General features: G+C 41.3%; 7 protein-coding genes across 9 annotated transcripts in view; 2 read left to right on the top strand and 5 right to left on the bottom strand.

Annotated features, from left to right (window-relative positions):
• efnb1 (ephrin-B1) overlaps positions 1–58008 on the bottom strand; it is a 59524-nt gene extending 1516 nt beyond the window's left edge. Inside the window, exons 1-5 of the mRNA XM_079250478.1 lie at positions 56979–58008; positions 33622–33899; positions 10837–10929; positions 4343–4459; positions 1–2114 (exon numbers count right to left, since the gene is read on the bottom strand). The exon at positions 1–2114 is cut by the window's left edge and continues 1516 nt beyond it. Of these exons, the coding sequence (XP_079106604.1) occupies positions 1723–2114; positions 4343–4459; positions 10837–10929; positions 33622–33899; positions 56979–57094 (996 nt within the window). The 5' untranslated portion in view covers positions 57095–58008 and the 3' untranslated portion in view covers positions 1–1722. The remainder of the gene's footprint in view (positions 2115–4342; positions 4460–10836; positions 10930–33621; positions 33900–56978) is intronic.
• A 14569-nt stretch (positions 58009–72577) lies between these two features.
• On the bottom strand, positions 72578–96544 carry stag2b (STAG2 cohesin complex component b). Of its 2 annotated transcripts, none has more exons than XM_079250572.1 (34): positions 96404–96544; positions 94317–94445; positions 94154–94235; positions 93890–94033; positions 93687–93783; positions 93442–93518; positions 93039–93243; positions 91908–92059; positions 90517–90590; positions 90278–90401; positions 88769–88867; positions 88498–88577; positions 88260–88367; positions 87970–88081; positions 87737–87854; positions 87488–87591; positions 86438–86530; positions 86250–86339; positions 85902–86105; positions 84953–85023; positions 84738–84825; positions 84535–84615; positions 84347–84439; positions 83196–83370; positions 82963–83102; positions 82721–82822; positions 82459–82607; positions 80654–80782; positions 80194–80420; positions 79423–79642; positions 76843–76950; positions 76633–76762; positions 75439–75516; positions 72578–74511 (listed from the first exon to the last, which is right to left on the bottom strand). In XM_079250572.1, the coding sequence occupies exons 2-34, from the start codon at positions 94358–94360 to the stop codon at positions 74488–74490; spliced, it is 3822 nt and encodes a 1273-aa protein (XP_079106698.1). In that variant the 5' UTR covers positions 94361–94445; positions 96404–96544; the 3' UTR covers positions 72578–74487. The 2 variants fall into 2 exon arrangements, with proteins under 2 accessions (XP_079106698.1, XP_079106699.1); XM_079250573.1 differs by having other exon boundaries at positions 76633–76759.
• Positions 96545–99503: 2959 nt separating this feature from the next.
• Positions 99504–104448, bottom strand: xiap (X-linked inhibitor of apoptosis). The gene is made up of 8 exons (XM_079249585.1): positions 104318–104448; positions 102383–102670; positions 101724–102285; positions 101498–101597; positions 101310–101385; positions 100755–100794; positions 100482–100649; positions 99504–100273 (listed from the first exon to the last, which is right to left on the bottom strand). The coding sequence occupies exons 2-8, from the start codon at positions 102620–102622 to the stop codon at positions 100080–100082; spliced, it is 1380 nt and encodes a 459-aa protein (XP_079105711.1). The 5' UTR covers positions 102623–102670; positions 104318–104448; the 3' UTR covers positions 99504–100079.
• A 4893-nt stretch (positions 104449–109341) lies between these two features.
• On the bottom strand, positions 109342–113001 carry psmd10 (proteasome 26S subunit, non-ATPase 10). The gene is made up of 5 exons (XM_079249494.1): positions 112801–113001; positions 112618–112716; positions 112308–112454; positions 110405–110571; positions 109342–110199 (listed from the first exon to the last, which is right to left on the bottom strand). Exons 1-5 carry the CDS (start codon positions 112912–112914, stop codon positions 110046–110048), a joined length of 681 nt encoding a protein of 226 aa, XP_079105620.1. The 5' UTR covers positions 112915–113001; the 3' UTR covers positions 109342–110045.
• A 224-nt stretch (positions 113002–113225) lies between these two features.
• nxt2 (nuclear transport factor 2-like export factor 2) lies at positions 113226–115435 on the top strand. Of its 2 annotated transcripts, XM_079249599.1 has the most exons (5): positions 113226–113423; positions 113584–113670; positions 114848–114992; positions 115183–115197; positions 115288–115435. In XM_079249599.1, exons 1-5 carry the CDS (start codon positions 113397–113399, stop codon positions 115365–115367), a joined length of 354 nt encoding a protein of 117 aa, XP_079105725.1. In that variant the 5' UTR covers positions 113226–113396; the 3' UTR covers positions 115368–115435. The 2 variants fall into 2 exon arrangements, with proteins under 2 accessions (XP_079105725.1, XP_079105724.1); XM_079249598.1 differs by having other exon boundaries at positions 115183–115435.
• A 5578-nt stretch (positions 115436–121013) lies between these two features.
• acsl4a (acyl-CoA synthetase long chain family member 4a) lies at positions 121014–132764 on the bottom strand. Its single transcript, XM_079250285.1, has 15 exons — positions 132705–132764; positions 130292–130852; positions 130019–130196; positions 129804–129913; positions 128500–128638; positions 128241–128391; positions 127887–128010; positions 127687–127758; positions 127419–127558; positions 127147–127319; positions 123756–123830; positions 123450–123638; positions 123220–123334; positions 122751–122908; positions 121014–122652 (listed from the first exon to the last, which is right to left on the bottom strand). Exons 2-15 carry the CDS (start codon positions 130646–130648, stop codon positions 122495–122497), a joined length of 2139 nt encoding a protein of 712 aa, XP_079106411.1. The 5' UTR covers positions 130649–130852; positions 132705–132764; the 3' UTR covers positions 121014–122494.
• Positions 132765–137489: 4725 nt separating this feature from the next.
• Positions 137490–140680, top strand: eif4ebp3l (eukaryotic translation initiation factor 4E binding protein 3, like). The gene is made up of 3 exons (XM_079250492.1): positions 137490–137832; positions 139181–139357; positions 140109–140680. Exons 1-3 carry the CDS (start codon positions 137700–137702, stop codon positions 140135–140137), a joined length of 339 nt encoding a protein of 112 aa, XP_079106618.1. The 5' UTR covers positions 137490–137699; the 3' UTR covers positions 140138–140680.
• The last annotated feature ends 3499 nt before the right edge of the window (positions 140681–144179 follow it).

Below are 144179 nucleotides of genomic sequence, written 5' to 3'. Positions count from 1 at the left end.
ACAACTGGTGAGAGGAAGGAAAATGAATGCCACCCCTACCTCCCCTCTCCCCATACACTTCCCTCACCCATTACCCCCTCATCTTCTTTCCCCACTCCCATCATCCTCTCAGGTTAAAGCCATGTCACAGGAACATTTTCTCCTTTATCCGCCATCCCTCTTCCCGGCTGGCGAGTGTGGGCATGAGGATGGTAACACAGATTAGTCACACGCTGGCGAAGCCACCAACTGTGCACTCCACTTACTCATCTACAGATGGCAGCCAATTGGCATCTGACGGTACTGTATCCCAGCTCTCCATCCAACTTATATATAGGGCATCCTACCTATGTAGGCCAGCCAATCAGTGCCAGCCATCCAACTGACACCCACCTCCCTGTTTGATGCTGAAAGTGTGGCAGAACAAATAAATACCAACCTGCCTGCTCTGTTTAAAAGCCCATCAGACAGTACGATCTTTAAATCGATTCCAAATGGAGCGCGCTGTGAGGTTTTGTCAGATCCTGGGCTTGTCTGTCCGTCGGCGCACCGGTGTGTCTGTCTGAGTTTTTTTCAAAGCTTGGGATACAGGAAAGCAGCGCTCTACCGCAAAGCCAATAAAGTCTCCCCACATTTGAAAACTGGTCCGGACATGCCCGAACACGTACACTTCACAGAGGGACACACCCTGAAATACACACAAGCAGGTCATAAATACTGGAGTAACGGTGAAACTTGTATTGGAGCGATGGAGAAGGGAGTGTTCACATACACACACATACACGCCTCGACTCCTACAGTCCAGGTCAGAGTACTTCCTCAAGGAAAAAAAAAAAAAAACAAACAAAATTTTAAAAAAAGCATGATATTAATGGATGACATAGGTGGTGAAGAGATGGAGTAATAACCATGATCTATTTGACTCTATACATTGTGCACTTGTAGGAAAAGTCTAACAAAATACAACTGCTTTGTGAACTGAATCGGGGTTCAAGGAAATCCTCCATCAAAAATAGTAAGTAAGGCAAACATCAGAGGTGCGAAGGGAGAGGAACACATTATTTCACACACTGTGTAAGATACCTGAGCTATCTGGAGAGTTTCCTGGCCCGGCATGGGGGGCCCGACTACCACACACGCACACATGCACAGAGGCACACACATACACACACGTTTTTCTGCTTGCACGCTGAAAACTGCAGGCTGGGCTGGCGCTCAGGCCCGTGTCCGCCTCCTCCTGGCTAGTGTGCTAGGATGGTGTGTTTAATTGGGTGTAGCACAGACTGTACTTCAGGGAGCTGAGATAAGTTATATCCCATCCGTTAAGAGGGACAGCGAACCAGGAAGGTAGAGTTCCATCTGTTGGTTGGTTGCCCTGGCCCCGCCCCCCTCTGACTGTAGGAACACAGCAGGAGGATACGTGTAGAGTGGGAGGTGAGGGGGAGGAAATGGGGATAAGGGGCAGCAGGGAGGGTGGGGATTGTCAGACAAGCCGAACAAACAGAGTAAAGCTCTCTCATCAGTCAGCTCCCAACCCCGCTGGTTACTGGGCAGTGCGTGTTTTCTCCAGATTTGTGCAGCAGGTGGTAGAAATAACAGGGGCTCCAAGAAGCAACAAGTCCCCGAAATGCAAAAGGAAAGTGTTCTTCCCCAAGAACGTAAATCAAGCACTCCTCTTTCTTTTCGTTTTCTTCTCTCTCTCTCTCTCTCTCCTAAACCATGTCGCTGGCCGTGCGAAGCACGTCAGACTTTGTAGTAGATGTTGGCCGGGCTCTGCGGTGGCATCTCCTGGACTATGTAGACTGGGTGGCCATAGTCGCCGCTCACCTTCTCATAGTGAGGGCAGTAGTTGTTCTCTGTCCGCAGAGGAATGATGATGTCACTGGGCTCCGTGCCAGCTGTGCCGCCCGGCAGCTTGGGATTGGACAGCGTGCTGAGGGACAGCGCCGAGGGGCGGGCCTGTGAGTGTGCGTTTTTCCTGGCACGCTTGCGCATTTTGATGAGGAGGATGATGAGAAGGAGAATGAGCACAAGGAAGATGATGCATCCGGCTCCGATGGCGGAGAATACGGCCACTTTGGAGCTCAGGATGCTGTCTGAATTTGAAGGGGTCCCAGACTGGTCCTGATTGTGGCCTGAAAACAGGAATAAAGACAGAGTCAGGCTATCATAAATCACAGTTTTGCAGAAGAGAGGAAAGTCTGGGGAAAAATACAGACGGTTCTTTTAAGTTATGGTGCCTGGTTTTTCTATTTTATTTGATATTTCAGAGATTTATTGTCTTAAAAAAGAAAAAATAAGATCAAACAACTGCATCTAAAACACAGCTTTCACATGTTCTGTTATACATTTCAGCATGTGTAGAGGCTTCCAGGTCAAAACACTGTATGTTCAGGTTCAGAAACCACAAATGTTTAAATTGTTTTGTTTTGTTTTTTTAAATTATTAATTAAAAAATAAATAAATAAATATTAAAAAAAAAAAAAAAAAAAAAAGTTATGTTATTAATATATTAAAAACAAAAAAACAAAACAGAGTTAAGCTACCAAAGGGACGGTTTGGATGGTTTTGCCACTTCTAACAGAAAGGGAGGATCAAAAGAAAACGGTAATGACACCGTCAAGTTTCTTTGTTTATTGGGAAACGGGCGAAATTGCATCCCTCCTCCTCCGCGCAGTCATTTTCATACAGTTCCCTACAGACCACAGAACATTTACAGTAAACCTTTGTCATGTGCGGATCTCACTAAATCAGCTGTGAGCGCATCCCAGTTCCTTGTTTGCTGGACATGACAAACAACCTCAGTGATGGGGTCTAATCGAATCAGCTCAATCAAAAAAAGCGCCCTTAATGAAATCTGTACTCATCGCTCATCATGACAAAGATTCGTGGCTTTGATAAGATTTGGCCGGGGGAACGTTGTCTAACATGTCGGGTTTTTCATGTATGTGTGGTAAAGGCCAAGTGAGACCTGGGAGGAAAAAAAGAAAGCACAAAGGGAAATACATGTGGAGGGCATATCTAAACATCTGATTTTATTTTATCCTTTTGTTTAAAGGGTGTGGGGGGGGGGGGGTTGGATGGGAAAGAGAATGACTGGCTCCTTCGCTGACTGAAATCCGAGAGGAACCAAATCTGTTTTCCATGTACGCATGCAGCTGCTGCCAAAGAGCAGCACCCCCCCTGCCTTGCCCCAAACCCCTCCTGGCCATCACTCTTTTACTGTCCATGACCCCCTTCACCCCTCAGCCCCCCACCAGGCACACAAAAGTCTCATACCTCTGGAGACTGCCATCCCCAGCTAATGATTGTGTCTCTGCACGTGGCCGGCCACTTTTCCACTTAACCATTTATTGATAAAAGGATAACCGCGGCTCGTGGCTTATCGCCACCAAATGACATGACTGAAAGCTACCAATTCTGGCCTTATCAGGTGAAATCAGAGGCTGGAGGAATTTTTTTGTACATTATGGGCAGCGAAGAGAGCTGGAAGAGAGGCTGTCAGACATTTCATTCCTGAAATATCTGCCCCTCAAACCACAGCGACTTGTCCTTCATTCCACCCTTCCACTTCTTCACTTGACATAATACCTGAACGTACAATGGCAGGCTGGTTTAAAAAAAATAATAAAATAACCCAGGTAGAGGCAAAAAAAGTGACATTAGGCAGTCTTTTTTTAGAGCAACTAATGTCAAATAAGCAATTATTAAATAAGCCATGGCTTATCACATCAGGACAGCCAGAACAGTCTGAACGTGGGGGAAGTTTGAGGCATTCAAAGTTGTGGAGTAAGTCAAAAAGTTCATGCAGGGAGGGATCTAAAAAGAGAAGAAGAAGCAGTTCCTCCTGTGGGGACTAGTTATGGAAGATGTAGGTAAAAACCCAGATACAAGGAGGCCCATGAGCATCCATGGAGGCTCGGCGTGACTTGTTCAATAATCTTTCCTTCTAATCTTCATTTATCTGCAATTGTAATGAGATTCTTAAAGATACACCATAAAGAAGTCTGACTTGGAGCCTCCTTTGGTTCAGCTCATGCACCGTGACTCAGATGGAGCTGTATTTGTCCAGGGAGAGGTTTTATGGCCGTTCATTGTCACATGTTTTGGAGAGTTTCAGTCGATTCTGCACAGTTTGTTTGTTTTGTTTTTTTTTAAATAAGCAGCATGTTGACCCCCGCCCACCCTCACTAAAAATAGGAATGCCTGCAGCCTGTGCACACTTTGTGTGATTAATTGTTGGGGGAACCCTTGGGGCTGCGAATATTAGTTATTTTAACCTCAGTTTTATGAAAATATTTGCACTTTAAAAAGCAGAAAAGGCAGAGAAAACTGCAGTTCATGGGTCGAGTGTTGGTCTTACCAGAGTTTCCTGGCATCACAGGCCCAATTGGACCCTGACCGGGCGGACTGGGACTTGACTCTGGTATTGCATTGTCCTCTGGAGTCTCTGGTGCTCCGGGGTTCACCGCATTCGGGACTGGTGAGACACAAACAAACAAGAAAAATCCCACATAAAAAACACTGAATTAACAAGGCTTGTTCTGGCGCTCCGACAGAGATTACTTTTGATATATCTTTTATACACCGAAGGGGGTTATCTGTGCATGTGTTGAAAGTGTGTCAGGAGAGAAGCTGAAAGCACAGAAAGAGGAAGGACGAATTTGCGAACGTCTGTGAAACACGCCAATATTCCTGTCCTGTCGTAAAAAATGAGCTCACATCTACATCAGCAGCTCCTTCAGCAAACACTCAGACAGGCATTTCCAACACTGACGCATTCACGGGAGCGTAGCACCCTCCCGCACACACACGCACCTCATGCACACACACACACACACACACACACAAGCACACACCTACAATATACTTACAATACACTTAGGCCTGGCAGAATGGGGGTAAAGTAGTTATATATTAACTTTTTATTGTTTTACATTATTCATCACGTTAAAAGGCCATAATATGCCTTATTTATTGCTCTGGCTTTAACTCTGCGTGGAAGAGGCACACTTCTTGAGGGGGAGATAATATGAGGACAGGAAGAGAACAGGGGGGGAGAGAGAGGAGGAGAGAGGGAGGGGGTGGCTAAGCTCTGAGGGGAACGCAAAGGAAACAGACAGTTTATCTGACTGTCTGTTGTGATTTCAGCACACACACTTTGAAGTCTTTGTGCGGTAAACACGGGTGGGTTTTTAGAAGGGCAGGGCCAGCAGACACGAGACAGTTATATACTATTAGCGAAGCCAGCCAGATGGATTCCACAGCACTATATCAGATGCTTCTTCCACCAGGCTTTATCTGCATTATCTGCCCAAAGGCCTGCTCAAGGGGTGTGTGCATGAGAAATAGAGGGGAGGGCGTGCAGGGAGGCAATTTGTATGAGAGTCCCCCGTGGTGCGTGTGAGTGTGGGTGGTCAGTGTTTTTTCCACTATGGTTCAGCCAAATCTTGGATTGAGACAAGAAACGATTGAGAAAGAGGATAACTAGAGGTATAAAAGAATGGCTTTATCAAATAATTTTTCATCTTATTCAAGGGGTTATGATGTTTTCAGCATAAACCACTCGGATCCCCTCCTTCCCTTTATCTTCTCTATGTCCAGACCACAGCGGTGCTCCATACTGATTGCAGCTGTGGTGAACTTAGCCGTGAGCTGTTGTGCGCTGTCAATAATTGATGAGAAAAGACAGGAGTGAGAAGTGGGAACATTTACGCATGACAGAGGATATGAGAGGACACACTGATCTGACTCACTCCGTGCACACAGCCTCAACACTGTGCCAACCACTGAGCATGTGCAGGGAGCGTTCTAATGTTCTGACCCATTTTTCTGTGTGTGCTGCTGACATTTCCCTTAGCTATGCAGACAGCAACTACCTCAGAACTGCCAACCCGCCAGAAGGAGGGAGAGGGAGGGGGAGGGGAGGGGAGCAGTGGGTGAGGGAGATGATGATCGAGTGATAGAAGAGACAGTAGATGCTGGGAGAGAAAGGTGGAGAGAAAACATGAGGGGGGGGGGGGAGAGATGTGTGAGTCAACATTTTTCTAATGAACACGCTGACATGATGTAGAGGGAAAGCAGACGGCCGAACGGCGACGCATGTTTAAAATTTATGTTACTTGTTATTTTACAGACAAAAGAAAATTAAATACAAAGCATTTAAAGTGCTATTAAGGACAGGGAGTCATCAAGCTCTGACATAAAAAAAAATCCTGCAAAGACAAATGATTCAGGATGATAATACTGTTGGCACAGTTTAATGTAAACACATTGCAAATGTAGCATGAAAGGATGAGTGCATATTTCACACCAGGATGAACGGCAAAAATAAACTCCATAGCTTAAAGTGCAAAGAAGTGAGAGCAGACATAGGATGGGAGGGGGGGGGGGGGGGGGGGGGGGGGGGGGCAGAAGGCATTGAGCTGCAGAAACAGAGCATATATGAACCAAACACACAATCACATCTGGGGTCAGAACCGAGCACAGCTTTGCTTTTTATTGTGTTTGTAGAAAAAAGGAGAAGGGAAAAAAAGAAAAAGGTAGAGCCTAGGGCTGAGAGGAATCTCTGTTTACATTATTGATTAGTCTGGTGAGGATTTTTTTCCTTTATTTGATTTAAATGTTAGAAAAAGAAAATGCTGAGATTTCCCCGGGGCGCAAGTTCTTCAAATTCCCTCAAATAAGTAATTAAACGGAGACAAAAGTGATTTCAGAGGGAGAAAAAAGCTCACGAACACCATGTTTCTGGTGTTTTTTACACTCACTTGGTACCATTACCAAAAAGTGATGTTCTTTCAATACATTTTATGGAAAAACATCCACATTAAATGATGCATTCAAAGCTCTTTTTTCAAATTATATTGCATCAAAACAGCAGGAGATTCTGAAAATGGGTTATACTCTCAAATATCATGTTTAAGGATTACAGTTAATTATGTAGTTAATGAAATAGTCTCATTATACTTCAGAGAAATTAATGAGAAACGTCTGGAACATGTTTTTGTCTGTGTTTAAAATGCAATCTGTAAAATAAAATATCAATATTTTCCAATAAACTGTCAGAAATAATTTACAAGAAAACTTTATTGCACCTAAACTGAACTAAAATGGAGACTGGAAAGTTTTGTGCAGGAAAAAAAAAAAGAAATAGCCATGAAGGCAAATTACATTTGTTACTTCTCAACACTTTCTAAAGCGACATCAACTAGCAGATTAATGAGAATAATAAAAAAAAAAAAAAAGAAAGAGGGCCTGTGTATGTTCAGGTTGTATAAATGGAAACTTCATTCATCTACCAGGAGAAACAGTCACTTAGAAATTACACAAAGCTGCCAATTCAAAGTCGCTGTCAACACTGTAATTTCTCAGAGCCTTTCTTCAAATAGCCGCCGGGCTGGATGGGGCACATTATGCATCAAAAATTCCACCCACAGAAATAGATTTAAAAGTAGTAGCAGCTGGGCCTGCAGCATCTTTTCTAACAGGGTTCTTAGGGCACATTGATTGTGAGTGACAGCTCGCAGTAGACCGTTTTGGGAACGGAGAGCACGGCTCTGGCGAAGTTGAGGAACCGCCGGGAGCCACAGCAACAGACCCCAGCTGAGCCTAATGTTCCTAGAACTTCCTTCGATGAAGGAATTTCTTTTCATCTTCCGTTAACGTGAGATTGTGGAATTGTTTTTCTACCAGTTAATGGTTTCAAGTTAAAGCCTGTGCCGCCTGGAGTCGTGCAGCAGTGTTGTCACTCTGCCTCGCTGTTGCATTCCTGGGCTGTCAGGAGCTCAAATTGACCTACATGGAAAGATAATGCAAACCCCTGTCTGTTTCCGGGACGACCGGGGGTATGTTTTCACTGCATCTGCTGGATTTGTCCCACTCACACCTCGCTAGCATCAGCAGCTTGTTAAGTTTTTTTTTCGGGATACACCGCTGTCATTCCACAAACCAACATTCAAATAGCTGCACACAAATTTGCACTCATGCACACACTCAGACTGCAGTTTCCTCAGCAAGACTCAGTTTATTTTTTTGACATGGTGAGATCCAGCTTTCAAAGCTGGAATCAGATCACTACAGCGGGCAGATGTTGCTCTCGGATGGCCGTTAGTGTCTGTTTGGATCAAAATAACCACACCGGGAAAAGAGGACATGTTTATTGGGTAACGCATGTGTGTACCGTACCCTGTCAAACTCAGGATATGGAGCTCCACATAGTGAGAAAAAACGAAATCTAAAAAGTGAAATGCATTGATGCAAACCACATGTTGAGTCCAAGGATATCTAAACAAAACTTCCTTGTTTACTTCCAACATTTTTCGATGATTTACCCCGACCATGCACTTACATACCCATTTCGAACACGTCTTCAATCTGTGATTACTGTTAAAGAATCACAGCTGAGGGACATCAGAGGCTTTTCTCACTGCTTGGAAGTGGAGTTATTCTACACAAGTCATCTGTCATTTGATTGTTATTTCTTTGGGATCTTTTTTCTAAACAATTTGCGAAAGCTATTCATGGATATAAAAGATTTGTTCAACATGTCTGCATTACCAACAGGGGTGGGAAAGTAGGGATACAATCATCCGTCATCGTGCAAGCCTATGTAATCCTATATCACAATATACACCGCAGTGGTATATTTTCTGTAAGTACAACTGGAAATGTAATATCCAATATTACCAGACAGGAATTCAATGACTAATTAAGCAGGTCACTTCATCACAGTGATGCACAAATCCTGAAAATCGAATAGTGCAGTCCATGAAGCAGCCCTAATTATTGATTACTTGCAATTGCCTAATACAACCAGAAAACACAGATAATTAACAGAGTGTATCCCTGTTGTCTTGCAGAAAAGGATGTATAAATAAATCATATATATGTTAATTTGTTATATATATATATATATATATATATATATATATATATATATATATATATATATATATATATATATATATATATATATATATATATACATATATATATATATTTGTGCTCTCATATGTATTCATGCCCCTTTCATTAAAAAAAAGACTGAATTTACAACAGTCACTCAAATAACTGGAAACTTCAAAAAGAAACAATAACTAAAAATTTGCAAAAATAAAATTTAGTAATTTAAGATGCTATTTTTTCATTTAATTGAGCTGAAGAATAGGACTCTGAGGTGCAGGTTAGAAATAAGTTAAGAGAACATTCATGATAATTTTATATATAAAATTATGTACATTATACATACATATATATATATATATATATATATATATATATATATATATATATATATATATATATATATATATATATATATATATATATATATATATATATATATACATGCAATTTCTTTTTATGTTTTCATTTTGCTTTTATCAAGACAAAACAAACAGTTCACATACTGATATCATCATGTCTCTTTATTCTAACACAAGAACATCATTACTGTGCATGTAAGTAGTTGCAAGGATATTTCTCAGGTGGAGGATCCACAAATCCCACTGGGCAATTCTTAATTTTTATGTGAATGAGAAATACAGTGTTTAAATTATATTGGATCATCTTGTTAACTGCTTGAACAGAGAATCGCTCTCTATTTCAACAAGCAAACCCGGTGTGCTAACAAGATACTAATTTGCTAAGGAACTGCATGCAGATGAAGAATGAAACTACATCTGTGCATCTGTGTTCTGTACTTGTTTCATCCAGTCCAGGATTGCAGACTAAATGAAGAAATCTGTCACAAAAACTCTTCAAACGTGGGAAATGTGGCGCGTAAAGAAACACAACTTGTCAACCTCGAGTTGAAAAAGCAACACTTTGTTCAAGCTACTGTATTTTTATGGCTAGAAATAAACATTTTCTTGTTGTTTTCGGGACTTCTGCACAGATTTATAAACTCATTTCAAAGTGGCTCTGAATGGCTTACGCAAACATAAACACCATAAATGTCCATGTAACCACTTACAGCAACAAAGGCAAAATGTGTTTTCAACAAATTAGCGAATGTTGCTAAACTGCTGACTGTGACTTCAGAAGAAAGTCTATTCTTCTATTTTAGCATATCCAACAGATTAAATAGTTTTCTACTACAGTAAATACATATTTACTTTAGTATGTACAACTCTGTCATTTCTTAACAGCATGTACACAATGTGACGTCAATAAAAGTCAGAGTTTTTGTCTTTTCTCTTGTATTTCAATTTATATGCGATAATGACACGTTAATTAAAAAAGAATTGATGTTTAATAAATCAGAGATGTCCGATATAATCGACATGTTGATATTATTGGACAATATTGATATTAAAATTCAATATAAAAAATGATCAGTTAGTTTTTACTTTTTTAATGACATAACTTTGACGCAACATGCATATATTATGTGTCAAACTCTTCGGCTAAGTGTCCTCCACCTTAAAATGACAAAATATAAGTAATATCATGTATAGTTTATCAATTTGTTTTGCTTGTTTTGCACAATGCACCCCAAAAATATTGGTATCAGTTGATATTGGTATGTTGGATATCACCAACATCAAACATCCCAATTATTAATATTAAACTTTATTCCACTGTTTCATATTACATGTGATCAAACTAAAATTTTGACATCAAAATCTCATCATCCCAATGTCAGAAAGTTGTTCCGAGTTGAAGTCAGAGCACAAATGGTGTGTTTCATAGAACCACTTTGCAGGTCCAGAGAGCAGGACTGGTTGGACGCTGGCGGCGGACAAAGTCACGCTAAGCTCGCATGGAGATAAATGAAAATGTCACACCAAAGTGAAACATGGCTTCAAGGCAACAGCGGCGGATTGTGTTCTACATGTGAGGTGAGTGCGCGCTTACCTTGCCCGACTTTCATGATGACTTTCATGGCTCGGTTCTTGCACACTCCTCCCTCCCGGTTCTCCAGGCCTTCGACCGTGCCGTTGGAGGTTGCTGAAGTGGGAGATGGAGGAAGGGGGACAAGGGGATGAAGGACAAGGAGTAGGGGGAGGAGAGATGATGACACACCGGTTAATGAGCACGTCCATAACGCACAGAACCAATCAATATTTACGACAAGCACTGATTAGCTGTTCCAGTGATTAGCAGTTCTCACCCTCAATCAAGCGCCGGCTCCTCTCAACAGTAACTCTCATTAACACAATAAAGTGAAGTCAAATGAATGGAACAACATCACAGTCTACTGAGAGCTGGTGGGCGCTGAGGTGGAGAGGAAGAACACAGTCAGACCTGCAGTTGTGTGTGTGTGTGTGTGTGTGTGTGTGTGTGTGTGTGTGTGTGTGTGTGTGTGTGTGTGTGTTCTGTCTGTGCATAGTTAAGCAATGAGACTTCCAGCTGCTTGCCAAGTCCTCCAGCAGCCTGGGCCCTCTGGGCCACATGTGTCACTACTTGCTGGTAGTGCAGGCAGCTAAATGCCTCCCTCAATGTTTGCGCCCGTGTGTCCATTTAGAAATTAGAGCCTGAGTGTGTGTGTGTGTGTGTCGGTCCGTGTTCATTTGTTTCAAAGTGTGCGCTTCGCTCCGACTTGAGCGACGAGCTCGGGGTCGAGGGTTGTTTATTTAATGTCACAGTCACTTCACGCGCTGTGACACAATTGGCTGTCTATTTTAGGGCCCCTGATAATGACCTGAGGAGACAGAGTGTGACTCTGAACTTAACTCTGAGCAGTTAAGCACAAAGCTGTGTGTGTGTGTGTGTGTGTGTGTGGGCACACATGATGGCAACTCTAAATTTGGAATTTCCCAAATGATCTCCATCCCCGCTTAGTCTGCTTTTTCAACACACTCCCTTCCTCTGAAAGGCTTTTGTTTCTCTTCCTTGCATTATCAGTCTTGGTCTCACTTCATTTAGGTTTCCCCTCTTTTTTTCTTTTTTTTTTCCTCTTTTTTATCAGCAATATCTGGCAGTTCCCCTCCCTCTTAACTCAATGACCATCTCCCAGGGTGATTGCTTCAGATGACACCCTCATTATGATGGAATAGTCTAGGAGAGGGTGCTTATCTGGCGATGACACAAAGAGAAGCAAACTTAGCTACAGCAGGGTGGGGGTGAGTGACGCTCTAAACACGGTAATATAAACACTGGCATGGTATATCAGTGTTTCTACACGTATTTACTTGCTATAAACTCATGTATCAGGCTGTTTTGGAATCTGGCTCCGCAGCTATTGAAGAAAAAAGCTCATCTAGTTGATTCATGTCCTGTCATTCCTAAGTATTATTAATGTTGACAGTCTCATGCCTGGTGGGATTTCAGCTTTGTACTTGAGCCAAATGAAAGAAAACTAAATAATGAACTGCACTAATATTATGTTGCATTATCAGATCACTCTCAGGCTCTAAATTACACGGAGAACCACAACATTTCGTTGGTGCGGCCGGAGCGAGGGGTAATTTGTGAGGCTGGTTGTGATAACATCAGGTTGGGAGCTCTTCCGGCGAAATCCCCGCCGCTACAGACTCAACACAACCGAGTGAGCCGGACACGGAGAGATATACGAGGATATGCTCGAGAAAAAAAAAAAAAAAAATTGGGATTTTTAAAATTTACGTGAGGCATTGATGTGAATGAACACTCAAGGCTAAGTGAGTCTTGTGATTTATGCAGATTCTAAGCGGGGAGCATGTCTCTTTCAAAGGGAACATCTAAAGAGAGCGAGGTGAACAGGAAGGCGCGTCGTCGTCTCCCAGCCCTGAACGGCCCAGACTCTGCCAGAAGTGCTAACCTCATCTGGCGATTTTACACCCAATTTCTTCTCTTCTTTCAATTTTTTAAATTTCCAGAGCAAGGTTACACAAAAAAAAAAAAAAAAACCAAAAAAAAACCGAGCTCTTTGAAGATCAAGCTCAGAGGCGCCTGAATAGCTCACTAAGAGTGAATTTTATATCCACTCAGGGAGAGCAAATCTTCTCACTGTTAACTTACTTCTGTCATCTAAATTAAGTATTCCTTCAGGCTGGTTGAACGGGCCTCTGCATGACTGATGTGGCATGATGATGAGTTGGCCCTTGGAGGCTTCTGTTTAGCCGAACGAAGAGGCCAGACCTGGATTTATAAAGACGGTCACTTCACATGTTGTTTGCATTCAGGCCATGTAAAATGTCACATAACTCAAGCCTTCCCCGTACCACTGGAAATTCATAATCCGATTAACTGTGTCCAATCTTAAGCACATTTCCGTATGTGAATCTGTCTCCTAAAGTACTATTCAAGATGGAGAGACAACTGTTGAGTGCGTTCAAAAATGTGCGGCGAATCTTTAAATAAAACTTGCAGATGGTTTAAGCGCCACACATTCCTGTTTGCTTTTATACTCTCGCCTGAAATTAATGTATTCACATCTATCATGTCAAGAGATCATGTTAAAACTGTGCCAGCCACATTTTCTCCAGCTCCCCAACCCTCCTCAACAACAAGGACACACTGCCAGCTTTTTTTTTTTTTTAAAATCTAAAAGCTTCTCACTCACTCTATCTTCTCCTCCTCTCTTTCATTTTCTCCTCCCTCCCTCTCTCTCTCTCTGTCTCGTTTCATCCCTGCGTTCTGACGCTAATCCAAATCTGGATTTCCAGATATTAAAAGGCCGACGGTCATGTCGTGTTTTGGAAAGAGGAAACTGGGGAACTGGGTCTTCCTGTGTGTCTCGGCAGAGATAAAAACACTGGGGGATAAAGCAATGACAGGCCCCAGAACAAAGAAACTCCTGGTCTGCTGCTAATGATTTAGTGGAACAAACTGGTTCAGCATTAGTGGTCCAGAATACCCAAAGAGCTGGTCATTGCATGAAGGAATGCTGCTTTTTGGAAATAAAGCAGTTGGCTCCGAAGACTTTTTTTTTCCCTTTCTTTCTTTTTGTATGATTTAAGGCCCTTTTTGTGGGTGTGGATCATTGGCCGCAGAGTGACTAGTGGGAGAACAAAAGCTCTCCAGCTGCAGAAGCCATAAGAGAAACCAGGTGCCAAATGTTGATGTTGAGAAATATCTGCAGTACAAACACATCAGCTGAGAGGAAGCGCTACTTGGGAGAGAAATGCAGGAAAAGGCTCCTGGCATGAAGGATGGCTCTTATTCCGACACCATGACTGCACATTTAGCAAAAACATGACAACATATTAGCATGCCTACGTGGATGCACGCTCTCGCAACACATGGCTTTCACAAGGACATTTGGGGTAGAAAGGAAGGACGGCTCCCCGAGGTGCTCCGAGGAGACGAGTGGGAGATGTGTGAGAGATACCGTGCTGACTGGCCAAGACAACACAAGCTAAGGCTGCACTGTGATGCAGTGGTCTATATTTATTCTCAGGTCTTCTAAATGAGGTCACTCAGGTGGTCTTGCTGAATACATTTCCCCATCTCCATCATGAATCATCTACTGCTTATTATTCCTGTCCAGCCCAGGGGGCTTGCTTTCATACAGTGCAATGGGTTGTGTGTATGCGTATGTGACCGTGCGGGCCTGTGTGTGTGTGTGTGTGTGTGAGCACGCGCCACATCTGCCCCGAGCACAGAACAAGGGGATGGATACAGCCCATGTGACAGACAGAGAGCAGGTTGTTTAATGAGAAAGTGGATGAGAGGTGACATTCATTGGCTACCTCTCACACACACACACACACACACACACACCCCGCCACCCCTCCTCTCACTCCCCACAGCATTCAGACTTCCACTTAGACGAGCAAAGCGGGGACTGGGTAGTCCCAGTAACCGCCACTAACAATGTCTACATTTTCCAAAAAGGGGTTTAAAAAAAAAAAAACAGCTAAATACATAAGCCAGCATTACAGTCATGTGATCGGTCGCACTGAACATCAAGGACAGACACCAGCAGGCAGAGCTATTTCATCCATTTCAGTCAAAGCAGGGAGGTAAACACAGCAAAGTCAGGTGTGTGTCTGTATCAAACAGAGCGTCACTAAAGAAATGGCTATTTCTGCACCCATCCATCTGCTTTCTACCCCCGCTTATTCCAATGTAGGGCTGTGGGGAAGGGCTGGAGCCTATCCCAGCTGTTATTAGGCCAGAGACAGAGTACACTCTGCACAGGTCACCAGTCCATCACGGAGATACCCCATATATCCCATATGTATCTTTCTTTTTGTTTACATTAGTGGACCAGAACTGAAGTGGAAAGGAGCAAAAGAGAACCTATTTGCACAAAATATTTCACTCCCGAATGAGCACACGGAGGGTTCGATTTGGTTTCTGTGCCTGATTCCAGAGATAACCCTCGCTGGCAGATCTGGCATGCATGCAAGAATGCATGCGCACACATACACACACACACACACACATGCATACAAAAACACATACAGACTGAGGTTGACAGACTGGAATAATATTGGGGGATCTGGATGTTTGCACTTTGAACCTTTTCTAATCCTCAGTATTAGGGCATGGCTAAAGCCTGATTATGGTGGAATGAAATGGATCTAAATACATGTCCCAGCCCATCAGACTTCCATTTCTTTGTCCCAGAAATAGAAATGGAAATCAGTAATCAACCTCCAACCCTGCACTTGCCGTCTCTCCCATGTAGCCTCCTCTGCAGGTTTGGCATCAGAAAATTCATTCAGACTTCTCATATCATCTCAGTTAAATGGGGCACTTTCAGTTTGGCCTCTGTTCTGTTTTTTTTTTTGTTTTTTTTCTCTTTTTATCGCATGCTTCTTTGCCATAATAAAACCTGGCAGACAATATAAAATTGTCATAGCTTCATTGCCAGAAGTGCACATTTTTCATGTCGTTTTGTAGATCCAATATTGAATTTAGGTCATACAAACGCAGTTGTGAGTAATGAGGGTGGACACAGCTGATTTCCTCATCTCTGTGCAGCGAAGCTTCTTTACTCACATTTTATCACTGCAAATCACTGCCTTACTCCATACTGCCTGCTTCTGGGGGACACTGTAAGAAGGTCTTAGGTATGTGCTTTTCTGTCACACAACTGTTGCTCGACTCCCTGCTTCAGCGTACAGCCAGAGGGGGAGCTCCTCTCCTGCGCCCTGATTAAACTGCACCCTCACATACACTCACACACAGCCAAGCAAGACACAACAATCTGCAGAGCTACACACCGACACGTACATGCAGACATGCTCACACACACCTGCAGACATGTACACATTGGCTGAATGTGTAGCCAGTAGATCAGGCAGGACTTAAAAGCTCCTCCGGCAACAAAATTACAGGGTACCTCTAAATCCTCCTAGCAGAGAGCACTATGGGACAGTGGGGGGGGGGGGGGGGTGTTGAAGGAGGTGCGTGCGTGTTTTTTGGTAGGGAGGAGTAGTAAAAGAGGAGATGGAAAGAGGAGTGCAGGAGAGGACAAGGGGAGATCCCTCTTTTTTCTTTTTTTTTTTGAAGGCCAGAAAGTGTGCGTGATGGAGAAGAGTGAGACTTGATCTGTCTGAAGAGCATGAGTGTGTGCATGTGTGCGAAGGGGTGTAGGATGGACGTGCGTGCATTCTGCAAGGGAATATGGAAGGAGGTGATGAAGTGAGGAGTTAAGAGGAGGAGGGGGAGGTGAGCTCAGTTTGGAAAGAAGAAGAGGTGGGAGGTGATTTCTCTCTGTGAAGCTGAGGAAGCATATGTGTGTTGGATTGTCTGTATGCATGAGTGTGTGTGTGTGCATGTGTGTATGTGTGCAAATGCCATCCTGCTTCTCTCACTCACACTCAGCATTTCTCTTAAACTCTCTGTTATAGTCTTTGGCGGCGTACGCTTTGGCCTCTCCGCAACTGTGCAAATCTAAGTAACTGTTGAGCGAGAATGTGTGCATATATTTGCATTCATTTGGATGTGTGTGGAGAAGTGTGTGATAACTTGAAGTGGAGCTATATTGCATATGCATTCATACTTGGGAATATGTTGAGCTCCTTACTTGATATACTGCGACTGTGTTTGCGTGTGTGTGGTCTGGTTGAATAAGAGTCACGTTAACCAAGCTAAAGGTTTTGGCCATGATAGCCTTCCACGGCTAACACCATCAGGCGAGTGCACCAAGACTACTTATGACAGCTTTTAACCTCTGCAGAGGACCTGTCAGCAGCTCCCGAAGTGTCTGTGTGTATGCGTCCGCTGGAGAGTGTGTCTGTACCAAATTCACAACCTGCAGTCACTGAGAGATTCTGCATCATTTAGCTGGGGGTGTGTGTGTGTCACCTCTATGGCGGATCCAGCAGGGCAGAGCTTTTACACCACTGCACTTTCCACTCACCGTTTCCCAACTCAGCATGCTGCTAACCCAAACCCCCCCCCCCCCCCAAGTCTCCCAAACGCAGCACAAAACTTCCCCACACTCACACAAAAAAGCAGAGGATGACATTGTCCTGTACGCGCGAGCGCATAATGTGGTGAAAGTGCACAGGGTGAATTTCCACATACACAAACAAGCAGATGTAGACATGCACACGCACACGCACACACACACACACACACACACACTATATGCAGCGCGGGGGCTGTCTGTCGGATCAGTTGGAGATAAAGGATGCAGAATAACAGGGGGACCTTGGGGAGTGGAGCAAGTCATCTGTCTCAAACACGAACAGACTGAGCGCACTCCAACATGACATGATGTGGACAGACTCATCTTAGAGCACATCGCAAACCTTTCCCTGGCTCTCCTGCCCCCCACCACCACTACTCGCACAGCCACTGTCCCCACACACATATAAACACTCACACACACACACACACACACACAAATGAGTGAGGCCTGCTCAAGATGTGCAGGCATGCTTCTGAGCTGAAACCCAGCTAATCTGACAGGTGTACACCAGGGGAACTGCAGAATGGTGAATGCAGTCGATTGGCACATTAAAACTGTGTAACCCCGGGGTGTGTGGACTTGCAGCTTATAATGCTATAAGCTGATGCATACAGTATTAAAGTTGCAGGGAACGACGCCAGCACCCAAAGCATCAATATTCATTTTTATAACCATAACAACTGACTGTAAAAATATCAAGCCTAGCATGACTTAGCTGCTCCCGATATGGAACATTTTCAGAAAGCTTTTTTTTTTTTCCAGCTACGATACATATACTGTTGTGTGGAGAATTTAGCCAGTAGCCCACACAGCCCTCCCTAATGACAGAGTAGCTAATTGTCAGTAATGGTTCTTCTCACAGATAGCATCGAGCTGCAGCCACAGAAAACCTCAGCAGTTTCGCACAAATCACTTGCAGGCTGAAAACTGGGGAACAGAGCCTGAGGAAGGGGCTGCAGTAGCCATTAGCAGTAGCATGCTGCTAAATGCAAAGGTGCAGCTGTACAATGCAGAAAAAGCCGCAGATTGTTGTAACTGTTAGATGTCGTGTTTGCTGTAAACATTGCTCAACGTATACTTGATAATTTTTTTTTTTTTTAAAAAGGAGGCACAACCCTTGTGGGCGTGCACAGACACACACACATAAGCACCCTTGAATACACAAAACAACCTGGTGAACAAATACGTCTTGAGTGTCACTCAGACACAAACACCCGCACTTTGCAAACTCAGGTTTTTCCTCTGAACTCCCCTCTCAGACAGTAAACCATTTGACTAATAGCAGCTGAAATGTTGCGTGTTCAGAAAAATAAGTTGAGGAGAAACTGGGTCAGAGAGACAGTGAGAGAATGAGGGAGAGAGAGAGAGAGAGAGAGAGAGAGAGAGAGAGAGAGAAAACAGTATTTCACCTTTCTATTGGTGCCAGCTAAAGGTTAGGAAAGATGCAACACATGCTGAGGAGAACACACACTCACAAACACAAACGCAAAAGCTAAAGGTTAATATTGCTTATGTGGGAGTCGCTATGTCGTGGTTTATCTCACTTTCAGCCGTTATGTATGTGTGCACAAGGCTTGTTCGCTGGCTAACCATGTGTGTAGTTAACCACAAGCACACAGTTTTATCCTTGTTAAAGCCAGGGGGGAGTTCTACATTAGTGTTTCATTAATCCCATCACAGGCCCAGTTTTTCCCCTTATCTCAGAAAAAGTGGGCAAAATGCCCGCTTCCTTTTAGCTTTTTGTTTGATTACCCATTAATCCACATCAACAATGTGTCAACATGACTTCTACTCTTCCATCCCTGCTCTGACTTTTCTCCAACCCTGAGAGTTTCTGATCCATCTTCGTTTATTATGCGAAACGGCCGGGTGATCGCTTCCTGTTGCAACATCACATAAAAACTCTTTTCAGCGGCTCCTCCTGCTCAAGATCATCCAGGGATCATATTCATATTTCATTTTCTATTAACCCTCACTTTATAATGGGAAAAGCTGGGGCGACGCCAAGATAATGAGCAATAAAAATGTCTACTATTTCAAAGCAGAAATCAGTCATTAAGTTAATTAAATGTACGAGGTGAATTATATTAAATAAACAGAAAACTTTGGATGAAATATTTGGATCCGCTACAGTTAAATAATAAACTACAGCTTTATTTAGTTGTGCATTTATGGACTAGATTGACCCTGAGCTCAACTCATAAAGCTGCACCTGTATTGTCAGCTCAGCGTGCTTTTTCCCTTCTGAAAAAACAAAACAAATCACAGCTGTGTGATCGTGTAACGGCATCTGACTTTCATGGAAACCCGGAAAGTGCAGCCTCAAACATAAAGCAGAGCTAATTTGCAGTGACAGCCGACCCGTTTGGCTTTGTGATGTCTTTAAGTGAAGCTGAGTATTGTCACATTTAATTATTCATGAGAAATACAGAAAAATGTTATTTCTGCACAAGACAAACACATCCTTAATTATCTCACAGCTTCCCTGATTTCTCTCGAGGCCACTTGTTGGGTCTCCACCCCAGCTTCACAACAGATGCTCAAAAGATTGTAAATGCTCTTTTTTTTAAAGGTTCTGCTGTCACAATGCAGGAAAAGCTCTATTTGTAGTTCTATGTAGTGTTTTATTCAGGAAAGTGATGCCTTTTATTACTCTGTACAGATTCCAAGCACTAAACTAACCAACCAACAACTATCTGCTTCCAAACAGAGTCCTGCTGCCATTATCCTGCCATGTTAGCCACGACAATGCTTTTGTGCAAAGCTTAGCGTATGATAAAGATATTTCCTAAGTATTAGTGGGTGGTTCTGGTATTGTGAGGCGTAATCAGCGGACAGATGTACACAGAAGGTCTCTTACTAAGCTTGTTCCTCAGCGGGAGGCTCATTGAAGTTTCCGTCTTGCTTCATTTGCACTGATAATCACATGAGGTGAAGCACGGTTCACTCACTAAATCCCGGCAGATGATAAAAGTGATCCTCTTGGTCTTTTTCTTTGGCCTTTGTGGTCGTTTACAAAGGTGATACGGGGACTCTGGACTCCAGAGAGGAGTAGCCCTCATCGATCCAACTAGAGATCCATGAGCCACAAATCAGCCTGCGCTGCCTGATAAAAGAACCGCTGGGATGGATCGGAATGTGGTGGGAGATAGTGGTGGCAAGTCAAAGGCCACAAGGCTCCAAGAATCTCCAGTGACTGAGGAGGTAATCTGTGAGTATACTCCCTCCTGAGGGAAACCAGAACTAAAGCAGTGGAACAAGTCGACAAGTGAGTCTTGCAGTCGATGAAATGTCTTCGAAGTTCTCACCGCTCCTGCTGCTGCATGTAAAATATGAGCTTGCAGGGGACCGTTTGTGTTTGTGTCTGTGTGTGCATTTATTTGTTTGTATTTAGATGTGTAAGTGTGTGTATAAGGCCTTGTGTCTCTGTGTGTGGCTCACACACCACTTCCATTCATCCTGCACAGGGAGAGGAGCTTCATTTTCAGTGACCTTTTCAATCTGGCCTCCGGAAGAGAGTTATGACAACTGAGCCGGCCTTGTGTTGCTCAGTACAGTAACACACATCAACAATGGGAAACAAACAAACAAACAATAACTCTTACCGCAGGCTCAGGGCTTCCCATCTCAAACAGGCAATGCAAAACAAAGATAATGGGGAGAGTGAGAGGAAGGGGCGCAGCGATGTGGGCACCGCTTTTCTTTCTTTTCATTCCACCAAAAACAAACAACAAATGAGCAGATCTTCACATCTGAGAGGTAGCCGCAATCAATGACTGACATTTTTGCTTGATATAGGCCTCAAACAAATAACTGCCTAATTGTCTGAGCACTAAATCAGAGAGCAGACGGCGAGTAGAGACAGCGAAATGGGCCGAGAGAGACCCAGAGTGTACTTGTTATGGAGAAGAGAGTCGATGTCGGCCCATCTGTTGTCCACAGAAACAAAATCTGTAAAAGGAGGAACAAAGACAGAGATAGGTGTGTGGGAGTGCACGTGTCATTTTGACTGTGCATGTGTGGTGTTTTTTTTTTTGAGAATGTGAATGTTTATATGTGAGCCTGTGTGTGTGTGTGTAAACCCCTGCGGGAATCTCCTGGACCTGCAAACATGGAGGAGATCTGACTGCAGCCGAGATAGCTTGAAGTCAGAGCAGCCCTAATGCACAGTGACACTCGAATACACAGACACTGAGAGACACATGTTGACACAAGAGCAGATATATAATGGATAGAGGGCATGATGAAGCTAATGTGTAAAGCGCCAGAGCTCCCAGCGCAGCTCCAAACCGCAGCAAGGCTTTGCCGGCTCTGAGGCGAGGCTGCAACGCAAGAAGCAGGAAAAGAAACACTTTCCCTCCCTTCCTCTGCTATTCACCAAAAACCCCCAATCAGAGAGCACAGCAGACCACAGAGAAAATGCTCTGATTACATCCTAATACACACAAAGCCAGCCGCTGACGCACGTATACAAACACGCAAGCGCACACACACACACTGATTGCATCCCCCCTGGTGCTCCTTCGCTCCTCATCCTTGGTATCGGTTACACGGTAAAGCCCATGCTGATCGGGGATCAGTGCTTTTTTGGCACAAGACAGTGAAAGAGTTCAGGGACTTAACCCCCGAGTCGAAGAGCGGAGAAGGACGGAAGGCTCCGGACCCTCCTCCCCCTTGTGCCACCACCCCTCCCACCTCCAGCACAAATAAACAGCTACAGACCAAAAATGTCTGGCAGACTCGAAACAATTTCCTGCAGGATCTGTCACTGCGCATAGAGAGGCAGGGCGGTGGGAAGGGAAGGGCGAGATCTGAGGAAGGGTGAAAACGTAGATGGAAGACGAGAAAGTTGCAGAGAAGATGGAAGAAATCAAAACTAAAAGAGAATGGACAAACAGTGGTCCATAGTTTTTTAATGGGAACGTAAAAATGGTTTCTATGGAAGATGCTGTGAGCAGCGCCCCCCCCCCCAACTCAAACACAGCACATTTTTATTTGAAGACATGTTTCTTCTCAGCATCCATCCATCACGGCATGCACAAACTCTGACAACAAACACGTTGCACCTGTGGGACTGCCGGGTGAAAATATCTTCTGCTCAGCTGAGCCACAGTTCTCTTGAACGTGCATTAACGGATGCACAGCGCTCACCCTGGCTCCTATTAGCCAAGCAAATCTGTGTACAGAGAGATGGAGGATGGATGTGTGAGAGCACATTGTGCGCTTGTGTGCGCATCTATTTGTATGCTAGTGTGAGCATATGAGTATATATAAATTTGAATTTGCTTATGTGGCTTTGTGCTTATTTATGCCTGCGTATTTGTGCACACACACGCCTCATGTGTGTTTGTCTGCTCCTGTTACTGTGTTTGTGAGCCTGTGGTCGTGTTGGAATGGAACATGGACATTTTGCCACTGAGCTGAATTCACAGAAACGGGCTTGGTCCTGGCCTGCAGAGTAGTATTTAGACTCTGTATTTATGCGTTGGACAACCACAGCAATCCCTATCACCGCCTTGTGATTCATGTTTGTTTGCTTTGCTCAGAGCTGATTCGACCCCCCCCCCCCCCCCCCCTTTTTTTTTTTTTTTTTACCTCCCTTCTTTCTCTTCTGCTCCCCCAAATCGCTTTCCACAGAAATGTTCACGCCATAGCCAGTCAGAGTTTCATCAGCCGCCCCTCATCGTAGCTGACCAAGCATGCGGCGGTTTCCACAGCAAGGATGCAACGTTAAAACTAACAACCTCTATAATTATACATCCATATTTCTCCAATGAGTTTTGTGTAAACAAGCCCGGGCTCCAGCTCAAGGAGGCGGACTTCTTGGCAGGCCCTGGCTCGGGGTGCCACTGAATGGCTGCCGGAAAACAAAGCCATTTCAGAGTGTGCCTTGGAAAAGACAAACCACTGTTCGAGGGATGGTGGAGAGGGAGAGTGAGCTCCATCTGACAGACAAGAGAGCTGTGATTTGAGCTTAGCTATTGGCCAGAGAAGAAAGACGCCGAGAATATGTGTTGTGGGCAAAGCGGAGGGCAAACAACCTCAGACATTTCAGATGGGAAGGGAAATATGCATTTGCACAGTGTTTTAGATTATGGGCTCCATTGTTTTATCCTGTGCTTATGTGATTTTTTTTTATAGCCCCATACACCATTGTCCAGTAGAATTTGGCTCATGGACAGTTCTGCTCATCTTCTCTTGTCCTACATTTACTTTTCCTAATCAGCCCAGACTCCAAACGTGCATCCGTCCTGCCATCTTCCGACGTCTCCACTCGACTTGTTTCCTACTTGCAAACGCACAGACCGTTTCAGCACAGATCCAGAAACCTACTTTCAAGATTTATAAGTTGCTTTGAGAGGGGGAAAAGTACTCAGCAAATAAGTTTGTGTAAATCAAGGGAAGAAAACAAAAATCAACACTGCTGTTATTTCCGAGTTAGCTTTTGTGGTCTCTCTTGGGGGGGGGGGGGGGGGGGGGCTGCGTGTTGAGAAGAGATCTAAGTAATCAACAAAAATGACTTGAAACATGGAGACCTCCCACGATCACGCGCAAATAAAAACAAAACTCAGAGTAAAGGAGAAGGAAGAAGCGTCTGTTTTGAGGAGAGGAAGCAAAGGTTTTGACGCGGTGAGAAAGGGAGTGAGGGGAGGCCTCGCACGCCGGATCAAATATTCTAATAAGATAAGCACGGAGCACAGCCCAGGAAGGATGAGTGTCTGCGTTTGGAGCCCACTAATTGAGATGAATACATGAATATATCAGCTACATCTAGCAGGGACTGGGCTCAGTCGTATCCAATGGTTACCGTTCACTTGTACAGCCATGTGAGCCGCTCTCTCTCTCTCTCTCTCTCTTTTTTTCTCTCAAGCAGAGTCCTCATAACGCCCCCCCCCCTCACCGATCCGCCCCCCTCCCACTCGTCCCCCCCTACTCTAAACAAACTCCTCTGTAATAAACGAAAGGCAATAACCAGCGACAATAACGCCGTGCCTGCAAACCCTCACTGAATGAAATATCCAAAGGAGAAGCAGCAGAGGCAGGCTGGATAGATTTGCAAAGCAAGCAGAAAGTCATATATTACACTGGCACACTAATAAACACTGGGCCATATTCACTCATGAGGGGGTTAAATCTCCTTATCCCAGGCCAAGCTGCTCCACCGGTGCTAACCTGACCTATTGGCAGGGTTTACTTTGACAATGAAATCTGTTGAGGCTTGCTGATTAACCGCTTTAAACTTAAATAAGCAACATAAATAACACTTCCTGAGTCGATCAACGTTATTATTTCTTCTTTTCTTTTTTTTTTTACGCGAAATGCTTTTGATATCCATAACTGAAACATATTATGTGAAATGATGGCAATATTTATTTTTTTAATAAGCGTTCACATGAATGCAGAATCAAAGCGTTCAAAGTGACTAAATTGATTTCTATTAAGAGTATTTTCAGAGCTTTTGTGATTCTTTATCCTCCCAACATATAAAACAGCATTTTCAAGTATGGCCGACAGCAATGTTTGCCAATGATGCAAATCAGCATTTCAAGCCTCAGCTATGTTTTTTTAATGTCCACAATCTGAGAATTATGCAATAAAAGATGCAAGTCTTTGTTCTTTGCTCATAAAGAGCATGTGGGAAGGTCTATATTTGATACAGAAGGAAAATCCTGCAGTGTTTCTTGTTTTTAATCAAAATATTTCAGCGTGATCTTTACAGACGGGAAGTTACCAGATGTTAACTGTTAGCCTTTCCTTTCAAAAACTCATTAAAGTTAAAAATGTGCGAGCTATTTGCATCCATGCATCTTAAAATCGCCGTGCCTTTGACCTGACAACTGTCTTTTTTTTTCCAAGCAGCTGTGATTTAATTATGTTAATTTTATATCTGTAAAAGATGGCATTTAACACTTTTTTTCTGATCAGATTACCGCTATTATGCGCCATCAAAATCAACCTATCGCTCAACTGTTGTGTTTATTCATTTGGCTGAGTGGAAGGCTTCATTTGTATGATGATAAACTCAGTTTGCATGAACACAGCGAGTACCTGCGTGGGAGCGCGAATATTCAAATGCGATAGAGCGTCCTCGCATACGTAGGGCAAGGGAAAATCTGGAGATTGGCTGCAAGTGGGGCAGGGATTTCATCCTTGACCTTTGACTCCTCTCAGGGCAAAAAAAGGGAAGTTGACTTGTACATGCAGAGCAAAGAAAGTACTGGATGCATATTGCCCAATGGAATATAATTCCATCGGGAGCCATTTGGATGGTGGGGTGTATGATGTGTGGGCTGCTGAGAAGAAAATGATAGTGATAGAGATGAGAACCCATGCTGCTACCATCCTATACCTAATCCTGTCAGGTTAAGGATACAGAAAAAGGTCACATATACATGTCAGATATCATCTCAGGCTTTGTTTTTGGCATATTGCATAGTTCGGTATCCGACTCGGGAAATGAATGCAGGAAATGAGTGCACGGGAACATATCTGGTCTTCTTTGTGTTCAAAATAAACAAATAGTGGAAGATGGGGGGGATTTACCTGGAAGTCACAGAAACTAAACGTCAAGAATGAGCTCAGCTTCAGCGTTTGCTGCGAGCTGGCATGATGATGTTCAGCGAGGTAAGACATTGTGCGCTCCAGTGCAACAGCATTCTGGTGGGGAAGTCAGCGCCTGTGAGAGTCCATGGTGGTAGACTGCTATGGAGAGTGACAGCTGTCAGGAGGGATCAGGCTTACCCTGCCCGCCACTTGGGAAAATCAAGGCGGAGGAGAGGTGCATCTCGACAGGCTGCCTCTGTTTACTGCTCCGTGGCCTAAACCTTATGCAAGAGAGAGTCACCGGCCCGGCTAACCACAGAAAGCCAATCAAGAAGCAGTCATGCCACATTATTTCAATGTGAGCTGAGTATGAGAGGAAACGGAGGGAGTTTTATTCTCTTTTGGCTTTTCTTTCTGCTTTGCTTAGTGATGTATGAAGACCGCCTATGTATATTTCTCCACAGGAATAATTTCTCTCTCTCACTTTGATTCTCTTTTTCCACATATTTCCTTCGCTTTTCCTTAAAAGCCTCCTGTCTAGAATCACCTCTCAGCTCACTTTAACGCCCCCCCTCCCCCCAAAAACACGGCACTTCCCTCACAAACAGCTCATTCGATATCCTGTGTTTAGACAACGCAATGAAATATAACCGGTTTGTCCACTCCAGTACCAGAGGGGTTGGAAGGAGTGTGTATACATACATATATATGTATATATACATGTGTGTGTGTATGTACGTGTGTGTATATACATAGGGGTAGGGGTGCTGATGGACAGCACAAGCTGGTTTTAGGGGCGTCTGGGGTTTAGATCAGTGCTGGGTTATCATTACTGACCCCCCCTGCTGTGTTTCCATGACCCCCTCGGCTATGCATTTTGACCTTTAACCTCCCCCCGCGACTCCTGTCAGAGATGGGCCAGGATGGACGGGACCGAGTGGACGGGATCCCCTGCAGTGACATTGGGGAATAGGATGCTCACACAAACACACACACACACACACACACACACACACACACACACACACACACACCATTTGTTGCTTACTTTACCCCACACCTTTTGTTGCTTATTCAGCCACATAGACAAAGCAGGAGTGGGGTTGGGGGGGTGGGAGGGTGGAGGAAGCGGATGGGTTGCACGATGAGCGTAAAGTTAAAAACTTAACAGAGCTGGAAGCCAGTTTGGGACGAGAAAATGACTGCCAAAGGATTCAGTGGAATGTCCGCTCCCTATGCATCTTCCTCTCGTCTCCAATGATGTCTGCAACGCTCGACCGTTAATCAGAGCAGATAAGCCTGGTCTTTATAGACAGGGCAGATTTACACCGCTCTGCTGGCTGACTGGACCTCATTCCCAGCAGAGACGATGGGATAATGCACTCACATCTTCTAGGTAAGGGATAAGCTGGCCTAAAGGGGCCTCAACACAGACATAAACACAGTCTGTGGACCCTGTGAACTGCACAGGTAAAACTAGAAAAAGGTGTTAAGTGCAGCTGGTCGCCGTCTCTCCTTTGCACTCCTGATGCACACAAACAGCAAGCGCATATGGCCATTATCTAAATGAAAGATGAAGTGCGTTATGGTGTATGCACAGGCTGCTGAGGAAGAGATAAAACACGCTCTTCCTGTTGCAAAGAACAACAACATTAGCATAATACCAAGACAAACACTACATCAGATTACTGCTGACGTGCAAACGTTACAGTATATGAGCCTAATAATGATCCACCATCAGGCTGGATCCTGCGAGACAAGCCTCCCATGTGAAGGATTTACAACTAGCTCTAGTTATGAGTTCACAGTGTGAGACGCCATGGAGAGTGTGTAATGTATTCTTCATGTTTGCATAAAACACATCAGCGAGGCTGCTGATGTGCAGCACAGACAGGAGACAGAGCGCTGGATGAAAATAAATTAAGCCAAAAAAGAAAAGTTGGCTCTCTGGCTTTAATGTTGAATGAAACTGCAGTCAGATCGCAAGCCCACGCACACGTCTCGAAAAAAGTTCATCAAAACATTTATGATGCAATCAGGAGACAATATGCGGAGCAGCCCTGCAAACAGGCAGATCGGGGAAATCTTCAAGAAAATCTAAAAAAAAATGACCAAAATAGTGTTTTTGTTTTTCTTTTTCTTTTTTTTTTTTTACACTTGTGGGTGTAATAAAGCCCCGAGAAAAACTCCTTAAAGCCAAGATGACATGTTTCCACAGAAGCGGCTCCTGAAAATTGTCGCTTGATAACATCACAGGCTTCATGCTTCCCTGCATTCTGTCTGCGAGCGAGGCTTCACAAATATCGATTAAAGTGCAGTGGATGAAAAGAAAAACGTATACAGGATTTTTGAGAGTATTTTTCTCTCAGAGGAGGATGTAGAAAGATCTTTTTGAGAATAACATGTTTGGTCATTTACACAAATTTTAAAATCCTGGTTAAACAGCCAGATTTGGGTAAATCGAACATAAAATTAACAGTAAAAACAAAAAGTTATGTCTTTTTTTTTTTATTGTAACAATATCATACACCATGACTCATTAGTGCATACTGATGGTGGGTTCATATTTTTTCCTCACGGCCTGCAGAGCCGCTATTGATTTCTTGCTGTGCCAGCCGTTCTTTGGCATAATGCAGCTTGTTGCATATTAGTTCAGACACAGCACTTCCAATTTCAAGATCATCTCTGATCATTTAACTGATTTAGGGAGAAATCAATTACAGATGTGGCTGGAAAGCTCCCAAATAGCTGCAACACAGAGACAAGGTCAGACAAGTTAGAATTTATGAAAAAGAAGCTTGTTATGAATATCTCGCAGGGGTAAAAGTTAGATAAAGGCCAAAGTAATGTCACAGCAGAAGAGTAAGTTTTAGTTTCAGTGTGTTTAGTTTTGTAAAATCACACAAAGAAAAAAAATACAGCATCACATTAGTCTGTGTCTGAGTGCTTCTTCATAACGTGGCACCTCTTTGACTATTTGCTCCCTCCGCAGATCTTAATCTGTAAAACTGATAACAGATATCTACTGTATATATGGGTTCCTCAGGAAAGGAAAGGATGGATCCATCTGATTTCGGGACTGTTTATTGGATGCATGCATTTGAAAAATGTGGAATGTTTTACATATTTATGTGCATTGGATATATCTTTTGCAGAAAAAAAATACCAAAGCATTCAAGGAGAAAATCGGTGTTTGTTGAATGAGTATGAAAAAGTTCAGGTCTAGAGTGTGGAGTTCTCTGATACAACACAGAAAATGTGACTACTGAATGCTTATAATTTTTTTAACCCTGAACAGCACCTTCATTCATACAGAAGAATCAACTTTGTCTGAAAAATTTTGTTGATTTGCATCTTTTTCTGTTCTGTATTGTGATACGCAGCAACGATATGTCCAGTTTCCTGAAGGAAGTGGAGGCATCTACAGACCCATCAGGGTCTGTCAGAGGTTTGGTTTTACTGGAGACATATTTCATGTACTTTTTACAGCTGGTTAAAACAAATAAGTGACATTTCATTCCTTTTTAAAAGCTGTTTTAAAGCAGCCAATTAATCATCAAGCTCTGCTGGACGTTCGGAAGTTACGAGTCTCAGGTAGGATCTGCGGTATTTCAAAGCCAAAACTAGCATAGCGTGTAAGTCAGGGTTTTATCCAGACTGTTTGTTGACTTCTTGAAACTTCAGCAGGAAAAATAGATTCCATCTTGAGCGAATCTGAAGACAAGATCAACTTTATATTTCAGCAGAGAAAAAGTACGCCGAGAGAACAGTGAGTTTCTGACACACAAACAGACCACCCACCTCTACAGCTCAATCCCTGCTCATGTCAGCTCAATCTGTCTCTCAAAAAGTAAAGAGCAAAACTAGAAATGCAGACTTTGGGAGTGTGAGCTGGAGGGTTTGGATAAGGAAGTAGTTCAACTTTTTCCCATGCTGGCGCGAACGGAAACCTGAGAAGATTTGGCAGTAATTTATTAGATTGCTCTGATTTTCTTCTAAGAATAGTTTTAAATTACACTTCAAATTTAATGTCTGGTTTCAAGGTGCTCCTCAAGTCCCCAGAGGCCATAGCTCCCAGTTCTCTTTAATTTAGCACATTTATCACCAGTTAGACTAAAATGTTTTGAATTTTCTCTCATCTTCTGAGGGGACTTTAGCTAATATTTAATAACTGTAATCTACAGACATCTTAAGAGTCTCAGCATTGCACATGAATGTGCCAAAATCCTGACAGAGATGCAGCAGGAGGCACCACAATCCTAACAGCTCAGCCCACAAGAAGCGGTGATAGATGTTGTTCCCGGAGTCCTGCAGGGCTTCTGGGTTCTTCCTCCTCAACCCTTCCTGAAGGTGGCATCCCAGCAGCTCAGCAGACTGTCTGTTGGGGTTGCAAAGTCCACTTTGGACAATTTCCAATGTTCTCACCAGGTTGGAACCATAGACTGTATATAAAGAGATGGACGGAGTCTCCGTGACGTCACCCGTAGGTTTCTGAAAAGCTGAATTGAAGCTCGGTGGGCAGTTCCTACCATCGCCATCTTGGCAGGGGCACGCATGTCGTCTTGCCCGGAAAATATAAATAAGGACAACGAGGTGGAGCTGAGAGGGGGAGCCGTGAGCGTCATGGTGGATGATTGACATTGAACTCCGAGCTTTCTGGAGCTAAAAGCTAACCGAGATAACAGGAGCTAACCAGCTAACGGAGGTAAGCGGGCTAAAGCTAAATCACGTTGTTAACCTGCTAAAAACCGCAGTTGTTCTACGTTCTTCTTACTTAAAGTCGGAGATTGGTACCTGTCAATCAAAAGTACACGCCCCTAAATATGCCAAACTTTGAGATAAAATTTCTTTTAAACGGGGGAGTTAGAAAAAAATCCCATCCTCCCACAGTTGTCATGAAGGTCAACCTGAACTATAAACCGAAAATAGATTTTTGAACCAGGCTGTAAACATGTTTATTTCTGCTGTGAATTTGGTCTTTTTAACATGGGAGTCTATGGGGATTTGCTCTGTTTTGCAACCCCTAGTGGATGAAGGGGGAACTGCAGTTTTATACACTTCCGCATAGGCTTCACTTTTAACCGCTGGAGGTTGCCGCTTGGTTGGAACATTGGAGTCACCTTCTCTGTTTGCATCAGGGATGACATGGACTTGTTTTTTCCTCACACAGACCAGACAGATGTTGCCTCATGACATGCTGGTGAGCAGCATCAATGACGCTGGCTGGTGAATAAAACAGTTGATGTTACGATGGCACACATTTGTGTGTTCTTTCAGCCCCCAGAGCTCCAAAGTGCTGACTCAGCTGATGCAAAAGGTTCGCCCTCCAGCTGAGGACAGCTACAGTCCTGGTGTGATGCAGCAGAAGCCACCACCCAAGTCCAGACTACAAACTGTGTGACTTCACATACTCTGCCAAAACCTCCCGCTGAACCTGGCTTCATTATTAAAGTTCAGGCTAAAGAAAATAAAATACGAAACCCAACTTGAACAAAACCCAAAACCTGAAAGAGAACCAGACTCTGCTGTGGTTCCGGTTTTTCCTGCTCTTCTGACTCCTCCCGCTGAACCTGCGGTCTTTAGTGCAGAGCAGGAAGGTTTGAACAGAAACAGGAGTGAAACAGCCACTCCTCAGACGGCTCCTGCTGAGCCTTCCTCCTGAACCTACGATCAGGAGTCCAGGGGATCAGGGAGATATTGCAGATATTTGCTCTAACTCCAGCTGACTGACTCCTTCACAACACAACAACATACTTATCTGATTGTCAGATGATATAAAAACCTGTTTAATATGAGTAAAGTTGATATTTAATTCACATTTAATTGAAAACGAAACATTACAGTCTCAGTTTTTACATGTGTTTGTATTTCTGTCTAAACATCATCTGCATGGGGGAAATTTACCACAATAAGTTTGGAAATGCACAAAAGCTGATCGTGTTTCAGAGGTGGGTTTTCTACGAATGGCTGACTGGATGAGAAGAGGAGCGTCTATAATGTTAGATTTTTTTTTAACTGTCAGTAAATGTGATAACGCCAATGATAAATATATATATATATATATATATATATATATATATATATATATATATATATATATATATATATATATTTTTTTTTTTTTTTTTTTTACAAAAATACTGATACTACATCTAATTTTTACATGTCTATCATCAACACATACTTGAATATGACAAGTAAAATTAAAGGGAAATAATCTGTTTATAATTTCCAGGTCATTATTGTTACATAGGAGATCATCACATATAACTCCAAACAAATTTAAAAATTATAAGAACAAATATGTTTTTTACAGCTAGAATTTTGTTAGAATAAGGATAAGAATATTTAAATTAAAGTCATAATATCTGATTTTCCAAATACAAATGAAGGAATTTGATATCATCACAATATCAAAAGCAAATCTGAAAAGAATACACTGCTATCATAATAATTCATTATATTGATTAAGTCAATTGTCTTTTGCTTTTGTTAAATGGGGTGGACTCAAAATAGGAGGTAACAAGCTCTAAAAGTTGTGAAAAACCTATTCTGCAACTATCTTGATTTATTCAGCAGTCATAATGATATTATTTTAAGTGTGCAGGATCAGGAAAATAAGAAAACTTCCTTCTTTTAAAGTCCTATTAGTTGTCCAAACTGATATAAATCACCTCATTTAAAAGATTAAATAAAAACCAATATCCTGCATAGTTCAGTGTTTTTGCAGCAATGTCGTTACGACTGCAGTCGTCTTGTGTGTATGTTTTCTCGTGTTTGTGTTCTTTTCAGGTGTGCACCAGCAACGACCGATGCGACACCCGACACCAGCATTGAACCGCCGGAGGACATGAGTTGGGACGGGATTGGCTTGCTACTTTTTAAAAGGAATGCGAACAGCGTGTCTGGTTGGAGAGTTTAGAGAGACGAAGCGGGCGTACCATCCTTCGCGTCGCATCGCGTCGCGTCAGGCTGGCAGAGCGAGAAAGTGTCTGTAAAGTCTGTTTCGGCGACATTTGTTAAAAGCTGTGAGCGGCCCATTTGGTTTGAGTTTTCTCTTGTTTTTTGTTAGACAAGGAGGTAAGAGCCTCTTTTTTGTTTTCACATTTATTTTGCACAGGCAAGTGCAAAACCAACGCATAGGACCTGTTTTGTATGATATTTTGGCGTTTGCTCACTTTGAGATATTTTTCCCCCAATATTAACTCTGACTTGTTTTTCAGACCAGATGTCTTCTGTCAGATCATTGGTTATTATTTTTGTTGTAAAAATAAAAGCAATTTTTCGTTGGAACCTTCCCGTGTGCCAGTCTAACATAACTAAAGGATGGTATTTTCATGTTGCACTCAGGAACCCCAACAAATGTGGTGCAACAACAGGGACGCAACATTAAAATGTGATTAATGCGTAAAAAAATATTACTTTACCACTTTAATAATATTATATATTATCACTTTAAGGTTAGAAAAGTACACAGGACTCACAAGATTTCAAATGTAAAGAAAACGCTAAGGACGGAGCCAAGTTTTGCCAGTTTGGAGTCCCATGCCGACGTGGGACACTTAACACCTTGAACGCTTTACACCACTCTGCCTTCAGCAAAGCACACAGCCTCCAGTTGTTGCTATGGGGCGGCAGCAGCAGCCATTAAAATGCAGTTTTACTCGGAAAGTCCCGGGTGTGACTGTGTGTAACCGAGTGTGAAGCTGGGATTATTACTGAGGTCTTTCAGTCAGCCTTCTCCACATGAATGAAGGTTACAAAGCTACATATCAACAATAAATCATCGTTCATGGCAAACTTACAGGTGATATAGTAGTTGACGTTCCTCTTGAACTCCAAGCCCATGTAGTTGGGGCTGAACTCCTGGAACTTGATGGTGAATTTGATGTCCTTCTCAGGTTTGTTGCAGTTGACCAGTACATTTGGATCGAGTACTGTACTGCAGCTCTCAGCCTGCTCTCTCTTCACGAGGTACAGCTTGTAGTACTCATAATCTCTTCCCTGGTCCGCTTTGGGACAAATAATGTCCAGCTTGTCCCCGATGTCAGGGTAGATCACAAGGCCTTTCCCGACTATAAACCTGGGAGAAAAGGAAAGAGAAGACAATTTGTCACTAACCTGAAAAAGATCTAAATACACAGCAGCCACATAATAGTCTAAATATATAGCAGCCGCATAATTTGACAACAGTTTATGTAGTCTTAATACTTTGAGCTGTAGGAGTTACGGGTTTAGATTTGTCTGACACGGCCTTTCAGGCAGAGCGTCGTTAATTCGGGCCCACAAAAAACGCTGCATGTAGCAGCTTGACATAGCTCAGAATTAGTCAACAGAGCGTTCCACTCAAATCCTCAGAAGTTTTTTTTTTTCCCTTTTCTTTCTTACTCTTGGATCTGAATCAAAGCATACCAAAAGTTTGCAAGACAGGAAACAAGATGGCCCGGCACAAAATGGCTGCCGGAGACACAGCTACCAGATAGGATTACACAGAAAGACGGCAACAGGTATTATTTTTTGGAGTTTCAGATAAGACCTGTGCTTCGGCATCTTCCCTAGCATTGCTGATGCTTCAGAGGGCCCTGTTTCTGGAGGAAAACAGTGAGCAGTGGTCAGCCGGGACTTTAAGGCTTCTTGATACACCCCCCCCCCCAGATGGATTACGATAATCCATCTGACTTTACAGTACCTCTTCTCTTTGCTCTCGGCTGCCAACTCAATCAGATCGGCTCTTGTTCTCTTTGATTCACTAAAGGTGGGGGTGGGCGGGTGGGACAGGAGGAGACCCACTGTGTGTGTAAGTGTGTGTGAAGAGAGAGGCGATGGGGGCAGAGGAGCAACCAGTATGTTGAGGTGTGTTTGGGGCTACAGTGTGTATGTCGGTCAGCAAAATGGGCTGAGGTTGCACTCCTGTCGGGGGGGTTGGTGGTGGTGGTGGGGGGGCAGATGGGCTGAATCATTGTTCTGGACTTGTTTGAGGCTTAAAATGTCAACATGGTTCATCTCTGCTGTCCCAGTTAGCCAAGCATTAACCCAGACAGCCGGAATGACCACGGGTGTGTTTATGTACTGGTGCATATATGTGTGTGTGTGTGTGTCTGTTGGGATCGCAGACAGCGAGCACAGCAGCGGGGCTATCTGCTAGATCTGCCCATGCCAGCGGATTTAAGCAGGATTTAGCAACGCGCAATGCATTTGTTGTTCTTTCTGATCCCTCCCGTTTTAACAAGACATCAGCGGCTGGGGCCCTCACTGTCTCCCTCCACGTCGCTCGCTCTGTCTCCCAGTGTAATCTCACCTTATCTGCAGACCCTCATTTCATCATCACACACATCATTTCACCACTAAATAACTGACTATTCAGAAAAAAGAAAAAAAAAAGAGGGGAGATTGTGGGTGAAAAGGCTGTTGGTTCGGCTTACAACCGTCCGTCTTCTTCCTTTTGACGATGTTAAACGCTGGCAAACAGCCAGCTATTGTCAGAAAAGATCATTTAAAAAGTCCCACTTTCTGAAGAAATACCCCCTTACCATGAAAATGAGCATGATTGGATTAACATTCATGGCCATTATTCTTGGATGGGGGTATTACTGAATAAATGTCTTCATTCACAAAAGAGATAAATGCAAAATGAAATTTGCCAAAACAGTCAAAAGCCCTTCTGTCACTCTTCTTCTTCTTCTTTTAGCTGAGTGTGATGTCATGAAAGCTTGCGGATGGGAGCTCTCACACACGAGGCCTGGACGCGGGTGAGACGTTATTTCCCTACTATTGTCTGATGCTCATGAGGGTGGGGGCTGAGGGGGTCGCACTAATTCAAGGGCCGGTGTGAGAGAGAGAGAGAGAGAGAGAGAGAGAACATGGGGTATCCTTTGTCCCACATCTCCTAATAATTTGCTGGTGCTCAGCAGCAACACTGTGCATATGCTTGTGTGTTTGTGTGTGTGTGTGTGTGTAAGTAGACATATGTTAAGGTGGGGGATGTGTGTGCATGCACATGCACCATGTCCTGGTACACGTGCGTGTGTCTATGAAGACACAGACACAATCAGTCTCTAATTGGATCTACAAGATGCATCAGTGAGGCATAAACAAGTTTCCATGGCAACATTAAGCTTTGTTGCTGATCACCCCCCCCCCCCCCCCCCCCCCACCACCACCTCCCCATTTCAGCCCCCTCTGTTTCGAATTGCAATCTCATTCCCTCCTGCTTTATCCTTTCCCCTTATTCATCTCCTCAACATTTCCCTCATTTGTTTTTTTCTCCCCCCCCCCTTTCCATTCTCCTCCTCACTCTTCACACACAAAAAAAAACACCTACAGAAAACACAGGCATGAAACCAGAAGGAAAAAAAAAACAAGAAAGATCAGACAATCACTATCAGACCTTGATTTGCTTCATTCAACAAGTAGGTGTTTTAGATTTCCTTTGTCGCCGAACCGACAGCGGTTTTTCTCAAACGTTCCCCTAAAAAGCTGCTAAAAATACTTTCAGAGTCTATCCCTCAAAACAAGTCTCACACACTGCTTCTCGGTCCTACAAACCACTTACTACCCTATCAAAGTGAGTCGCAACAATTTAGATGAATAATTAAGATTTCCAAAAAAACCTAATATCTTAATATGCCTAAAGGATTTATCGCAAGCCGGCCCCTGTCATTGATTCAATTTTCCGAGCAGGCCTCATAGTTGGCGGTTAGATAGCTATCCTAAGTGAATTCTCTGCTTCTGTTTCCCAGCCTTTGTTAACTGTCTGCTATAATGAGGCTCTGGCTGCTGTGGAGGTCTGGAAGCTCCATCGCAGATGGGAAAGAAGCAACATAAAAGAAATAGGGCAGCAATTAGTGTTTAGCCCAGTTTAAAAGCCCTCCACTTGGCAAGCTGCGGCCCAGCTCCAGTCCAGGATGTGAAACTAAACTGGTGGGCTGGGACTTTGTCTCCTGTTTGTCTCTCTGCTGGCTTAATCAGCACCACTCGGGTGCTACACACAGCCACGCAATGGAGAGGTGGAGACCAGTGACTGAAGATTATTGTACTTTTGAGTAGGTCGAAAGGGAAAAAGGGGGGAAATGGGAGGTTGAATTGCATCTTTCATTCATGTTGTCTGGAGACTTTAGAAGACCTGTTGATGAAAGGAGTTTGAGCGCACAGAGGAATAGCTGTGCAGATACAAGTAATGTTTCTGGGAAATGACCCTCAACGCGAGACAGCCTCTATTCCCCTCAAGTCAAACGAGGTGGATCTGCCTCAACCAAAAGCAAATAAAGAGAATCATTTTCAAAACAACCAAATGAGGTTGATTTTGTTTCATCTGGATGGCTCCACAGCATGCTGAATCCTGTAAAGAGCTTATACAAACAGACCTACGCTACAGCACAGCGGCGAGAGAACAGAAAACAACCAAGCAAAAGAGAGAGGAGGAGACCCCTCCTTCCTCTTTTTACATTCCACTGGTGAATATGAGCACATGATCTCACATATGCTACCCCCCCCCCGCCCCAACCCCCTCATCCCTTCCAACGCACACACACACACAAACACTCACTTTTCTCAAACAGCCAATACTCACACACACACAGATGGATGTGGGAGCCCACAAAAGCACTGTGGGGTGCATCCTGGACCTTCCCAGCCCAACTTCCCAGCCACCCCTTTTCAAGCACCCTGCCCTCACCGACTTTCATATAAAACACCGCCTACACTAAGGCCCACTCAAAGCCCCTTACAGAGCCTCAATGCCCCCCCCCCCCCCCCCCCCCCCCTTCTATATTCTCCACCCCCGTCCAGTCAACTCAAGCCTTTGCCCTGAGCATTGCACTGGCAGGCAGCCTCTGCTGCTGAATGAATGGACCCAAGACACAGGAACCGAGAGAGAAAGAGGCAGAGACGGCTCATATCAACAGAATGGTTTCAAATTGATTTGTTCCTCCTGAGCAGCAGCATGAACACGCCGTACATATCAATTAAATTCCATTATATCACGCTACGTAATCCATCTCCACCAGAGGTCCAGGCCAACATCTCCGACTCAGGTCTCGCATCGTCTCATTTCTGCAGCCGGACATATAAAATTTCCCTTACTTTACTCTCGTGCATCTGAAAGGCCGATGACTGCATCATGTCAAAACATGCACATGTGCACACTTCGCTCACGTGATCACAACCCCAACAGGTACTTTATTCCCTCTGAAAAAGCGATGTAATTATCACACCAGGAAAAGTGTTCCCTCACCAATTATTATTTCTCTCCTACGTTATCCACAAAATCAGTGCGGCAGCTTCCCTCTATTATTAGAGATGACTCTTTCAATAAGACAGGCATATTTATGGCCATTTCAATCAATATGCTACAGGGTACGTGACGTGGTTGCATTGAAGTCATTTGAGTACACAAAGCCTTGTTATGCAAAGGTTTTTGTCCTCCAGTTCTGAGTAAAACATATACAGCAACGATGATTTAAAGCATATTGACTAGCTTAAAGCAATCTAGGTTATGTGTAAGCGAAAGGCACAATTTCATTCTGCTCTCATTAAAGTCAGTTGTTATTAAATGATCGTGTACTAGCAGGGACTGTTTTAGCCATAAACCATTATTCAGATCCATCGAGATAGAGCCACAAAGCCTCGCAATGGAAACATTTGAACAGCAGCTTCTGGAAAGGCTTTGCTGTCGGGATGTGGTTAAAATCCGCTGACACAGTGTGATCATTTGAAACGGGAGACTAAAGGCCCGTATCACCAAGCTGTCAGGACGTTTGTACAGATCCACAAAATAATGTGCCACGTTGATCATACTTTCTTGACAGACAAGTGTGAACCGTCTCTCCCTCTCGCGAGAAGGTGAGCTGGTCACTGGTCTGCGTTCTTAGCCCATGGCTAAACCCGAGCGCTTGTATACATAGCTGGCTTCTGTCAGGCCATTGCGGGGGCAGATGTTCTTAGGAAGGCCTGACTATAAACACACACACATAAACACACACCCCGCAGCGTACACACACCGATTTCCTCACATGTCAAACACGGTAAACAAGTCGCTTTGGCGCTTGCACAGGCCACACACAAATGGAGAAGCGCACGAACAAACACAAGCATCCTGAAATTAAGCAAAACAAGTTCCATCTGGCTCCTGAATTGTTTAACAAAGCAGGAAGGATTTGACCCTTATTATAGAAAAGGAGGAACAACTAGCCAAAGGGTAGTGAGTATTTGGTAAACTGAAATCTAACCACATTACATTTTAACTCCAGAAAGCCAGACATGGCAACATTGACTTGCTGAAAAGCCGAACGCTTGGTATTTTTTTCCCCCTCGGGCTGTCCCCATTAGAGCTACATAAATGACGATGTCAGAAGCAAAAAAGACAGACAGAATATCCCGAATTCCACCCCGCTGAGAGCTGCTTTTGTACGTGTGAACACTGACACCCTCGCGCTCTCACAGAGACAGACTAACACACACTAGCTTCAGTTAGCTAAGTCAACAGGCTGGCATGCAGAGCAGATCAGATTTGGTGTGACTCATAACAGTTGCACACCGGCGAGTTATAACACAGGCACGAGCTTGGCTGACACACACCTCTCATGTTAACCAAACACGCTCAGTATGTTCGCCCTCTATCACTGTCACATGAAGGGCTAGCATCACACAATCAGCAGCGGTAATAAGCTAACAAGATGACGTCCAGATGGCCTTGCCACAAGGAGGACAGAAGTGGACGTTGTTATGAGACGAATGAGCTGAAGAGGACTGTTGAACGAGAGGAGTGCAAGAAGTCATTAGGGAGGAGAAAGAGTATAATCTGTTTCTTCTTATGGCCTCTGTGGTTTCTGTCAATGCTGAGCCCATCCCTCTTTAAGAGCAGGGGAGTTAAGCGACCGAGGGTGTATGCGGTCGTGATTGAACGTCATCCACGGTATCACTGACAGCAAGAGAAAGCCCAGACTGCTGCACTCTGGGTCTCCACTTATTCATCCCGGAGCCCAGGGACTGAGTTCTTCCAGCTGGAAGGTTGCGAGGAGGAAAGGAAAGGAGAAAGAAGAGGAGAGGAGAGGACGGAACTTGGCTTGGCTATAGACAAAAGCGTTTGGGTCAGTTTTGCGATTGCTCTGTGACCCAAAGATGCACAAGCCTCTCTCCTTCTCCCCTGCTTACGATCCTAGCTCGGACATTACGAACTCACACACATGCGCATGCACAAACACATACACCCAGCTGCCTCCCATCACCAAGGAGTAGCCACAGATGGGCTCTGCATGCTCCGTAAAGATCTCTCCACAGGCTTAGTCTACAGTCACAGCCAAACCCGCCTGGCCTGAACTCACTGCGTATGTGCGACTGTGTGCAATACATGAGTCCACGCAGGCCAGAGTGGGTGAGGATGAGCGTGTGTGTTGTTGTGCCAGGCACCTAAAATGAGCCAAAGATGTGATGTGGGGGTGCCAAACAGTTGTAGAAAGAGGAATCCCCCAGGACTAAGCCCTGCAGAGGAGAGTCGAGAAGAACTGGACCAAGATGCAAGTTTTAAATCGGTGTCGGGGAGAGCAACGGGGGAAGAAAGAGAGCCACCCCAATGAACAATAGCAGCCCTCATGCTTGAGTTTTACTCTCGCTGGGGTAGTAGAGAAAGGGACTGAAGAGATAGAAAAAAATTATGACTATTATCAAACCCATGCAGCTTGCCCAGATTTTTACCAGCGGCCATTTTCAGCTCTATATCTCCGACCTCATCTAAAAGCTCCCAGAACGCATTTAAATAACCTCTTTAATGTTGATATTCAATCAGACTTACTAATAAACAGAGACAAGCATGCGCAGAGACCCTATCAAACACACGCACACACGTCTGGTTTGTGGTGGCTGGTTTGTGTTGACACAATGCATTTACCAGATCCTTACCCTAACATTAACAATCAAAACTAAATGAAAATAAAACTACAACCTAATTCATCAAGTCTTCAGCCTAGAAAAACCTTTTATAGCCACGGGACAAAACATTTTCACAAAAGTCTGCATAAGTTGCATTTCATAAAAACAAATACACACAGATACACACATACATATGGTAGTTGTTTTAATTCCATCTGATTCAGAAAGAACCAGTCATGGTTATATTAATTTTTAAAATTGCCCTTCCATCTCAGCATGGCTCACATTGCTAGAGGGATTAAATTTTTTGACTAAACAATGAAGCACAGTGAAAAGCTCATTAAGAATGAGAGGTGGGACCCACTTTGCTGCTGAAGTTGGCTAATTTTTCAACCTCGTGGTTGGAAGAAGTCAGCTCTCCGACGTGCTGGAGGTGAAGAGGTTCAGCTGCCCTGATCAGTTCAACGAAAATACGCCGCTCAGCTGTATATTTTGGCACTGGCACATCGGAGAATCAAATCAGGAAGTGATCGGGCAGAAGACAATCTCCCAAACAAACTTGACACCCATTACTAATTAGGTTTTTCTTGAAAGAATTGGTTTGACATTTCAGGAAATATGTTTATTGGCTTTCTTCTTAGGAAAGAAAATTGGTTCCACATATTTGTTCAGTCAAAATGAAGCCGGGTCAAGCCACTGATTGACGTAGCTTCACTTAGCTTAGATTATTTTATCTTAGCTTAGCAGACGTTAGCTTACTTTCACGAACAAAACCTGCTAAATGTCATGTTTAACACCATTTTCAGCCATTTTTGTACCATGTTTTCTGTGCTGATGATTAACTTGGAAATAAAATGCTAAATTTAGAGTTAGACAAGTGTTTTAGGAATATTTTACTCTTCTAGAACAAACAGAAAAGCATTTTCTGCTTAATTGGAAAGGTTAAAATATCAGAAATGTAACTTTTGGCCATGAGTTTCAGTTTTTCTTTCTTTGTTTGGTTTGTTTTTCTTGATTTGATTCTTTTTGTTTTTGTTTTCATTATGTACCATTCATAATTAAAGCTACATTAAGGTGATAAAGAAAAAAAAACTACTTTTGGCCAATGAGACAGGAGGTTCTGCTCTCCTTCAGAATATAGAAATTAACAGCTTCCAGTTTAAATTTTATAGCAACACTTTACGATCAAAATGGAGTGGAGTCTGTATTTTATAAGCCTGTATGTTGTTAACAGGTGTTAATATGACACAGCCAGACAATCTGGAGAGATACCAAAGCCTTCCTGGAAGAACAAAGGGAAGACATGGTGAACAGAAAGCAAATCAATCAATCTCTGCCAGAGCACGTCTGGCTTTGACAGCCCAGCTCTGAACCCAGACGTAAAAGATAGTGTGCAGCAAAGTTCAAAATACTTTCATTGTTCATCTGTCAACGAGAAAGACAATTGCAAAGGGAGAGGGGAGGAAAAATGCTAACACAATATTTATCTTGTGTCCCCTTCCCGCCTGACTCGCTCTTTTTTAATGTATTCCTGCTATTGTGAGGAGCACCGAGAGATGGATGGGTAGAGGAGTCCTGTAGGTGATATGTGTCTGCTACAAGCACAGTGCAGTCACTCACACATTTCCAGAGTCTCCAATCTTAAAGAGCAGCAATAATTCAGTCACCAACAAACACCACCAAGTTTTTTTCTTATCTCTTTTTGTGAGACTGTGTGTGTGTGTCATTTCAGTTGTCAGTGGTAGGTGCTTTTTCTTCTGTATTGTTCTTGAAACAGCTTCCCTGGGAAACTGGGAAAGTCAAACAGCTGACGAGATGTCACCTCATGAACTCTCCTCTCCTTTCACACACTCACAAGCAGCTACTTTAGTGATCCGACGCACTCTCCTTCTCTTATTTCTTCATGCACACACAATTCTTAGCATCTCTCATCAAGAGCTTGTCAAGCTGAACAGCACACAGCACTGTCTAAACAGGCCGTGAGCTGCTGCCTCTCACATGCACTGACTGTTGCCTTTCAAGGATGGTGACTCTTGATCATATCATGTCAGACATGCGAGTCTTGTGGTGGTTGCTGGCCTTTTCTTTTACTCACAGGTCACAGCGAAAAGCTCTCAGTGAGAGGATGTTTTTCAATAGTCTGGCACATTCCTCATAGCTTAGTTTTTTTTTATTTAGCCTACAGCAGCGAGAGCGTAAAAAAAGTGAGCATGTGTGGCGCAATAAAACGAAGCTTTTTAACAGTTACTTCCCTGTAGCAATACCTGTTCACTGTGCATGCCTGTACCTGGGCCTCATGCATGCCTGTTGTGACTGGTCATGCGGTGCTATATGAGGAGCCTGTGTGACCTGAGGAATTATCCAGTGCTCGAACATGGACATATGCATGCATGAACGCACAACACACAGACACACACTTTTTGCATGTGCATGCATGTTATACGCACACGCACATTCTTTAAAAGCTAACAGTAGCGAAACAGGAGAAGATAGGCCTCTCTGTGTGCAAGTGACAGAGTGAATTACATGCAGAGCTAAAACACTTGCTTCCTGTCTAACACAACACCACCGGATGGTTTTCAGATGGATTTCGCCCCAATCTTGTGCAAACAGTGAGTCAATATCAGGGTAATGGCCAATCATTGAGGAAGAACAATTCGCAAGTGATTTGAGGAGAAAATGTGTGTTTAGGGCACTTTGGACCACAGTCTTGTCACCCAGCCATCACAAGCTTGGCAAACAGCCAGTAGGCTCAATTTGCTGAGCCTGACTGCACAACTGCACGCAGACATTTGAATTTTCCCGAGCCCTTAATATGTGCAGGGGGACTGAATATTTTGCATCACTAACAGTGATCTGTGGGGAAAAAAAGGATAGAAAGACATTTGCACTGATGAAAAAAGCTGATAATTGTGTTTCTAACAATTCAAGAAGCCATAAAAATCATTGACAAATTTGTTATGGGCAAACATACAAGATTTTTCCAGCCTCCATCTCTTTGCTTGTGATATTTATGTCTGTCACCAGTGCTTTCATTATCACGGAGCGTATTTAATGTTTCTCAGCTGTGTGAGAGGACTGCCACACAACAGATGACAGAGTGCACAAGATTCCACGTCTCTGTTCGTTCCTCCTTCTCTCTCTCCAGCTGTGTTCACATACTTCAGGATATGCATGCATACAACAGAGTGGACCAAAAGCAAGTGAAAGGGGGAATAAAAAAAAAAAAAAAAAGCAAGGGTGGAGGGGGTGCAACCGTGCAAGTACTGAGAACGTGGTGCCAACCAGAGAGGCCCACCGTGCCTCAGTCCCTTCCCTCCAGCTGAGGGCTTTGATTCGCCTGATTGTCTCCAATATTGAGACACACAATAAACACAACACTTGGCGTCCATTTGCAATTCTAATCAGTCCCTCTCAACTGGCCTGGACAACTCAGCCAGAGCCCTCTGGGATATCACTCATCTGACTGCAAAATAATGACACAATCATCGTCATGGCTACGCTCCTACTACATCCCATGAGCAGCGGTGGAAAAAGGATATTAAAACACAGGAGGACGTGGAGAGCTAAATGAATTAGCCAGGAGATTAGCTGGGTACCAGGTTAATGAATGTGCCATGCAGGCAACTTGTCCCGCCTTGCATTTGGGGAGCGATAACCCCCCCCCCCCCCCCCCCCGACTCCTTGAAAAGTTACTATCAGTAAGTATGCAGGCTAGCAGGTCTCTACCTGCTTCTGCAGGGCAGGCCGCAACAGGATCCCAGTAAATCATGTTCTACCAATGTGATTCCGGCTGTAAACTTAGGCTGATTGTTTCTTGATATGGCAGCAAGTTGCAGACTTTAGCACTATCTGATGTTAACGTGTCGTAAAGTTGTGCTAAACCACTATGGAAAATGCGATATTATCATCAGCCACCATAAATGCTTATATACCTGTTACAGCGTTGCAATACTTTGGTTTCCTCAATCATAAGTAGAAATTTTAAGACGAGGTAATAGATTAAGTGATTTATGTTTAACAAAATGTCAAACATAAAAAAAAAAAAAAAAAAATTTGATCTGTGAATCTCAAAAAGCCCATCTGTTGGTTTTTCCTGAGCTGCTTTCATTCATTTGACAACGTGGCGGTAATAGACGTGTGCAGATAAATGGGAGCAAAGTGACATGCAATCATCCACGTTTTAGTAGCCTTGATGTATTTGCTTTAACAGTCACCCAGAAGATGAGCAACTCAAATTTATTTCAGAAAATAACAGGCACATCTTATGAAACTGGCTATTTGACTTGCAAATCATTCAGATGATTCATAACGGCGAGCTTGATAGTCTGCCCTCGTTTTCAAGCTAGCACGTGTGCTCATCTGTGTGTGTGTGTGTGTGGATGCTTGGGCAGGCAAGTGAATGACAGCCCGTCAGTGTAAGAGATGTCATTATTTGGCTGATGTCTGTGGGAGTTGTGACCGAGGACAGGGTCACATCACCGGAGGGGTAGCTGACACTCTGTGGACAGGAAGCATTACTTTATGATTTCCCAGTAGAGAGGAAACACTCTTGTCACAATCCGCAATGCCACTGTTCGACCTCATTTAGAGGTTATACCAATATGCACAACAGAGAACAGTGTGTGTGTGTGTGTGCAACACAATCACAACAATGATTGAAGGGTGCCTATCTTTAAAGCCTTATTTCTGTACGGATGATATTATTTTTAGAATAACAAAGTGGGGATTTTTTTGTGCTTTGTTCACAGGGCCTTGAAGAGAGGAGTTCTGGTAAACCTCCCCCGCCCTCCCCGTCCTTACCCTTTGACTTTTTCTGTGTAGCAACAATACGGAGGGTTTTAGTTCAGTGTCCTGCAGTCGATCTGTTAGGGCGCTGATAAGAGAAGCTGATGGATAGGTTTAATCAGCCAAGCCCAGGGATCAAGACCACGGGACAGATCAATCAAATGCTGTGTGGTTTATAAAAGAAAGAGCTTTTATCAGTGTCACAGGGGTCTCTCCACTTGCTTTCTTTTTTTTCACTGAATGAAGAAACCAACATTAGCAGGGAAAAAAAGTAAGGCGTTCCAGCGCTTAAGGTAGCGCTGACTAATGTGACAAGAAATAAGAAGCTAAAGAAAGGAGAATTTGCTATCAGTACAAGCATATTCTCACATGAGCTGACACAAAACTGCAGCTAAACCCTTTCTGAAGCATAAAAAAACCTTTCATTGAAATCAAAAAGGAACAACAGGGAGATACAACACAAAGCTGAAGCATATCTACAGCACACAACCAAGAGCTCCGTATACTAGAGCGTGGATCTCTGTAATAAGTAGGACACAATGTTTTTTAATACACAGCTGTCTCCTGTGTCTTAAAAGCAGCTTCTTATCAGAGAATGTGAGTGACAAGTCTATTCTCTGCGTACAATCTCAGCTCATGATGGTAAAAGACAGCTACACATGTCCCATCAAATCCAAGACAAATTAGTTGCTCTTTCTTTCCTCCCTTGGATGGGAGATCTTATCCAGGCGGACATGCTTAAGTTGTCAGTGGGTTTCTAAAACCCATATTGAACAGCATATTGACTGATGCAATCACTGAGACACACATCATTAGGCTCATTAACAGTGAATGTAAAAAGGGGAGGACGGCCTAACTGGTGTAGCGGGAGTCTGTGTCTCCTCTGATAACACTCGCCTTTAACAAGCACAGAGCAGGCTGAGATGCAGGCTGTCGGTGTTAAAATGAAATGTGTGTGATGTGTGTGCTAATAAATAGCTTGTCGGACATGACGCTGTTCTCATTCGCTCAGTTTGCTCTGTGATAACCGGCCGGATTGTGGCCTCGTAAAGACGCTCCATGTGTTGTTTTAGGAAGCCATTACAAAGTGGGCCGTCTCCATTACAAGAGCTATCTGATCGTTATTACTGCCATCTGTAACACACACTCCAATCATAATCTGCGCAAAAAGCCAACCACAGCTGACTCCTGAGCTGTTGCACAACACACATCCATACTTCCGCTGGGAGATGTGCATGTGTGCGTCCATCCTAACGTGACACAGCAGCTGTGGCCTTCCTCACATTGTTCCTCTCTTTCCTACACGGTTTTTAGTCCATTTACTTAAACCGGGCACCGAACGGAGCACCCACAATTCTAAAGAAGCTACTGACTGAAGTCTTTTTTTTTTTTTTTCCCCCCTTTGCTGGGCTGACTCCCAACATCCGTGCAATGCAATTGCAATCTCGCAGCCAGAGCTACTCACACCCTTCAAAGGCTCATCACAGGACGCACGTCTAATGCAGAGAGATGGCCGGTTAAAGCCTCGGCGAGCCCCGCTGCTTTGAAGCAACTGCCCCAGCTCGTCCAATGGGAGCCAAATCATTTCCCTTCCCCATCTACTCCCCCTTCTATTGTGCAAGGGGGGTGCATTAGCAGGTCGTTCTGTTCGGTGGTGGCTTTCAAGAATCACGCCACTCCAATTCTAGAGCAGGAAAGGAGACCCTCCTGGATGTTACAGGAGGTTTCTTCTCTATTATAAATATATTCATGCATTTCATGTATATTTCAAATCAGATTTTGACTGCGGCGCATAATGCACATGCGAGGCTCAGACAGGGATTCTTGACAGGCATGAGGTGCGACAATCAGAAGTGTATAAATAAATCAGAAAATGCAGCAAACAGAGCCACTAAAAGCGGGCGACGGCGGCCTGGGCTCGGCGTGCGCCGAGAAGGATTCACAGAGAAGGAAAAGCTTTCATCTCCGAGACAGGAGAAAGAGAAGAGAGGAGTGATGTGGTTGAGGTTCGGGTCTGTCATGTTTCACAGTGGGGGGGACTTGAAAGACACACGAGGACAACAGCTAAAAGTAGTGAAAGTTTTCAGGGGCAGGGGTGTGTGAGGAGGGGGATTGAAGATGAGACAGCAGAATGAGGGAGAGAGTGCTGCATTCAGATTAGCAGGTTCCACTCACTGTGTGGAATTTTACACTGCAAAGCTTTAAGAGGCAAAGAAAAGAAAAGAAAAAACACCTAATTAAATCAAGCCGACGCAGTGCCCACGGTCTTATTCTCTGCATAGTTCATAAAGCGAGCAGAGAGCGGGTGTGGGGTGTGTGTGTGTGTGTGGGGGGGGGGGGGTATTGTGTTTGCTTTAGCAGACCTTCACTGCTATTTCCAATATTGGGGAGATGAGAGGCTTCCACAGCCAAGCACATCATGTGGGAGAATAAACACACGCCTAATGGGAAACATGTGTGTGAGAGATGAAACGGTCTCCGTCATATGAAAAAAGGATGAAATATAGACCTGCGTCCCGCCGAGCTCCGATCCAGGTCCGTAAGAACTCTGCAGTGAAAAGGGGGGGTGGGTTAGCAGACCGACCCCCCTGACAGGCGCTCTCACTCACTGCTTACACACTCAAGCTGCCAATATGGCCATTCTGGAGCGGACTCATGTGGAGGCCAAAGTCTGACAGTGACATCTCCATTCACTCTTCTTTTTCTTTTCCAAACACACACACACACACAAGCAAAGAGAGAGAGAGAGAGAGAGAGAGAGAGAGACAGAGGCTATGGGAGGAGGAGCATCAAAAAAAAGCGGTGGGTCTCTGTGGGGTTTAGCATGGCATTATGGGAAGATTATACTTCTGAGTGCTTTACTATCTGATGTCATTGTTGGTTTTACGTTGTCTGGGCGGCTTGTGGAACTCGGACCCGATGGCAGGCACATTTCTCTCCAAACAAAATGCTCCGGGTTGCAGTTGTGATTGATTGCAGGTTCCTATTGTATCTGTCTGGTACGGCTCTATTGGAAGAAGAATTAGCCGGACAAAAAAACGCATGGAAAACGCTCCACATATGACTCCATCAATCAAGTCAGCAATCAAAATAATTCAATTAAGAAACCTAAATCCCGGTGGCTTAGGAGTCCCTGCTCCAATAGCCCGGAGACAAACTCAATTTACTGACAATCCATACATGATAGCATTAACTCCACTTTAAGGCTCAAATCTTTTCCATTACTTAAATTTTCTGAATATCAGGGGAAATTCAAAGGAAATGGCTGACTTATACTGTTTACTTAGTGAGAGGACAACTTTGGGAGAAAATAAATAAATAAAAGGAATTAAATAAACAAGAGCAGCTTCAAATACATAATGGCATTCCAGACCAGCTGTCCAGACAACTAAACTAATTTGCAAGTTGTTCAAAACACAAGAAACTTTGCAAATGTTTTTTTATAGCTCTGGTAAATGGCCATACATCAGAGATGCAGGATTGTGGACAGACTGGGAGAGGGAGGTTGCTGAATATGTGTGTAATTGTCTTTTTCCCCCCGTTTCCGAGGCGTGAAAGAGAATGCAGGGTTGCGCTGGGGTGTCCCGGGGAGAGGCGATTGAAGCGTCAGTCACAGCTGCCACACAGAGCCCCGGCGCGCACCAAATCCCAGGCCCAGGCCTTTGCAGGCGGAGGAGCCGGGGCCGGGCCTGGGAGCAGCAGGAGTCCCGCAGGCCTTTTCTTCCAGCTCCTCTCACCAGCACAAGGGGGATCAGGACCATGCTGGGAGTTTGCTTAGAAAAGCCTGAGCCAAGACTTGGCAGAATGGGTTAATAGAGGCATGCATACACACACACACACACACACACACACACACACACACACACACACACACACACGAATACTTTTTGGGGCTATCTGTCTTGCCTGTGGGCATGGTGGGAAACATATGAAGTAGGCAAAAAGAAAATAATCAAAGATAAATAAAACTTCCAGTTAACAGCAGAGAGATCTGTGTGTGTGTGTGTGTGTGTGTGTGTGCAGAGATCTACACACAAGGAGAGCAAGGAAGGGAACGCTCCAACTAGATCACTTGAGAAATGAGTGGTTTTTGTTGGATGCCCAGGGAGACTAATAGTGGCAAAGTCCCGAGGATTATACACTGTGCCATTTCCACGCTCTCCCTAATAGTCTCCATGTCCTGCCTCTGTATGGATTATGATGCTTTATAATTAACATGGGGGAGGGGGTTGTTACAGACCGCCCATCTGCCACGCTGACACACTTATGGGGGCATCCCTTGGGAAAAGCTGCCTGAGATCATACTATTCCATTACTTTATCATACTATCATTCTATTATCCCACCACTCGATTCAATTACCCCATCACTCCATTAGTGTAGTCATAACACCGAACAAAGAGCTCCATGATGATCATTAATGATATGTTCTGAGTTGGTTCGGTGCGGTCATGCTTCATCCAGTTGCTTCTAGTAAAAATAAGATCCAAGTTAAAATCACTTTGGCTACAGGTAAATGGACATATGCAACAAAAGTCATAAGAAAATTACATTATATTATATTATATTATATTATATTATATTATATTATATTATATTATTCTGAATATTTTCTCATATAAACCTTCAAAAGTTAAAATATCCTTGCATATATTTGATCTATAATGTAGCATATATAACTGTAAAATATGGTTATTAGGTCAATAGTTTTGTCTTGCACAATAAAAAATTAGTAACTGTTTAAAAGTTCCTAAAATTCCCCAAAACTGTATAAAACTTTATTAAAGTACTTAATAAAAGAGGTCATTATAATAAACTTAGTTTTATTTTTTATGTTTTATGTTGTTTTAAGTTTTTCTGTTTTATTTTGTGGCAGTTTGCAATTTTTATCTTGAAAGATGATGTCTAAATAAATATTTGCTTACTTACTTAATAAGGAAAACTTTAAATAAGAAAGTTTTCTGAATTTCATGGATGCTTAGAAAAGCATAACTAGTTTTGATCTGCAGATTAAATTAAAAAAAAATAAATAAAATTAAAAAAAAAAAAGAAAAGAAAAGAAAACTTGGATTTTCTTCCATAACATCATTTAAAAAATTGCAAGTCTATGCAGACATTTTTATATTCTCTGCTCAGATTTTATTTGTTAATAAACATGCCCTTCCCGTCCTGTCCCACACATTTTTGCCATTATTTGCTGAGATCTGCCATTTCCTTCCACAAAGTCCTGACACATTGAATTCAAACCTTCCCACAAAGGTCTTTGGAGCGCCACAAACTGGGGAGGAAACGGATCCCCGGTTGCTTGTATACTGGTGACAACGCCTGACGTCCTGAAGTTGTTGTAGTGCAGCTGGCTGTTAAAGTTGCCTGCCCGCTGTTCAGGACTGGCATCTGATGAGGCCTGCCTCCTCGGCACAGAGGGGTTCTATGAGAAAGACTTGAGTCTATGAGGTCAGTCCAGTGGAGGAGGTTACGAGTTCCCCGAGTCGGAGCCGCGGGGGTAATGGTTTTAGAGATGGCTGTCACACAGATCCGTTCCACTGTCCAGTACCGCCGCTGATCTCCACCAATCCAAGTCTACTTGCTTTTCAGTTGCTCAACTTCTCCCTGCCTGTCCTCCTTTCTTCTTTTCTCCCTCCCTGTCTCCCGTGCACTAACACATGGAAGTAATCTAGGAGCTCCATGCTGAACTGAAAGGATGTGTGGTTGAGCTCAGGGCTGAGTTTCAACGCTCCACTTTAGCTTCCTTTCCTCCTCTGTTTAATCCCCTTATTTTCAACTGCTCTTATGTAAAATACCTCAGATGACAAACAAAAGACAGTCTTTTACCCATTCAAGCATTTTCTCCACTTCCTGTAACTCTGCATCCCTCCATCTTTTTTTTTTTCTCTCCCCTGATTCAGCTTAACGTGCAGTCGAGGCGACGAGATGAGATCCTAAGGGAAGGTTTCCAGCTCCGACGCTTGTGCCTCTGCTTTGGCAGCGCTGGAGCTGATGGGAACTTCCTGGCTGCTGCCAGCCAGGCCTCCGCCTAATGAAGCCGGGTCGCTAACTGCCTGTAAGGCAGCCACTGTTCAGCCACTCCACACTCATCCACCACTCAGCCCTTAACACTTTCACAGGGGCACACTGGCACGCTCCTGATACTTCCTTAATGCTCCACTGTGGCTGGACAAAGAACAATGGCCTGACGACATGCACGCTCAAGCACTCATTCACTTCCTTAAGCTTATACTTGAACCCTCTCATATGAGCCTTCAGCTGCCGTTGTGAACGGAGAAAATGCATAAAAATAGGTTAAAAAAAAACAAAACTTATTATTATGTCATTTATTTTACTTACTCTGCAAAAAAAATCTCATGATGCGATTGTTTTGGCTGACTTTAAATCTTAAAATCTACACTTTCAGAATTCTTATGTAATCTCCTTTGCAATGCAGTTTGTCATAGTTTTTCTGACTCACCGCAGACACACTAAGCCTGTGAAACTGTCACACCTAGAGATGAAGTTACTCCAAACTATGTATTCATGTTAAGGCTGGCGTTAAGTGTTTATTCAGAGGCAGCAGCAGTGATTTTTCTAAAGGTAGCAACAGAAGAGTCTAATTTTTCAGCGCTAAATGGTCCATTTAGGTTATGAAATGTCATCCAATCTCAAATCAGCTTGAGTGAAAGCACAACTTTACATCCTCAGATTGTTTTTTTGTGTGGATTTTTTTTTAATGAGCTAAAAAAAATCTGTTTTTTATTTGGTAAATTATGAAGAAAAATCTTGAATTTTCAGTGGCTACAGCTACAATACAGCAGACTCTGTTAGATTTTTGTATAATGACGCTGCATGTTCCTTTACTTAAATAAAAAAATTAAAAAATGACCACCATGTTTAATTTTCCACTCAATACATATTTAGTATAAATATGTATTTAATACAAATAAGTGGATTATTTATTCTGATGTATAACCCACGTATTGACTGATAGAGTAATATCGCATGTAAAGATTTATTAACTTGTATAAATTGGTTACGTTTCTGTCGATTGTTTATGTTCAGCTAATTACATTGTTTTTGTTGAGCTAATTGACCTTTTTCTCAAGCCCTGATCCATTCTTCAAAATGATTTATTGCACTCAGCTGCCATCCCTACGATATGTCTTGAAAGAGGACCAACTGTAACAGTGAGTCATGAGGACCAGATGAAAACTCACACACTCTTTAAAGAAACCTTTAAAAAAGAAAAAGAGCGGATCCTGGCTTCACGTGCGCCGCTGCCCGAATATAAAGAAATAAATGCATCAGTGGCACACAAAAACAGAATGATCAGCTTTCAGCAAAGTGGCAGCCAAACCACCAGCGGATGAAACGGGTCCATCTGGAGGAAAACCATGATGAATGAAAAAAAAAAAAAATGCTGCATTTCTCCTTCTTTTTTTCTTCCTTCTTCTCCTGAAATAACCTGAACCCCTGCGCCCCCTTGTCTCGAGGCCAGGTGCCTCATGGAGATAACCAAATGAAGAATCTGTCGTTACGCACTGCTGAAACAACAGTCACGTCAACACGGGAGCGCACACACATGAAGGCCAACGCAGCTGTCCTCGCAGTCAGACACAGGCTGCATTTACAGGACTGAAGGCCAGTTGCTTTGCAGAGGTATGTCTTATTGGTCGGGACCTCTCTGGTCCTCTCTGAGTGGGGCTCGGATTCTGTAAGTCCTCTCTGTGTGTAATGAGATCTCTATCAGAGGGAAACACGATCAGAGTCTAAAGGGTGAAGAAAAAGAGGAAGGGGGGAGGGTGGTGGGAGGCAAAGAGAGGGAAGGTACGTACTGCAGAAGGGGTAAAGGGGGGCGAGCAGCAGGGTGCAGGGCAGGGAAGAAACAAAAACAGGCCTCTGACCCCTTTGGCAGTGACCCGAACGGCAGCCAGCAGGAAAGAGGAGCGTCCACTGGACTCTCTACCCAGTCCAGTTCTTCATCCAGCCCCCCACCTCCCCCTCAAGTTTCATCCAGCTCTTGCTCAACAAGTTGCGGCAGTTTCAAGTCAGGCAGTAGCCGTTTGTTGTTTCAACCTGCAGCTACCGAAATCCCTTTTAAATGTCATTAAGGCTGGAACGTAGGGGAAGCGAAGGTTTCAGGAGCAAACCCTTCAAAATGTTTGCTTTGATAAGCCGCAGCTTCTAAAAACAAAGATAATGGAGAAGTTGTTTTTTCTCATTTACCTCGTGCACAAACAGTTTCCCCTAATTATCTTATTGGGAAAAGATAAATATGAAAACAAAAACCCAACAGGAAACGGAGCAAAATGATCTGGTTCAGGAGCAGAGCGAACAATAAACTTCCTCCCACATAATCTGAAAGTACTTTAAAAAATGACACCGTATTGTTTGTCTGGTTTGCAGAAAGAAAACCTTGATAAATATCAGAGCTGTTATCGAGTTGAGCCTAATCTCAGAGCCAGTGAAGCATGATATAAACTGAAGCTGTGAAACTGTGAGCCAGACAGATGAGGTCAACAGAGAGCAAAATAAGTAGAGACACACAGCAACAGAGGCTGAAGTTGACTGTAATCAGCACAAACGCCTCGTTTTCTCATGCTATTTTCTGTTCTTCTGTGGGGCCTCAAAAAAAAAAAAAAAAACGACAGGGAACCCAAAATGTGCCTGCAAACTGTTTCCAAGCTTCGCCAGAATGTGAAGAGTTCAAAAGCAGTGCAGCAGACTCTTGGCCAGCCTGCAGGCTGTTGCTTTGCTGTTCGCTTTCGGAGGTGTGCGAGCGTGTCTTCCATCCCTCTCCCATCATCCTTGTTTGTCTCCTGACCTGCTGCAAACAGGCGGCGGTAGCTGCAGGTCAGGAGGCAAATATTAGCCGAGGAGGGTTAGAGGACGTGCAGGAAGCACTCGCCGCAACCTTGTCAGATTATCATTAAATTGGCATCACTGCGGCATATCCCGAGGACGCCTGTGTGTTTACAGTGTGTGAGCGGTATGCCTGCATATTGCCGTTTCAGCTTCAGCCAAACCTGACGGGACGTGATTAGTCATAACAAAGTGACATTTTCTGGGGTAATCCCACTCAGCTAAATGAGAACTAATCCGATTTGCTCTGATCAAATGTTAGGCGGTTCTATAACGGCCAGGAACGTTGACACATCAAGCCTTTCTCCTTCCGCACCGCCCCCTCCGAGGCCGCCCCCACCACTCTCACGAATTCACTCACCCAGACTCAAATTAAACATCAGAAAGGTCTGACACATCCCGCAGCCAAACTTTAACTCCAGGATGATTCTTCTTATTATTTTTCTCTCAAGTCAGCGCTACAGTGATGATGCATGTTGCCTGTTCAAGCATGCTGGGAGGAAATCAATTAAGCAAACCCCAGTTATTGATAATGGAGGAGCTGGACTGATTGCATTCTCACATGAAAATCCATAACAGCAGGAATGTACTGGGGGACCCGCAAATACACCTTCACATTAAAGAAAAATGAAAGGACCAAAAATAAATAAATAAATAATACAAACACACACACCATAGTGGCCAAAACCTGCTGGTTTCTTCTACTTTGCCTCATAACTCACGGCCTGTGGGGAGGTGCTGGTATTGTTATATTTTGTGTGCATGTGGTACAGCGTAGAAGCCGAGGGCCAGATTAATTTATTAGCTGAGGCAGCAGTGCTCCCAAAAGCAGAAACAGGAAGTAAGACATCGTAAATCTAGATAAGTCACCAGATAGCGTACTGTACATTTCTATAGGCTTCTGCTACTGTTATCACTGTGGAGTAATATAGGCCAAGGCACAGAGACGGAGCAATAGCAACAAACTGAAGACGAATGCACAAGTATTCCAGTTTTTATTGCCTTTCAGACTGAGCTGCTGACTGATACATTTCCCAAGGAAAACAGGTTTGTCTTTTGTTATTGTAAAGTACTCCGCACACCAGAAGATAATTGTCTATTGTTTTCCGAGCGCAGAGCAGCAGGATAATTAGCTTGAGAGAACACTTTGCAGAGTGCATTATTGTTCCTCTGTGAACTTTATGAAATATTCAGCCGGCATGGGGTATTTTTACAAGGAGCAAAGAGGAGAAACAGATGGAGAAATGATCTTCCAATCTACTAAAAAACCAGCATGGTAACCTTCTGAGACATTCCCTCCAGGTGACATCATCAATCAATAAATGTCTTCACTCCTTCCCATTTTTTAAATATATATTTCTTCATTTTCACTGAAGGTGTTAGGAGGGGGTGAAGTTGTAGCTGTGCATGTATATATTTGTCTGATGACGCTCATTGTTCCACTACCTCTGCAGCCATAGTCAAATAAAAGCTGATGGGCCGTGGTCTCACCATTAAGGCCTGGGCCGGCCACACACACACATAGACACACACACACTTCAATGAACATGGCAGCAATATTCATACTCGCTGACTGCACAACGAGCCCCTATGACATCTGACATTTGGTGGACAAATCATGGATTCACTTGAATGAGTAAGTTTCTAGTTATAAGCTGGCCAAGCTACTCTCCAATTCCCCTCAGTGTCACGAGCTCAAAGGAAGGTCAGGTCCTACCACACAGATTTCTCTCACTTTATTTGCCACTTATGAATGCTTTCCAACATCATGCAAATGCAGAAGTCGTGTCTAAGTGAGTGATAATTGCTGCCAGAACATACAGTGTTGTAATCAGTCTGGGTTTGTTTGCAAGGGAATAAAATGGAGGGGTTTTTTTTATATAAGAGCAAGAGGGGGAGAGTCTGCTTCATTGTTCTCAGGTGAAGGAATTCGTCTGAATTCTATCCAGAATAATTGAACAAATTTATTCTTTAAGCTTTTGCCTCTCAGATATGTGAAATTTTCTTATCTTGCGTTTTTGTGGCCAAATCCAAACTTTGGAGAGCTGGGAAATGGAGTGTGGCCTTCCTTTAAAGCCCGGCTTCACCTAGACACTCTCAGTGTGTTTTACTTGAGTTGTTGCCATTAGCTAATAATACTAATTATGAGACTGTAAAGGGGGGGGGGGGAATTGGGCAAACTTGTGCAACTTTGAGACATCCAAACAGCCGCTGGCACCAGTCTGGAAACCATTTTATAAAAGTGTGCAATATTGTCATAAATTACTATAATTAACCATCTATTGTTGTGATTTAAACGAGGCCTTGCTTTATATTGGATAAGCCTTTACTTACTGTTTCTTTCTGGAGTTGGGAAATTCCCAGTTAAAAGAAATGCACCAGCACCAAACTCCGGGGGAGCAGGACTGACATGAAAAACTCACATTTTCCTCTTTCATTTATAAAACATATATATATATATATATATATATATATATATATATATATATATATATATATATATATATATATATATATATATATATATATACACATATATATATATCCAAAAACATCTCTTAAACATTTCAAACAGCACATGAACAGTGGCAGCTTGTTCCATTACGCATCCACTCAGCGCGTTTCCACGCGTGAACAAACGGAAAGACGAGACTTACTTGGGATTCTGCGAGCTCCAGATGATAGTCTCCAGCGATTTGGCCGAGGGCAGCGCCGACCTGCACATTAAAATAAAGATCCAGAGGTAATACTTCCAACCAGCGAGTCCCGCCATTCTGGTGGACGTACAGACAGACAGCCGGTAAGTCGGAGCGACGGACGGTGCGCCTGGCAGCCTTTATGTGAGGTTGGCCCGGTGGGAAGGTGAGCTACGATCAGTCGGGAGCATGTGAGGTCGATATCAGATACATGTCCTTCTGTCCGGCTTCCTTTTTTTTTCCAAAAAAAAAAGAAAGAAAGAAAAAGCAGCTCCAGACTCCCGTGTCCTTGACTTTAAGTGTCCGCAAGGCGTGCGGGGAAGCGGCCGGTACTTCTCTGACTGTCCTGTTTGACCTGTGGCTCAGACAAAACCAGACCTTTTTTTTTCTTTTTTTTTAACCCTGTAGAGGAAAACTCAACGATCTGATGAGTGTGTGATGGAGTAAAACCAGCCGATCCAAGAGTTTCTGGAGACACAGTGTGGCGTGGCGGCTTGTCGGTGAGGATCTTTTGTCAAAGCTCCCGCGATGCTGTCGGTACCTGTCGCCGTTTCCTACAGACGAGCGCGTTCATCCATCAGTCCCAACTCCGCAGCGCGTCAGGAACCTCCAGGTCCTCTTCATTCCACTGTTATCTTTCACTCCTCCCTCTGCTGTTCTTCCAAGCAAAGGAATTGAGTTTCTATTGGAAATATCCCTCCCGGCTCTCGGCGGCGCTCCGCGTGCGCGCGTTGCGCTCCAGCAGGGCAGCGTCTCAGTCCACCGCGCGCATGCTGCGTGACCGCTGCGTGCTCTGCGTCTCCTGCTTCTCACCGTACGGACACCACTTAAAAAGCTGGAGAGGAAAAGATGAATAAAGTGCCAAAGGAGGAGTAGATCTGCGCGCGAGCCCTTCAAGGTGGCTCCAGTTCAGCTCCCCAGAATTTCCATTCCTCTGAAACACTGCGCTCCGGTGTGTGAGTGTTTGTGTGTGTGAGTGTGTGTGTGCGCAACAGCTCGAGCTCAACTGTAACCCGAGCTGAAGAGAGACCGCGAGCATGTGGGGTGGGTGGGGTGAGGTGGGGGGTGAGACTGGGGAGAGGTGGGTTGGAGGTGGGAAGAGACCAGCCCACAGCGCGTGCTGCGGCCAATCACAGCGCTCTGTCCGAACTTGGAAGCAGGAAGCGAAGGCATTTATGGGGACGTGGAGGGGCGGGTGGTGGGTAGATGGAGGAGGAGAGAAGCTGCCTTGCCCCCCCCCCACACACACATCTCCGCCCCTATCGACCCAAACTGAAACGGACTTTGGACTTATCCGTCATACGGGACGCTCCGGTGAGGAAAACGAACACGACGGGCTCCCGGAGTGCGCGTGAAAGTGCTTACCAGGGCAAAACTTTTAAGTCCCCTTTAAGACCCCTCTAAGTCCACGAGTTGCTTGTTCCTAAAGATCATGAACTAATTACTTATGTCCCAATCCTCCAGTGTGGAAATCTAATTGCATCACAGTGTTGGGAATGCTTTCCTCGTCATAACGAGGCCACGAGCTCAGCTTAATACTGTTATCAAAGTTCATTTGCAACTTGTGTGCGTTTTTATTCCTAATAAGAAAAAAATCTTTCCAGTTGACTGCTTGGGATTACAGTATCTGGTAGCTTGACTGCTTCTTTCTTCCCTCTCTGAAGGGAATGATGATTAATGGCCTCTTTGGATCTCTTTCTGGTTGTCCTCTTTCGGGATAATGAACTGCATGAGAACTTCGTCTCCTGTGTCAATAGACAATAGGCGGTCGGTAGCCTATAGTCATTGAGCCATTCATTCATTGAGGAAGAAATGCTTGACACATAATTGATCATGTCCATGTCTGTGCCCCCTTTGTGTGTGTATATATAAATGTGTGTGTGTGGGGGAGACTTTCTCCTCATTTTGTTGCATTTATTCAATCAATGCTGCCCCCTAATGGCGGCGATTATGTCCATTTATTGACTGTCAAAGAGGATTTCTGAGTTAGTTATGCAGGAAAAAAAAAGACTTAAAGGCATGTCTTATAGTTTCTGAAATAGTTTTTTTTTTTTAATTACATCCTGTTGGGTGTTTGCAGCTCATAAATCTTTGTGACATAACACAAGCTTCACACTCAGATGACCACACACTATAATTATCTGTGTGTATTTATATTTCTGTGTTTCATGCGTGTGGGAGAAAGAAGTAAGGGTAACAGGGGCCGCAGAAAGTGGCAGCATCCCCTAGAGCCCAGCCACATACCTTTAGAGGGTTGCCATAGTTGCAACAAACACAGTGCAGTTGCCACAGAGGTGACATTTTCAGCCTGACGTCCAGAACTTCTGGGACACATGACAACTGGACGGTCACTGGTGGCCACGGAATAATGACAAACAGAAGAATAGTTCTGAGAGCACGATGGTTGTGTGCGAGCTGTTACTGTAAGCGCGTGATCAAAAATGAAGCCTGAGATCAGCAAAGTCCAAAAAACATCCCATCAGCAGCGTGTAATATGATGAAAAGATTTGTCTTGGGAACCTCTGCATCTAATCTTTTACAGCAACATGCAGCGACACACATGCACGGGAACAAAATACCATCAAATTCAGTACAAGAGGATTATAGCTGGTTATGTGACAGATGGACTGTCCTACAGAGCCTTTACTACAAGCTTGGTTTGGTGGGAAACACCACAGAACATGTAAGGACAAAGAAGGGCACTGAGCATGCTCAGGCACCCCATGGAAAACAATGACCCCCCCACCTCACCACCCTTCAGACTGCCACCTATAAAACAGTGGCATTTTCAAGGAATGAGATCATCATGTTAATGTGTATAGGTAGTTCTGTAAATAGCTGGTATGCACTTTGATACCACGGATGCTGAAATAGTGACGCAAACGACCTTGTTGCTTGGAAATAGAAAGTTACGCGCTGATAACCGCTTTCTTTTTATAGATTAACCATTTACTCAATGTAACGTGCCAAACAGCCTTTTACACGTGCTAAGCTCCATTTAAGTGAGAATTGGGTGGCATTATCAGCTATTTTTTTGTTTGTCCAAGCTTAAAAATCCAGTAAAATGTCAGCTAACACGCTAACTGCTATAAACGCTTACAATGCTATCACGCTACGATACACAGGTCTAAGGTCTGTTCACTATCTCAGATCTGGAGTAACAAATAGAAGCTTAGAGTGATAAGTCACTACTTTAGGAATTATTATAATCCAAAGCGCAGGATTTATTGAAACTTTGGCCAGATGTTGGCACTAGTGCAACTTATCATCCTGTGGGGAGCATGAATGTACAACATTTCTGTGACAAGATGAACGTCTACCAAGCATCGCAAATGTCAGATGGTGTTAAGAGAAGTTAGAGGAGTCTTGAAAACCATCTGTGCCACAGTTTATAGCGGCCTGCTCCAGTGTGTGTTAAGCTGATAAAAGCCAAAAAATGTCACCCTGCTGGTAGAAATCCAGGAGACATGAGGTGGTCATCATTATGGTGTCGCCTCGGGGGAACAATGTATGTCTGCCAGGGGTGTGACCACTCACTTAAAGATCTGCAAAGAGGAATCATGTTTAAATATTTAATATAGAACTTTTGTTTAACTATTCATTTGGTTGAGTTTTCACTACCCATGGGCTAATCTGAAAGGAGCTAACATACTTTAGCAAATAAAAACTTCATACATTGCTTCAGTACCTTTAATCCGTTTCTGTCTGCAAAGCTGCATTTTAGGTGGCATCTCTTGAGGCTGTTCTGCAGAAACAGCCACTCTGAGAGCAAGGTGCTGCTGATTGTTTGCCAAACTGACCACTAGGAAGACTTTCTGTGAAAATATTTCATGTTTATTCACAGGGGTATCTTTTAGTAAAACAAAGGGAGTGCAAACCAATTAATGAGCTGTTTGCTCTGTAGAAGTGAATTACTAACTTTAGTCATGGAATATTTTACATGTACAAAAAGCTATATAACATAAAAGGACATGAGGAAAATACATATATTAAAAAATTATTATAAAATCCTTTTTAAATCCAATTATAGAAAAACCTGTCATTTTTAAGAGAACCTCTCTCCAAATAATAGTTAAAGTATATTCCAATACGGAGAACTTTGTGTTACTAAATTATGGCATTTAACTGTTTTTTCTTATTGCTCCAATTCTTAAAGTAGCACTATGTAGCTCTCTGACATTAAAAGTATGTGCTTCTGACTCATTTTGATGGCAGAGGGACTTTTATTATATATGTTCCTGGAGCCGCCGTTTCCCAGCAGCATCCTGAGGCTGCGAAATCACACCTCACAATCTTTTTCTTTTTTCTTTTTTTTTTTTTTTATACAGCCAACATCACATTACAGCTAAGTTTTACTTTATGTACCACAACACACACACCACCAGCTAGATATCAACACACTGAAGGAGCACTGTGGCTGATTCATCAAATAATTGCAAGAGGACATTATTGGCAGAAGCAAGAAAAATAAAGAGAGAAAGGGACAGAGCAAAGAGATATAACTAGAGCCAACATTAGACAGATTTACTGGCTGGAGAGATTTCAGAATAAACGTTGGATGCAGAATGGTTGCCAGATTTAGGGACACTTCACTGAGAAAATACCAAAGTTCAGTAGTGCTTCTTTAAGAAAGTCAGAACTACAAGACATTGTAGAGTGAGTGTTTAAGACAAGCAAACGCTAACCCCCCACCCTAACGCTATGTTTATATGTTCTCTGTTGTTTTAAAATAGGTCTGAAACAACACATTAGCTTCAAAGTAGCCAACCATGTCAGCAAATACTCTGTGGGTTAATTTTGGGTTGAGCCATGGGAAAAGAGAGTTTAGGATCACCACTAACATCCATCTCATTTTCTACCTCATAGTTTAGCAAGTTTTACCAGGGACAACTGGGTAAGGTAAAGTAAGGTAAGGTAAGGTAAGGTAAGGTAAGGTAAGGTAAGGTAAGGTAAGGTGAGATAAGATAAAATAAGATGAGATAAGACATACCAGATGGTACCTTGAACAAACTCAGACTAATTAACCAATTTGTTGAGAATAAAAACAAATTTGACTAATTTATGTTTTCAAAATGAACAATGAAAAACCCTTATGTTAAAGTTCACCTGTCCCCTTCTAGCAAATTCATATTCCACTAATATCTCAGAAGAATTGAAGGACATAATAAATAAAGTTGAACAATTTAGGAGTGTTTATAAATTCATAAATCCCTGAATGGAGATAAAATACAACATTTTTACTCTTAAGGTTTCCCATCTAAGCTGATTGGTTTGGTTAAAACCCACTTATCTTTGGCTGCTCTATACTGTGGTTCATTAAAGCTGATCTAAAATTGCTCATAAGGGTTTTATGAGGACACAACCCTGCGTCTCCAAGCAAGAAGTACAGCTCATTTTAAAACCTTCTTTTTTCAGCAACTGTTTCAAGCGTTCACATTTCATAAGTGGTTCATAACATTTTTCTGTAATGAGACAAATTTATAATGCATTTTTATTTGGTTAGGACTTCAAATGGAATTTTTAAAGGGATTTTTGTACATATTTGGTTACAAACTCTCTACATCTCTCTTTTTGAGAGTAATTCAAATGCTTAAAAAAGAGACAGAGGTAAAAAATAATATGACTTATAAACCTTCTCAACAACCCATTCAGTAGTTTTAGAGACAAATTCATGGTTAAAACAACTTTACTCTCCTTAAATCCAGATGGTAACCTGTTTAGAGATACTTATAATGGTCTACATCACAGAAGCAGGGATTTTTTATTTCTGGGTTTGACAATGTTTTGCTTTTTCTGCACAATAAATTACTAAAACATTCCCTCAATCTCCAAAAATATCACTAAAAAAGTTCCTGTTCCTTTTTTAATGATCTGTCAAAACTCTTAAACAGAAAATAGCAGAACATTTGTTGCAAAACATTTGTTCCTCTCTTTGAAAATCCAAAATGAACCCTGATGCCGAAGACGTGCTTCCTTCCCGGTCTGATGTTTACTCTCCACAAACTCTGAAACCATGACATCATCATTACGGGATGAAGCCGCTGAGAGCCTGTGGTCAGTCCAGCAACCTCACAGCGAAAATAAATCACTGTTTAAGTGCACTCTTCTTGTTTTTAATCTGCTCTTAATGAAGTCTGGCACATTTCCCTGTTGTGTGGCTTCATGACACAGCTGTGATCTGCAGGTCAGGCTGAAAACTAAAGGTCTGCGGCCTTGGTAGAGCTGCGGGAGATGCGACCAAAGCCTGGCTTATAGATCCAGGTATGAAAGGAGCCCCCTTTGGCATGCAAGGGGTCAAGTGGTTAACCCTCGTTATCTGAAGAGGACAAGGAACATGTGACTCGGATGTTCCAGCTGTAATCAATATCGAACAGCCATTAACCACTGAGACGACACATCCTCACAGAGCCGCACACACAAGCACTCAGCAGCCTATGTTTCCCATCCGTCTCACGCACAGTAAAATCTTGACTGAAGGAAACACAAGGGCATAAACGCAAACAACACAGTTTCATTCTAAACACTGAGCAGTGGGAAAACGCAGCTAATGTAAACTGACTATTTTTGGAGGCTGACACTTGAAGGTTGTTGTATGAGCTACTCAGGCTGCTTTGATTTAACTGGAACGGCGGCGAGGCCAAACACAACAGCTGGGGCGTCCGCAGACATACATTTCCTGTTTGTGGTACACTTGATTGCCGCCCAGACGTCTTCCTGCGCTCTCCTCCCATGCTGCTGCTTCACTGTCCCTCATCCCCTTTTACTCATCTCAGTCGTCATGACTGACAGGAAAGCGCTGATTACAGACAAATAACAATGTGTGCTAAACAAGTCCTCCTTAATTTAACATCCCAGCTCTCTTCTCGTCTCTTCTTTCTGTTTCAGTCTTTGTCAACAGATAAACGTGGTGAAACCTTGATAAGAATCCTGATAAGTAGCCAGATATCTTTATGTTCTCCACATTATATCTTCTTAAGCCATCAAATGAGGTTAGAGTTGAGCCGGTTTTTGATTAAAGCACCCTGTACAGGAGGCAGCGTGACATATTTGTAGTACAGAAGGTCTGTGCACATTAAAAAGTGCCAATCCTAACATCTTAACTAAAAGACTATCAAGTATTGGCATCCATATGAAACACTATTTCCACCCTAAGCAGTAACATGGGGATGTAACACAAACTGTCCACTTAAGAGCTCCGGCTGATTTCTCCACTTTAAGAAAACCACACAAACAATGTGTCATATGAAAGCAGACACTCTGCTGATTACAAACATGTCCGTCTCATCACTGTGAGACAGACACTGTGTGAGCAAGCAGGCAAAGAGTCGCAAACAAGAAATGACAGAATCATGAATAATGACTTAACTTTGCTCTGTCGTTGTTTAATATAAATCATGAAGGTGCTGCTAGTATCCATGAAAATGTAGATTTTTTAGTGAAATATTCATTTTTGGGGCGCTTAACTTCTTTCTGGATCCTCATGGTGTTTCCAAGGTGAATTTAGGATCCGTCCCTCTCTTCTCCATTTATATAGTTATCTGTTAGGATCCCATTAGCTGCCACAAAGTGGTTGCTAGTCAAAGTGGTGATGCAACAACAATAATATATATATATATATATATATATATATATATATATATATATGTATATATATATATATATATATATATATATATATATATATATATATATATATATATATATATATATATATATATATATATACATATAAACAGAAAACAAACTAAATATAATAATCAGCAGATCATTAAAGTTAGTCTGCATATATATCAAACAGAAAATAGCCAAATTCATAATCATATGAGCGACCATAAATTGGATCAAGTGGTCCAAAACAGTGACTTAATAAACACAATATTAGAAAAAAATCCCCCAAAAAATTTATTCATAAATTATTTATAAATACGTACAATTACATCACTTTTACCAGCTTAGATAAGAGTCATTAATTTATGTTGAAGTAACCTTTTAATAGGTAATTCGTTACCGGTGTGTCGGATATTTTAAGCCAAAGACACTACAAAGAACAGTTCTCATCATAATATTTTCACAACCAAACGACCTGCTCACTTGTCGAGTGTCATATCCATGATAAAACCCTGACCACGCCATCTGTTTATGAAAAACATGTGGTGTACCATCCTATATAACATAACATATTTTAATGTATCCTCAGTAGTTAACCATGATAATGTTTTATGCATCTCACTTACACTGGAAGAACTATGGCGAACTAATCCGGCTCCTCTATTCTGTGCAACATGAAGTTTTTTTTAGATGTTTCCCAGCAGCACTACATCTTACAGCAGGGCAGAACTCCTAATGTGACAGAACAATATTTCAGCTCAATTCAGCTTTATTTGTACAGCTCCACTTCACAACAAGGTTGTCTCAGGGCACTTTACATACACGTCACAATAACAAGTCCCCTGCAGGAATATTTACCCCGCGTGACGCCTTTATCATAAAACCCTGTAAAACTGCTCCGGTTAACCTTTCATAGCCTCTTTATTTGCAAAGTTCCTTGTCAGATGTTGCTGAACTGGGATGCGATCCTGATTTTCACTGGAAGTAATGTGAAGGAGATAACCATTTACATTTTCTTCTTTGCTCCAGGTACGTGAACTCTGACACAGTAACACATATCTTGACTCTGAGAGCTCAGTAGTAATCTCACGTCTCAGCTTTTGTTTTAGACCATGACTGTAGATACAACCTTCACAGTGGTGACTGTTTATTTATTTTGAGAATGTTACTTTGGACAGGAGTCAAAAAGAAGAACTATGAAGAATGAGACATTTGCCAAAGAAAATACATCTAAAAAGTGAGGAGATGCACCCAATTGTGTCATTAACTGACTGTTAATGATGCTGATTGTTAGCACCCTCTAGTCCTGCTGCCCAAAGGATCTAAAGAGGAGCTAAACTGGTAGAGAGAATATGCCAAATATTGGCCTGGGGGTGTGTGTTCTGTCCATTCTAATGGAATTACAAGCCTCTGATAGCTGAGTCTTTTCTCCGGAGCGACTTGTCTGTCAAACATTAGGTCACACTCAGCTTCCAGACTCAGGGAGGGGGTGGTTAGAAAGGGGCTTATGGGGCATAGAAAAAAAAACCGTCTGGTGAGATGCCCCGCTCTCTGCCAAGAATAGGAGGGCAACAAAAGTGAGAAAGGGTTAGGAGAGAGTGAGCACTGGGAGAAAAAGAGAGGGTGGGAGCTGGTGAAAGAGAGCAAAATTAGTGAGGGGGGGTGGGGGGGGGGGGGGGGTTAAAGAAAGAGAGGAGAGTGAGAAGGGTACAAAAGGGTGCATTCGAATCCGCTCTAATTAAGGCCTGCGTGATGGACAGGACCTGTGGACGTGCCTGCTTTTCTTTTTGTGAGTGTGTGTGTGTGTGTGTGTGAGAAGACGGTGTGATGGTGGGAGGGGCCAAGCCCCAAGTAGAGATGTCTACTGCCAGCAGCCTGAATGGGACAAAGACCTGAATAGAAACTTCAAAGCGACCTCTGTGAGCTAACTCCCCCCCCACCCCCACTCTATTTCTTCTTCACAGCCCCCTCGGCTGTGTGATGGTCAACAAGCTCCTGTTCAAGTGTGTGTGTGTGTGTGTGTGTGCAGCAACGCCATGTGTGATTCTGTTTTTCTGACGGCTACATGCATTTCTTGGCAACTCTGTGTGCAGTGTGGATTTCAAAGTGTGTCTTTCTGCCTCCGTCTTATATGAAGATGTGTGCGTTTGCTTTAAAGAGCAAACTGCAGGATGCAGATATAATTGGAGCAGAGGATCTGACTCATTGCCCCCCCCCCCCCCCCCCCCCTCCCATCTCTCTGAACTGAGAGCTGGCTCTCTTAGGCAAGATTGGAAATGAAACAAGTTGCCCACAGTGCTGACGGGCTGAAGAAATTATTGTTGCTAAATGATACAGAGGGATTTAGCATCTAATTTGATCCCTGTGTCCTGACTGGTTTTGGCCTGCGTTATGATCTTGCGGCATGCGTCATCTAATTCTATTTGGCTCCGGCTCAGGGCTTCTAATGATCTTCCACTTATCACCTCGCTCCCTACAGTAGATACTCCTTTAAGTGTCTCACCCAGCAGAGCTGAGAGCCTCACACAACTTGCAGGAGTTGGAATTTTTCATGGCCTCCTGAAGTCAACATGAGGTGATGGTCAGTATGAGCAAAGAGATAAGATTTGTGTGTGTGTGTGTGTGTGTGTGTGTGTGTGTGTGTGTGTGTGTGTGTGTGTGTGTGTGCTGTCCACGTTGGCATGCATGTGATTGCGTGCATGTGTGTGTTTGGAGAGTTCACATAGATATGAGTCCTGTCTGAACCCTCTTACACCGGTCAAGCATCAGGTCAGCCTCTTGAGGCCCTCGGGATCAACATGTCATTGTTGCTGCCTGGTGTCACTGACATGTCCTCAGTGACATCATCACCACGGGACACTGAACAGATCACTCACCTCTCTTCGACGCTCAGCCGAAGAGCCGCTAGCATCCACCTCTAATCAGAGAGCAGCATAAAGGAGCCCCAACAACCTCATCAGCGGCTTTTATCCTGCGGCAGGTGCTGAGTAAATTGTGCAGGCTGCTGCATCTTTGATCACGCATTTATATTCCAAGTACTCCCGCACGCTGACCTCATAACCCCCAACCAGAGAACATATCATTTAGCTTTTATTTCACATGAACTTTTTGCCATCATATATTTCTAAGAAAATACTCTTACGTTTGAGCCGCAACAACAACAAAAAAAAAAACCCACGCGGAGATAACTTTATCTGCAGATAGAGTGTTATCTGTCATCCTGATTATGTCATGTTTTCAGCTGGGCGGGATTCTGCACCGCTATAAATAAAGAGGTCATAAAAAATCCTGGAGGAGGCCCCCTCGACGCATGCACCCTTACACACATAAGACTGCAGCCATTCCACGCCTTGGAAGGCGATGTGCACACACGCATGCCTGCTTTCGCACTCTGAACACAAAGGGGGCATGGCTCCTCGGTATGCACTGTTGCACACATGCACACCTTTGGCAAACAAGGATATACAGTGAAAAGCTTCGACTAAACACGGGCAAACAAACTCCTAAATCTGAGGATGTCCTTGTTAGTAAGCAGCCGAGGGTACACGAGTGCTCTCAGCCGCATCATCAAAGCTTCAGCAATTACTCCCATGCCCCCCCCCCCCACACACTCAGGCATAAATCTACTCTTATCTCTGTTCGCTGCAAGATCAGGGAATATCAGATCCAGCATCTGCTCCATCTACAAACCCAGCCACTAAAGGCACAACAAAGTAGCTCTGCAGGCATAAACAGAGGAAGGAGGGGTACTGGAAGAAGGACGAAAAGAAGTGTAAGGGGGGGGGGGGGACACCTAGAGAGAAATGGGGAATGATAGATAGGCAGATGGAGGTTCAGATGTGTGTGTTCCTGCCCGTCTGAGTCGCCTTGAGCATTTGGGTTCAATCACAAAGCAATCTGACCATCAGCCAGTCAACAGATATGAAAAAAAAAAAAAAAAAGCTTTATTCAAATTTATTTCCAAGCCGCTAGGCTGGGCTCTGCAGAAATTCATCAAGGGAAATGAAGACATACTGTGAGGAGGAAAGTCAACAGCGCGGGTCACGGTGAAAGGTCAGAGTGGAGCTTCAGCAGGCAGGGTCAGGTATGAAGTTGAGACAGGCATGTCACTTTTATTTCGAGGGGGTTTAACATATTCACAGGCTGTTTGTCCGGAGAGTTTTTAAAGGGAAGTTCAGATCAAAGCCTCCCGGCCACATTTTTTACATTATGAGGCCGGTTTGCTTGGAAAAGCCAGCAGATTCTGGGTCTGTTAACACCTGGCTGAAGCACGAGCTAGGACACTCCCAACAAGCCTCCAAACTATTTTTAGGGAGGATGTTTATTTTCCTCACGGTCCGACTGAAGCCACATCTTTCATTCTGACCTCTTTATCACAGCTGTGACCCTGACCTCCCTCCTCCACCTCCTCCACCCGCTCTGTCTCCTGTACCCTCCCTGTCCTCTCTAGACTTCCTTCTTTTTTTTTTCTTTTTTTTTTCCCTGTGTGTCGTCCACTCCCATCTGGCCCCATTCCACCGCTCCAGCACAGCAGTGGATTTTAAAGTTGCAAAGCTAAAAATCAAACCCTGAATCACCGAAGGCCTTCGAGCCCTCATCCCCGCTGGCTTGCGAATCAGTAATAAAGACACAATGTTACAAGTAAATGTTATGAGGAAATACCTCAGCTCCAGGTGCTGGTTGGGGGTCAGAGGTGAGAGGTGACCGGTCACACACCGAGCCTCGGGGCTCCCTGAACCCTGACCCCACAAGTCTGATGAATAGCGTGCTAACGAGTACCAGCTCTCTCTTACTGTGTCTGCACTCTCTCTGCTTGTCTTTGACTATACCTCTACGCCCCCCCCCCCCCTCCCCTCTTATTTCTTAAGGACTGATCTGGGAGCAGCAGAGCAGTAATACTTCTACCTGCTGAACTTTTCAAGTACCTCACCATCTGTCGCCATTCTTGGATTTATAATTATCATCATATCGCATTCAAACTAGGCACCGTTGTACCCTTACATAACCTAACCCCTATCTAGTGGTGCGTGCAATACTTAAGAATAGATTGAATAAATTATTATTGGCTGAGGTGTTAAATCTTGGCCAGCAATAGAAGTGCTTTCCTTCTAATGAGCCTCCTCATCCTCATAAAGTGTCTGCACAGAAGGGGAAGTGAGAAATCTAATAAAGAATGCACGCATGAACCATCCGCCCACACACTACACATGCAGACACCTCCTAACGTTCAACACATACAAGCACAGATGCACATGGTGCAGGCGAGGACATTGCACTCACATTAGATGTGCAACGCAGACACACCCTGGGCCATTTGCACAGTCGTATCATAAAGCCAATTAAAGAGATGAGTCTTATTAGCAGAGGTCTCTTGGCCCTCGTACATCACAGGGGTTTCCTGGCAGGGGCTGGTGACATGCAGGGCTCTCTGTCATCTTTATGAGACCTGTCTCATCACGCCCTTATAAGACACTCATCCAAACTTTACAGACACTCATGATTTAGCTGGGCTGGCTTGGCCCAGAAATCCATTCAGTCATCCGTAGGTCACCTTTGAACGAGCTTCAAGGGATCTGAAAATGGCCGAGTAGAAAATGTTGGAGCGAGGCGGCCAGTCGAGTTTGCATGTTTTTCACCAGCCGCCTCTCTTTTTAATTGAAAAAGCCATAATCTTGTTTCGTCTTCCTGCAGGAGAAAAACCGTTATAACGCAGAGTTCGGCCCCCGCGGGGAGGAGGGAAAGTGGCTGCACAACAATGATGAGAGGTGAGGAGAGAAGGTGTAGAGAATCAGATTCCAGGGTAGCTCAGGGTAAACATCATCCTACTCCCAGCTGAAAACTCGTCTTGTTTTCTTGCTTTGCAGGGTCGAATGCCCCGCTCAGACCCCTGGACCACCTGCAGCTCTGCTGATGACAGATTCCCTCCACACTGTGGACCATCAGTGCCAAAGGGAGACTAATCCTCCTGCTTCTATCCTCTCAGTACAAAAGCCCTGTCACTCGTTCACTCATTCAGCATACCTTTAGCTGCTCTGCCCGTGTGTCAATACGAAGAAAACCGACAGGAGGCAGACAGTAGGTTCCCACGGCGCCCTATTCATAGCTTTCCACTGGAATCTCTGACCTGTTCAGGCCTGTCTCATGAAACCTGCTCCTCATAATGAAGGGCATTGATGCTTCGTCTCATTTCACATTCACCTTGACATCTCTGTTACAACCCACAGAGCGTCTCTTCTTAATCCAGGAGAGATTCATTGTCTTTATTTGGTTACTAGATGCCCAGGGCTAGATGAGAATCATAAAGTTAACTATAGCACACGTTGAGGTGAAAAGGAGGGCGAGACTAGTCATTCAAGAGATTTTTGGCCCGGAGGCTGAGTTATCTGTGTGTTTGACTCCCTTTTCCTAATCTGAGGTAGAAGTCCTGGTAAATGATTTTCCAGGGTCAGCTGCTTTCTTCTGCCCTTCCAACTTGAGGAGATTACAACCAATGCCTCAATTAATGATTTATCCACCGCATTCTGTTGCTTTATCTGCCTACACAGGTCTCAGTGGTGTAGTCCAGGTTATACGCGGGTAAACCCACTTTTTATTCAGTCAGCATTGAGTATACCCCACTTATAATCCCCCTATGATGCTGATTTTACAATTACCACATCCTCACACATGTACCTACGTCGACCAGCAGCCAGCTAAGGTTATCGATGCTATGCTGGTGCAGTTTAGCCTGAACATAGACATAATAAAGATACATGTATATATGTCCGTGTGCCAGTACTGGTTTAGTAATTTCATAACTCTTCCTCCCTGAGTATACCCCACTTCTCAAGGGACCACTACTCCACTGACAGGTCTGTTTTTAATATGAAAGCTATAATCAGTTACAAGGAAATGATGCAATAAATGTAATGCAAACTTGTCTTAGTCATTAAATATGATCTAAAAGTAATCAGGCAAGTTTCCCAGTGCACTTAGATATATGTTTGAATACTGGTTTCCAGCCCTCCTTGACCCTCTGAGGTGTCAACACAAGCTGAGCTGATAGTGTATGTGGAGGCTGTTTGGGTTATCAGAGGTAAATACAAGGAAAAGCCAAGCCGAGTCTGTGGCTCTGATTTAAACTCTGCAGCCCTGACCTCAACAACACAATTGAACCTGAGTCAGCCAAGCAGATGCACTACTGTGGGAACAAGCAAAAGTAACCCAAGTTGGCATGGAAGCATGAAATGTGGAAATAACTTTCATAAAGCTGATTTGACAGAAGCGACACACTAATAAAAAATCTCTTTGGTCTTCTTCTGCATGAACACCACTAACAGCATGTCACAAAAAAAAAAAAAAAAAGAGGGGTTGACAGCTCTGAAGACAATCAAACGAGGCTGCAGAGGGAAGTGCTTTTCTGCACCTTATGTTCTGATGGCTGAGATGTGACAAGCAGACTGACGCAGTGACACATGAGCCCATTCATGTATTAGGAGCTGGACATGAAGAGCGCTCTCTGCCAGGCCCTTTTCTGGTGCGCCCGCATTGATCTGAGTTCCCCCTTTATTAATCATGCACTTAAAACAGAAGTCTGTGCTGCTTTCATCCCTTTATTTATTTATTTTTAATCTTTCCTCATGCACTCACTTTCATGATAAAACTATGGCACTCCTGTGTTTGCACAGAACAAAGCATTACTCTTACTAAAAGGTCCTTTGATTTCCAAGATAAATGTATTTTAAAAAAAAAAAAAAAAAAAAAAGTGCCACATACAAGATACGTGCATTGCAATCGAGTACCTGAGAACAGAATATAATTTCCCATAAACTGGGCAAGGTGCACCCATTAATGTGGCACCCTGCCCTTTGAGATGTGTGACTTGGACAACACTGCCCCCATGTGGCGAACAAGCAAGCTGAGGTAACACTTTAAGTAAAAAAAAGAGGAGAAAAAGGGTACCACGGTTGAAATGTGTTGATTTTTATTCAAAAGTTACTGTCTCCAGACAAGTACAAATCAGAAAACAGTGACTGAAAGAGGATGGGATAATAGACAATAACTCAGAGTAGCCAAGAGTGCAGGAAAAAGAAATAAAACACAGAAATGGCCAAAAGGAAGAAATTAAATTTTGTATATATACACATGATCTAATAAGAATTTATACCGATGTAGTGGTAAGTAACAAACAATAAACAGTACTTTTTCCTTAAAAGAATTTTCTTTTTTTCTTTTTCTTTTTACTTACATAAAATAATTAGGCAGAACACATATAGGCTGTTTTATCTACTTTATCACATTACATCCGACCACCTGATAATTCATGTTCTAAGAAGCCAATTATCCACCTCTGACATGGAAGATTACTGTGAGAAAAGGTGACCTCCACAAGCATGTTTAAGGCTTAAGCATGGAATGACTACAAAAGAAAGACCTCAGTAGACAAAACATTTCATTAAAACTTGTGTGACAAATATGTCAAAATCTACGCTTTGTCTAGCTGCCACAGCGCTGCTGAATAACTTTCATCTTCAGTACTGTCTGAATGACTACCTTACAGTTTTAACATTTGAAATCTATAAGTATTTTTTTTTTTTGTGACAGGACTTTTCATGTAGAGAAAAAACCTTAAAGCTGAATTTCACAAGTCTTTTCATTTGTTTTATCCAAACTAATTTACATGTAGGAAAAAAGGTAGAAATTCAAAGACATTATCAAGACAAAAAAAAAAAAAAAAAGAAAAGAAAAAAGAAAAAAACACAAAAAAACATAAAAATATAAATTTAAAAATCTTCCTTGATGCATGACTGCCCATGCTTTAATTTTTTATTTTTTTATTTTTATTTTTTAGGTTTTACTTACACATCTCTCAAACTTTGTGACTGAAGGTTGAAAATAAGAAAACCAAAAGCACATATATAAAATCAGCACCAATTTATATATAACTTTTATTTAAAATGTAGATACCCATTTTAACGTTACGCTGCAGGATTTTAAGAGGAACTAAAAGGTGGCGTTTTCTTTGACCCATCTTCCAGAGCCCAAAAAAGTGGCACTACTGAAATAAAACTGCTCATTTCTTAAGGAGACATAATCTTCTAGTAGATTGTTTAAGGAGTGCTCCAACATTTGGAGAGGGGGGAGCTCTGGGACTTAATAAGAGTGGAACAAAAAGCAGATTTGAGGAATCTTCACAGCATAAAAGGGTTCTAGACAGATTCTACTTGACATCTCAAAATCTTAACCACCAGTGGTTATCAGGACCTCGGCTCAGGCCCAACAACAGAACAACAGGGAAAAGAAACTGAAGAGATAAGAGGGAGAAAAAGAAACAGTAAGAGGGGGAAGGGAGGGAAAATAAACACAAACAGAAAGACCTCCATCCACTTGGCTAACACAGTACAAGCAAGCTACTACAGTCCGTTTATAAATTACTACTTCACACCTGGTAACTTACTACAATTGTAAAAAGGGTTAGACATAAACAAAAAAAAAATGTTTCTTAAGTTAAACACACCAAGTCATCCCCATTTTAAAAAAAAAAAAAAAAGAAACAGAAAAAAAAGGAAGAAAAAGGAAAAAGCTATTGATTTTTCTTCAGACGTCTTGTTTCTAATAGGTTTTGGAAGTGGCCTGTTGCACTATGTCTGAACAGGAAGAGCTTACCCAAGATTATAAAAGTACATTTTCGAAACAAAGTCCTCTCTGAGCAAGCAACACTGAGTGTGGGTTGTCATTGGTCCACGTGGAGTACAAGTCAGAATAATTTTTTTTAATTTTTGCTTTTTCTTACAGAAACACTTCTGTTTTCGCTTCTAAAATTCTCTTTAAATACAAAGCGCCTCTTCTGTTATCCCAGCGTCAAAACCATCTGGATATTAGCTTAAAACATGGACACCCCGAGGACCTGAAGGAATAAAAAGAAAGACAAAAATTAGGACCGGAAATACCAAACACTTGTTTAACGTAAAGACTCCATATTCATCTTACAGCTGATGGTGTGTTTCAGCAAATGCATTTAATACAAACACGTTACATCACCAAGTTTTAAGTGCATGTCTACATGAAATTTACTGGCTCAACCAACAGTAAGAAGTGACATGAGGCTGAGATTTCAGGTTGTGCTGATAAGGTTTCATAGTGGAGAAACCCAACCATTGTGATTAAAATCCAGATCATCCTGGGTTTTATATTATCATCATTATTATTGTGTAAAGAAAAACACACTGCAGAACTGAGTCGATCCAACAGCGCTTCAATTTGCAAATGAAGCAGTGAAGTTGTTGGCAATTGTTTTCAACCTCTTTGATTTCACAAAATTATTCAGGGACAAAAACAAAAGGCTAAGCCCTGAACAATAACGTGGTTTGTGCAGTAGCGAAAGTCTGAAGGCCAACATGCTGTACGTTGTTTCGTTGCTCAGAATGAGCTAATTAAAAACAAGAGAAAGCCGTCCTCTGCATGTTGAAGTCAACCTTTACAACAGCCGACCTTTACAAAAGGCTAATTCCCAGGGTTTCCTATAGTTGTGATAAGACGAAACAATAATTTAAGGCTGGCCGTGCAGCCTCAAATTTGTTTACACAAGCATGAATTATTGCTCTGCAGCCAACAAGTCATGTAGCACTTGGCAACAAGCAGGTCAGAACGCATCTAAATGTTTTACACAGCCTTATTCTGTAAGTAATTAACACAAGCAAGCAGCTGCTCCATGTGTTTCAAACCATACATTTCTTATTCATTCCTTCGTCTTGCCTGGAGTGTCTATGTAGCACAAGATAAAGCAGGCTGAAAGAGAAAACTGACATCATGTAAGTACATTGATTATCCTTACAGATTCATCCATGATAGAAGCAGGGTCAAAGTAGTCTGGCTTGAGCTCAGATCTCTCACGGCGGTTCTTCGAAGGTGGCTGGAAGAAAGAGAGAGACAGTTTAGTGGAGAAAATCCAGCCAACTGAGTGTTAAACGACATTCGGTTTAAAGAAAATAAAACACTTGTCAACATTTTCTGCTGGAGCTCGTCTAAATAAAGACACATGCCTAAAATAATTATTTGTCCTGGATAACATTAAAACACAGCTTCATATTAATTTTACATGATTCTGTGGTGTTTGTGTGAACAGTCAAACACATATTTCACATTTCCTCATCTTTTACCAACTGATGAAATCCCACATTATTAAATAAGACGGATGTGTAACCTTTCCACAAGTCACACAGAAACGCTGCGGTTTTTCCCCTTCAAGACAGTCTGGCATCCGTAGGAGCCACCGACATGTATTTATATCTGGATATGTCACGGCGTTAGTCGTGCAAAGTTTGGCTTGGTTTGTAACGCTTTAATTAAAATCAGCCACAATAATAAAACTGTGTGGTTTGGAAACTATTAGGCCACAACACCAAAGCGGATCAGCGCTGTTCTGGGAATGATAGAAAACGGCACAATTTTCCAGTAATATTTTTAAAAAAAATTTGATTCCTCATCTTTAAATTTGCCCGTTTAAAATCTCTTTACATAAAAATGTTTTTGCCGTCCCAAATCTCCACCAAACAGACCTTCAAGGCTTTCTGCAGTGACACTCAAGTTGCTTGTTTTCTCCAGGAGTAATTCAGCCTGATAAGAGACAATTGGTTGCATGACGTGTGGGTGGAAAGCACTGGAGATGGTTCCTCTCTCCCGCTTGACAGCTAGATGTCGGTAATTGTTACAAAGTGTAACCCTGTTCTGGCAATTTAACAGGGTGTCTAAAGGAGCTGTGAGAGGTGCTGGATTTAAATACACTTATGAACTCTGCAAACAGTGCCGAAGGACACTGGGAAGAGGACGATGGGGGTGTGAGGAAAGTGCAACTAACGAGCAGGAAAATGTTGAAGAAATAAAAGAAGAGGACACAAATGACGCTGTGTGAGATAAAAATCCAGCGTGCATCGCTTCAGACTGCTGATCTGAACATTTCTGTCAACTGTGCACTACTTGGAACAACTACTTCTGTTATTCTGAGTAAAATCCATGAGATGCATCTCACCAGATCAATGTCCATGGTGTCAAAGTCCATGCCTTCGTTGAGGTCATCCATGCGACCCTCAGATGACATCATCACATCCTCCACGATTGGCTCTTCGTCCTCCTCCATAAGCCCAGTGCCGCGACGACTGCTGGAAAAACCATCACACAGTTATTCAGGTGTTTTATCTGTTCACAGTGGCTCTGCCTGCAGGTGTGTTTATGTCCTTACATAGCATGCTGCAGATTTGTCCTGAGCTTGGCGTAGTTCATGGCTCTTTCTTGCTGCTGGCGTACCTCTTCTTGCTGCCTCTGCGCCAGCATCCACGTCACCTGGGAACTACACACAAGAGCGCATTAATTAGCTGTGTTTTTCATCCACATGTCTGGTGTTTTAACTGGACACACCACCTCGAGAGAAATTAAAGATGTCAGACACAAGCAAATTTCCCACTGGACGGATGCCTATGAAAAGTTAAGGTGGATAAATAAACTAGTCAGTCCCAGTAGAGCCAACACTTGGCAGACTGCTAACTGCAAACATTTTGCAACCATTTGCCCTCAGAATGAAAAACATGCAGATGGGAAATTACACTGAACCCTGTCCTAATGTATTTTGGCTCAATCCAGTTGGATCCCATTCTCAGAGAATAAGTGATCCACTGAACTGAATCATGGTCCTGGAACTCAGCCTGGATATATTAATAAAATCTTGTGGTGGGAAGCATGAGGTTGCTTCAACGTGGATATGGAAATTCTGGGTCAGTAAAGCAAAGCAAAGAAAACCACCTCTCAGCTGTGATGTCTGAGTACTCTGGCGCTTTTATTTGAGTAACGGTTGAAGTGAAGCTGCTGGAAACCTTTGTATTCTGAAGCAGCAGTGCTCATTGCGGCGTGCATGTCTCTAGGATACTCCCACGCCTATAAGCATTTTCAATGCGCACCGTTTGCCACCATCAACCTTGTATCACCTCATTATTAAAATGGTAAACAGAGCAAGTTATAGCTCAAAACCAGGGATACTGATGCCAATATGGAAACTTCTAACATGCAGACTGCAAAATGAAAACAAAGCAGGTCTGAAGTTTTAGAAATGGTCTCTTTTCAGGCAGTTTTACACAAGATTGCACATTTTCTTTCAGTCCAAACACGATGCATTTGGCTAAAGAAGCTCCAAACAATTAAAAAATTAATTTAAAATTACTGTAAAAAACCACTTTCTCACTGGAGCGAGTCAATTCCTCTTCCAGCACCACTGACAACACATTGTACAGAACATTGTGCGGAGTGGAGGTGAACAGCAGAATACCAAGTCTGTTCTTATCAAACCGTCTAACTCGGTGGGGAGACGGCCGAGTAGCAATCAGGTAGTTGGAGAGTCAAGAGAGGATGGATGCAACCAAGAGGCACCTGCAGAAAAGCCTCAGAGGGAGTCACGGTGATCAAAGATGACCGCTTTACATCTCATCTAGCTACAGACTCTCCTGCCTGGTTCAACAAGATTTTGCTTTTCTTTTTGCAATAAAATTGTACTTTTTCCTGCCCTGCTCCTCCCTCGTTATGCAGGGTGCAACAGGGTTTATATGCACTAGTGACTAAATGGGTTTTGTATATTAAATTGGTGCTTCTTTGTTGAATCAGATGGACCTCCATTAGGAGGAAAAAAGACAGTACCCTAATTATTAATGACCATGACAGTTGGGCCTGAGCGCATTATAAAATTATCAAAAAAGAGATGATACATGAAAGTGATGAAACTAATTTAGCTATTTCCTCTCTTATTTTTCCATTGCAGCCATGATTGCACATTTGAAACATCACTAAAGCTTTCCCTTTGAGAATGAAATTTGTGGGTAACCTGGGAGTGATGTGGACGCTGTGGGAGGCAGTAAAGCAGAACCTGACTGCAGCTGAGAATCGCCGGCTGACAGTGGTCAGTAAATTACTCACGATCAGCAGTAAAAAGTCTCAACAGGCCCGGGATCCAGGATCATTTATCTACATAATGTTCACCCTCTTCAGTGTCTCAAAAAGGAAAGTAAAGACTTAACTGATGCCAAATTACAACCTCATCTTTCAGTCTCCTTTGTCACCTCAGAGAGAAGAACAAAGCTGTCAGTCGTACTACAAAGACACAGTTTTCCATGCTTAGTAGCCACAGACGTGTACAGATTTCGATACTTTCCAGTTTTAGGTAAGGAAAACACAAAGGATGTGTTGCTGTTTTTTCACTGAGCACCGCTAAATGCAGTCTACACAACTTAACAATGATGGTGTTAGTTTGGCGCCCAGCTTATATCACAAGGCGAATCCAGCTTGCGGCTATCATTAATAAATAAACCCAACGATATAAAGAGTAAACAGTAGTTTTCTCCCCCTGCTTTGTATGGAAATTCTTTCAAAACAGCACGGACTAAAAACTTAATTAGGCATATTATTGCACATTCATTCGTGTTAAAAGGCACAAATTCTTTAACCAGCAGTTAAATGAAGCAGAATCAACTTTGACAGCCCTGTTAAAAATCTTCCACGTATGAGAACATTAGTTTACATCCTGTAAATCTGCAGCAAAACAACATTATGGACATAAATTAACACAGATCTGTCATAGGTCTCGTCATCGGGGAGGTCTAATACTTGTGAGTGGATGTTTTTATGCCTGAGGATGAATGAATTAACTCCCAAGAATAAAGCTGTTCTAAATGCTTTCTAAAACGTGAACTCAAATGTGCTGAACTGTGACCCTTTAACAAGTAATGCCAGACAGAACAGCCTGCAGTGGTTCAGAAATGTGTGATTTCATTAAACATACTTGTAATCCATGGGTGTCTGGTGGTGCTGAGGCGTCTGTTGATGGTGCTGTGGGTGTTGGTGGGGCTGCTGCTGCTCATGAGCGAGGGGGTAGACCCCCATGTAGCTGTCATCACGAGTCCTCTTAAGGTCTCGCATGGCAGTGGAAGTGAGATGGGGGGAAGGCATCATGACTGGGGTCTGCATGCTTTGCTGCCACACCTCGCCGCTGCTGCTCTCCTCTGAAATGTGAGCGGATAGTGAATTAGAAACAAGTCTCTGCAATTTTCCATCTCAGATAAAAAAAGGACGGCCGTCCTATTCTCTGTCACCACCTTAACATGGAACAAAATTTAAGTCTCTGAAAAGCTCACTGAATTACATGCTCTCAGGCTTAAGTGACCCTAAAATACAGTCAACATTTTTACTTTGCATCTTTTATTCAGTTTTTTAACTAAACAGCAACTCCACACATCTATATATGTTTGCAAGCACAAAAAAAAAAAAAGCATATTATGTAGGTTTTTTCCCCCATTTCATAGTAATATGTCTGAAGCATTGAAGCACTGGTTTCCTTTTTATGAACTGGTTTGTAAGAACACACATTAAATGAATTGTTTTTTTTAAGTGATTTGTCTGAGAAAGGGCCATGAGATGACATTATGAATCAGTGCCATAAGCTTCTCAATGAAAGTCAATGCTGTTTTTCACCTCAAATTTGTTTAAAAAAAAAAAAAATAAAGCAATGTTAATCAATTACTTCAATGATTTAATGAAGCATAAAAATAAATACCTTCTGGCAGTTTCCTCTTTGCTGCTGAAGTTCCGGCTGTAGCGGCAGGAGGCTTTGTCTTCTTAGAGCGAACGGAAGAGCCCCTGCTGGAGTAGCCACTCATCACAGACATAGTGTCATCGTCCCCACCAGCCTGCAGGGAATTCCTGTAGGAGATCAGTGGAAGCCAGCAGTCCTCTCGCTGCAGCGCCATCTGGAACGTCATGAAACGCTCCAGGTACATGTGGCTGATCACAAGAGGGAGGGCACAAAGACAAGATGAATACATTTAGGCATAGGAAAGTAAAAAAAAAAAAACACAAAAAAACAGCACACACATTAAACCAGGTGCAAATTCCATCTGGGGCATTTAAAAACCACAAACACCAGTTGCACCATTTGTCAAAAACACCTGTTACAGTAAGCCACTGGAGCCCGCTACCCAAATGCTGAGCAGAAAATGGAAAAAAAAAAAACATACACAGTCCTCTTGTCTTGTCTCATAAGTTTGGAGGAGAACTCGCTGAGAATGTCCAAGAAAGCCAGGTTGAGGGGAGGGCCTCCTTCTCCCTGGGGACTTGGCTCCTTAAATGCAAATTCGATACCATCCCTGAGTAAAAACAGAGGAGAAAGACACTGTAAAAAAAATATTAACAATAGATTCAAGGATGTTTCACAAAAACAAAGGATCTGAACTGTGCAGTAAAAATGCCAAACATAATCACGGAGGGTCGCCCATTTCAAGTTTTACGACAGACATAATTCTCGAGTTAATAGATACCCGATATTTCCAACAGAGGTCTAGATTCATGTGCAATGCTGGCTTCAAGTTTCTGAAACATTCATTTCAAACAAACTATTGAACCTGGACTGGATTTCAAGACAAGCCCTACTGGGATGACATTATGCTGGCAGATATACACCTTTAACATTTTAAAAGGAGCTTCAACAAATAAAAATGTCACAAATGATTGCTGTTTTACGACGAACGCATCCAAACCCTTCAGAACACAAACAATTTAGGATATCCGATCCTAAAAATGACTTCAAATAAGCTTGTTTAATCTTAAAGTCAATGACCACACTTAGAGCTTAAAGGCAGAATGCCTCTAGAGAAGAACCAGGACTCTGTAAGATACTAAACCGGTCGGTCCACATGCACGGGAAATTCAGCCTTTTTTGTTCCGTGGGTTTTCGGTTTTCCGCTTGTACTTTTACACATCTACAGACCACTGAGTGTGTGCGCCTTTCCATGCAGGCAAAAGCTCGCCCTTGAAAGTTTGTGTCCAATAACTTATATTCACTCCTCTGACAGGGACTCAGTTGTGGCTCACAGACACATAAAGAGAAAACTGCAGAGTTGAGAGAAAAAAAATTGAGAGATGCACCGGCTTCCTTCAGATCTTTAGTGTGGGATCATTTCAGTTTCGCTGTCGAGTACGATGACAAAAGACATTTCACTGTCCAAAAATGTGTGTCGTTCACTAAAAGAAACACGTAAAATGTCCAAGCCTCTCCAGTGTAAACATCCACAGGGGACAGCCGAGCGACCCGAACAGAAAACAGCAGCAAATGAAGCAACTGTCTAAACTGACCTACCAGGCCTCTTCAGATAAGACACGACTTTATACATTTTTAATAATACTATGTCCAAGTGTTCAAGAATAATATTTCTATAGACGTATGTTTGGGGGGTTTTTTTTGTCCTGTCCAGCATCATGAAGTCAGAATGAGGATGTCCTCTGCCAAGAGGAGCATTTTAAATATGGGGCTCCCTTGATTATTTATCATATTATATCATATTGTTATATGTGTGTTAAATGTTTGGTACATAAAGTGTTAATCTACTGAGCACTGTGATATAATTTCTGTCTACCATGAAATTCTGTTTTTGTTGACAAACAATATAACATTGGGATAAAACAAACAAAACCTTAATGCAGAAAATGCTTCCCAAAACCAAACAGAGAGCAATTCTTTATACTTCTGCTCAACTTGAAACACACAATCATAAATGACAGTTTGTTTAACAGCACTACTGCTTTTACTGTATTAGACAAGCTCCATCTTGTTCCTCCAAGCTTTCTACTAAGCTGTCGGTTTATGGGAATTGGCAAAACTGCATTTCATCACTTAAGCCTCTGAAAAATTCAGAGGAAAAAATAACATGGCAAAAGGAAACTTGTTGTTGAAGGGTAATTTGTCTAACATGACAGTGGGCAGATATTCTGCCAAATATATTTAGGAATAGAAAAGCAATCCATCAAGGACAGAATGAAGCCTTACTTGTGCAGCATAGCGATGGCATCTCTGGTTTTTACTTGGTCGAGACCAAAGGTTAGAGAAAAACGACGGGCCAACTCTTTGATTCCGCAGAATGCAGATGAGGAGCGATCGAACCCGTGACCCAGTTCAGACAGCATTTCATTAAACAGCTAGCACAAAGAGAGAAATTAAAATTAAATCACATCTTTAATGATAGCACAAACTAACAGATGCTCAGAATCACATTACAAATTAATGGGAGGGCACGTGTGTGCCCACTGACCTGCTGCAGGCTGAGAATGAGCGTCTTGGCACACTGAATTTTGTCAATTTGCCGAGTCTTGCTCATGGTCTCCTTGATGATGTCACCATAATCATTGTAATACTGTAGGGAAAAATATAACCATGTTTAGAGGAATTTCAGCACTTTATATGGTCTGAAAGCTGGATAATGTTTTCCTCCCACAAAATCATCTTTAAATACAGTTTAAGCCATTTTTTCTTGCTGTTGTATTGAATATTTACCCTCATGTACTGTTTGAAAATGTCAGCTCCAGTCCTCATTTCTACCACACAGTAGATGATGAGTTTGCAGTAGGCAGCAAGGAGGTTTCTCCTCTTGTGCAGGGCTTCAATCTTTACTGCCTCATCATCCTGTTGGCCATCTAAGCAAAAACAAACAAACAAAAATTGGCATTTTTAAAACAACCCTACTGCTTGCTCATCATAAGCTATGTAAGTGCACAACGAACGCATACCTGTGCTATTCGTTTCATCGTCCTGGTCTATGAAGACATGGTTGAGGATGAATGAGAGCAATTCTGACTGTAAGGAATCCTCTGGGGAGTAAATCAAGGACTCCAGGTGTTCCCTGCCTCCGGACACCATCTGGTGGCTGAATATGAGCAGCAGATCGCACAGGATGGTGAATGCCTGTGGGAGGAAAGGGAAAAAGACAGAACAGAGAGTTTTTACTATGTAGCTGAAAATTATATAAATGACTCCTCAAAGATAAGCCTTTTTCCACAAAGTTTCAGCAAATTTAAAAAAAAAAAATCATACAGAATAATATAGATTTTTTTTTTATTTGCCTTCTTAATTCAAATGGCTGAAGTAAAAACCTTTAAAAATCAGACAAGATCAGATAAGTTCAGGATATCCCTCTTTCAGGTGAAATTTGCAAAAAGAATCTCACAAAGTTACACTGCTCTAATCATGTTGAATGATGAATGAGTGTCGTTAACCAACAACAGTAGTTGATATAGAACAATGAAATGTAAGTTGTCATGACCGTCTCAGTCTGGTGTCATACCATGAATGGTATGATGAAGACTGCTAGTTGTCACTAAACCAGAATTTTTACTTTACATTGGCTTTTTGCAGTTATTTATTTTGCTAAGAGAAAAGTATGTTGTGTTAAAACAACTTAAACACCGAAAAGTTGTTTACAATCACATTTAAAAGTTAATCTGTAATAAAGGTGAACTTACTTCCATTACTTATAGAGCAGTCCAGTTGTCTTGAAGGGGACGTTTTGTGAAGGTATTTTGTTAATCGATAATTACGTTAATTAGTTTGTAATTTTCCTAGTTTTATACTGCATAAATACTGCATGTATTGTAGATGCTCCATAAGTGGCTGTTTTGGAGATGTCTATTTATTCCGCCAGCTTCTCTCAGGCAGAATTAGGAGAAAACTGCATCATTATTGTGAGTAAGTAGAGGGTTTATTTCGTCACTTTTACAACCAAAACCAGCAACCTTTGATTCCAAAAATATTCACAGAAGTTGCAGGGATTAGCAGCCAAGTCGATGATTGTGAATCGCTTGTTTAAACTCATCGTTTTTAACTAAGCTGTTTTAATTACTGCTGCTGTACAAGAAAAACATTATTTTATCGTGTTTCTCACCTGCTCTTTGACGGCTGTGTTGACATTGGTGAGGTAACGCTGACACATCATACAGAATGCCCTCATCTGTTTCCTTAGGGTCACCTGGTCATCCTGATGGGAGAAGAAATAGAAAAGAAAAAAAAGTGATGAGTTTTGTAACAAACATTTCCCTCACTTGTCCAATTCAGTTGATGATGAGATGTTACCTTTCTGGAACTGCCCTCAGATAACTTGGCCAGCTGCCACAGGATCACATAGTGAGTGCACTGCAGTGAATGGATGACTATCTGCTCAGAAGAAGAGAACGAGAAAGAGGAAGAAAAAAAAAAACAAAAAAAAACATGAAATGTATTTTTATTTACAAATTATCGCCTGATTTTATTGCATAATAAATGGTATAATTATTCACCTGCTCGGGCATGTCTCCGTTCTCAATGCCTGTGTTGAGCAGCTTAAAGTTGCTGGTAAAGAGGTCCCATCCTGACAGGTCATGTGCACTGCAACAGAGTTAACAAAAGAGTCTTCCTCAGACATGCGACAATAAACATCAAAAAGTAAAGAAACTTAAAAAGGGTAGTTGAAATGTTTGATACAGCATTAACTTCTGAAAGAATCGGGTCGTACTTATGAAATGCTGTGATCCTCTTTAAAGTCGACAAAACCTGATAAGCATCATCCTCGTCAGCATCTTCACCCTGAACACAAATGTACAACAGCAGTTTTATTATTCGGGATGTTGTCACATCTCAAAACACTGAATCATCCAAAATACAAAAGGTCTCCACCAATATATGACAAGTTTCTTTTCACAGTATTTAATAAGGTTCTGGCTCGGATCAGCCTGTATGACACATGGTGTTATGCCTGGTTGCATTTTAGAGCTGTGTTGACATGCTTTTGTCCTGATTCCATTGTATTCCAATTTTTGGGTGCCAATTCAAATTAAATTGCGATTCTTACAAGTATTCAATATTGCTGATTTTTGTTGACCAAAAACAAACAAACAAAAAAACTTTTTTTTTTTGCTCGTCTTTTTTTTTTTTTTCCTTTTACAATTAGGAAAAAACAACACGGTAGGCAAACCATCATTCTGCTGCTATAATGTCCAAGAAGACAAGTAAAAAGATCAATGAAAAAATAAAAATGAAAAAATTTATAGTGGATTATTTTTATGGGGGGGGGGGGGGGGGGGGGGGGGGGGGTGTAGATTTTAACAAAAAGGAAGAAAAAAAAATCAATTTTAAAATTGTGAAGCAAAAAATTCCAATATTCGACTTTTCAATTCGATTCTCCCACCCCTATTGCACTTCATAGCATAACAAGCATAAATTCGATATGCTTGAATTTATGCTTCAGCCATATATTCACTTTTGTCGAATACACATAAAAAAAACAACAACATGTGAATACCATCAGTTTTGTAATAGCTACAACAAAAAAGGGAAATGTGATATTAAAACTAACAGGCACTAGCGTTAAATCTTTATAAAAGATTAGGATCATGATGAGCTCTAGTGATGCCGTTTTAAGCAACCCTTAGTCAAACAAAGTGGCGACATGCACGGTCTCTTACCTCTTGTAGAAAATCCTCCAGTAGCCGTGTGAATTTGTCCACAAGCTCATCCAGGAGCTGAGAGCGGGCGATATCTACCCTGTTAAAGATTGTGAACTCCTCATTGCAGAGGGCATGGTAAGTCTTAGAACAGGACTCTAAAACTTCAGTGTCTGTGTGCTTCTCCACAATTTCTCTGATCTGACGCAGCAGGGCATCCAGGTGCTTGAGTACAGAGACAAACAAATCGATATCGTGTGAGTTAATCAATAAAAAAGACAAAACTGCATTATTGTCAATTACGAGCAGTCAGCCGCCCAGTTTTACAAGACCCAGCTGCTGCTGTACAGCAAGCAAATCCTGTCTCACCTTCTCCAGACGTCCTGTGGTATAAATTTCCAAGTCAAAGAACTGAGGCAGCTGTAACAAGTTGGTAACTTTCTCTGCATCAACAGCATACTGTAAAACATTAATGGGATACAGTTTCATGATGCCAAAAGCTGCTAAGAAAAAAAAACTCAGAGGAAAAAAAGGGAAAAAGTATGGGTGCAGCAAACCTTAGCCAGCAGAGGGGGCAAAGCCACTGCAAACAGCTCTGTCATTCTATTTCTATCATCCAGCTGGATTTTCTTCTCTTTCGCTGTCATGACCTGATGAGGAGATGCAATTCATTGATAGATGTATCCAAACTAGCCTGCATGTATTAATGCACTGTAGCTACTCTTTACACATTCATTCTGTTTACACACAGTTCAAACTTAACTTTAAGGGAGATCTGTTGCTTGTTGTCAAGACTATAAGGGTATTTCCTCCACTAAATTTTCTTAAATAGTTTTTACAGTTCAGTACAACTTTTTACAGAGAACATCTTCCGAATAGAGAGGATGAGTTACTTAATATTTAAGGAAGAAAAGAGGCTTTGGTTACATCCAGTAAGAAAGTGCGGGCAGTACAGAAGACATAAATGACCTGTTTTTTGCTGTAAAAACCTGAGGCTACATGGCGTTAGTGGCAACTCTGTGTTGCTTTTTGAACCTAATCAAAAAGAAACAAACTCCGACCATGTCTGTGCGTCAGCTTGAACGTTTTGATGAATACGTGCTGACGCAAGACAAGAGTCTCCTCAGATTAACCAATCAGAATGGCCGGTTTGTTTCAGACTGAATGGGAGGGTGTCCAGACTGAGTCGCTCTGTATTGTAAACATAGAGCACTCCAGTCTGGCGTGTCAGGCTAGGGTTTAGCCGAAATAAGTGCAAAATATTGTCGCACTCAGCCAGTATTATGTATTATGTAGACTTTAAATGTCTCATAAATGTGAATAACCATGCATAGTAAACAGTCACACATTTTCCACTATTTAAAAATAAAATATTTTAATAATTTTAAAAAAAAAATAAAAAAAAAAGGCTAAACTACAATAAAATCAATTGGAAGTGTCTATAATTGCCTAATTTGTCATTTTAAAACATTAACTTCGGTACAAAAGTGCTTCTGACTAAGTTCAACTTCCACAAATCAAAGTTTACTTGAATAACAACAGAAACTCGAGGAAAGTCCGGCAGTTTTAGGAGAAAACAACCAGATTAATTTTACTTTCTCTCTTACCCTCTTTCCCGTTCCTCTTCCAACAGGTGGGTGGCATTCAGCAGCCTGCCGTACAGTGCACAGCATGATTTCAATCAAAGCTGTCTCTTGCCTGTCTGTAAGAGCTAAAAGCACAAACACAGAAACAATCAGCAGAAGTTGAATTTAGTCAGGACTACGTTCAGGCCAGTTGGCCTTCGATAAAAAAATAAAAAATTTAAAAAAAATTTAAAAAAAATAAAAAAAACAACACAAAAAGCAGAGCCATACGTTCTTCTCCTGGCAACGGGTCATCTAGCAGTAAGCTGATCATACACTCCCAGTCTTTCAGTAGCTCTGCTCCACATTCCCAGAGGGAGTCCACAAGGTAAGCTGCATGCTCATGGAGCTAACGAGAAAGAATTTGAGGCAAACAAAATCCAAATGAATGACTTCATTTCTATGAAAATGTAAAAATAATCAGACACTGAATAAAGACTAAAACGTAGAAGGTGACAAAGTACCTCGCTCTCAAGGAAGAAAAAGACAGTGGTCTTTATGAGGTTGGCATTGGGGCTTTGTCTGCCTCTTCTTTTGGGGGCACCTTCCTCTTCTGGTTCTCGCTGGCTGAATAATCTGTGAAAATATTTATAGTTAACTATATATCACATAAAAACGCACAAACCCAGATTTTTAACAAAGAATTTGCTGAATCAGCAAGTTGCCTGCAAAACAAGCTACCAAAATAAGCTACACACAGACTTGCTTTATGAAATTCAAACTAAAAAATTTTTGGGCAACTTTTCTGACTTACTTCTTATAGAGAAACTCGCCGGCTGCAACTGCAACGGGCCTGTGCGCTGAGTAGACCAGGTGATAGACACTCTCACAGTCCTCTGGGGTTAAAACCTCATCCGTGCTACTGCAGAGGCAAATACAAAGACGCTAAAGACGTGCGAGGAATGCATTTTAGTTTTCAATCTGCAAAACTTTAAAGGGTTAGCACCAGATGTAGACCATGTGGTCCGATACCACTGACAGAAACCACTTACTTCAAGACTAAAGTGAGCAGTTTAATAGCTTGTACTGCAACATCATACTCTTTGTCAAGAGTCATGGAAACAATCCGGTCCTAAAAAAAAAAAAAAAAAAAAAAAAAGAAAGAAAGAGAGAGAAATGACAAATTTAGGAAATAATCTGGCTGATTATTAAAGGAAAATTTAATTGAAACAAATCAGTTCCCCATATTGTGTTGATCTAGTGACTGAAGAGAAAGAAAAAGTGTAGCTGCTGTGTTCATGCTCTCCAGCAGGTGGTGCTGACCTTAAAGCGACTGGTGAAGAGTTCCAGTCTTGCATTGAGCTCCCTGTTGTAGTACAGGCCCTGCAGAGCTGTCAGACACTTCAGACGTACCTCGCCTTGCTGGAATGAAATTACCAAACAGCCGTTTATTCAACACTGGCTTTTTCTCCTGTACTTTTACTATGCAAGTAGTCTGACCAATATAATTTTTTTTCTCCAAATATTAAGATCAAAATCCTTTAATTTCTTTGGTATGGACATTTTTTCTTATGTTAGCAATACATATAATATTTAAACATGAGAAAAACATCAAAGATCCTGTTGCAGAAAAGACATTTGGTCAGACTGAAGTAGTCCACAGTTAAAGTTATGTAATAACAGAACTGACAGAGACTGAAGTCAGCAAACAATAACAGGAAAGAGGGATATGTCAGGATTAGTCTTACATACCGTATTTTCACGACCATAAGGCGCACATAAAAGTCTTAGATTTTCTTCAAAATGTGCGGCGCGCCCTATAGTGCAGTGCGCCCTTTGTGTGCGTGTTGTTGTTGTAATCGGACGTAGTAGAGAACACCATGAGAACGTTAGGGTGAAGCGTGGGCGTTGATCGCATATAAAAGAACAGGTATGTGCGTCATGCAGAACACCTTTTTCTAACAACCCTGAAAATGGCAAAAAGACACGCTTATGAAGCACAGTTTAAACTGAAGGCCATCAACTACGCCAAGCAACGTGGAAATCGAGCAGCCGAGAGAGAATTTAAGATTAATGAATCGATGGTTCGCAAGTGGAGGAAGATAGAAAACGAGCTCCGACAGGTAAAGAAGACGCAGCTGAGTTTCCGTGGACATAAGACAAGGTGGCTCGAGTTGGAGGAAAGAAGCTTGGGCTAATGTGTCTGCTGGCACTGTTGTCCGCGCTTTCGCAAAAGCCGGCATCATTTCAGAGGAGCCGCACGGCACGGAAAGTGACTGACAGTGAAGAAAGTGAACCTCGCATGTTTACTGGAGATTTAGCGCAGCTGTTCAATTCAGAAACAGAGGATGAGAACTTTGATGGGTTTGACTGATGACGATTACCGGTAAAAAAAAAATGTGAGTACCAAACTCACTTTTGGTCCCGGTCTATTTTTAAATACGCACACTTATCTGCTTGTTTTATCCGTGTGTTTTACCATGCCCGCGCCGATGATTGATGATTAAAAAATGTTAGTACTTTGTAATCAATACTTAAATAAAGCACAACCAAACTCGGTTTTGCTCCCGCTCTATTTTTAAAAAGGCATACTTATATGCTTGTGTGCATTGAGAATGTTAAAGGGGGAAGTGTGGGCGTGGATTGTACCGGTATATAAAACTCGCACCCTATGGTCAGGTTCGCCTTATGTATGTGTTTAAATACAGAAAGGACGCACATAACTGAGACTGCGCCTTTTAGTATGGTGCGCCTTATGGTCGTGAAAATACGGTACACACAAATGGGCTTTTAATAAACTATAAGAGCATTAGAAATCTTTGCATACTGTACCTTGTCATGCATTGTCCATCCCACATATTTCAGATAGCTGTCATTGAGGAAGGCATCACTGTAGAGTTTCATCCATACTCCAATCTCCTCTATACAGATTGCCCTGATTTCTGCTATTGAATCGCTGTCAAAACATTGTCAATATTCGTTTAGCGAAACATTAAACCCACATCCATCAGCACAATCAACGACCAAGATTAAACTTAATGAATTAAGGGAATTGTTATGGAAGGTCATACCGATATCGGTGAACGAACACTCCTTTGAAAATTGCATTCATCATGTTTTCAATCTCATCCTGATTTTCTTGGAGCTGAAATAAAAAGTCCAGAAGTCAGCGCATGAACACATTTAGTTTATAAAATACAAACCACAACAGAGTAGAAAGTTAGAGGAGATGAAGAGAGACTGCTAAGAAGAAATTACACGTGCAGCCAACATGCTAAGGTGTGGCTGCACACTGACCAAACAGATGGAGGCCCCGTTGAACTGGCTGTTATATAACCAGCTGACGATGCAAGCTGAATAAGATTTGGCAGAGCTGGTAAAACACCTACAGAGGTGTAACAGTTGCTTTTCCTTAGAAAACATGATCTAACCAACATGGTTTTTGGATGGTGCAAGGATTTCATGGTTCCAGTACTGTGGTTGTTTTATGATTTGCCCTGATAAAAATGGCCCTTCAAAGGATACAGTTGGAGAAATGTAAAATCCTAATAATTCAATTCAATTCAATTCAACTTTATTTATATAGCGTCAAATCATAGCAATGCCTTCTCAAGACGCTTTACAGACAGGCAGAAAAAAAAACTCAATTACCGATCTTAGCGCCATCATATTGTCGCATTAGACTCTTGAACAAACCACATCCATTTCATGTCCCACTCACTTTACAATATTCACAAAAAGGAATTTCTTTCAGAAAACAAGTCACTACATAAACTTTGTGGAACAATCATCTACAGCCAGTTTTTGTAAATATTTTTAAAGCTTCATGATCATCAAAACAGCACAATTCTCCATCCACTTGGAAATGCTGAACTGATGTATTTATTGTTTACCAAGATGGAACTACAGCCTATGTCGTGTCATTTTATTTTTCTTAATCATTTTATTTGAATTGATTTGTGCTTTAAAATTACAAAAACAAAACAGAGGATCCTGACTCCAGGCCTTAAGCTCAATTACACACCACCAACACCTGACTTTTCCATGTATTTTGAAACAACTCACAGCTGAGCACACACATTTTGATTCAACCCAATGCCTTGTGAAGAAGTGTGAAAAATAGAAGAGATTCTTTATATTCTTTGCAGAAGGAGGAAAAAATACACTGCATATAAAATAGTAAAAAGGGCTGCATATATAAATGATTTTATCTGTTTATATAGAAGCCTTTCAATCATTTCAGAATATCATACAGAAATTAACTTTGTTTCTTTTACCACTTAAAACATTTTTGCCCAAAATAAAGATAAAAAAATGCTCCAGTAATTCAAAATAAAGGCTTTATCACTTAAAAATTGAATTATAAAATTCAGAAGCATGACAATAAACAGCTCATTTGCTAACAATGGACGTAGGCAAACTGCATTTTATAAGAAAGACGACAAACAGCAGCCACACTTACCTCTTTACGTTTTTGCAGGAGCAGCTCCAGCCTGTCATTCGCCCTCTTAGCAACCATCTTATTTCTCTCGGCTTCATACTGGCGCTGGGTGTTATCCATGTTAATGCTCAAGTTTAGAGCTACATTCACCAGGGCTGTCATCAGCTTCATGGCTGTTTTAAGACAAAGAGAGCTCAGAGGCCAAACAAACGAGTTTTCCAAACTGAACACAGTTTTTAAATATGACAACACACAGTGTCTCATATTACCAAGTTTGAATGCACTTTTCAAAATATGAAAGTACTTAAAACCAATTAAACACAACAAAATAAAAAAAATAAAAAAAAGTTGCTATATTTATATTTGGGAACATGTTAAATTAGGTTTTCCCTTTTACTCTTTGTAATTAGACCTTGAATTAAGCAAGCAAGTGTACAATTGTAAGCACAGTCCATTATTAAAAACACACCTTACACCTCCACTTGTAGCTGTCTGCTGCTAAAATCAGCTGTAGACTTCAAGTAAAAAAAAAGATTACAATCAAGAATAAATGCAAAGCAAATTCCACCAGACCAGCCAAAATCAACTCAAATAACTAAACACAAACAAAAGCATTTTGCAGCTGTGCACAAGAGCTGTATCCTGCATAGAGAACATCACATTTTGAGGTCATATCACCCATCTGCTCAACTAGGGTTTGTTTTGTAAAATATATAATTACACAAAGAAGATCTTCCTGTAAACCCAGGTTACTGTCTAATATATTATCGATCCCCACCAAGTGTCTGACAGTTGTTGTATTGGGTAAACCCACCATGGTAGCTTAGAAAAGCCCCAAGCACCATTGTGAACATGACGAGTACAGCCAGTACTAAAAGCAAAAGTTGCAACAACAACACAAACAAAGGGGCTGAAAACACCTTTGTGCTTGGGCGTTGAGTGGCTTTATAAGAACATGCACGCTTTCAACAATTATTGCAATTAATGAACCATAAAAATGCAGACTAAATGAAAAGTAGAATACACTGCAACCTCAAAAACATATGGCATGTATACCTACCGTCATATTCCCCCCAAAATTTCTTTCTGCACGCACTCTTGAACATGACAGACTTAGTCTCAAATGTAAAACACAGAAACAGGTCATCTTACCTGCCAGTGTTGAGGTGTGTCTGAAGGCTCGGACTTGGGAATCTGATAGTCCAGTGAGGAGGGAGATGACCGTGTCCATCATGTACTCATCATAGATGATACTGTATTGACACTGGCGCACTAGCACTGAAATGAATTCACAAAAGCTTGATTTAAACTTCTTCCACTGGGGCCCTGCTATGGTTAAGGGGTAGTCTCCACTGTCCTGCAAAGGAAAGAAAGAAGAGAACCCCATTTAATACAACGGTACAAAAAAATATTTATTAGCTACAGCCACCAGTTTGAAACTGGAAATGTTATATGAAGGCAAAGCATTCAGATACATGTTATGCCACTCAATCCAAAAAACACTTCAGAGGAGTGCAGTGAATTCAGTTATGGGTACTCATGTAGGACAAATTACCTCATCAAATTCCTCTGTCATTCGTCTAATGATCTCAGAGTTCTGCATGTTGCGAAACATTTCTCCACTGACCACACCTGATAAAAAGGAAAAGCAGTCAGAACGAGAGCAATTCACCAAGTAGCCCAACAGAAGAGTTCTGCCGAACTAAAAAGAAGAATTCGAGTGCTTCTGTAATACAAGCATAGTTCATCATTTTTTTGAGAATCATGGCAAAGATCATCTATTCTGACAGACACACATACCTTTACATCCTGAGCACTGGATGAAGAAATTGATGAGATCTAGTAATGCAGCATCCCTATCATGTTTGTAAGACTCAATCCAGTCATCAACAACAGACTGCAGGAGAATAAGGAAACAAAAAGTTAGAAAAACAAATTATTTAGACAAAATGAGGCGCTAGTACTCCATTCATATTGCATATTAAAGTGTCTGATATTCATACCTGCATTGCACTCCTGCCCAGCTTCACAACCTCAAACAGCATCATGTTTTCCATGCCATTCTCTTGGTGGTGACCATTTATCCGACCTGCACCCTTCCCTCCTTTGCCTTTCTCACCTGCTGCTTTCTTCCCCTTCTTCCCCCCCTGAAAAACCATCCACCAAAAAAAGACAAAGGTCAAACCCAACCACAAAACCAACTTTAGATAGCACAAATATGTGTAAACATACTTTTTTTTTTTTTAATCCATATATGCATCCCATACCTTTCCTTTAGCTGAATTTGCACTCCTTCCATCAGGATCCTCAGAAAAGTCTGTATCTGAGGAGAATCTGGTGTCTGTATCCCTGCAAACACATGGCAAAATGAGCATCCACATCAACTTTAAAATGTCCAGTTCTTTGAAAATGTAAAAAACATTTACTTACTGAGTGTAGGAGAATTCTGAAGGTATTTCCGGTGCTGCTATCATTTCTGTAACATCTTCTGGACAAACTTTAACTTACAACGGACTTGAGATTCTCAGTAAATACAAGACAGGGGAGGTTGCATGAGACCTACAATAGGTAACAAAATAAGTATTGTTGGCACATTTCAAGAGACTAACAACAAATTAAACTAAAAAAGCATTAAAATTGTAATTGACACAAAGCCACATTGGCTGTTGTGAGAGAATATTTCTTGGATGTATGTTCAAAGTGGGGGGAGAAAAAAAAGGTTTCACATGGTAACAGGGGGCGGTCGCAAATGCTACTGTCACTCTTGCTGTTCTCCTATTGGTTTCCTCTTTCTCAGCTCCCTGGGTTTACAGACAACGTCATACAAGTAAGATAGGAGTATCATCCTCAATGGCCAAATATGGTACTGCCCAATCCGCCCCATACATATCTAAACCAATCAAAGGACAGTACCAACATCAACAAGATACTGCAGGCCACAGTGAAAGTACTGTATGGTTGTGATGTGTAAATTAATATATACATCAAAGAAGAATGTGGATGCAATTTATTTGTCATCCCTTTGATATGTCAAACAAATGTGAATCTCTAAGCAGCAAAGGAAGCCCATAAAACTATTCCATGATAACTATTCAATCTTAAGAAAGCAAACAAATTTCACCAATAATGTTCCACTCTGGATACATTTTGCATGCTAATTTATGTCAAGCATTAACATATAGCTACATCAGTTTGAAATATTGGTTACAACTATAACAGTCCATTGAAATAATCTAAATAACCTGTAAGGAATGCCATGCAAAATCCCTGAAATAATAGCCCACATGTGGCGAACTGATTATAACTATTGTAAATAAAAGAGGAATGGACGTAAAATTTGCAACACACACTTAAAGCTGTTTGTGCACGCCAATGAAAACCTACAGAGACTCTGAGCATTTGATGTCTGCTTTTTTATTTGGTGGGTTGTGCAACGTGCCAATTTCCTTGCCTGTGAGGGGGGATCCTGCATGTCAAGACGATACGACTTGCATGGGTGTAGGCTGAAAAAAGTGGCGCCAAATCGGAAAGAGTATCTTATAAAGTTGAGCTTACGACATAATACTGCATTATCTTGCGTCGAATTAAACAATGGAAACGAATTTATGGGGATTCATGTTCAAATCTATACCACCAACTACCGGCTCAAGTCCCTCCAACAACGCCGGCACGCCAGCGTTCTTCGTCGGCTCCTGTCAAAATTGACACCGGTGCGTAGCTGGTGCTAGCGCCACCGGCTAGCTGGTGCTAGCGCCGCCAGCTAAGGAACCGAGGAGCTCGGCGTCTTTTCCTCGACGTCAGCTAGTTGAATTCTGATGAAGTAAGCATGCACGACTGAGTGAAAAATACAAGATAATTAGCAAAACAATAAACGCTATAAACCACAAGACTGACAACAGTCTTGTTCGGGGATTATGAATGAATTTAACAGCGATACTGTATCCAGACAACAACAAAACAACGCAAGCTCTACTGTACTAGCGCAAGCTAAAATGAGCCAATACACAATGACGCTAATCAGCAATGCAGTCGGGGGTATTAACTACATTCTATCTATATAGTAGGTTTATATGTCTTCTATTAAAATATTAATCAATTAAGAATATATATGGCACGAATAATGAGTCGAGAACAACTCCCACTAGTTAGCCATGCTAATAGCTAGGGCTAACGTTACCTAAAAAAACATCACGTCCTTGCGTCCTCCATCTTGCCTCGGGAGTTCCAGTCCCGTATTGCATAAGCAACAAACACTTTGTTTACAAATATATAAAGTGAAACCAAGTCACTGGAAATATTTTTTAAAAATTCTTTACATTTCGATCGGTGTATTTTGTGCAGCTACGCCAAAATTTCCAGGTTGGTAGCTTTGCTAATGGACCGAAGTAGCCATGCTAGCGAGGTGACTTGTTCCAGGCAGACATCCGCGCTCAGGGCTCCGCCGAAGCTAGCGCGGCTAGCAAAATACAAATCAACTAAGTTCCAGATAGCTCTCCGCCATTTTACAGCTAACTTACCTTACTGTCAAATGTAGTCCCGACACAATCGTAACTTTTACTATTCGTATGCCGCCACCGTCTAAATCCCGTTACAATTCTGTAAAAAGAGTTTAAAAGTCGCGGTCAGAGGCGGTTTCGGACGTTCTCTCACCCCGCTTGCTCCGTAGTTCGGTTTGTTGTTTCGACGACCTAGGAGGAGGAAATCCTGGTGCAGAGCTGCCACCTAGCGGCCACGTTACCCCTACGTACATACACGGCCGATGGCGTGACATCTAGTGGTAAGTCACTGGTACTGCACCTTGACACTTAATTTTTTTTTTTTCTTTCTTTCTTTCTTTCTGTGTGTGCGCGTCTTGCGTGATTTTTCACAGCTGTACGGGAAAATCGCCCCGAGATCTTTATAATCCGACATGTTTGAAAGGTTGACATATTGAAAATCATTTATAACAATCGCTTTATAATAAAGTCATACACTCCCTTGCGGGTGCACCGCCAGGAATTTTGGGCCCTATGAAAGACAATGGCATAGACCCCACCACTTAATCGCAAATTTTAGATTTTTGTTTTTGCTTCAAGCTGATAAAAAAAAAATAGCTTTTCATGGGAATAATAAAGATCTAGTGCTGTGTTTAACCCTTCATGGGGCAAGTGACTATTTTTGATCACTTTGTTTCTTTTCATATTCAGCATGAAACTTTTTTTTTGTTGTTAATGTAACAACAGAATTGAGGTCTTGGTACATACCAGAACGACAATTTTAGGTTCAAATTTCTAATTTGAACTTCTTTCTTTGAGTGCCCTATAAAGGATTAAATCACAGTGCATACATCATGGGTTTTTATATAAATGGTTTATCAGTTTATATTACTGCTATATTTTATTACAACCATTGAAAAAAGTATTTATTATTTTAAGTAAAGGTTTAATGGTTTTCTTATATAGAAAACCATTAAAGCCCCTGCCCCCCCCCCCCCCCCCCATATGGCACCTCTGGGTTGACATACTAGAAATCACATATAACAAGCGCTTTTACTAAACTCCCTTGCATTAAAAAAGCACGTGTCTCGATTGTGGCTTTTCAATTCAGTTCAACTTTATTTATATAGCGTCAAATCACGGCAATGCAATCTCAAAACGCTTTACAGACAGGAAAAAAAAAACATAATGAAAGCCAATTCATAATAGCCTATATAAGGAAACCAACAGATTGAGTTCTCCCATCCTGAGCAAGCACACTGGCGACAGTGGGAAGGAAAAAACTCCCTTTGAACAGGAAGGAAACCTCCGACAGCACCCGGCTCAAAGACAGGCAGCCATCTGCCTCTGCTGTGTGGCGGGAAGAGGACAGAAAGACAACAGACAATAGGAACTGCTAATCCTGGCCATGGAGACCTGCTGAGACAGGAGACATACATGTTAATGAGGCAACACTGTTATAGGGGGGGTGGAAGGGGAAATAAGAGAGAGAGAAAGAAGCTTGGTGTATCAGGAAATTATTTTTGTTTGTCAATTATTTATTATTTGAATACTGGTGGTGCTTTCGCTCTAGTGGTAGCATGAGACAGAGTCTACAACAAATGTGACTCAGGTAGTGCAGCTCATCCAGGATGGCACATCAATGCGAGCTGTGGCAAGAAGGTTTGCTGTGTCTGTCAGTGTAGTGTCCAGAGCATGGAAGCACTACCAGGAGACAGGCCAGTACATCAGGAGACATGGAGGAGGCCGTTGGGGGGGGGCAACAACCCAGCAGCAGGATCGCTACCTCCTTCTTTGTGCAAGGAGAAACAGAAGAACTGCCAGAGCCCTGCAAAATGAGCTCAAGCAGGCCACTCATGTGCATGTGTCTGCTCAAATAATCAGAAACAGACTCCATGAGGTCCCGACGTCCATCAACGCCAAGTTGCACCACAGACTGTCCAGGAGTTGGCGGATGCTTTAGTCCAGGTCCGGGAGAACATCTGCCACCTCATCAGGAGCATGCCCAGGTGTTGTAGAGAGGTCATACAGGCACACTGAGGCCACACACACTACTGAGCCTCATTTCGATTTGTTTAAAGGACATTACATCAAAGTCGGATCAGCCTGTAGTTTGTTTTTTTTTTCTCCCACTTTCATTTTGAGTATAACTTCAAATCCAAACCTCCATGGGGTGATACTTTAGATTTTTTTTATTGATCATGTTTGTGTGATTTTTGTTGCCAGCACATTCAGCTATGGAAAGAACAAAGTATTTAATAAAAATATTTATTCAGATCTACAATGTGTTACTTTAGTGTTCCCTTTTTTTTTTTGAGTGGTGTGTACAAATATTCACACACCTACCTACCTTACCTCACTCTTGTCAAAGTCAGATATTATAAGGTCTCATTACCTACAGAGGAAATTCTTTTTTTTTTTTTTTAGTAGGCTGCACAGTGGTGTGGTCTTTAGCATTGCAGCTTCACAGCAAGATAGTTGCTGGTTCAAACCTCAGCTGGTGGTAGGTTTAAACAATGGCTTTTTGGTGCAGCGTTTGCATGTTCACCCTGCGTATGCATGAGTTTTCTGAGTACTCTGACTTCCAAAGACTTGAAAATGTTAGGCTAATTGGTCACACTTAAATTCTCCCTGGGAGTGAACAGTTGTCTCGCTGTGTTGGCCTGACGACCTGACCTGTCCAGGGTGTATCCTGTCTCTCACCTGCTACTTGCTGGGATGGGCCCCTGCTTCTCCATGATCCTGACTTGGTCTAAGCAGTATTGAAAGAATTAACCTTTTTTTCCCCATTGGACTAATTTAGGATAAAAACCAGCTGTCAAGTTTAAATTGGCACAGGGAATGCAGTGAAAATAGCCTATTAATATTGCGGGGGGGGGGGGGGGGGGGGGGGGGGGGGGGTTGTTTTTTTTAATAAGACATTTCGGGAGTTTACAGCCTATACATTTGTATTTTTTAGTAAAACAAACTAAATTTACCAATATACTGCATACAAAATGCTTTTATGAATCAGTGTTTTTTTCAAATTCCAAAGAAAATTAAAGAAACATATTTGACTAAATATAACTTGTTAAAATAGTTTAAAAATGTTAAAGAAATAATTTGAAATCATTTATGATTTATTTAGCCTTGATAAGAGACTACATGATGGAATGGTAAAATGATATAACACCAAACTGATTTGTTGTAGACTATGAACTACAGTTGATTAAATCTAAAATAAAGTTTTAAGCATTTTTACATGGGTTAATACAATGCAGCATTCATTCATAGAAATAAAACAGGTTCTTAAAATTGAATACACACAACAAAGCAAATGAGAAACAAGTGAAAGTACCTGACTAACATGACGCCCTTTGCTCTGTTTACATAAAGTTTGGATAAAATGTTTGAGCACAGAAATCTTTAAAAAAAAGAGAAAAAAAAGGCACGTCTGGCAAAAAAAAGAGCAGTGTTGCTAAACAGGACTCATCCATTAGTATTTACAAGTGTCAGTTGTCATGAAAGACTTAAAAACAAAAAATCTTGTTTATATTAAAATATTACCATCTCGTGGTTGTGAAAATATTTGCTTCTTGAGATAGTGTGTTTTTCATTCGAATATGAATACATACAACACAACCCTTGAATATATTACAGCCAATCTCCAACACATCATACATTATATTACAAGTTTTAATAGAGCAGCATCCATGGCAGGCAAGAGCCTGCGGTTGTCTTAAGCAACATACGTTTTGATCTTCTGCATGATAGCTTGACAGCAGATCGGACACTTGACGAGCGAATCTGAACACTGCTTGCAACTGACCAGGTGACCACACGGGATGAAGACGATGGCAATATCTCTGTCCATGCAGATTTTGCACTGTTTTTCCCTTTGCAGCTTCCGTAGTTTCTCAAGCGGGTCCTCATCTGAAAGAAAGATGGAAAAAACTTTTTTCTTTCCCCTCATCACAAAAAAATCTGTTTGCACCTAATTTTAAGAAAAAAACGTGGCACTGAGGTTAACTTACTAAAATATTCTTAAATAACTTAAAGAGTAGATAGAAACCTCATTGTAATAAAAAAACAAACACCGCAGTGCAGAAGTCGCTGTTGCTGAGGACTGAAAATACGCTACCTTGCTCTTGTGTCCTGTCATCATGACTTTCAAGGCAGTCTTCCACAAGTGCCTCCACACTGGAGTAGCTTGAACCCGTTTTCATTTTCTCCAAGATGGTCTTCTCCACCGTGCTGGGATCAATACCCATAGCTATTACTTTCTGGGCAATATCTGACCGCAGCACCTCTGAAAACAGAAAGAAAATTGTTGTTTTCCAAAGCTAAGGGCTACAATAGCTACACAATCTTTTCTTTTTTTCTTTTAACGGAATCAAAATATTTTAGTATTTACCATTTGTATTGCCTGAAAATCCATTCTGGTGACTTGAAGTCTGGAAGCAAACAGATTCATATAGTTATTATCAACACGGGTTAAATAAAACAAAAGCCTGTTGTTGGTATCACCTCAGAAAAGAACAATTTATTTACTATGTTTACATACTAAATAAATTATTTGTTTAAATACAACATATCACAGAGCAAAGTGCATTAATATTTCAACAAACAATTAAAACTGATTTAAAAAGCACATTCAATGTGCTGGGATGCGTTTTAAACGTTTTCCTCTCCAGACATGTCCTTTACCAATAGATCCAAATAAAGGAAACATAACTAAAAAGGTGGTCGTTTTCTCAATAGTTCTAATCCTAATAAAATTATTTTGGCACAAGCACCCTTAAAAATATATATTTGATTTTCACTCGAAAAAAGATTTACTCAAAGCTACATTTTGGGTCTTAATCAGATTAACCATAATACAAACCAAAACTGTCTAAAATGGTTTCACTAAAAATAGATTATATATTGTCATATAGCCAGACATAAAATCATATTAATGAATGCTTACAGCTCCATTTCTGGGTCCTTGCAACTGGATGTTGTTCACAAATTCTGGTCCTTTTTCCTCTAACAGGAAGTTGCATCTAATAGAAATAACATGAAATTGTATTAAAGCTGAAGAAAATGACACTGCAACATGAGCAGTAAATCTAAAATTATAATGAAGAGGAAAAAAAGATTTATGGGTATTCTTACCCTGGGTAGTGTTTGGCATGTTCCTCCCAAGGGTCTTCTTCAGGCTGCCAACCTTTCAAACCTCCACCACAGGAGAAACATAGCACCTTGTCTCCTGTACCTGCAAACACCAAATTAAAACTTGCCTAAGTCCTTGTTATGAAGAAGGACAGGAAGACTTCTCAGAATTGAAATGTTGCACTAGTCCTAACAAATAGCTCTTTTTGGTTAAATATCTATGATCTACCTGTGCTGTAGAAACCAGCTCTGGCCAGCCTCTCATGCTCAATGGGGTGCTGGATCCCTGCGAAGCTGGCAAGCCTCTCTTCGAAATTCTCCATATTGACATGAGCATTCACATCCTGACTACTACTGCTCTCCCCCTCACCCCCCTGCAGTGGTATGTTGCCCACATCGTGCCCAAGGGTGAAGAAGCAGTTGGAATAATATTTGGTATGTTCTCCCCAGGCAGTGTCACCAATTTCCCAGCCAGTCAGCATGCCACCGCAGCAGAAACATTGCACCCGGTCACTGTCCCCTAAGTAGAAGAGGCCAGCCTGGGCCAGATCCCGAGGCGTCACAGGAGATGTTAAGGGCCATGAAGAAAAGGTCTGAAGCCGGGTTTCTTCACTCTTCATGTGAGGAAACATGGGGTAAGGGGTGTCATCAACTACAGATCCTGTTCTCAAACGATATTGCATGTCTTCTGCACTTTCGTTGTAGATGGAGCCGTTGGGTAGAGGGGTGTCAGGAGTCAGATTATAAGTATTTCGGTGGATGCAGTTTAGAAACTTGCATGTGGGGGAAGCCTGTTGCAAAAAAAAGACACATAGGACTTAGCCACTTAGAAAAGGAGAAAAACAAAACTATTAACCATATTTTCTCCTAATATATACATATGATTACCTCTTTGTGCCTTTCTACAGGTGTGTCCCCCGTGCACCAGTTTTCCACAGTCTTCTGGCAACTGAAACAGCACACGCGGTCAGCATGGCCGGTGAAGTAGAAGCCAGCCCGGGCTAGTCGTTCTGCTGACACCTGCTGAGTGAGAGAAGAGCCACGGAACGACTCCAAGCGATTGTTCATCCGGGAAAAGTCTGCCAAGTTGTCCGTTTCAAGAAACCCATCTTGTCTTGGATCACACATGTTTGGAGAAGGAAGCTGCTGCGTGAGTGAATTTGATGAACAAAAGATCTGCAGATAAAAGAGGAAAAATGCTTTAAGTGTTACTTATCCGCATTAGTTAAATACCTATTTAAAAAAAAAAAATCCAGAAGAAGAGAAGCTTATTGTTATGTGTGCCAATACACAAATTCCGGTAGCTGATTTGCATATCCTCTTAAGCAGGGGTGTCAAACTCCAGTCCTCGAGGGCCGGTATCCAGCAGGTTTTTGTTGTTTCTCTCTACCAACACAGCTGATTCAAATGAAATGGATCCAGCAGCTTCTCATCAACCTATTCATGAATGTTGGTCAGGTGTGTTGGAGGATGGAGACAACAAAATCCTGCAGGATACCGGCCCTCGAGGACTGGAGTTTGACACCTGTGTCTTAGAGGATCACTATGCCTTTAAGAGAATGGAGCTGCTGAATATCCCAAGTGAGGGAGGGGCACTGGAAAAACAAAGTAGCATAACTCAGTGTTTTTCAACCTTTTTTGAGCCAAGGCACACTTTTTTCACTAAAAAATCACAAGGGACACCAAAAACCAAAATGTTTTTGGGTTTGTTTTTTTTAAGTCCAAATAATGAATATAAAGTCCATCTCATCAAAGCTTCTTGAATAGAAATCAGATAAACACAAGAAGGGATATTGTCTTTCACTGGGACATGTTCGGATTGAGACAGAGCTGCTTTTTAGAACAATTAAATTGGGTAATTTCTCATGACACACCTGATACTCCTCACAGTACAGTAGTGCACCACGGCACAGTGGTTATAAAACACTGGCATAACTAAACTGCAATACACCCCAAAGGGTGTAACCTATCACTATGTTCCAAAGATGGATGATATACAGGTAGGGCAGTGAGGCAAAGCATAAATATGTGGATTGCATTACACAGGCATACTGATTAAATGTGAACACAAGGGGAGAAGACATATCTAAACTCAAAAGGTACATACTGTACATTTCAATATCATTCAACACATCAAGGGAGGAATATATCACATCCTCTGATGACAGAAAATATTCTAAGTATGTTGACTCATATAGCCTGACTACATTATTCCTTTTGGTCTCTTCATTTTCCAAAACCACAATGCAACAGCCCTGATTAAGCAACAGTGTGCTGATGTGGTCAGATGTTATCTTTAGAGTGTTATATTTACTTGAATGACAGGAGTAACATGTGATCTTGGCACTGCCTTTAGTGTCAAAAGGGCAATCACAATGATCGATCATTCTTTTTAGGACGCTGTACCTTGCATGTTCACAAATTACTTGCATTAGGTAGATATGCAAGCACATAAATGTCAGGACTTTAACTACGTGTCCCGCAAAGCCCAGAGCATTCCCGCAGCTTTGCGTTGAACAATAAACAGATCACTGCGTGCAGTTCCAGCCTGACAGCTGACGTTTTGCTAAAATTTTAAACGCCTCTACAGTTCTGCATTAAGACTATTAAAACATTTTGGTCGTATAAAAGTAATAAAACATGTTGGTTGTTTAAACGTATGCTTATAGTTTCCGTAAGTGTAAAAAACAATATGATCTTCATGGGTAATGTTTCACTCGTAAAGCGGGTTTAAGAAAACTAGCGACAAACGCCTGCTAGCTACGTTAGCTTAACGGCTAGGACGTGAAGTAAGTCAACTATTGAAATAAATGTAGATTTTACCTTGTGATACTCAGTGCACAGGTCTTCTTTTCGTAGTTACAGTCAGTCTTTCGGTGTGAACATCACCCAGATAAAGATTGCGATGTCAAGAGAATTTATTTGACCTCCCTTTCAGGAAGTAAAAGAGAATCCGTGCGCGTTCCCGTACGTAGCCGAGCCCACCTCATACGTGCATACGTACATACGTCATGAAATTAGGAATTTCCTATTGTGGCGCCTCTGCCTCGTTTGAACTGTAGTTCAGTTGCTTTTAGGGACCGTTAAGGACACGGGGGTTTTCCCAACACAACGGCTTTCACTTTTTATCAATGGCAAGCACCTAGATTTCCCCATTTATGCATCTCACCAGGGCCGGATTAAAAGTACACAGGCCCCTGGGCCCAGAGTGTTCCAGGGGCCCCCTTCCCCACTGCAATATTGTGAAAATTGAGAATGATACACTTTGACACAACATTTCTAACATTTCTCTGCCAGTGGTACTAATAGCAACACACTAGACACTGTGGTGTAACTAACTGGCTTTTATATACATTTTGTTTTATGTCCAAACTGCTGGTGTTTTCCCTATGTGGGCCCCAAGTGGGCATGGGCCCCTGGGCCTATGCCCATATGGCTCTTTGGATTATCCAGCCTTGCATATCACACAGAATTAATAAAGGAAATATGTCAAAAAGAAAAAAAAGGCAAACAATTCCACACATTGGTCAAAATAAACACAATAACACATATAGCTGTTTAGACTGCCAGTGCCAACACAGATTTAAAGTTTTATCTGGCCTTCAAAAGAAGAGATTGGAATATCTATTAATGGTTAGAGATGCAAAGCAGGGGCAGATCATTACCAACAACTGAAAAATGCATTACAAACCAAAAAGTCCACCTGAAAAAAAGTGTCAGGAAAACATATTTCAACCGCTTCAGCTTTGTAATTTATATCACTCAAAAATTAATTGAACTAAATAACAAATCAATCAAAATTACAAACAGTCTTGGGGCAAATCTGTTGGCTTCAGGCAGGGGCAATGATTGCCCTGGACAAACAAACATACTCATAAAACAGTCAAGATACAGGATTATTTATTTACATTTTTGTTGTTTTTTTATAGTGTATTTGTGATTTATATGGACTGTGGGAGAGTACAATCCCACCCCTCCCCTGTAAGGTAGCCGCACGAACTACCTCACTAATGGTCATGAGCTGTGGGTAGTGACCAAAAGAACGAGATCACGAATACAGGCGGCTGAAATGAGTTTCCTCTACAAGGTAGCTGGGCTCTCCCTTAGAAATAGGGTGAGAAGCTCAGTCCTCTGAGAAGGGCTCAAAGTAGAGCCGCTGCATTGATAGGAGCCAGTTGAAGTGGCTCGGGTATCTAGTTAGGATGCCCCCTGGACGCCTCCCTGGGGAGGTGATCTGGACACGTCCCTGCGGGGGGGAGATCCCAGGGAATACCAAGGACACGTTGGAGGGATGAAATCTCTCAGCTGGCCTGGTAACACCTCATGATCCCCCATGAAGAGCTGGCAAATGTGGCTGGGGAGAGGAAAGTCTGGGCTTCCCTGCTGAGGCTGCTGCCCACATGACCTGAAAGAGATATACACTTCTCAAATAAATAAAGGGAACACTATAGTAACACATTTAAGATCTGAATGAATGAAATGTTTTTATTAAATACTTTGTTCTTTCCATAGCTGAATGTGCTGACAACAAAATCACGCAAAGATTATCAATGAAAATCAAATGTATCAACTCATGGAGGTCTGGATTTGGAGTTATCCTCAAAATGAAAGTGGAAAAACACACTACAGGCTGATCCAACTTTGATGCAATGTCCTTTAAACATGTCCAAATGAGGCTCGGTAGTGTGTGTGGCCTCTGCGTGCCTGTATGACCTCCCTACAATGCCTGGGCATGCTCCTGATGAGACGGCGGATGTTCTCCTGAGGGATCTCCTCCTAGACCTGGACTAAAGCATCCGCCAACTCCTGGACAGTCTGTGGTGCAACTTGAGGTTGGTGGATGGAACGAGACATGATGTCCCAGATGTTCTCAATTGGATTCAGGTCTGGGGAATGTGAAGAGCACAGGGCACCAGTGGCGAATTTGCCAATCTTGGTGTTCTCTGGCAAATGCTAAACGTCCTGCACGGTGTTGGGCTGTAAGCACAACTCCCACCTGTGGACGTTGGGCCCTCATACCACCCTCATGGATTCTGTTTCTGAGCGTTTGAGCAGACACATGCACATTTGTGGCCTGCTGAAGCTCATTTTGCAGGGCTCTGGCAGTGCTCTTCCTGTTCTTCCTTGCACAAAGAAGGAGGTAGCGATCCTGCAGCTGGGTTGTTGCCCCCCAACGGCCTCCTCCACGTCTCCAGATGTACTGGCCTGTCTCCTGGTAGCGCCTCCATGCTCTGGACACTACGCTGACAGATACAGCAAACCTTCTTGCCACAGCTCGCATTGATGTGCCATCCTGGATGAGCTGCACTACCTGAGCCACTTGTGTGTGTTGTAGACTCCGTCTCATGCTACCACTACAGTGAAAGCACCACCAGCATTCAAAAGTGACCAAAACATCAGCCAGAAAGCATTGGATCTGAGAAGTGGTCTGTGGTCACCACCTGCAGAACCACACCTTTATTGGGTGTACCTTGCCAATTGCCTATAATTTCCACCTGTTGTTTATTCCATTTGCACAACAGCATGTGAAATTGACTTGGAGTTACATTGTGTTGTTTAGGTGCTCCCTTCATTTTTTTGAGCAGTGTATTAAGGTTTATCTTCTTTTTCCAGGTTGCAGTGGTGTGGTCATTAGCATTGCAGCCTTTATTCCCTTTATTTTTTTAACAGTGTACATATTATAGAAAATAGCCCAATAAAATAATTGAGTTACTCTTCCTAAAGAAAAAATGCCAGGACACTCTTGGCAATTTTAGCGGAATTGTTTTTTGCAGAAGTCAGGTTTGATCTGGATGACCCCGGTTTGAGACCCTGGAGTGCCAACACAGGTGAACCACTGTAGGCCCCTGAGCAATGTTAAGAATTTGCTGAACACATAGAGCAAAGTAAAACAGCAAACAGCAAAGTAATCTGCAAGATGGGCTAAATGTTTTACTCAAAGACAGATCAGTGTACTTGAGAAGAAAATATCAGTTAACATTTTCAAACTCCTTCCTCGTAGATTTGGCATGTGACAAATGCTGGACAGATATGTGAGACTTGTGGAACTGTCTTGTGGAATGAAGGTGGTCACAATGGCAGCACGGTGGCATAGTGGTTCGAGCAAAGTTTTGGGAAAATAAATAAAAATTCTACATATATACCTTTTAGCTTAGTCAAGATAAATCCACGTACACATCTGTGGCTGTAATTACCTCATACCCCCCATTGCAACTGAATCAAAATGATCAAATACTGTTGTCTCATTTGTCCACATGACAAGAAACACATCACAAATCAATCCTGGGGTAGATATTAGCTTTAGACCGTAAAAAAAAAACAGTCAAACATTCCAATCTACTGTATGTAAGCTCTTTAACCACAACAGAAACAATCAGTTCCTCATTTCAATTCACTGCTTTCCCCGGAACTGGTTAAATCCCCCGCATGCTTCCTCCAAAACACATGAGGCCTACCTTACACTATGAAACCAGTAGTTTAGGGCAAAATGGAAACTTTGACGCAAAAAGCACGATGGTAGCAATTCTGCAATTGGATACGATTCTAATCAAACTGCTAAGATTCTTATAAGGTACTCATGGCACTTTATATAACTGTATACACACACACAACTACAAAACACACACTATTTATAAATTGCAGGGAATTTTAGTAGTCTTTGGGGGGCACTAAATGCAATATCTCTCCAAGCTAGCTTCCTCCTGAGCTTTATATTACCTTTTGTTTAGAGGGGTGAGTTATGGGCAAATATTATCCAGTTTTTGTTTCATAATTATAGTAATCAATTTAAAATGTTTCTTCTGATGAAGATGTTTGGTCATTGTTTCAGGACACATGCCTACATTGCAATTCTCTTGCAGGGTGTGTGCAGCGGTGTTCTCAGTCTTGAATGAATAACAGAGGATATGGTCAGACGTTGAAAGGTCAACATTGAATATTGTACACATAGGCCTATGTTATTTGGATTTTTTAAAAATAATCCTGTTCGAATTAATCTATGAACTGTACAACTGAGTAGGAAATGTCAAATTATAATCATGTTATATAGGAGAAGCTGCTAAGCACAATGGCTGGACTGCACAGAGGGAAGTTACAAATTTTAGTGCTGAATGTCAAAATAAATGCAACACTGTTTTTTATTTTTTTTATTTTTTTTTAAATACCCAGCCTGTAAACAGTCTTATTTTTCCTTTACTCACACATCATTTTGCCACGATTGTTCGGTGACTAATCAGGCTTTACAACTGGACCAATTGGCATTTTCAAAGGGAAGACATAACTAACCAAACACAAATTAATTACCTTTTGTGCTAAGTATATCTGAAAATATAAGAAAGATATTTCTGTTGGTCCCAAGATCACCCTTCATTCCTAAGCAGAGTAAGACGACTTCCATTTCACAGTAGAGAGAAAAACGGCCTTATCACAAGGATAGTCAGGTTATCTGCTGTTATTCAGTCGGAGGCCATTGGTTATGAGTACATACTGATGATAGCTCAGCCAAATGTACCTTATGGAATGGACTGGTTTGTCTTCCTCACTTTGAGACATAGCACATGCTGTCCAAGTGACAGAAGGTGGTTCTAAATAGTTGTTTTATGAATGAAGTAACATGTTATGACCAAAAATTCCTCAGTAGAAGAATTCTATTACTTCATTGTCTGTTTGATATGTTAAAAGCCAAAGTGTTCTTTGTTTATTTAGAAGACTAAAAGGCATTTTTGCCTTTAGCAAACATAAGGTTTTGTTAGTATGAAAGTTCACTAACACATGAAGTATAACTATGGGTCATTTGCATGGCAAAAAAAAAAATGTAACCAGTGTTACCCAATAAAACTGGCAAAAAGGGGTTCATACAGGGTAAAATCCTTGTTCAATGCATAGAACCCTGTGGAACTCCTAAACTAACTATGGAGAGATTTGGAAACTCCTCAAATATAAATTTAAACCAGCTTAAAGTGACTCTATCTACCTGCAAAACAAACATGTCTCTATACAGCATAATATATAGGGAATATAGCAAAAGGGTGGGAAGAGACCTATACTGAAGTGTTTTTGTACAAGATAACAAAACCCTAATAGGCACTTTATTTATAGGTTGCTTGAATACAAGCCTTTACTAAATAAATATAATGTAATGTTAAGATTATGTCAGCTAGCTACTAGGTTAACTACACTGACAGATATGGAGTAAACTATACAGACAGCAGCTACTGCTGCATTCATTACATCCAATCTATTCATGCCCCATTTGCTTACAAGACATTTATTCCAAATGTATTTTTTCCAACACTTGTTTTCATTTGGTCATTAATACTTCAGCCCTCACAGAAAATAAGCTCTGTTGTTGGACAGACATCTGACATGTTTAATGGCCATTTCCACAGATGAAAATGCAACATGGTCCAACTTTTCCCCTCGACACTGCCTCTTCTTCCACTTGTAACGACAGGCTGCCAAACGAGGGCCGAGTAGCATAACAATTCTCATGATGTTACTCGGCAAGAGCGGGGATTTCAGCCGAAACACGTCCAACAGGTCAGTGAAAGCATCATCCCTCTACAATCCGGCGTAGTATGTTTCCCAGACCACCCTTGGCCATCTGAAGGGGGGTCTTCTCTTCCTTGTTCTCTATATAAATGCTGGCCCCATGCTCTACCAGCAGCTTGGCTGCTTCCACACGCTCCTCGTCGCATGCAAGGTGGCTGAAATAAGAAAAATAAATAAACTGAACAAAGGGAAAATTATAAATCCAAAATTTTCTACAAGCTTTTAAATTTAATGGTATTGAGTTCATATCAAGTTATATTGAAAACACCTCTGAATGATAAATATCAAACAAAATATGTAAGAAAACATGTTTTCATTGATGAAAAATGCCTTTGTGTGAATTTGCTGATGAACACATACAGTGGAGTGTTGCCCTGCGAGTCCTGGATGTTGGTTGAGGCACTCTGCTTGAGAAGAAGCTGGATGAGGCGGTAGTTGCCCTTGGCAGACGCCCTGTGAAGTGGAGTTGACTCTAATTTGTCAGTAGCATTGGGGTCTGCTCCATTTTCCAGCAACAGCAAAGCAATCTACAGAAAAAGAGAAATGTTTCACACAAAGGCCTGTGCAGTCAAACACACAGTCATGGCTTTTCATTTTACATTTAATAAGCATTTTCCAAACTCGTCCTTCTGGTTTCAGCTCAACATTTGAGACAGTCTTGTGGAGTCCCATGTAGGAACTGAGACCAAAACTTAGCAGAGTTTCTGGAACTAGTGGAAAGGTTGGGGAGAAATAATGCCAAGTTGCATGATCTCATGTTTGTTGAAGAGTTCATTTTCGGTAACATACCAAAGTCAAGTAAGACAATGAAACTGACAAACTAGAATTTATATCAATACTGTTATTTGTACTGGTGATGTTGCTGGACCACTGAAAGGAAACTGGGTTTGGTTCACAGGTTTCCACAGACCAGGAATGTAAGTACAGCTTTTACATCTATAAAATAATTGTCTACAGAAAAATGTATCTCCTGTAGTGCTGTAGAGTTCGGCTTTGTTAACAAAATCTATGAAAATATTGTCAGTAAAAGAAATGTAAACAGTCAGATATTTGACCCTAAATTTCCTGAGCAAACCCAGTTGGTGTCATGAAACCACAGAAAAGAAACCTCAAATGAGTTTCCTAGGTTTGAGACTGAAGAGTGGCTCTTCCTTTTGATAAAGCTTTTAAGGTTAAATAGAAACTCTTAATTCCTCACCTCCATTCACTGCCTTCCTCAAAACTGGTTAAATCCCAACTGTGCTTCCTCTGAAACTAGTGAAACCCACCTCACACTCTGAAAACTAGTGGTTTACAGCAATGTGGCAACTTTATCGTAAACACCACAATGGTTGCAATTCTGCAAATAGATACAAGCTGAGCATGGTCTTTGCTGATCAGTACCATCCTTTTATGGTCACAGTCTCGCATCTTGTGATAGGACGAGGAAAAGGAAAATGCACCACGTCACAAAGCTCAAAGAAGTTGGTCTGACCCAGAACAAGTTTTATGTGTAAGACATTAAGAATGTGTAGTGATGGAAGAACATCATGTGGTATTAGCAACGTGTTTCTCAATCTAGGTCCTCAAGACCCCCTGCCCTGCATGTTCTACATCACAGGTGTTCAACTCCAGTGCTCGAGGGCCAGTATCCTGCAGGTTTTTGTTATCTCCATACTCCAAAACACCTGAACAAAATGAATGAACAGGTTGACAAGAAGCTGCTAGATCCATTTGATTTGAATCAGGTGTGTTTGAGGATGGAAACAACAAAAACTTGCTAGATACTGGCCCTGAGGACTGGAGTTTGACATGTTTCTCCTCCAAACATCTGAGTCAGATTATTGAATTTCTTCATCAAGTTTTTGCAGTGGGCTGCATGGTGGCATGGTGGTTAGCACTGTGGCCTCACAGCAAGAAAATCGCTGTTTCTGGCTCTCCAGGTACTCCAGCGTCCTCCCACCGTCTAAAGGCATGCATGTTAGGTTGTTTGGGTACTCTAAATTGCCCCAAGGAGTGAGTGGTTGTGTGGCCCTGTCATGGACTGATGAGCTGTCCAGGGTGTACCCTGCCTTTTGCCCTAAGACTGCTGGGATAGGCTCCAGCTTCCCTGCGACCCTGAATTGGATTAAGTGGTTAGGAAAATGAATGAATGAATGAATTCTTTGCAGCCTGCGAATGAGTCTCTATTTCATTCAGGTATGTTAAAGTGCAGAGCAGGGTTAAAAAAGGACCTGGATTGGGAACACTGTTTTATCAAGTGTATTTGCAATTTAAGTGTTACCTCATATCTGCCCTTAGAGGCAGCATAGTGCAGAGGGGTGCATCCATTTTGATTTACTGAATTTAGCTGGGCTCCTTTGGCTATCAGAGATCTCACAATGTCTTCTCTACCTGCAGATGCAGCAATGTGCAGAGGGGTCCACGAGGCCTGTAGAGTAAAACAGCACATGGTAACACAAGGAAAAAGCATGTTTTTGATCAATATAAATGGAAAGTCACACCTTGACAGGGTAAAGAGTACATTACAATGAACTGTAAAGCACAGTATGTGGTTCTGAAAAGATACCGTATCAAACAAAGGGTTGACATACATCATCTTGCAAATTTACTTCAACTCCCAGATCGAGCAGAAACTCCACAATATTGGTGTGGCCAGCCGAACAAGCCCAATGCAAAGCGGTTCTACGGTCCTGAAATCAGAGACTGTCTTCAGTACAGACAAGATGACTAAAATGAATAAAAGTCAAATGCTCGTTTTGACTGCAAATTCTTACCTGATCCGTTTTACAGGCAAGTGTTTTGTCTGATAAAATGCACTGTCTTAATTTCTCATATTGTCCAGTGTATGCAAAATTACAGACCTCAACATTAGACACAGAGCCTTCCATTGCTAAATGTTTTTAAAAATCAGATTTGTAATAATAAGATTTATACTTAAACTTGATAGGAATATTGAAATTGCTGCGTTTGAAACAGGAGGAATGACTCAGGAAATTATGAGCTTCACTTCCGCTTGGACAAACCTGTCTTCAAATTAAAAAAGAGGCGCGGATATTTTTTTATTAGTATTATTAAATGTAAAATTCTAAATTAATCAATGTATCCCACTTCTATTTTTCTTTAATTGTTAAAACAAAATGTAACACAAAAAAAGAAAAAGCTGAGACTCAAGCATTTTATTCTTTATGAAAGAAAACGCCATAGTCTTATTTGGGTAGGTTTGCTTTTGTCTGCCGGAAGTAAAACAATAACAAAGATGGCGGCGGTGTGTGCTAAATGAACAAGACAAAAAAGCAAAGAAATTTTGAATTTGTCGATATTTGTTCAATATTGTCATTTTGGGAGGTTAATCTGTACTTTTTCTTTTAATATGTCTTTAAATATGGCAACCACGCTGGTAAGTAAATGACGGTCACCACTCAATTTACGATATATTAGTATGTTTAATCAAGCTAATCAATGCGCGCTTTAAAAAAATTATTATTATTATAGAAATGTTCAGATACAATATGTAACATAATATTGATAACGATTTAAAATATTATGGTTGACTCCAGGATTTTAGGACTCATGCTGACCAGTCATGCAGATATTCAGAAGAATTTGTCAACATTTATTACGACTGTATGGATAAGAAAAGGAGGGTGAGTCTTTTCTTATATTTATATTCAAGACCAGTGAGAATATTCGGGGGATAGTTTTGTTGAGTTGAGGCCAAAGACGTGACTTTAAATGGGAAGTGTGTCCATGCTGTTGCATAGTTTACTCACCAGAGAGCACTGACAACTCGCATTTGGTTAAATAGTTATAACTCAGTTTAAGGCAAGACAACAATGCTGGATGTGTTTGAAACTGTGAACTGATATAGTGTAAGCAGTAGTTTAACTGGTATGACCCAGTTTTACTTTAAACCAGAGAAAAAGAGAGCGAGAGCAACAATTTCTGAAGGAGATGATGCTCTTCAACGTCAAGATCATTATTACAGAGATATTAGATTAAAAAAAATAATAAATAAATACATGTTCCTCCTACCAACCTTTGTTTTTCTGGCTGTTAGCTCTTCAATAAATTCTCCCCATACAGTTTGAAGACATTCCCAGAGCAGCTGTGGATATGTTGGCTTCACAGTTCGAACCCACTGGTGAAGGTCATTCCAAACCAGTTCCAGAGGGTTGAGGTCAGGGTGACTTCTTTTGCTGTGACATGACTCATAGCACATTGTCCATGTCCAAGTCGTTTAGGGCACATGCGAGAAAAGTGTTTGATGCATGACAAAGTTGTTACCATCAAAAATTGAATTACAAAAAAAAAGAAGTTTAAATTAATTTCCAGTATATAATAGTTACTGAGGGTTTGGTATGAAACGGAAAATTGCATCATATACATGTTTGGGGCAAGACACTCATGGGCTATCACTGATCCACTTGTGTACTTCACCACTGGAAAATCAGCAGTTTGACGCAAAGACCTTGACCAATGACTGGGCATACTTTATAGCCTTGGCCAACTTCACTTTATTCACTTTTTTGTAACTTGTGAAGCTTTTAAAAAAATATTCTGATGAAAATAATATTAAACATCAAAATGTTGTATCTACAACTGAGAGTTGTCAAGAAGTTCTACATATGTAGTTTCTGTAAAATGGACTCTTATGTTTGGAACATCATGTAAAAAATTTGTGGGATTTTTTCGTGACATTGTAAAAGCTAACATAAAGACTGTGTGACAATGCTTGGAAAATTTTCACAAGTATTAATACGTTTGAAAGCACTTTTTTCTGTTAGTTTTAGGACCGATCATTTACCGGCTCCTGTGTTTCAGAACTTGACCCGACTCTACCTTGACAAGGCCACCTTGGTATGGAATGGGAATGCGGTGTCAGGGCAAGATGCGCTGGCCCAGTTTTTTGAGTCCTTACCATCAAGCGAGTTCCAGGTTCAAACCCTGGATTGTCAGCCAGTCCACGGTACGTGACGCAGTCTTAAACTAACATTTTTTAAATTATTGTAGGTGAACTCAAATGAACTGTGTATGTCAGTAAATGCAAAAAATAAATAAATGAATGACTTCAATAGATAAAAAAGACAAACAGATATTTGTCTGAAGGAACTGTACCCTTTTCCCATTAATGTAGCATTAAATTTCTCCATCCCCAGAACAAGCAACCCAAGGTCAGACTACATTGCTTGTGGTGACTGGTGGGATAGTGAAGTTTGAAGGAAACAAACAGCGTTTCTTCAACCAGAACTTTCTTCTAACAGCTCAGGCTTCACCCAACAACGACCAGCCTGTGTGGAAGATTGCAAGTGACTGTTTCCGATTTCAAGACTGGAACAGCTGAGACTCCCTTTGTACACGTTTTCCTTGAATAAGCTCACATTCTCATCTGCAGTTTTCTTGGAAATTAATGAGTCCTTTTGTATTTTCTTTTTTTTTTCTTTTTTTATTATGAAAAAAATAAAATATTTTTAATGTACTTCAAAGCAGTTTTCTTTTTAATTTAGACAAAGTATGTGATGATTACAATTGAATTATTCACACGCCGTCATGTTTACTGGCATTTAAAAAAAAAACTATTTGACTACATTTTTTTGTGTTATTTTTTAAAAATAGATATTTTTTATGTACTGGTATATTTTGGTCCTTTGCAGAAAGAAAAGGTGAGTTAATGGATACAATCTACTATAGCTCTTTGGTTTCCAGATTTAAATAGTCTACTTATATAATGTACAATCTACATCCCTGAGTGGTTTTTATTGACCCCAGTTTCCAAAAAGGTTAGCACATTGTAAATGTAAATAAACACAATAACATGCAAACCAATATGTTATTCACAACAGAACACAGAAATCATTTGAAATGCTAAAATTTTACTAGATCATGAAGAATATTGGGTTATCTGGAATTTGATGGCAGCAGACGTCGGCAGTCTGTTAAAGTAGAGCAACTCTTATCACTGTGGAGTATCTCTGCTCTGTCTTCAGCAGACAGCAGGTGACTTGTCATTATCTTGTGTCTTGTCTTTCCTGAAAAAGATCTCTGGACCGAAACATTCGTTGCTCTAAAACTTATGAAAACTTTCAGCATTGGCGAATGCTTTGAAAATGCTTTAGCTGCCAGTTCCACTGGTACTAATTCACCTTCGTACCATCAGAGATGCAGGATTACCTGAGCTGAACCGACTTCAGACAACAATTTAGATAGTTCCTCTCCTATTTAATTTGGAACTCAAAGGCTTTGTGATTTCCGGGATGGTATTTTATACTTTTTTATGTATCTTTGTTCATTTTAGTCCCTTAACACCTGAATTTATTGAAAGTTATATAAGAACAAATAGGGGGGGAAAAGAAAAAATTACACAAAGAGAAAAATGTGAATACAATTGAAGTACAGTTTTCATGAATTGAACAGTAAAAGAAAAAAGTGATAAGGAATATAAATAATACATTAATAAGAGTGAATGGATTTAATTTTATTTTTCTGGAAAATTACTGTTCAAGATTAAGATTTACTTTGTAGGGAAATTGAATTGTAGCAGCAGCATATACATTAAAAATAAAATATAAATACAGTATTACTATAAGTCTCATAAACACACACACACATACCAGCAAGTATATTTATATAGCATAGAAATAAGAATAAGATTAAATTAAATTGAAAACAGTTAATATAACTGAATAGCTTTGTAGGCACCTGAGATGATGCATTAATACAGTTACACTATTCACAAAAAGTTAGGGATATTCAGCTTTTGGGTGAAATTTCACAACAAGCCTAAAATGCATTCAAACCTGTACAGGTGAACTTAATGTGATCTTCTCTAAGCTTTTAAATGCACATGTCCAACTGTTAAATGTTTCAATAAATTTTGCACAAGTTGCTGTTCTCTAACAAGGAGCTTAACGGCAAAAATCACGGCAGGTGTGTGATCCTTGAATTGACCAATAAATGTCCTGGTTCAATTAGAGCTGGTGTTTAAACAGTTGTCCTCATCATGCTGTTCACATTTTGACATCATGAGACCAAGACGACACCTAACAATGGAACAACAGTCCCTTGCCATTGCGATGCTTCAAACAGGACGTTCTCAGACAGAAGTGGCCACTGAGCTTGGAGTGTCACAGAGTGTCATCAGCAGGTTGCAACAGAGATATGGAGAGACTGGAAGAGTCACAGAAAGGCCTAGAAGTGGACGTCCTTTGGCCACATCCCGTGCTGATGACCGCTACATTGTGAACACTGCCCTGAGAAACCGGATGATGAATGCCACTCAACTCCAGGCACGTTTAAGAGAGGTGAGAGGCACCCAAGTGTCACGTCAGACCATTCGAAACCGTTTCCATCAGCGTGGTCTGCGTGCTAGACGACCTGCACGGGTACCTGACCACACCACCAGGCACAGGCATCATCGTCTTGCATGGGCCAGGGAGCATTTACGCTGGACGAGGAACCAGTGGGCCTCAGTGCTGTTCTCTGATGAAAGTCGATTCACACTGAGCAGAAATGATGGCCGGCAACGATGTTGGAGACGTCAGGGAGAGCGCTATGCATCAGCCGCTGTTGTCACCAGGCCAGCTTTTGGTGGTGGCGGTGTCACAGTGTGGGCAGGGGTGTCCACTTGGTACAGAACTGCCCTACACTTTGTGAATGGTACAGTGACAAGCCCATACTACCTGAATAACATCATTAATCCAGTGATTGTGCCCCTACATGAACAGCACAGGCCTAATTTCATCTTCATGGACGACAATGCTCCTGCTCATCGAGGCCGCATCATCAGGGAACGGCTGTTGGAGACTGGTGTACCTCAAATGGAATGGCCTGCACTCTCTCCAGACCTGAATCCCATTGAAAACCTGTGGGATCAGCTGAGCCGTCGTGTAGAGGCTCGAAACCCTGCACCCCAGAACCTCAATGACCCGAGGGCTGCCCTTCAAGAAGAGTGGGATGCCATGCCTCAGCAGGCAATAAGTTGCCTTGTGAACAGCATGAGACGTCGTTGTCAAGCTGTAATTGATGCTCAAGGGCACATGACGAGATATTGAGACATTCAAATTTTTTGTTGTGGTGTAACTACCATTGTTGTTACCTTTTGTGTTGAATGAATTTTTTGAGATGAGGAAATCAGTAGTGCATCCTTCTACTTAAATGTCTTACTTTTATGATATTATAGCACTGTAGCAACGGGGATGCAGGACTCTGTTGCTGAAGCTGCTCCTCAGTTTGTCCACAGTGTTGTGGAAGGGGTGGGAGGGATTGTCCATGACTATCAGCAGTTTTGACAACCTCCTGTCCCTCACCATCGCCTCCAGACTGGCGAGTTTGAAGCTGTTTCTGGCAGTGTGAGCTTTAGCACACAAAGTCATCCTAGTCTGTGATTGGTGCAGTTAGGTCACCATGGACTAAGATGACTCCTGTGGAACCACTAGTGTACGTCACCACAGCGAGATCAGGGGGCTGGGGCGACACAATTGCCCTCTTCATTGCAGGAGAAATGAAACAATCAGTGTCTTTGACTGCATGTGTTTATCCCGTGAAATTGAGTAAAGTCATATTCATAGTGAGTCAGAAATACTATTCCTATTCATAGCCAGCTCTCGTAGAGCCTGCATGGAATGGATGAAGAGTTTTACAGGACATCATCTGTTAGGGTTAGGTTTTTTTTCCCCAGTTCACATAAGGTCCAAAGCCTCAGTTTGGAGATCTGTAGTGGATCAGTTTCTGTTGTGATGCTGGCATGACAACTAGATGCCCCCTCTCCTGAGGTTGTTGCACCCTCTTCCTTACATTATCCCCAGCCACTAATAAATTAGATTCTGCTTCTGATTTCTTTCTGTTAAACAGGAGTTTTCATCTCCATTGTAATCTTTTGCATGGGAAACCAAACTGGAGTTGTGGTCCATTTGTTTTCTTTCGGAAACTTTTTTAGAAACTGGCTGAGTATGAATGAAATCATTATGAATTTGATTAGATTTAGGTATAAATTTAGTTATTTCAATTTATTTTAAATGATTTAAACTACATTTAAAGTACCTTGAGGTGATTTCCACAATAACAATAACCAGCAGACATTCATACATCAATGTTGCAAACACTGAAGACAGATGGGTGAAGTGTTATGGACACAAGAATGAAAAAAAATGAAAAACAAGTTGGATCTTTCCGGCTCCACTGCTGGCCACCATCACACAGGTGCTGCAGTTTTGTTGGCTGAACACTCATGATGAGAATCTTCCCGTTCCACCACATCCCAAAGTTATTGAACTGGATTGAGATCTGGTGACTGTGGAGACCAGAGTCACCCGTCTCTGCATGTGGTGCATGTTGGTCTCTCTTTCCTGTCCTTTCCACCTCAAGTTGAGGCAGATGGCGGCCCTGCCTGAACCGGGTTCTGTTGAAGGTTTTGCTTTCCACTGTCACCTCATGCATGCTCAGAACGGGAGATTAGATCAAAGTCAAGATTTGATGCACTCTGTCCCAACATGAACCATGCCATGTTGGGACTAAAACAACCAAAGTGTGCCAGGAAAAGAACACTATTTCACTTTCACCAGCTTGACATGTTGATACGAAGCAGGATGGATCCATGTTTCCATGTTGCTTCCACCAAATTCTGATCCTACAATCTGAATGTGGCAGCTGACTCATCTTTTGCAGTCTTCTTTTATCCAGGGTCTTCTGGTGCTGGAGTCCAGGGATCCCCAATCCTGGTCCTTGAGGACCGATGTCCTGCAGCGTTTCCAACTGTCCCCACTACACCGCACCTGATTCAAATCAATGTGTACTCAGCAGACATGTGAAGCTTATCTGAGTCTGGTGTGTTCCAGCAGGAACACTTGGAAAACCTCCAGGACACCGGTCCAGGATTGGAGATCCCTGCTGTAGTCCATCTCCTTCAACATGTACAATCAGAGGGGTTAATCTGCATACCTTGCTTGCAACCAGTTGCTCTTGTCTTCCTGTCAGTCAAAAGGTACTTTGGTCCAGACAACTACTGCTTGCTGGTTAATGTGTACAATGTGGAGCTCATTGTGGCTACTCGGTTTTGTTTTTAGGTCTTCTTTTGTGGATTTGTTTTGTAGTTTTTGGTTTCATCGAGACATAGTTTCTGTTAAGACGTCTTCCTAAGTTGTCACTAGCAAACCCTGTGAATAAAAACTTAATTTGTTTGCAACAGTGGTGTAGTCCAGGGTATACCTACTTCTTTTTCAGTCAGCATTGAGTATACTCCCTGTGATGCTGCTTTTACAATTACAAACATCCCTACACATGTACCTACCTCACCCAGCAGCTCAGCTGTTATCTATGCTACACTGGTGCAGATAACCATCAGCTGCATTAACTTTAGCATGAACATAGACATAATGAAGATATATGTACATATGTCTATGTCCCAGTATTGGTTTAGTCATTCCTTGACTCTTCAGCCCTGAAACCAAAGAGCAGAAATTATGTGACAACGAGGAAATATACTGATCGATAAACTGGATGGTTAAACTAAATAGAGTAGTTTTACTTGTCACTTTTTCTGGGCTACTTTTCTGTTTTGTTTAAAAAAAAAAAAAAAAAAAAATCGAGAGTATAACCATTTCTTGATGGCCCACTACACCACTGGTTTGCAACCCCTTTTGGTTTTGTAACTTCTCTTTCAGACTACTCTCTGCAAACACTTACAATAACCATGCAGATAAGCAGTTTCTGGAATACTCAAACATCCATGTTCCACTCAGTCAATTTCCCATCTTTCTTTCTGACACCCATGTGAACTTCAAGCCACCTTGACAATATCCATGTTTAAATCCATCAAGCTGCTGTCATGTGATTGGCTAATTAGAACAGGTGGATGTAATGAAGTGGCCAATGGATGCTTCCCTTTTTGTTTTAGCCCTACTTGTGCATAATTTGAAAGAAAAAAAAAGAAGAGTCAAAGATTAAATACAAAAAAGTTCTTTATTTTTCAAATGCTGAACAAGTCATGTGGCCATAATGATGCAGGTGATAAATTCAGAAAGGTTCACCAAACTAAACTGGCTACCATTATCTAAGTTCTAACAAGCAAAGAAATTCATCAACAGTGGAAAAATACATAGAAAACACTCCTGTAATATTAAAATGAACACACTGAAGTGTAGATATCAATTTGTACATTAAGCAGTTAACTGAGGTAAACCAGTTACAGTATGCCAGGTGTGACTTAAGCTAGAAAGCATTTTAGTAGCTTACCTGCTCCATCAATAAATAAGGTGCCCACAATAATTTAGACCTCAAGTGTTTCTATACAAGCAACCACCCTCTTTTTTCTTTTTTTTTTAAACAATTCCTTATTCTAATACATTTACTTAACTTCCTGAGTCATTTTTGTTTAAATGATTTGGTCTTCCTTTCTGAATAAATCTATACACTAACAAAAGCATAAATAAACATCATTGGCAGAAAAAAGGAGATAAAACAGACATGATCATTAATATTTTCCGTTATTTATCCATGTCTGTGCATCTCTAGTTGGGCAGCTTTCTCCTTAAATCTCATGTAAACGTAACATGGCAGTATAGCCACTCGGCTTATGTTTGTGCCTAGTTGGATCTTACTACAACTTGACTCCACAAGTACTGCAGACTGAAGGCACAGTAACATCAGTACTTCATCTTCACTAAAGAACAGTAATAGATCTATTTGATGATGACCTTTGCTAAAACTTTTAATGAAAGTTACAAAGAACCGGCAACATTTCGAAAAAAGTGGTATTTATAGCTTTTTTTCTTCTTTTTTTTTATTTTATTTTAAATAATCATCTACAAAGCGTCGACCGATTCGAGTGGATGGCAGCAGAGTGCTGTAAATCTCGGACCTCTCCTATGAAATACGACTTGTGTGCATTTCTTAATCAAAGCTTCAACAAACAAAGAAAAAGCAGCACAAATGGATCAACAACCACAACTATTTACAGCTTTTGTCTGCGAGACATTTGCAATTGAAATCCTACGGTGCACAAACATCCTAAAACTGGCGACTGAAATGATCATTTACAAGCTTTGAAACCGGACCATTCAGAGAGCTTATGTTTCCTTTGCTTTTGGAGAAATGTGTTTGGCCTCTTCCTATTCAAAGAAAGTCCCAGCTGGCCTCACCAGAGTCACAGCCATTCATCTAATGTAGGGCAGGTTCGATGCACAACTGTACAGAGGAGCGCCGTCGAGGCACTTTGGTAAACAACCAAGAAGGCGGCTGCAGAAGTGGAACAGACCTTTGAATCTATGAATTGTCACTAAGAACTGAAAGGTGCAATTTAATACCACGCAGAAGTCTGCTGCTCTGATTGGTTGCATGTTTACTTGTTGGGGGAAAAAAAAAAAAAGTCAAATTGACTGTTCCAGACTACTTCCCCATTTGCGTATTTGTCTGATGAAACCAGGCTAATTTTTTACAAACAGTGGTTATGGTTACAACACTCCTAGCCAACAAAGTCTATTTCCCTCCATACATTCTCTCTATGTAGTGGAGATAGTGGTTTTTCAGCTCTTTCCTCTTCAGCTTGAACGCATCTGTGACGAGACCTGTCTCCGGGGTCCACGGCTCTGGACTCAGATGCACCTTCACTGGAATCTCAAATCGCTGGAGTTTTACTGTTTGGATGAAGAGTTTTCATGAATTATTTAGTCATCTTCATGCAGAAGTAAGAGCTGGGCAGGGGGGAAAAAAAGACAGCATAACCGTGTCTTACTTTTAGAAGCGACATCCTTGATTTCCCAAAGAACCTCTTTTTCCATTTCGGGGTGAGTGCAGATCTCCTCCCATGTTCCCACTATGCTCCTCTGCTTGGCCAGTTCTGTCAACCTCTTCTGGTTGGGAACCACGAAGCTGATCACGTAGTTCTGGTCACTGCAAGAGTTAAAATTCAGAAATTTTTGATAATTTTACTATGCTAATTGAAATGCAATCACCGCATTTGGAAACGAGGCGTGTTATTGCCGCCGGCTGCAGAGGGTTTGCATAAACAAACAAGACAAACAGGTATCACGTTTGTGAAGCGAGGCTGATTAAAAAGCACGCACGCACCTCAAATTACAACAGGAACACAGCGAGCCTCATTTGTTAAATAAACATGGTAGAAATGTAACTTGATCTCAGTTTTTATATGTTTATGATTCGTTACGTTTCCTCAGCAGATTCCCCATCACGTCATCGCTCACCTGTTTGCGTATGCGCAGATGTTGTCTACAAGAGAGCAGTTTTTCAGAGCCGATTCCACTTTACCGAGGGACACGTACTCCCCGGCCTGCAGTTTGACCAAGTCCTTCTTGCGATCTAAACGTGAGAATGTGTGAAGAAAACGTGTCAACATGTAGAAACCACAAGTGGTGTTTTGCAAACAGCACCACAGGAGGATGGTGTGGAACTGGTTACAGGACAATATACACACCCACTATTTGTAGACAGCCATCTGGGTAAACCTCTCCTATATCTCCAGTACAGAACCATCTCTGACCTTTCTCATCCACAAAAAAGTCCTGATCATTGCTTTCATGCCTGTAGTAACCCATGGTTACGTTGGGGCCGCCTATCAGGACCTCCCCTCTTGGATTTGGCTGGTCTTTGTGGGTGTAGCCACCTGAGTGGGAAGTAAAGTAGCAGGATTCAAAACCTACCATTATCGTGCAATCAAGACATTCTTTTAGTACTGCTCTATCAAGGCAGCATGTGCCAGCATGTTTTTATGTTCTCTTACCTTCCGCCCAGTCTTTGAGTCTGATCTCACAACAAATCAGAGGCGCCCCGACACGACCGGTGCTGATATCAGCAACTGCATTAACGAGACATCATGCAATTCTGTGTTATAATCTCTTGAAATAAATGACACTCAATGGATTGATCAACAAATAGTTTTTTTATGCACACACAAAAAGTAAACAATCAGCATTTTTACAAAACTAAAACCAATTGTTTTAGTTCAGAGAACCTTTTATGGACAACAAATGATCCCTGCCTGAGTTTCCTTTTTGTCTTGTCATTCTATCAGATAAACACTTTTTAAATGTGACATATGACAATGGAAAAATTTGATTGTGAAAAACAAATCTGTTAAGGGAAAAATAAGAGAATGATGCATATTGCACAACAAGCTGATTACACAAGCGTGTACATCCTTAAATCTTTTATGGAAGTACCTTTTGATTTAATTTCAAAGTCTTCTCAGCTAATAGTCTGTTGTCATTTGATAGATTGTGGGTGCACCTCTTTAGCATAGCTTTTATCAGGCTTCCTCCTATGTTGCAAAACTTGGGGGGGGGGGGGGGGGTTAAAGTTGGAAACGTTCCACAGGAATTTACTAATCTGAAGGTTTGCGACAGACAGACATGTGAGAGTGGAAAAACTGGTGGGCAAATCTAAGGGTCTTTGAGCCTGACACAGAACCATCCTTAACAGGGCTGCACACTGTGGACAGCGACACTGAGGAAGATGAGCTGGATGTTGAGGAGGGAAATATAGAGGATGTTGATGGGAGGAAAAGGAAGAGCTCATTGACTGAAAAGGTTTGGAAAAAATGTAGAACAAGTCATTTTGCCTTTTGATTGGGTGGAAGGGTTAAGTAATATTTCCTCAACATTCATGCTTCTTGACTGCGTCATCTAGAGACGCGGCCTGGAGTTACATGACCTTTTATTTTCCCTCGAGCCCTTATTTTTTTAATGTACCTCTGTTCTTACCTGTTATAAGGCGGTGCCTGTAAAACTGGCTGTGTGACCGGAGTTAAACTTGGTTCTGTAGTATTCTTTTGTCATTAATGTTACGTGTCTCCATGTGAAACCTTGGACGAGCCGGCTTGAACTTTGAATTTCCCCTTGGGGATAAAGTATCTTTGATTTGATTTTTATTTTCAGTGAAAGAACTGATTGTTCAGCATGACAATTTAAGTTCTACTTCTAAATAAAATCTATTGAAATTTTCTCTTTAATTGTTTTATTTTGTACAGATGTCTACTTCAAAAAAAAAAAAAAAAAATCTTTAAATTTATCTTTGGATATGATACAGTTTGTTGAAATTATCCCCAAATTTAAGTTCATTCCCATAATTTTAATGAAAATTTTTCCAGTTTATAATATTTTCCCCAAACTCCCCAGTTTAACTTCCAATGGAAGGTTTCTGGAATTAACTGGAAATTTTCCTCCCATTTGTAACCCAACTCCCTCGCACATTTTCTGTTGGATTTAGATCTAAACAGTATCATTTACATTTAGTTTTCCTTTTGTGAAGCCACTCTGGTTTGTTTAGGTCTGCTTGGGGTGTTGTTGCAGTGGAAGGTGAAATTCCCTTTTCAGCTTCTGGGTTATAATAACCTCCCTCTTGACTGAAGCCCAGTTCCAGTCAAGAAAGCAACCCTAAAGCATGATACTGCCACCACTGTGCTTAACCATGGGTATGGTGTTCTTTTGGTGAAACAGTGTTTGATTTTGCAAGCGGAGGAGTTGTAGCCCAGAAAAACACATTTTCCAAGATGTGTTTGGGAGACTTTTATTTTGCTTTATTTTATTTTGCAAACTGGAGTTTGGCTGGGATATGTAGTCGTTTAGCCAGAAAAAGCTTTATCTTTCAACACTAGACGTGGAGAATACTAGAGATTGTTTGCAGTTCATCAGTATCGCCGTGGGCTTATGGAGGAGCCTTCTTGACCAGTTTTCATCCTGTCTTACTGTAAATCAACTTTGGGTGGAAGAAAACTGATAGCTGGTGTGTACTGAGGACAACTGAATGCGGTGTTTAAACCAAAAAGTACATCAACAAAGCACTCGTTTGAGATTGTGCACATTCAACCAGCTTCTTGTATGTTTGATTTCTAAAAAAAAAAAAGAAAAAAAAAGAAAAAAAAAGAAAAAGTTTTTAAAATTGAATTGCGCTTGTTATAAATCACATTGAAAAGGTGGGAAAAGTTTAATTATTCATTTCATTTAATTAACAGCACAAAAATGGGCATTTTAGTAGGAGTCTGTTCTCTTTTATATCTACTGTATTTGATTTGTATAGAAGGTTTTATATGCATGTAGATGCATTTTTGTATAAATACTGAGATTCTAAACATGTCTTTTCCAACCCATTGTTGCACTTTGTATCATGTCAAAGTACATGAGCAGATGAGAGAGTTGAAGTTAATCTACTGCAGATGCATCAGAGTCATCAAGGAAGACAGAAAAAGTGCAGTAACATATGTGTTCTTGCACATGTTGAGCCAATGTTGCATAATTCAACGCTCTTAACGGACAGTGCTGTTGTCACTCAGCTGATTTTACAATGCTGGCTTTATTTGGGTAAGGACACAGTGACACTTGATTGATTTAACTGCCTCAGCTTGTTTTGTGTCAACAGTGGAACAGTTGCAGGTTAACAAGGACGTCTTTTTTTTTTTTTCTTCCTTACCCTACTGTATACCCTGTTTATATCAAACAAAACTATTACTCTCTATGGTACTTTTGATAACATATTCATAATTATAATCAGTACCAACTAACATTAAAATTAAAATAAAGCCAGTCTAAGTTAGCTGTCATCCATGTTCTATATAACATGTTTACAGTGAGTGTAGATACGAGGGGTGGGAAAATCAAATCGAAAAAACGACTTTCGGGATTTTTTGCTTCACCATTTTAAAATTGATTTTTTTTAAATTTAAAAAAAAAAAAAATAATCCATAAAATTTTTGTCATTTTTATTGATCTTTTTACTTTTCTCCTTGGGCATTAATGCAGCAGAATGATTGTCTAGCTACTGTGTTGGTTTTTTTTTTTTTTTTTTTCAAATCTAATTTAAATCAAGAAAAATGACAAAAAGTTTTGTAAATTTTTTTTTGTTTTAGTCAAAAAAATAAGCAATATTGGGGAATTATGAGAATCGCAATTTAAATTGAATCGGGACGAAAACATATCGTCACAGCCCTAGTACATACTGTTAAATGCTGAGATTAAAAGACACAATCAGCCTCAATAAAACAGATGAGACCATTCAGAAATAAACCAAAAAAGAAAAAAAAACCAACCCATTTCTTTAAATACACTTTGCATATTTGTGACTTTGATCATTCATTATGCTTTTACAGAACACTGATATCATATTACTTCACATCATACCTTCTGTGATAGTGCCGGCTCCACAGGTTTCAGTCAGACCGTAGCCCTGCCCCACTGGACAGCAGAAACACACATTCATAAATCTCTGAGTGGCTGAGGATAGCGGCGCTCCTCCAGACAGCATCATCCTCACCCGCCCACCCAGCAGCTTCTTCACTTTCCGGAACAACAAGCTGCAAATACACATTACAGACAGTTTGATATGAAGCTCAAAATGAACAGCAGGACCATGTCAGAGGATGAGCAGTAAAGGAAAAAGGGAGGTTTCTTACGCATTGCAGAGGGGTGCGTCATAGCCCCTCTTGACCTGCTCCAGTTTATATTTGTAGCCAAGCGTAAACAGCGTCCTCTGAACGTAACTCATTTCCTGCACTTTGCTCATGACGTTCTTGTTGATGCGATCCATGATTTCCTTTAAAGGAGATAATGTATAGGTTATTTAGTTATGGTTTGGAAAGAGAAAAAACAAATTAATGTGAGTGAAAATGCTCATTTAAAGTTAAGAGAAGAGTAGCGACTACTGTAAAGCAGGACTCTTACTGGCACGGCTGCCATCAAGGTGGGTCTGAGAACAGTGCAGTCTCCTTTGCTTCCTTTCTTTATCTTGGTGGACTGAAGAGAGCAGGTACAAAAAAAGTGATTAAAAAAGTGGTTATATTATGATTAAACCGACAATGACAGAAAGGAGTGTTGGTAGTTTTACCCACTTAGATGAGTAAGAAATAGATGGAACTTATTACCTGGTCTGACAGCGTTTGAGGGGATGAGTAGCCGATTCGGCAGCCGTATGTGACACAAGAGATTTCAGCTGTCATTTCCAGGACATGAGCCAGGGGCAGATAGGCTATGTAAGTATCATCAGGCCTAACATTAAAAGAAAAAAAAAGTTGAAGGTCAGCAGCTTCCACAGACTTTCTCTTCCTCTTTCAAATGTTTACAAAGTGTAGTTCCTTCATTGTATCTGTACCATCTACCTCCTTACACCTCAGGACAGCTGGTGATCTTTATTAACGTCCAGCTTTATCTGGAAAATCAGGCCGTCATCTTCCTGGCAGTGCATATCTTAGCATTTTTTCTCCTAATGTTCTACTCACCCAAGACCGGGGATGCGTTCGCACTGGCCGGTCATTCCTGCTATTAGGTTACGGTGGATGATCATGACTCCTTTGGGTCTGCCTGTGGAACCACTGGTGTACATCACCACTGCCAGATCGGACGGCTCGGGCTTCACAATTGCCCTATTTGCTGCAGGACAAACAAAACAAAACAATTATTGTCTTCAACTGTATGAGGCTTTTCCAAGCCTGAATTTGACTAAGCAGCGCGACTGTAGCAAATGAGAGAAATGCACACCGTTCTCCGGCAGCGTGCCCAGCTCTCGTACGGCCTGCATGCTGTGGATGGAGAGCCCTGCTGGGTAGCCTTCTGTGTTCAGTTTCTTCTGGTCCACGTAGATCACGTGCTTCAGTTTGGTGATCTGTGGCAGCACGTTCTGGAGGGAGAAAACAGACAACGCTGGTATCACGATGCCCAGTGACAAGTATTTGAAGAATCCATATTCCTTGGTATTCATTAAGACTGGTTTTTAAAGTAGAATTCAAGTTGTACTAAATCAGAGGTGTCCAGCTCAGGGCCACAATCCTGTAGGTTTTCAATGTATCCCAGTTCCAACGCACCTGACTAGAATGAATCAGTCACTGTGCAGAACTTTATTGGCTGTTGGATCCGATTAATGTGAACCAGGTGTGTTGAAAAAGGGATATATAATTATATATATATATATATATATATATATATATATATTATATATATATATATATATATATGAAACCTGACAGACTTCGGGCACCCCTGTACTAAGTAGTACATGTAGTGTCTTGAAGTGCAAAGAGCTATAGTAATGTATGCATCCTTGTTTAGGCAGCATTATTAACCGGGTTTTCCGGCTGTTTCCGAAGCCTCAGGTTTTGCATTTTGGACACACTTGTCTTTTTTTTAAAAACTATTTTAATAGAAACTGTATGAAAGGAAGGGTTGAAACAGACAAAATCTAAAGACTCAACCCTTATTCATATGATAACATCTTGTGAATAACAAGGTGGCCTCACTCTACAGCACACCCTTCTATGTCCGTTTCAGTTCATACTCAGTTTGTTCATGGCTCCTCTTTCTGATTCACCATTTCCTGATCACATGACCGCTTTTCCAAAAGTAAACAATGATATCAGGATTTACTAACAGTGGAAAATTCAACATGGATCTCGAGTTTCAGGCATTGCTGTACTTGTTTTCCAAGCTTAGAGCTACTATGCAAAAAAATCTGCATTATATCAACCTGCTATTGTCAACACATGAACTTCCAGCATCTGCATGATGACATTTTTTCTAGTCAAACTTTTTTTTTTTTTTTTTTACATCAAAACAGATTAGCTTATAATTAACTAAGATACCTAAATCATCTAAAGCTCTATTCATTTCTCTTATGCATCTGTGGACAATATACTAAATTAGTTTACAAAATGAATGACTTACTTGGACACAAATGATCATCTCATGATGATAATTATCAAGACATAAAATTTCTTTTTAAAGAGCCTCAGCTCCAAATCCTGGAAAAAAGGGCAGTGCTAAACATGTGCTTTAAGAGATTAAATTACTTTTAGTTTAGTCTCAAGCAGTTCCGCGCTGGTAACCAGATGTGTAACTCCAGTCTCATTCAGTCCAAATGCAATGGCATCCTCTCCCAGAGTGGCGTAGAATGTCACCACTGCAATGAAGAAGAAAGCTCTGAGATTAAAGCAAATCTGACCAGTAGTGAATTCATAGTTTGCAGCATGAAAATCTTGTGCTGTTCACGTTGTTGTGTACTTACATGGGAAGTTGCGCCTGAAGCATGCCTGGGCAGTGATCATCCACTCTGCTCTGGTTTCACAGAAGATTGCAATGGTGTTTTTGGGCTGCTGACCGAGGGCTGCCAGTCCACTACCAAATTCACTCACTACAGCATCCAATTCATCATAGGACAGCCACTGATACTCTCCCAGGATCAGCTTAAAGGAAAAAAATGTCTGTTTCAGCATCTTTCTAATTTCTAAAGTCTCTTGTAAAAAAAAAAAAAACCTGAATAAGGTTTAGACATCCTTACCTTTTTAAAAATCTTCCCATTGGGCTGAATCTCATTCTCCTCGCTCAGTACATCTCTGGTGCCGAGGCAAGGAGATTCTCCAAAGCGCTGCACGGCATGCTTGAACAGCTTATCCAGCGTGTCTTTGCCTGGGAAGTCTTCTGTGGCCAGAGACTCAAAGTGGTCAACTGAGCGGTAGGGTCCCTCTGGACAGCCGGAAGTGGAACGGGCCTTTATTCGCTTGGACAGAGATTTTCTCTGGTTGGCTCCAGTGATGCAGTACCAGGGGAGGAAGGAGAGGATGGAGTACAGCCATATCAGAAGGTGAAGTGGAAAAAGGAGGATAGACTGAAGAGTGGAGTTCATCTGAACGCCCATATTGTTCTCTGGCAGTATATGCAGAGGGTAACGGAGCCTCAGTTGTGATTGGATAAGTCTTGATTCGTGTGAAGTCTCCAAAAATATTTGAGGAGTGCAAGGACGAGCAGTCTTGATTTGAAGGAGAAAAGTCTTCCGGCACAGCGTTACGGTCCCACGGCAGTATTATGAAAATAATTGGTTGACTTTTTCCCACTCCGTTACCTAAAAAGGATGCCAGAAAAAAACAGATTATCAGGAAAAGATGGTTGTTTACATGTTACGCAGTCATATCTTTTATTTTTATAAATTAATTTCAGACAGGTTAAAATACTTATACAGTCTTAATATGCCTACATATATACATATATCTACATATTTGCATGCCTTTATACATATAGCCTCTAACATAACCCATATACTTAGGTAACAAATTTAAGAATTTAAACTTTTTTTTCCCACAAGATTAACAGCGATTAAGAAAAAAAACAGAAGAAAAAAGCAAATTACTGTTGGACAAAGCTCTTTTTGCACCCAGGGTGACTGTTTTACATTAGTCATAACCACATCCATCAGCCTTACCTCTCCCCTGTCCCAAAAGACTTCTGTTTACCCATCAACTTTCAGTGCTTTACTGTACAAACAGCCTTCAAAAGAACAAGCTATTCAACGGTGAAAGTCGCTTCGCTTTGTAAAAACATCTGCCTCGCCTTCTTCAATAAAGGACAGGCTGTCTTAAAGGTCTGAGGGATGAGGCAGTGTTGAGACATTTAACCAGATCCACTGCCGTCCAATGACCAAAGCCCTGTGAATAATGCTGAAGAGGATAGATCTGCAGACAACCAATGGTAATACTCTTGAGGCTCACCCCACTCAGTGGTCAGGGAAAGGCAACTTCAGGGCAAGCTCAACTGGTTCATGACCTCATAAACCAAAGGAGGTGAAGGAGTTAAACGTGGCTAAGTTATGTTGTACTTTTATAGAGAATACTCCTTTAATGACACAAGCAGCTGAACACAAGTTCAGGAATACAATGGCAACATGTAATATCCAGCTTGCAGCTGCTCACAATTATCTGGACAGCTGTACCATGTCAGAAAATAGAAACTCCAACTACACTTGACAGGGAAAACTAACATTATCCTTATAGTATTTTGACAAGTTGCATCAACCTGGAAGAATATTTCTTCAGAAAAAGTCTCATATGACTCAGGAGGGCTACTCTGAAGATGATGATTCACCTTTCAATGTCAAAACACACCCAGAGATGCATTTTATCACCCATCCTCCCTTTAATTTAAAAAAAAAAAGAAAAAAAAAAAGCTATATTTAAGGGTAAATATCTAAACAAATGGCGTTCACCCATAATCATTGGTGATTTAGTTTCATGTCTAACACTGAAAACACACGTGTGGCCTATTTTCTAATGATGACACACCTGTTTCTGAAGTCAGCAACGTTCACGGACTTCAGAAACACGTTTTCTTTCGAATAAAACTAATCTGATAACCGATCATTTAAATGACCTCGTTTCAAAACATCAGCATTGAACTCAAGAGGAAATATTGTCGCTCGTCTGTCTTTTAATCAAGAGGATGTGATAAAACTCGAGCAAATTTGCGGAGATATTGCAAATAACGGATACACGCGAATGAGCCATTTCCATAGCAACGCTACGTTTCCGTTTTAGCAGCAAATTACGTTATAAAATCACCATTTAAAATCAAGTTTATTATGATTCTCATCATAATTTTAAAAAATAAAATAACACATAAACTCCCAAATTCCAGCAAAGACTACAAGAGAGGAATGTTCCAGAAGACAGTCAGAATAAGATCACATGTGAGAGAAAATTCACATTATAACGCAGTGGACTAATAATGGGTGAAGAGCGGGATGGCAGACACGACAAAAGCCGCCACACACACCTCCTCCTGCCATTGAGCAAGTTAGCTGGCAAAGATGTGCCTTAAACCTGCCCACACAAATTAACTCGAACATAAATCAATAAAGGGATAAGGCAGTAATAAGCTTACAGTGATACCCTTCTTAACTGGCAGGCTTGTGGCATTCTTACCTTCAGCGGCGCTGAAACCCGGTCAGTCGTTTCTCAACCCAGAAATGACCGAAAGTTACCTTTTCGGCAAGACCGAGAAACCCGGAACTATACGTCATCTGATTCCATATTTCTCGTCCAATGAGAAGCCGAGAGGGAATTGCTTCCCCCCCCCCCCCCACCCCCACACACACACACACACACACACACACCCCTCCCTCTCTCTTACGTCAGCAAGAAAACGAATACAACAGGAAGTCTGTGGGTCTGACAGATGTTGCTGTAATTCACTGTTCTGTCAAGGTTGTTGCTTCTTTTTATAGTTTTATGTAATCGAGATCAATAAATATTTCCATAGAGTAAACGCTCACACACACATACACACACATAGATAGATAGATAGATAGATAGATAGATAGATAGATAGATAGATAGATAGATAGATAGATAGATAGATAGATAGATAGATACTTTATTCATCCCCGGGGGGAAATTCAAGGTGTTTCAACAGTTTATTTAAAAAATAAATAAATAGATTAAATTAAAAATGAATATTAAACAGTCTTCTTAATGCTGGAATAAAGGACCTCCTGAATGTCTCAGTCCTGCATCAAAGAGAGATCAGTCTCTCACTGCAGCTGCTCCTCTGTCCTGTCAGGGTATTATGGAGGGGATGTTTTTTATCATCCAAAATACCCTGAAGTTTTCTCGTCATCCTCTGCTCCACCACAGCCCTGACAGGGTCCAGACTACTGTCTTGTGTGACAGCGTTCAGACTACAGACATCCCAGAGACTGCTCTACAGTTTTAGATCACCTTGGATGGACACAGCCTGTTTATTGTTAAGGACGGCAGGGAGCCTCAGCTACGACAAATATATTTTCCTGCTCCAACCACAGTCTCTGGATCTGACGGGTTTGACACCTTTCTACTGGTCAGTGTTGCAGGCCTGGCGGGTATTTTTCCTTCAGTGGGAACCCAGGAGCTGTACTTCTGGGTTCTGGTTGTTTGAGGAGCCCCTGCTTGGAAACAAACTCTTTTCTTCTTCGATCCTCACATCGGTCTCTCCACCTTTCTAGATGAGGGAGGCAGGCTGTGTCAAACTGGGCCACCTCCTGAAATCCTCGGTTTCTACCCTGGCTGGTCCGCTGCGGATACACTCAGATCCTGCTTGACAGGCTGGTACAAGTCTGTACTTCTTTACCGGGACACTGAGAGCATTTGCTGAAAGCCGTACTCTGTTTGACCAATGGGATGAGTATGAGTATGTCTTCCCCTCTCTGGTAGTTTCTCCTGCAATAGAGCAGTGGCAGGAGAACCAAGAACTTCTATTGACTTTTCAGACACCAGAGCTGGGTGAGTTTGAGGGGCTGGGCCCTGTATCTCATCAGCATGAAGGTTTCAAACCTACCCTCTCAGGCGGCTGTCAGGGGGTCAAGGTGGACTGAGTTTTTTGGCTCTAGGACATCCCCTGGGGTATACTGATGGTCCCTGTACAAACACCCCATTGATTAACGGTCTGATGACCTTCAGTGGAGGGTTGTGCACAGGGCCATAGCCACTAACAGGTACCTGGCACATCTCGATCCAAACACAAGGCCTGAGTGTCCTTTCTGTTTCCAGTTAGAAACGGTTCACCATCTTTTTGTCCAGTGTTCACGGCTGATGGGTTTGTTTGAGCTTCTGAGGGGCTTGGTTCAGGGGTTTGGAAAACAGTTTTCTTTCAGATATTTTATTTTTGCTCCTCAGTACTCGGTGTGCAAAAATCTGTTTACTCACTGTTAAACCTGATCTTTGGTGAGGCCAAGCTGACAATTTGGAAAACCAGAAAGAACAGGATCAACGGTTAGAGGATCGGCTCAGGGTGGAATTAGATTTTCTTTTAGTCTCACAAAAGGTTGGAAGAATTTGTGGATTTTTGGGGTATACACACACACACACATATATATGTGTGTGTGTATATATATATATATATATATATATATATATATATATATATATATATATATATATATATATATATATATATATATATATATATATATATATATATAAAATTATATAATTATATATATAAATTTGAAAAAACTAAACAATTCTCTGTAACTATACACAGAACATTTTGTAGACCCCAAAGGTCCACAAACTCCTCCAACCTGTTGTATATATATGCAGTTATGCATTGTGTGTGTATATATATATATATATATATATATATATAGTCATAATAACCTGCTTAAGAACTTGGTTTCATTTCAAAGTAAATTTAGAGGGAAACTGGTGTGTCACTAATTTAAAACTTAATCAGACCAACATTTTCACAACAGAAAATAATATAAAACATACTATACCTGCAAAAATATATTACATGTGTTAAAACTGTGTAGTTTAAGATATATCTACATTTTCTATATATGAACATAATATATGATCAACATTAGCATAAAGTATATTTATATTGAAGTTAACCTCAAGTGGTTAGAAAGTGACAACACTTTTTATTGGAATACAGGAAACCAGGACTAAACTGGATGTCCTGATGCAACACAATGTGTATACTTGCTTTGTCGAATAAAAACAAAATAATTATATGAAACTTTTATTTTGCTTGTCATTGTTCTTGATTTCTGTTAGGAAAAAAACACAACACAGTAGCCAGATCATCATTCTGCTACTATAATGCCTAAGAAGACAAGTAAAAAGATCAATAAAAACATTAAAAATGACAAAAATTTTATAAAGGATTATTTTTATTTATTTGAAAAAAAAAAAGAACAAAAAAATCAATTTTAAAATTGTGAAACAAAAAAAAAAATCCTGATTTTCGATTCGATTTTCCCACCCCTAGTGTATAACAGGGTTTTACAAAAGCACAATAATAAATAAAGAAGTAAATAATGCACAACTGTGATTTTACATACCCAGGTCTCTTATATTTAAATGTGTTCGATAACTATTTCATTTCAATAAACTTTTGACTTTAATATTGACTCAGACATGTTTCAACTAAAATGGACAAATGATTGTATATGATATACTTCTTTTTATTTTTGTTGGTTTTCTTTAAACGTTGGTTTAGTACAATCATAATCCCACTAGAGGATACATGTGTGGTGATAATGAACATACTCATTCGGCTTTTTTGGAATATAAACAGACGTGTAAACAGGGCTTTCCTGGCTACTTGTAATGTAACAACCTGTCACCCCTTTAGTTGTACAAAGCGATTAACTGTACTTTTAAAGAGGATACAGTCATAAGAATCTGGTTAAGAACCTGTTTATGATTTATAACAAATACACAAAAATGCTTCTGTCAAATGAAATGAAATGTGAACATATCAGAACAACATTTTCTCAGTAAATAAATATATAAACAACATCTTGTATGTACTGCATATGAGTTTTATTCAAACATACATACTTGCCCCTAAGTATTTGTATCAATGTTGCCCTCAAGTGGTTAGAAAGCAAAAGCACTTCATTGTTTGAAAACAAGAAACTTTTCTCCCCTCTTTCTTGTACTTTGTTTTTATAAAATATAAGTGTACACACACACACACATATGTATGTGTGTGTGAAAAATAACATAAAAGGAAAAATAACTAAAAATTTGCAAAAATATAATTTAGTAGTATAAAACACTGTTTTTTCATTTAATTGAGTTGAAGATAAAAACAGACAAACAAATTAGACAAATTAGAGCATTTTTCTGTTGAACAGTGGGACAAAATACCTGTCAACAGGTGCAGAAGTCTGACTAAGAGGAACAGAAAACACTTGACTGTAGCAGAAACATTAAAGGATTGCTCAACAAAATATTAGTTTATGAGTGATGTAATACGTAATAAATTATCTTATTTGTTTGCTTTTAAAACAAATATTTCCATTGAACCGGAATTAGAAAATAATGTAATGATTTTCATAAAATGTTTATTTATTATTACTTTAGTCAATTTCTGCTTATTTTAGAGGCAGCTGTTTTTTCTTCCTTCTTCAATGAGAGGGTGTATATATATATATATATATATATATATATATATATATATATATATATATATATATATATATATCCTAACATATCTGCTCTCACATTGATTTCTGAGTCCAGGCCTCTGCGCATGACGTGCTCGTGAGGGAATTTCAGCCACTTGATTCAGGTGGTAAAGTGATCCGTGTAAAAACTTGTAAGATAGCAGCTCTCGAGGACTGGCCTTGGACACCCTTGCTGTAAGATGAATATCGGAAGCAAATACGATGAGTTCTGCGTGACAAACGTGCACTGCTTGTTCCAGCCATTAATGCGTATGGGGGGCAGCGTTATCAAGTAACTGACCAAAGTTGGAGGTGCGTTTGTTTTTCTAACCAGAGGAACCTTGAATTGCAGTTTCCTCACTCCCTTCTTTGCATGTAGAAGGGAATTGTCATAAAGGCAGAAGTAACCTGTTAGTTTGATTTAAATTAGACTCATATTTACAACTTAATCTTTGTATTTACATCTGAACATGCTGCATGCCCTTGATTTTTAAGAATTTTATTAAAATTCGTGTGCAGTTACATTATTTTAAAACGTTTTTGGATGTAATCATATCAAATATAGGCTTTGAAGCGGTTTCTATCACTTTGTCTAAAATAAAATATCAAGTTTAACAGTCACGGGAATTTGACCAAAAACGTCATTGTTAGCACCGCCCTCGCGACACGTCTGAGAAACAAAAACAATCGCGACGCATAGTTATTGCCCCACGTGTCACAGCGCTGCTGCACAAAAACATCACGGGTGGCGTCTGCAGCTGCGTGTGCTACAAATACAGCACATGGTAGCGTTTGGAAGCTGTTTGTAGACGCGGACTGACTTCGTAATCCCATCTTATTTTGACTCTGACTTTAAAAATTACGTGGTTTAAAATCAACTTCAACAACACTTTGCCACGAACTTTGAAGCATCTTTTTCGTGTGGAAAATTAAGGCGAAGTAGAGGAATTTCCACTTTGTAGCAGCCACCTCAAAAGCTAGCATGTCGACTGGCCAAAAGCAGGTTAAAAGCTGCCCAATTCCCACCAGGGTCCTCACCCTGAAGGACTGGTCCCAGCTGCCAGACTGTTACAGCCAGACACCCGGAGGGACCCTTTTCTCCACCACACCTGGAGGTAAGAAGATGGAAATATATTGACTTTTTGTTACTGTAAACAAGTTAAGGACCTTTTATTTTTATATTCTTTAACTTGATTTTTATTTTTTAATAAATAAGCTAGAAAGTTTGTATTTTGCTTAATTTGTTTGTTGTTGATGCAAACTTTCACATCTTAATAACAGGCTGTAAACAATGCAACGCATGCGCAGTAGTGTTAACATGCCTGACCATTTACCCGATTTTCCAGCAGAACGACCAATTGAGGCTAAAAGTCGGGTAAAATACTTTGCCACTACACACTTCATACCTCATATTGTCTACATGTGCCCTATGAACACATTCAGTCCTAACAAGCATATCTTTAACCTTTTATAAAAGTGTTTTTCTTTTTCACCGGTTTTCACTTGGCAAAAATAAGCCCAGTGATTTTTCTCATTTTGGGTTTTATCCTCTTTTCTTGTGGATGGGGAAAAAAGTTTCCCCCACACATCAAGGTCTGCTAAAACATTGAAAACATTGTCTGAAGACAACAGAGGCAGTCCAACTCGTGACCTAGAGAGGGTATGTGTGTCTAGCTGACTGTACAGCTGTGTGATTGGCCTGTGCATCATGGTGGAGTTGGAGGCTGTCCTATCCTCGCTGCACAGTTTGAGGAACAGTAAAGAACATTATGTACATTTTTTTTTAAAGGACTGGGGAATAAAATGTTTAATTTGTGGGGAGTGGATTATAGAAGGTAAACATGGTGCAGGGAGCTGCAACACGGGGGTTCTGACAGACTGTCAGTGTTTTTTTTTGTTTTTTTTCTGTTTTGTTGGCATAACCACTCCACATGCTAACACTACCTTGCTATGCATTGGTTCCTCCTATGCATTACACTCCAGCCCCCTTCTGTCTGAGGGTGGCATCCTTTTTGTGGGATGAACTATATAACATGCGGTTGTTACATAACTTGTTTTTCCTTGAAGTAGGGTTGAACTGGTACTGAATGTAACGGTTCAAACTCCAGCTGAAAATAATATGAGCAACCGACCACTCCTAAGTCCTGTCCTGATTTCACTTTTTGCTGTAACTCATTTATAACATTGTTTGGTTTAGGGTTGGGTTCAGTTGAAATAATGGCAAAAAAACACATGCCTATAAACTGAAGGGATAGTATAGACAATAAATCATGTGGGTGATTTGGGGGAAACAAAAAAACCTTAAAAGTAAACCATAAAAAAAACAAAAAACAAAACTTGGTTATATAGAATTTGGAGGGATTCCCCCAGTCAGGTTCAAGCTTCTACTATGAAACTGTAAAGATTGAGGGTTGTTTTATGACACCTGACCCCTCTATTTTTCTGTTCCTCTTTCAAACACAGGTACCCGCATTATCTACGACAGGAAGTTCCTCTTGGATTGTCGAAACTCTCCTCTTGCCCGGACCCCTCCATGTTGTCTGCCGCAGATCCCTGGAGTAACGGTACCAGCCACACACTCCATGGGGAAACTGCAGGACCTCAAAGAGGAGGCAGAGGAGGAAGAGAAAGATATTGCAGGTACATATTGACTCATCTTCTATTCCGAACAATGTTTGTAATGTAATTCATAAGAGCAGTTGTTGCTGGATCAAACAAGCTTTAAGGCATTCAGAGTTTGTGTATGGCACATTCATGTTCAAGACAATCCAAAGTGTTTTACATATAACATTGAAAGCAGTACAGCAGGAAGTATTAAAAACAAAAAAGAAAAACTAAAATAAACTGCATGAAATAAAAGATAGCGTGTAGTTTGATCTCATTATGTTGACTTGTTAAATCCAAGTTTTTAGTTTATTCTGAAAAAAGACATTTAAATAATAATGCCTGTTTTTGTGAAATTAACAGAATTTAAAAAAAAAAAATCTTTTTATCATTTTCCCCTATTTGACAGTGACAAACTCCCACGCCTTGTTAGCAACTGATTGGTAAACTGTTGTTTTACCAAAATGCCACAGAAGTACGTTAGCAATGGATTTTCAGTAGTTCAGCGTAATGGTGCTGTGTACTGCCCCCCACAAGTGACCTCCAATATTCAAGTTTTAGGCTGCAGCAGGATTGTGTTGTTTGCTTAAAGTATATACAGAGACAGAGCTGAACGTTGGCGTATATGTAAGGGTACACAGCAAGTATATCCAAACCCTAAACAAACGTGGCGCTACATTATTTACTCACTCTGTGGTCTGTTAAGGTGTGGTTGTGTTTGGGGAGGAAAAACCCGCCTGTTTGACGTCCCTTGTTTAATCTACTCTGCTTTTCTGTCCCCCAACAGATGACAGCCAGTTTGAGATGGACATCTGAGCTCCAGTATTACCTCCTGTGGAGAGTTATTGGTTTAAATACCTTTCAAGGTCATTAATGACTGTAAAACATTAAATTTAGAGCTTTCTTGTTAAATGTTTTTTTTTTTTTTTTGAGGAACTAGCAGAAGACGTAGGGTTTTTTTCACCCTATTAAAAATAAGTGTGATGGATGTTGAAATGGTTTTGAAATTACATTGGGTTGATTTGGTTGCTCACTTTGGAGCTACAGAAGGATGGGAAAAGAAATCATTTTGATTTGACTTCTTTTTTTTTTTTTTTTTTTTTTTAAATCTTTTTGTAAATATGAAACTTGTACTATGGACCCTTTTTTAAGTTCAGGAAGGTATTACATGAAAAGATGTATAGAGGGAATGTTAAGTGCATGCCATTGGTTATCTTTTATTCACCCTCTCCCCACAAAGGAAGGCTTAATTTCTTTGTGTAAAAGCAAAGTGTTTCCTGATTTTGGGGGTTAGAGGCTTAAAAAAAAATCAGCTCTTACTTTGTTTTGTATGAAAAGAGTGATATATGAGCATTTCAAATAAAGGCTGTAATTGTCAACACCTTTTGACTCTTTCTGTTTTCAGCTACAGTTAAAACACAAATACTAACCTGTCAGTGACATAATGTTATTGACCTTTATCTTATCGTGAAGATCCAGTATCACAAAGAGCTGAACTCGACGTCATGGGTGCATCAAGTCTGATTTATATCACGCTGAACACGTTTCAACTGGAAGGGGCCTCATTCAGTTAATGTACAATGCTGCATTTTAATTAAACGTTTAACGTTTGTTAGCTTAGGAACACAAATAATGTCCCCAGGTTGATTTGATCTGGGAAATTTATTTGTGCGAAAGTGTCAAACTAGAAAAATCCCAGTAGATCTTATTTGTCTCGTTAACTTGGTCAAAACCATTTAAATCTTTGATTTTGCAATAAAGATGGAGTTTTTACCAATTCCAGATTTAGGCTGAAGGAGGATAATTTACTTTTACATAAAATAAATAATTTTATCATATTTTTACATTAAAAAAGCACAACAGTTTAGCAGCAATATCTTTTATGTTCTGAATTTTTTATCAAGTTGAATGACCAGCTCACTATTGAGCACTGGTATGGTCTTTATAGTACTTTTTCCCAATGTGTATTTTGGAATAAAAACTTTAAAAAAAAATTTTTTTAATACCATTTTTTGTGTTGAATGTCTTCCATGAAGGAACGTGAATACCGGAGTCCTCGTTTAGTTGTTAATCATATAATTCGATTCAGAATTTGACCACAAGACAATATTGGATTAACTTTATACTGCAGTTTTAAAGTGAAATATTCAAGATATTCAATGTTGAATCCATTATTAAAACTCTGCATTCCCACTCTGGTGGTGGCAAATGAACTGGTGTATCTGCAGACTGACAACCATGGTCGTCGGTCCACACCAACAGCCTCCCAACCACCACCAAGCATTCATACAACAATGTTGCTGACACTGGTGGACAGCTGTGGTGGGTAACATGTATTGTTCAAGGACACAAGAACAGATTGAATGGGATGAGGTGGAATTTGGATCACCAATCGGTGTCAAGCTGCCAGAGCAACCGCCGCTCAAACATGTCTTATCTTCACAATGAGAGAAGTTTGCCAATGAGAGCATAAGATGTTCCAGTAGAAGTCTTAACTCTTGCATATTTACACTTTACAGAAGAGAACAGGAAGCACATGTGTGATTTCATTAAAATATGCCTCACAGTTGCAAATAACCACTCAGTATTCAACACTTGGATTGTAACCAGCCAGAAGCGTTGGTCTGCTTGGTCAAAATGACCCAAACATGGTAGATTTAAATGCTAAGGGTGTTGGAAATATGTGATATTAATCATTTTTATTCTATATGTTAATTACAATTATGAAAACAAGCAGAAATATTACACAGAAAAACACCTTTAACAACATTTATGGTTTTTTTTTTAGATGTTATCACTTTGAAATGGGTCCATTTTATCCACAACATAACAGGAGCGAGGGAATTAAATGAGATCCATGAGATCTTACATCCTGTGAAACTTAGTAACATACTAACGGTCCATTTAGTGCACATCCATGGTCAGTGTGTGTGGCAGTTTGGAGGAACTGCTTTAAGGAGTGTCGTGTAAATTTTTATGATGCAGGTTGGCTATTGCTTTCGGCTACATTATTAATATTAGTGAAAAAAAACAAAGACACAAAGTCTATCTCAGTAGGAGGTGCAGTTTTAAAGTCTGTTAACAGATTTTATGCAAATATTTCTTCTAACGCAAGACACATATTAAGAGATTAAAATTTCCCTGATGCACCATGAGAAAACCAGAAGACAGACCCATTTACTGTAGACAGTGTACTCTAACTGTATGTGGGGGGTCAAGGATGTGTCTGCATGCTTGTTTTATATCTGTGGGTTATGTAGACTGGCTGCAGGGGAAAGATTGGTCTTTAAGAATGTGGCCAGCTGGACTCCACAAGCCAGACGCACTGAAACCATGATCCAGTCTGGGTGTGCACTGCACTGCTAGTCAAGCTGCTATTTAACCATGCAGTTTAGGATTTATTTGGTTTTAATGGCATACATATTTTCATGATCCACAGTTCAGAGTTTTAAGACACTGGTAATGTCAAGGTACACACTGAGAGCAGGAAGAATAGATAAGGAGTTCTCTGAGTCATGCATAACTTTGTGATATAGGTCAGTCTGCAGCTGTTGCAGGCCTCGTCGGCAATCAGCTCCAAAGCTAACAACTGACCTTTGACTTAATCTATTTACTCCTGCTTTATAATAAGCCTGACATCCAGACTCAGCATTTGCTGCTTTGCAGTTATTTTGAGGAACTGCAGAGCACCAGGCTTTGAGCAATGCAGCCCTTCATGTCCCCCCCCCCCCAAAAAAAAAAACAAAAAACAAGCTAATGGCAGCAATGCCAGAAGGCAAAAACTTTGCCCAAAGTCCCTCTAATCAGCTGACAGTTTATATGCACATGGTTGCTTTTGCCAAGAATCTGAGAAAAAGTGCACGTGAGAAACAAATCAGATAGTAAGTGACTATGACGAACATTGCATGGTCCTAGTGTAGTTTGGGGGAATTGTTTTAAATTCTTGTAGATGTATGGAACTGCAAATATTCTTCAGTTTTTAGTCCATGTGTTAAAATATACAAACTCTAACATCATTTTATTTGCAAGTTTTGTCCCCTAAATCCATCCATCCATCCATCCTTCTTTCCATTTCGGGCTTGCTAAACATCACATGAAACTTTGAGACGTAATAATAATGACAGTATTTCAAATAGATCATTTCAACAAGTGATTGTAAGCATGATTTGATAGCAGGGCAGCATCCATAAAGGCAGAGTCTGAGTAGCAAGATAATCTCCTGCTTGTCAACCTATGTCTAAGAAAATAATTGAAAATTTGAAAACAGTCTTTCTAAAAAAAAAAAATTAAAAAAAATAAATAAATAAAAAAAAGAATAAATAAAAAATACCATATCTCTCCCTTTACAGTACATAATGACATTAAAAAGAAATTGGAAGAATTTCTGTGCATAAATGTTAAGGGCACAGGACGCCTCTGTTTTTCAATTCAAAGGACAGCACTGCATCACATAGAGAAAGAATTACTCTGGGGAAACCTTTGTCAAGCATAATAATAATAATAATAATAATAATAATAATAATAATAATAATAATAATAACAATAACAACAACAACAACAACAACAACAACAACAATAATAATAATAATAATAATAATAATAATAATACCAACAACAACAACAATAATAATAATAATAATAATAATAATAATAATAATAATAATAATAACAACAACAAAAAACACGTTTCTTCAAACAATACTGTACAAAAATTGTAGGCTTATGTTAATCTTATTCAGATGCAGCATCAACTTCTTTGGACAATACGATGTCAGATGGATCACCACCAGGTGATGATGCTGTGTGGACTGGTGACCTGTCCAGGGTGTACCCTCCCTCTCACCTGCTAATTGCTGGG

This window comes from Telmatherina bonti (assembly GCF_933228915.1).
Source record: "Telmatherina bonti genome assembly, chromosome: 12".
NCBI classification, from domain to species: domain Eukaryota; kingdom Metazoa; phylum Chordata; class Actinopteri; order Atheriniformes; family Telmatherinidae; genus Telmatherina; species Telmatherina bonti.
The sequence above is the reverse complement of the archived record's forward strand: the minus strand, read 5'-3'. Positions and strand labels throughout refer to the sequence as shown.

Coding starts and splice junctions, on each gene's coding strand:
- stag2b (XM_079250572.1), bottom strand. CDS start 94,360: ATGATAGCAGCACCGGAAATACCTTCAGAATTCTCCTACACTCA. Junction 88,368..88,497: donor CTGCTCACTTTAGTCTTGAA/GTAAGTGGTTTC, acceptor TTGCCTCTGCAG/TAGCACGGATGAGGTTTTAA. Junction 82,608..82,720: donor TCATTCTCAGCCTGCAGCAG/GTCAGTGGGCAC, acceptor TCTTTGTGCTAG/CTGTTTAATGAAATGCTGTC.
- xiap (XM_079249585.1), bottom strand. CDS start 102,622: ATGTGTGATCCAAGACAAGATGGGTTTCTTGAAACGGACAACTTGGCA. Junction 101,598..101,723: donor AGCTGGTTTCTACAGCACAG/GTAGATCATAGA, acceptor TGGTGTTTGCAG/GTACAGGAGACAAGGTGCTA. Junction 101,386..101,497: donor CATGCCAAACACTACCCAGG/GTAAGAATACCC, acceptor TATTTCTATTAG/ATGCAACTTCCTGTTAGAGG.
- psmd10 (XM_079249494.1), bottom strand. CDS start 112,914: ATGGAAGGCTCTGTGTCTAATGTTGAGGTCTGTAATTTTGCATACACT. Junction 110,572..112,307: donor CCTCTAAGGGCAGATATGAG/GTAACACTTAAA, acceptor CTTTTTCTGTAG/ATTGCTTTGCTGTTGCTGGA. Junction 110,200..110,404: donor TCGCAGGGCAACACTCCACT/GTATGTGTTCAT, acceptor TTCTTATTTCAG/CCACCTTGCATGCGACGAGG.
- nxt2 (XM_079249598.1), top strand. CDS start 113,397: ATGTCTTTAAATATGGCAACCACGCTG. Junction 113,424..113,583: donor TAAATATGGCAACCACGCTG/GTAAGTAAATGA, acceptor GGTTGACTCCAG/GATTTTAGGACTCATGCTGA. Junction 114,993..115,182: donor GGATTGTCAGCCAGTCCACG/GTACGTGACGCA, acceptor CTCCATCCCCAG/AACAAGCAACCCAAGGTCAG.
- acsl4a (XM_079250285.1), bottom strand. CDS start 130,648: ATGGGCGTTCAGATGAACTCCACTCTTCAGTCTATCCTCCTTTTTCCA. Junction 128,392..128,499: donor GGGCACGCTGCCGGAGAACG/GTGTGCATTTCT, acceptor TTTGTCCTGCAG/CAAATAGGGCAATTGTGAAG. Junction 127,759..127,886: donor CTCAAACGCTGTCAGACCAG/GTAATAAGTTCC, acceptor TGCTCTCTTCAG/TCCACCAAGATAAAGAAAGG.
- eif4ebp3l (XM_079250492.1), top strand. CDS start 137,700: ATGTCGACTGGCCAAAAGCAGGTTAAAAGCTGCCCAATTCCCACCAGG. Junction 137,833..139,180: donor TTTCTCCACCACACCTGGAG/GTAAGAAGATGG, acceptor TTTCAAACACAG/GTACCCGCATTATCTACGAC. Junction 139,358..140,108: donor GGAAGAGAAAGATATTGCAG/GTACATATTGAC, acceptor GTCCCCCAACAG/ATGACAGCCAGTTTGAGATG.